This window comes from Heterodontus francisci, chromosome 6, assembly GCF_036365525.1.
Source record: "Heterodontus francisci isolate sHetFra1 chromosome 6, sHetFra1.hap1, whole genome shotgun sequence".
Taxonomy (NCBI): domain Eukaryota; kingdom Metazoa; phylum Chordata; class Chondrichthyes; order Heterodontiformes; family Heterodontidae; genus Heterodontus; species Heterodontus francisci.
This window is the reverse complement of record NC_090376.1, coordinates 9,037,856-9,149,860: the sequence shown is the minus strand read 5'-3', so window position 1 is coordinate 9,149,860 and position 112,005 is coordinate 9,037,856. Positions and strand designations below refer to the sequence as shown.

Here is a 112,005-nt window from a genome sequence, read left to right as displayed (position 1 = left end):
TATAATATATACAGGAGCTGCTATTCCCTATAATACACACAGGAGCTGCTATTCTTTATAATATACACAGGAGCTGCTATTCTCTATAATATACACTGGGACTGCTATTCCCTATAATATACTAAGGAGCTGCTATTCTTCATAATATACAAAGGGGCTGCTACTCTCTATAATATACACAGGAGCTGCTATTCTCTATAATATACACTGGGACTGCTATTCTCTATAATATACACAGGAGTCGCTATTCTTCATAATATACACAGGGGCTGCTATTCTCTATAATATACACAGGAGCTGCTATTCGCTATAATATACTTAGGGACTGCTATTCCCTATAATATACACAGGAGCTGCTATTCTTTATAATATACACAGGAGCTGCTATTCTTTATAATATACACTGGGACTGCTATTCCCTATAATATACACAGGAGCTGCTATTCTTCATAATATGCACAGGAGCTGCTATTCTTTATAATAAACACTGGGACTGCTATTCCCTATAATATACACAGGAGCTGCTATTCTTCATAATATCCACAGGGGCTGCTATTCTCTATAATATACACAGGGGCTGCTATTCTCTATAATATACACAGGAGCTGCTATTCTCTATAATATACACAGGAGCTGCTATTCTCTATAATATACACTTGGACTGCTATTCTCTATAATATACACAGGAGCTGCTATTCTTCATAATATACACAGGGGCTGCTATTCTCTATAACATACACAGGAGCTGCTATTCTCTATAATATACACTGGGACTGCTATTCTCTATAATATACACAGGAGCTGCTATTCTCTATAATATACACTGGGACTGCTATTCTCTATAATATACACTGGGACTGCTATTCTTCATAATATACACAGGGGCTGCTATTCTCTATAATATACACAGGAGCTGCTATTCTCCATAATATACACTGGGACTGCTATTCTCTATAATCTACACAGGAGCTGCTATTCTTCATAATATACACAGGAGCTGCTATTCTTTATAATATACACTGGGACTGCTATTCCCTATAATATACACAGGAGCTGCTATTCTTCATAATATATACAGGAGCTGCTATTCTCTATAATATACACAGGAGCTGCTATTCTTTATAATATACACAGGAGCTGCTATTCTTTATAATATACACTGGGACTGCTATTTTTTATAATTTACACAGGAGCTGCTATTCTTTATAATATACACTGGGACTGCTAATCCCTATAATATACACAGGAGCTGCTATTCTTCATAATATATGCAGGAGCTGCTATTCTCTATAATATACACAGGAGCTGCTATTCTTTATAATATGCACAGGAGCTGCTATTCTTTATAGTATACACTGGGACTGCTATTCTTTATAATATACAAGGGAGCTGCTATTCTTTATAATATACACAGGGACTGCTATTCCCGATAACATACACAGGAGCTGCTATTCTTCATAATATACACAGGGGCTGCTATTCTCTATAATATACACAGGAGCTGCTATTCTTTATAATATACACTGGGACTGCTATTCTTTATAATATACACAGGAGCTGCTTTTCTTTATAATATACACAGGGACTGCTATTCCCTATAATATACACAGGAGCTGCTATTCTTCATAATATACACAGGAGCTGCTATTCTCTATAATATACACAGGAGCTGCTATTCTCTATAATATACACTGGGACTGCTATTACCTATAATATACACAGGAGCTGCTATTCTCTATAATATACACAGGAGCTGCTATTCTTTATAATATACACAGGAGCTGCTATTCTGTACAATATACACAGGGGCTGCTATTCTCTATAATATACACAGGAGCTGCTATTCTTTATAATATATACAGGAGCTGCTATTCTCTATAATATACACAGGAGCTGCTATTCTTTATAATATACACCGGAGCTGCTATTCTTTATAATATACACTGGGACTGCTATTCCCTATAATATACACAGGAGCTGCTATTCTTTATAATATACACTGGGACTGCTATTCTTTATAATATACACAGCGACTGCTATTCCCTATAATATACACAGGAGCTGCTATTCTTCATAATATACACAGGAGCTGCTATTCTTTATAATATACACAGGGGCTGCTATTCTCTATAATATACACAGGAGCTGCTATTCCCTATAATATACACAGGAGCTGCTATTCTTTATAATAGTCACAGGATCTGCTATTCTCTATAATATACACAGGAGCTGCTATTCTCCATAATATACACTGGGACTGCTATTCTCTATAATATACACAGGAGCTGCTATTCTCTATAATATACACAGGAGCTGCTATTCTCTATAATATACACAGGGGCTGCTATTCTCTACAATATACACAGGAGCTGCTATTCTCTATAATATACACAGGAGCTGCTATTCTTTATAATATATACAGGGGCTGGTATTCTCTATAATATACACAGGGGCTGCTATTCTCTATAATATACACAGGAGCTGCTATTCTTTATAATATATACAGGGGCTGCTATTCTCTATAAGATACACAGGGGCTGCTATTCTCTATAATATACACAGGAGCTGCTATTCTTTATAATATATACAGGGGGTGCTATTTTCTATAATATACACAGGGAGTGCTATTCTCTATAATATACACAGGGGCTGCTATTCTCTATAATATACACAGGGGCTGCTATTCTCTATAATATATACAGGGGCTGCTATTCTCTATAATATACACAGGGACTGCTATTCTCTATAATATACACAGGGGCTGCTATTCTCTATAATATCCACAGGGGCTGCTATTCTTTATAATATATACAGGGGCTGCTATTCTCTATAATATACACACGAGCTGCTATTCTCTATAAAATACACAGGAGCTGCTATTCTTTATCATATATACAGGGGCTGCTATTCTCTATAATATACACAGGGGCGGCTATTCTCTATAATATACACAGGAGCTGCTATTCATTATAATATATACAGGAGCTGCTATTCTCTATAATATACACAGGGGCTGCTATTCTCTTTAATATACACAGGAGCTGCTATTCTTTATAATAAAAACAGGGGCTGCTATTCTCTATAATATATACAGGAGCTGCTATTCTTTATAATATATACAGGAGCTGCTATTCCCTATAATACACACAGGAGCTTCTATTCTTTATAATATACACAGGAGCTGCTATTCTCTATAATATACACTGGGACTGCTATTCCCTATAATATACACAGGAGCTGCTATTCTTCATAATATACACAGGGGCTGCTATTCTCTATAATATACACAGGAGCTGCTATTCTCTATAATATACACTGGGACTGCTATTCTCTATAATATACACAGGAGTCGCTATTCTTCATAATATACACAGGGGCTGCTATTCTCTATAATATACACAGGAGCTGCTATTCTCTATAATATACACAGGGACTGCTATTCCCTATAATATACACAGGAGCTGCTATTCTTCATAATATACACAGGAGCTGCTATTCTTTAGAATATACACTGGGACTGCTATTCCCTATAATATACACAGGAGCTGCTATTCTTCATAATATGCACAGGAGCTGCTATTCTTTATAATAAACACTGGGACTGCTATTCCCTATAATATACACAGGAGCTGCTATTCTTCATAATATCCACAGGGGCTGCTATTCTCTATAATATACACAGGGGCTGCTATTCTCTATAATATACACAGGAGCTGCTATTCTCTATAATATACACAGGAGCTGCTATTCTTTATAATAGACACAGGATCTGCTATTCTCTATAATATACACAGGAGCTGCTATTCTCTATAATATACACTGGGACTGCTATTCTCTATAATATACACAGGAGCTGCTATTCTCTATAATATACACAGGAGCTGCTATTCTCTATAATATACACAGGGGCTGCTATTCTCTATAATATACACAGGAGCTGCTATTCTTTATAATATATACAGGGGCTGCTATTCTCTATAATATACACAGGGGCTGCTATTCTCTATAATATACACAGGAGCTGCTATTCTTTATAATATATACAGGGGCTGCTATTCTCTATAATATACACAGGGGCTGCTATTCTCTATAATATACACAGGAGCTGCTATTCTTTATAATATATACAGGGGCTGCTATTCTCTATAAGATACACAGGGGCTGCTATTCTCTATAATATACACAGGAGCTGCTATTCTTTATAATATATACAGGGGCTGCTATTTTCTATAATATGCACAGGGACTGCTATTCTCTATAATATACACAGGGGCTGCTATTCTCTATAATATACACAGGGGCTGCTATTCTCTATAATATATACAGGGGCTGCTATTCTCTATAATATACACAGGGACTGCTATTCGCTATAATATACACAGGGGCTGCTATTCTTTATAATATATACAGGGGCTGCTATTCTCTATAATATACACAGGAGCTGCTATTCTCTATAATATACACAGGGGCTGCTATTCTCTATAATATACAAACGAGCTGCTATTCTCTATAAAATACACAGGAGCTGCTATTCTTTATCATATATACAGGGGCTGCTATTCTCTATAATATACACAGGGGCGGCTATTCTCTATAATATACACAGGAGCTGCTATTCATTATAATATATACAGGAGCTGCTATTCTCTATAATATACACAGGGGCTCCTATTCTCTTTAATATACACAGGAGCTGCTATTCTTTATAATAAAAACAGGGGCTGCTATTCTCTATAATATATACAGGAGCTGCTATTCTTTATAATATATACAGGAGCTGCTATTCCCTATAATACACACAGGAGCTGCTATTCTTTATAATATACACAGGAGCTGCTATTCTCTATAATATACACTGGGACTGCTATTCCCTATAATATACACAGGAGCTGCTATTCTTCATAATATACACAGGGGCTGCTATTCTCTATAATATACACAGGAGCTGCTATTCTCTATAATATACACTGGGACTGCTATTCTCTATAATATACACAGGAGTCGCTATTCTTCATAATATACACAGGGGCTGCTATTCTCTATAATATACACAGGAGCTGCTATTCTCTATAATATACACAGGGACTGCTATTCCCTATAATATACACAGGAGCTGCTATTCTTTATAATATACACAGGAGCTGCTATTCTTTAGAATATACACTGGGACTGCTATTCCCTATAATATACACAGGAGCTGCTATTCTTCATAATATGCACAGGAGCTGCTATTCTTTATAATAAACACTGGGACTGCTATTCCCTATAATATACACAGGAGCTGCTATTCTTCATAATATCCACAGGGGCTGCTATTCTCTATAATATACACAGGGGCTGCTATTCTCTATAATATACACAGGAGCTGCTATTCTCTATAATATACACTTGGACTGCTATTCTCTATAATATACACAGGAGCTGCTATTCTTCATAATCTACACAGGGGCTGCTATTCTCTATAACATACACAGGAGCTGCTATTCTCTATAATATACACTGGGACTGCTATTCTCTATAATATACACAGGAGCTGCTATTCTCTATAATATACACTGGGACTGCTATTCTCTATAATATACACAGGAGCTGCTATTCTTCATAATATACACAGGGGCTGCTATTCTCTATAATATACACAGGAGCTGCTATTCTCCATAATATACACTGGGACTGCTATTCTCTATAATCTACACAGGAGCTGCTATTCTTCATAATATACACAGGAGCTGCTATTCTTTATAATATACACTGGGACTGCTATTCCCTATAATATACACAGGAGCTGCTATTCTTCATAATATGCACAGGAGCTGCTATTCTTTATAATAAACACTGGGACTGCTATTCCCTATAATATACACAGGAGCTGCTATTCTTCATAATATAGACAGGAGCTGCTATTCTCTATAATATACACAGGAGCTGCTATTCTTTATAATATACACAGGAGCTGCTATTCTTTATAATATACACTGGGACTGCTATTTTTTATAATATACACAGGAGCTGCTATTCTTTATAATATACACTGGGACTGCTAATCCCTATAATATACACAGGAGCTGCTATTCTTCATAATATATGCAGGAGCTGCTATTCTCTATAATATACACAGGAGCTGCTATTCTTTATAATATGCACAGGAGCTGCTATTCTTTATAATATACACTGGGACTGCTATTCTTTATAATATACAAGGGAGCTGCTATTCTTTATAATATACACAGGGACTGCTATTCCCGATAACATACACAGGAGCTGCTATTCTTCATAATATACACAGGGGCTGCTATTCTCTATAATATACACAGGAGCTGCTATTCTTTATAATATACACTGGGACTGCTATTCTTTATAATATACACAGGAGCTGCTTTTCTTTATAATATACACAGGGACTGCTATTCCCTATAATATACACAGGAGCTGCAATTCTTCATAATATACACAGGAGCTGCTATTCTCTATAATATACACAGGAGCTGCTATTCTCTATAATATACACTGGGACTGCTATTACCTATAATATACACAGGAGCTGCTATTCTCTATGATATACACAGGAGCTGCTATTCTTTATAATATACACAGGAGCTGCTATTCTGTACAATATACACAGGGGCTGCTATTCTCTATAATATACACAGGAGCTGCTATTCTTTATAAAATATACAGGAGCTGCTATTCTCTATAATATACACAGGAGCTGCTATTCTTTATAATATACACCGGAGCTGCTATTCTTTATAATATACACTGGGACTGCTATTCCCTATAATATACACAGGAGCTGCTATTCTTTATAATATACACTGGGACTGCTATTCTTTATAATATACACAGCGACTGCTATTCCCTATAATATACACAGGAGCTGCTATTCTTCATAATATACACAGGAGCTGCTATTCTTTATAATATACACAGGGGCTGCTATTCTCTATAATATACACAGGAGCTGCTATTCCCTATAATATACACAGGAGCTGCTATTCTTTATAATAGACACAGGATCTGCTATTCTCTATAATATACACAGGAGCTGCTATTCTCCATAATATACACTGGGACTGCTATTCTCTATAATATACACAGGAGCTGCTATTCTCTATAATATACACAGGAGCTGCTATTCTCTATAATATACACAGGGGCTGCTATTCTCTACAATATACACAGGAGCTGCTATTCTCTATAATATACACAGGAGCTGCTATTCTTTATAATATATACAGGGGCTGGTATTCTCTATAATATACACAGGGGCTGCTATTCTCTATAATATACACAGGAGCTGCTATTCTTTATAATATATACAGGGGCTGCTATTCTCTATAAGATACACAGGGGCTGCTATTCTCTATATATACACAGGAGCTGCTATTCTTTATAATATATACAGGGGCTGCTATTTTCTATAATATACACAGGGAGTGCTATTCTCTATAATATACACAGGGGCTGCTATTCTCTATAATATACACAGGGGCTGCTATTCTCTATAATATATACAGGGGCTGCTATTCTCTATAATATACACAGGGACTGCTATTCTCTATAATATACACAGGGGCTGCTATTCTCTATAATATCCACAGGGGCTGCTATTCTTTATAATATATACAGGGGCTGCTATTCTCTATAATATACACACGAGCTGCTATTCTCTATAAAATACACAGGAGCTGCTATTCTTTATCATATATACAGGGGCTGCTATTCTCTATAATATACACAGGAGCTGCTATTCATTATAATATATACAGGAGCTGCTATTCTCTATAATATACACAGGGGCTGCTATTCTCTTTAATATACACAGGAGCTGCTATTCTTTATAATAAAAACAGGGGCTGCTATTCTCTATAATATATACAGGAGCTGCTATTCTTTATAATATATACAGGAGCTGCTATTCCCTATAATACACACAGGAGCTTCTATTCTTTATAATATACACAGGAGCTGCTATTCTCTATAATATACACTGGGACTGCTATTCCCTATAATATACACAGGAGCTGCTATTCTTCATAATATACACAGGGGCTGCTATTCTCTATAATATACACAGGAGCTGCTACTCTCTATAATATACACTGGGACTGCTATTCACTATAATATACACAGGAGTCGCTATTCTTCATAATATACACAGGGGCTGCTATTCTCTATAATATACACAGGAGCTGCTATTCTCTATAATATACACAGGGACTGCTATTCCCTATAATATACACAGGAGCTGCTATTCTTTATAATATACACAGGAGCTGCTATTCTTTAGAATATACACTGGGACTGCTATTCCCTATAATATACACAGGAGCTGCTATTCTTCATAATATGCACAGGAGCTGCTATTCTTTATAATAAACACTGGGACTGCTATTCCCTATAATATACACAGGAGCTGCTATTCTTTCATAATATCCACAGGGGCTGCTATTCTCTATAATATACACAGGGGCTGCTATTCTCTATAATATACACAGGAGCTGCTATTCTCTATAATATACACAGGAGCTGCTATTCTTTATAATAGACACAGGATCTGCTATTCTCTATAATATACACAGGAGCTGCTATTCTCTATAATATACACTGGGACTGCTATTCTCTATAATATACACAGGAGCTGCTATTCTCTATAATATACACAGGAGCTGCTATTCTCTATAATATACACAGGGGCTGCTATTCTCTATAATATACACAGGAGCTGCTATTCTCTATAATATACACAGGAGCTGCTATTCTCTATAATATTCACAGGAGCTGCTATTCTCTATAATATACACTGGGACTGCTATTCTCTATAATATACACAGGAGTCGCTATTCTTCATAATATACACAGGGGCTGCTATTCTCTATAATATTCACAGGAGCTGCTATTCTCTATAATATACACTGGGACTGCTATTCTCTATAATATACACAGGAGTCGCTATTCTTCATAATATACACAGGGGCTGCTATTCTCTATAATATACACAGGAGCTGCTATTCTCTATAATATACACAGGGACTGCTATTCCCTATAATATACACAGGAGCTGCTATTCTTTATAATATACACAGGAGCTGCTATTCTTTATAATATACACTGGGACTGCTATTCCCTATAATATACACAGGAGCTGCTATTCTTCATAATATGCACAGGAGCTGCTATTCTTTATAATAAACACTGGGACTGCTATTCCCTATAATATACACAGGAGCTGCTATTCTTCATAATATCCACAGGGGCTGCTATTCTCTATAATATACACAGGGGCTGCTATTCTCTATAATATACACAGGAGCTGCTATTCTCTATAATATACACTTGGACTGCTATTCTCTATAATATACACAGGAGTTGCTATTCTTCATAATATACACAGGGGCTGCTATTCTCTATAACATACACAGGAGCTGCTATTCTCGATAATATACACTGGGACTGCTATTCTCTATAATATACACAGGAGCTGCTATTCTCTATAATATACACTGGGACTGCTATTCTCTATAATATACACAGGAGCTGCTATTCTTCATAATATACACAGAGGCTGCTATTCTCTATAATATACACAGGAGCTGCTATTCTCCATAATATACACTGGGACTGCTATTCTCTATAATCTACACAGGAGCTGCTATTCTTCATAATATACACAGGAGCTGCTATTCTTTATAATATACACTGGGACTGCTATTCCCTATAATATACACAGGAGCTGCTATTCTTCGTAATATATACAGGAGCTGCTATTCTCTATAATATACACAGGAGCTGCTATTCTTTATAATATACACAGGAGCTGCTATTCTTTATAATATACACTGGGACTGCTATTCTTTATAATATACACTGGGACAGCTATTCTTTATAATATACACAGGAGCTGCTATTCTTTATAATATACACTGGGACTGCTATTCCCTATAATTTACACAGGAGCTGCTATTCTTCATAATATATGCAGGAGCTGCTATTCTCTATAATATACACAGGAGCTGCTATTCTTTATAATATGCACAGGAGCTGCTATTCTTTATAATATACACTGGGACTGCTATTCTTTATAATATACAAGGGAGCTGCTATTCTTTATAATATACACAGGGACTGCTATTCCCGATAATATACACAGGAGCTGCTATTCTTCATAATATACACAGGGGCTGCTATTCTCTATAATATACACAGGAGCTGCTATTCTTTATAATATACACTGGGACTGCTATTCTTTATAATATACACAGGAGCTGCTTTTCTTTATAATATACACAGGGACTGCTATTCCCTATAATATACACAGGAGCTGCTACTTTTCATAATATACACAGGAGCTGCTATTCTCTATAATATACACAGGAGCTGCTATTCTCTATAATATACACTGGGACTGCTATTACCTATAATATACACAGGAGCTGCTATTCTCTATAATATACACAGGAGCTGCTATTCTTTATAATATATACAGGAGCTGCTATTCTCTATAATATACACAGGAGCTGCTATTCTTCATAATATACACAGGGGCTGCTATTCTCTATAACATACACAGGAGCTGCTATTCTCTATAATATACACTGGGACTGCTATTCTCTATAATATACACAGGAGCTGCTATTCTCTATAATATACACAGGGGCTGCTATTCTCTATAATATACACAGGAGCTGCTATTCTCCATAATATACACTGGGACTGCTATTCTCTATAATCTACACAGGAGCTGCTATTCTTCATAATATACACAGGAGCTGCTATTCTTTATAATATACACTGGGACTGCTATTCCCTATAATATACACAGGAGCTGCTATTCTTCATAATATATGCAGGAGCTGCTATTCTCTATAATATACACAGGAGCTGCTATTCTTTATAATATGCACAGGAGCTGCTATTCTTTATAATATACACTGGGACTGCTATTCTTTATAATATACAAGGGAGCTGCTATTCTTTATAATATACACAGGGACTGCTATTCCCGATAATATACACAGGAGCTGCTATTCTTCATAATATACACAGGGGCTGCTATTCTCTATAATATACACAGGAGCTGCTATTCTTTATAATATACACTGGGACTGCTATTCTTTATAATATACACAGGAGCTGCTTTTCTTTATAATATACACAGGGACTGCTATTCCCTATAATATACACAGGAGCTGCTATTCTTCATAATATACACAGGAGCTGCTATTCTCTATAATATACACAGGAGCTGCTATTCTCTATAATATACACTGGGACTGCTATTACCTATAATATACACAGGAGCTGCTATTCTCTATAATATACACAGGAGCTGCTATTCTTTATAATATATACAGGAGCTGCTATTCTCTATAATATACACAGGAGCTGCTATTCTTTATAATATACACAGGAGCTGCTATTCTGTACAATATACACAGGGGCTGCTATTCTCTATAATCTTTACAGGAGCTGCTATTCTTTATAATATATACAGGAGCTGCTATTCTCTATAATATACACAGGAGCTGCTATTCTTTATAATATACACCGGAGCTGCTATTCTTTATAATATACACTGGGACTGCTATTCCCTATAATATACACAGGAGCTGCTATTCTTTATAATATACACTGGGACTGCTATTCCCTATAATATACACAGGAGCTGCTATTCTTCATAATATGCACAGGAGCTGCTATTCTTTATAATAAACACTGGGACTGCTATTCCCTATAATATACACAGGAGCTGCTATTCTTCATAATATCCACAGGGGCTGCTATTCTCTATAATATTCACAGGAGCTGCTATTCTCTATAATATACACTGGGACTGCTATTCTCTATAATATACACAGGAGTCGCTATTCTTCATAATATACACAGGGGCTGCTATTCTCTATAATATACACAGGAGCTGCTATTCTCTATAATATACACAGGGACTGCTATTCCCTATAATATACACAGGAGCTGCTATTCTTTATAATATACACAGGAGCTGCTATTCTTTATAATATACACTGGGACTGCTATTCCCTATAATATACACAGGAGCTGCTATTCTTCATAATATGCACAGGAGCTGCTATTCTTTATAATAAACACTGGGACTGCTATTCCCTATAATATACACAGGAGCTGCTATTCTTCATAATATCCACAGGGGCTGCTATTCTCTATAATATACACAGGGGCTGCTATTCTCTATAATATACACAGGAGCTGCTATTCTCTATAATATACACTTGGACTGCTATTCTCTATAATATACACAGGAGTTGCTATTCTTCATAATATACACAGGGGCTGCTATTCTCTATAACATACACAGGAGCTGCTATTCTCGATAATATACACTGGGACTGCTATTCTCTATAATATACACAGGAGCTGCTATTCTCTATAATATACACTGGGACTGCTATTCTCTATAATATACACAGGAGCTGCTATTCTTCATAATATACACAGAGGCTGCTATTCTCTATAATATACACAGGAGCTGCTATTCTCCATAATATACACTGGGACTGCTATTCTCTATAATCTACACAGGAGCTGCTATTCTTCATAATATACACAGGAGCTGCTATTCTTTATAATATACACTGGGACTGCTATTCCCTATAATATACACAGGAGCTGCTATTCTTCGTAATATATACAGGAGCTGCTATTCTCTATAATATACACAGGAGCTGCTATTCTTTATAATATACACAGGAGCTGCTATTCTTTATAATATACACTGGGACTGCTATTCTTTATAATATACACTGGGACAGCTATTCTTTATAATATACACAGGAGCTGCTATTCTTTATAATATACACTGGGACTGCTATTCCCTATAATTTACACAGGAGCTGCTATTCTTCATAATATATGCAGGAGCTGCTATTCTCTATAATATACACAGGAGCTGCTATTCTTTATAATATGCATAGGAGCTGCTATTCTTTATAATATACACTGGGACTGCTATTCTTTATAATATACAAGGGAGCTGCTATTCTTTATAATATACACAGGGACTGCTATTCCCGATAATATACACAGGAGCTGCTATTCTTCATAATATACACAGGGGCTGCTATTCTCTATAATATACACAGGAGCTGCTATTCTTTATAATATACACTGGGACTGCTATTCTTTATAATATACACAGGAGCTGCTTTTCTTTATAATATACACAGGGACTGCTATTCCCTATAATATACACAGGAGCTGCTACTTTTCATAATATACACAGGAGCTGCTATTCTCTATAATATACACAGGAGCTGCTATTCTCTATAATATACACTGGGACTGCTATTACCTATAATATACACAGGAGCTGCTATTCTCTATAATATACACAGGAGCTGCTATTCTTTATAATATATACAGGAGCTGCTATTCTCTATAATATACACAGGAGCTGCTATTCTTCATAATATACACAGGGGCTGCTATTCTCTATAACATACACAGGAGCTGCTATTCTCTATAATATACACTGGGACTGCTATTCTCTATAATATACACAGGAGCTGCTATTCTCTATAATATACACAGGGGCTGCTATTCTCTATAATATACACAGGAGCTGCTATTCTCCATAATATACACTGGGACTGCTATTCTCTATAATCTACACAGGAGCTGCTATTCTTCATAATATACACAGGAGCTGCTATTCTTTATAATATACACTGGGACTGCTATTCCCTATAATATACACAGGAGCTGCTATTCTTCATAATATATGCAGGAGCTGCTATTCTCTATAATATACACAGGAGCTGCTATTCTTTATAATATGCACAGGAGCTGCTATTCTTTATAATATACACTGGGACTGCTATTCTTTATAATATACAAGGGAGCTGCTATTCTTTATAATATACACAGGGACTGCTATTCCCGATAATATACACAGGAGCTGCTATTCTTCATAATATACACAGGGGCTGCTATTCTCTATAATATACACAGGAGCTGCTATTCTTTATAATATACACTGGGACTGCTATTCTTTATAATATACACAGGAGCTGCTTTTCTTTATAATATACACAGGGACTGCTATTCCCTATAATATACACAGGAGCTGCTATTCTTCATAATATACACAGGAGCTGCTATTCTCTATAATATACACAGGAGCTGCTATTCTCTATAATATACACTGGGACTGCTATTACCTATAATATACACAGGAGCTGCTATTCTCTATAATATACACAGGAGCTGCTATTCTTTATAATATATACAGGAGCTGCTATTCTCTATAATATACACAGGAGCTGCTATTCTTTATAATATACACAGGAGCTGCTATTCTGTACAATATACACAGGGGCTGCTATTCTCTATAATCTTTACAGGAGCTGCTATTCTTTATAATATATACAGGAGCTGCTATTCTCTATAATATACACAGGAGCTGCTATTCTTTATAATATACACCGGAGCTGCTATTCTTTATAATATACACTGGGACTGCTATTCCCTATAATATACACAGGAGCTGCTATTCTTTATAATATACACTGGGACTGCTATTCTTTATAATATACACAGGAGCTGCTATTCTTTATAATATACACAGCGACTGCTATTCCCTATAATATACACAGGAGCTGCTATTCTTCATAATATACACAGGAGCTGCTATTCTTTATAATATATACAGGGGCTGCTATTCCCTATAATATACACAGGAGCTGCCATTCTTTATAATATACACAGGGGCTGCTATTCTCTATAATATACACAGGAGCTGCTATTCCCTATAATATACACAGGAGCTGCTATTCTTTATAATATATACAGGGGCTGCTATTCTCTATAATATACACAGGGACTGCTATTCTCTATAATATACACAGGGGCTGCTATTCTTTATAATATATACAGGGGCTGCTATTCTCTATAATATACACAGGAGCTGCTATTCTCTATAATATACACAGGGGCTGCTATTCTCTATAATATACACACGAGCTGCTATTCTCTATAAAATACACAGGAGCTGCTATTCTTTATCATATATACAGGGGCTGCTATTCTCTATAATATACACAGGGGCGGCTATTCTCTATAATATACACAGGAGCTGCTATTCATTATAATATATACAGGAGCTGCTATTCTCTATAATATACACAGGGGCTCCTATTCTCTTTAATATACACAGGAGCTGCTATTCTTTATAATAAAAACAGGGGCTGCTATTCTCTATAATATATACAGGAGCTGCTATTCTTTATAATATATACAGGAGCTGCTATTCCCTATAATACACACAGGAGCTGCTATTCTTTATAATATACACAGGAGCTGCTATTCTCTATAATATACACTGGGACTGCTATTCCCTATAATATACACAGGAGCTGCTATTCTTCATAATATACACAGGGGCTGCTATTCTCTATAATATACACAGGAGCTGCTATTCTCTATAATATACACTGGGACTGCTATTCTCTATAATATACACAGGAGTCGCTATTCTTCATAATATACACAGGGGCTGCTATTCTCTATAATATACACAGGAGCTGCTATTCTCTATAATATACACAGGGACTGCTATTCCCTATAATATACACAGGAGCTGCTATTCTTTATAATATACACAGGAGCTGCTATTCTTTATAATATACACTGGGACTGCTATTCCCTATAATATACACAGGAGCTGCTATTCTTCATAATATGCACAGGAGCTGCTATTCTTTATAATAAACACTGGGACTGCTATTCCCTATAATATACACAGGAGCTGCTATTCTTCATAATATCCACAGGGGCTGCTATTCTCTATAATATACACAGGGGCTGCTATTCTCTATAATATACACAGGAGCTGCTATTCTCTATAATATACACTTGGACTGCTATTCTCTATAATATACACAGGAGCTGCTATTCTTCATAATATACACAGGGGCTGCTATTCTCTATAACATACACAGGAGCTGCTATTCTCTATAATATACACTGGGACTGCTATTCTCTATAATATACACAGGAGCTGCTATTCTCTATAATATACACTGGGACTGCTATTCTCTATAATATACACAGGAGCTGCTATTCTTCATAATATACACAGGGGCTGCTATTCTCTATAATATACACAGGAGCTGCTATTCTCCATAATATACACTGGGACTGCTATTCTCTATAATCTACACAGGAGCTGCTATTCTTCATAATATACACAGGAGCTGCTATTCTTTATAATATACACTGGGACTGCTATTCCCTATAATATACACAGGAGCTGCTATTCTTCATAATATATACAGGAGCTGCTATTCTCTATAATATACACAGGAGCTACTATTCTTTATAATATACACAGGAGCTGCTATTCTTTATAATATACACTGGGACTGCTATTCTTTATAATATACACAGGAGCTGCTATTCTTTATAATATACACTGGGACTGCTATTCCCTATAATTTACACAGGAGCTGCTATTCTTCATAATATATGCAGGAGCTGCTATTCTCTATAATATACACAGGAGCTGCTATTCTTTATAATATGCACAGGAGCTGCTATTCTTTATAATATACACTGGGACTGCTATTCTTTATAATATACAAGGGAGCTGCTATTCTTTATAATATACACAGGGACTGCTATTCCCGATAATATACACAGGAGCTGCTATTCTTCATAATATACACAGGGGCTGCTATTCTCTATAATATACACAGGAGCTGCTATTCTTTATAATATACACTGGGACTGCTATTCTTTATAATATACACAGGAGCTGCTTTTCTTTATAATATACACAGGGACTGCTATTCCCTATAATATACACAGGAGCTGCTATTTTTCATAATATACACAGGAGCTGCTATTCTCTATAATATACACAGGAGCTGCTATTCTCTATAATATACACTGGGACTGCTATTACCTATAATATACACAGGAGCTGCTATTCTCTATAATATACACAGGAGCTGCTATTCTTTATAATATATACAGGAGCTGCTATTCTCTATAATATACACAGGAGCTGCTATTCTTCATAATATACACAGGGGCTGCTATTCTCTATAACATACACAGGAGCTGCTATTCTCTATAATATACACTGGGACTGCTATTCTCTATAATATACACAGGAGCTGCTATTCTCGATAATATACACAGCGGCTGCTATTCTCTATAATATACACAGGAGCTGCTATTCTCCATAATATACACTGGGACTGCTATTCTCTATAATCTACACAGGAGCTGCTATTCTTCATAATATACACAGGAGCTGCTATTCTTTATAATATACACTGGGACTGCTATTCCCTATAATATACACAGGAGCTGCTATTCTTCATAATATATGCAGGAGCTGCTATTCTCTATAATATACACAGGAGCTGCTATTCTTTATAATATGCACAGGAGCTGCTATTCTTTATAATATACACTGGGACTACTATTCTTTATAATATACAAGGGAGCTGCTATTCTTTATAATATACACAGGGACTGCTATTCCCGATAATATACACAGGAGCTGCTATTCTTCATAATATACACAGGGGCTGCTATTCTCTATAATATACACAGGAGCTGCTATTCTTTATAATATACACTGGGACTGCTATTCTTTATAATATACACAGGAGCTGCTTTTCTTTATAATATACACAGGGACTGCTATTCCCTATAATATACACAGGAGCTGCTATTCTTCATAATATACACAGGAGCTGCTATTCTCTATAATATACACAGGAGCTGCTATTCTCTATAATATACACTGGGACTGCTATTACCTATAATATACACAGGAGCTGCTATTCTCTATAATATACACAGGAGCTGCTATTCTTTATAATATATACAGGAGCTGCTATTCTCTATAATATACACAGGAGCTGCTATTCTTTATAATATATACAGGAGCTGCTATTCTCTATAATATACACAGGAGCTGCTATTCTTTATAATATACACCGGAGCTGCTATTCTTTATAATATACACTGGGACTGCTATTCCCTATAATATACACAGGAGCTGCTATTCTTTATAATATACACTGGGACTGCTATTCTTTATAATATACACAGGAGCTGCTATTCTTTATAATATACACAGCGACTGCTATTCCCTATAATATACACAGGAGCTGCTATTCTTCATAATATACACAGGAGCTTCTATTCTTTATAATATATACAGGGGCTGCTATTCCCTATAATATACACAGGAGCTGCCATTCTTTATAATATACACAGGGGCTGCTATTCTCTATAATATACACAGGAGCTGCTATTCCCTATAATATACACAGGAGCTGCTATTCTTTATAATATATACAGGGGCTGCTATTCTCTATAATATACACAGGGACTGTTATTCTCTATAATATACACAGGGGCTGCTATTCTTTATAATATATACAGGGGCTGCTATTCTCTATAATATACACAGGAGCTGCTATTCTCTATAATATACACAGGGGCTGCTATTCTCTATAATATACACAGGAGCTGCTATTCTCTATAATATACACTGGGACTGCTATTCTCTATAATATACACAGGAGTCGCTATTCTTCATAATATACACAGGGGCTGCTATTCTCTATAATATACACAGGAGCTGCTATTCTCTATAATATACACAGGGACTGCTATTCCCTATAATATACACAGGAGCTGCTATTCTTCATAATATACACAGGGGCTGCTATTCTCTATAATATACACAGGAGCTGCTATTCTCTATAATATACACTGGGACTGCTATTCTCTATAATATACACAGGAGTCGCTATTCTTCATAATATACACAGGGGCTGCTATTCTCTATAATATACACAGGAGCTGCTATTCTCTATAATATACACAGGGACTGCTATTCCCTATAATATACACAGGAGCTGCTATTCTTTATAATATACACAGGAGCTGCTATTCTTTATAATATACACTGGGACTGCTATTCCCTATAATATACACAGGAGCTGCTATTCTTCATAATATGCACAGGAGCTGCTATTCTTTATAATAAACACTGGGACTGCTATTCCCTATAATATACACAGGAGCTGCTATTCTTCATAATATCCACAGGGGCTGCTATTCTCTATAATATACACAGGGGCTGCTATTCTCTATAATATACACAGGAGCTGCTATTCTCTATAATATACACTTGGACTGCTATTCTCTATAATATACACAGGAGCTGCTATTCTTCATAATATACACAGGGGCTGCTATTCTCTATAACATACACAGGAGCTGCTATTCTCTATAATATACACTGGGACTGCTATTCTCTATAATATACACAGGAGCTGCTATTCTCTATAATATACACTGGGACTGCTATTCTCTATAATATACACAGGAGCTGCTATTCTTCATAATATACACAGGGGCTGCTATTCTCTATAATATACACAGGAGCTGCTATTCTCCATAATATACACTGGGACTGCTATTCTCTATAATCTACACAGGAGCTGCTATTCTTCATAATATACACAGGAGCTGCTATTCTTTATAATATACACTGGGACTGCTATTCCCTATAATATACACAGGAGCTGCTATTCTTCATAATATATACAGGAGCTGCTATTCTCTATAGTATACACAGGAGCTGCTATTCTTTATAATATACACAGGAGCTGCTATTCTTTATAATATACACTGGGACTGCTATTCTTTATAATATACACAGGAGCTGCTATTCTTTATAATATACACTGGGACTGCTATTCCCTATAATTTACACAGGAGCTGCTATTCTTCATAATATATGCAGGAGCTGCTATTCTCTATAATATACACAGGAGCTGCTATTCTTTATAATATGCACAGGAGCTGCTATTCTTTATAATATACACTGGGACTGCTATTCTTTATAATATACAAGGGAGCTGCTATTCTTTATAATATACACAGGGACTGCTATTCCCGATAATATACACAGGAGCTGCTATTCTTCATAATATACACAGGGGCTGCTATTCTCTATAATATACACAGGAGCTGCTATTCTTTATAATATACACTGGGACTGCTATTCTTTATAATATACACAGGAGCTGCTTTTCTTTATAATATACACAGGGACTGCTATTCCCTATAATATACACAGGAGCTGCTATTTTTCATAATATACACAGGAGCTGCTATTCTCTATAATATACACAGGAGCTGCTATTCTCTATAATATACACTGGGACTGCTATTACCTATAATATACACAGGAGCTGCTATTCTCTATAATATACACAGGAGCTGCTATTCTTTATAATATATACAGGAGCTGCTATTCTCTATAATATACACAGGAGCTGCTATTCTTCATAATATACACAGGGGCTGCTATTCTCTATAACATACACAGGACCTGCTATTCTCTATAATATACACTGGGACTGCTATTCTCTATAATATACACAGGAGCTGCTATTCTCTATAATATACACAGGGGCTGCTATTCTCTATAATATACACAGGAGCTGCTATTCTCCATAATATACACTGGGACTGCTATTCTCTATAATCGACACAGGAGCTGCTATTCTTCATAATATACACAGGAGCTGCTATTCTTTATAATATACACTGGGACTGCTATTCCCTATAATATACACAGGAGCTGCTATTCTTCATAATATATGCAGGAGCTGCTATTCTCTATAATATACACAGGAGCTGCTATTCTTTATAATATGCACAGGAGCTGCTATTCTTTATAATATACACTGGGACTGCTATTCTTCATAATATACAAGGGAGCTGCTATTCTTTATAATATACACAGGGACTGCTATTCCCGATAATATACACAGGAGCTGCTATTCTTCATAATATACACAGGGGCTGCTATTCTCTATAATATACACAGGAGCTGCTATTCTTTATAATATACACTGGGACTGCTATTCTTTATAATATACACAGGAGCTGCTTTTCTTTATAATATACACAGGGACTGCTATTCCCTATAATATACACAGGAGCTGCTATTCTTCATAATATACACAGGAGCTGCTATTCTCTATAATATACACAGGAGCTGCTATTCTCTATAATATACACTGGGACTGCTATTACCTATAATATACACAGGAGCTGCTATTCTCTATAATATACACAGGAGCTGCTATTCTTTATAATATATACAGGAGCTGCTATTCTCTATAATATACACAGGAGCTGCTATTCTTTATAATATACACAGGAGCTGCTATTCTGTACAATATACACAGGGGCTGCTATTCTCTATAATCTTCACAGGAGCTGCTATTCTTTATAATATATACAGGAGCTGCTATTCTCTATAATATACACAGGAGCTGCTATTCTTTATAATATACACCGGAGCTGCTATTCTTTATAATATACACTGGGACTGCTATTCCCTATAATATACACAGGAGCTGCTATTCTTTATAATATACACTGGGACTGCTATTCTTTATAATATACACAGGAGCTGCTATTCTTTATAATATACACAGCGACTGCTATTCCCTATAATATACACAGGAGCTGCTATTCTTCATAATATACACAGGAGCTGCTATTCTTTATAATATATACAGGGGCTGCTATTCCCTATAATATACACAGGAGCTGCCATTCTTTATAATATACACAGGGGCTGCTATTCTCTATAATATACACAGGAGCTGCTATTCCCTATAATATACACAGGAGCTGCTATTCTTTATAATATATACAGGGGCTGCTATTCTCGATAATATACACAGGAACTGCTATTCTTTATAATATACACAGGAGCTGCTATTCTCTATAATATACACAGGAGCTGCTATTCTCTATAATATACACAGGAGCTGCTATTCTTTATAATATATACAGGGGCTGCTATTCTCTATAATATACACAGGAGCTGCTATTCTCTATAATATACACTGGGACTGCTATTCCCTATAATTTACACAGGGGCTGCTATTCTTTATAATATACACAGGGGCTGCTATTCTCTATAATATACACAGGAGCTGCTATTCTTTATAATATATACAGGGGCTGCTATCCTCTATAATATACACAGGGACTGCTATTCTCTATAATATACACAGGGGCTGCTATTCTCTATAATATACACAGGAGCTGCTATTCTTTATAATATATACAGGGGCTGCTATTCTCTATAATATACACAGGGGCTGCTATTCTCTATAATATGCACAGGAGCTGCTATTCTTTATAATATATACAGGGGCTGCTATACTCTATAAGATACACAGGGGCTGCTATTCTCTATAATATACACAGGAGCTGCTATTCTTTATAATATATACAGGGGCTGCTATTCTCTATAAGATACACAGGGGCTGCTATTCTCTATAATATACACAGGAGCTGCTATTCTCTATAATATATACAGGGGCTGCTATTCTCTATAAGATACACAGGGGCTGCTATTCTCTATAATAAACACAGGAGCTGCTATTCTTTATAATATATACAGGGGCTGCTATTCTCTATAATATACACACGAGCTGCTATTCACTATAAAATACACAGGAGCTGCTATTCTTTATAATATATACAGGAGCTGCTATTCTTCATAATATACACAGGGGCGGCTATTCTCTATAATATACACAGGAGCTGCTATTCTCTATAATATACACAGGAGCTGCTATTCTTCATAATATACACAGGAGCTGCTATTCTTTATAATATATACAGGGGCTGCTATTCCCTATAATATACACAGGAGCTGCTTTTCTCTATAATATACACAGGAGCTGCTATTCTTTATAATATACACAGGGACTGCTATTCCCTATAATATACACAGGAGCTGCTATTCTCTATAATATACACAGGAGCTGCTATTCTCTATAATATACACAGGAGCTGCTATTCTTTATAATATACACAGGGGCTGCTATTCTCTATAATATACACAGGAGCTGCTATTCCCTATAATATACACTGGAGCTGCTATTCTTTATAATATATACAGAGGCTGCTATTCTCTATAATATACACAGGAGCTGCTATTCTCTATAATATACACAGGAGCTGCTATTCTTTATAATATACACAGGGGCTGCTATTCTCTATAATACACACAGGAGCTGCTATTCCCTATGATAAACACAGGAGCTGCTATTCTTTATAATATATACAGAGGCTGCTATTCTCTATAATATACACAGGAGCTGCTATTCTTTATAATATACACAGGGGCTGCTATTCTCCATAATATACACAGGAGCTGCTATTCTCTATAATATACACAGGAGCTGCTATTCTTTATAATATACACAGGGGCTGCTATTCTCTATAATATACACTGGGACTGCTATTCCCTATAATATACACAGGGGCTGCTATTCTTTATAATATACACAGGGACTGCTATTCCCTATAATATACACAGGAGCTGCTATTCTTCATAATATACACAGGAGCTACTATTCTCTATAATATACACAGGAGCTGCTATTCCCTATAATATACACAGGAGCTGCTATTTTTTATAATATATACAGGGGCTGCTATTCTCTATAATATACACAGGAGCTGCTATTCTCTATAATATACACTGGGACTGCTATTCCCGAAAATATCCACAGGAGCTGCTATTCTCTATAATATACACAGGAGCTGCTATTCTTTATAATATACACAGGGGCTGCTATTCTCTATAATATACACAGGAGCTGCTATTCTCTATAATATACACTGGGACTGCTATTCCCTATAATATACACAGGAGCTGCTATTCTTCATAATATATACAGGAGCTGCTATTCTCTATAATATACACAGGAGCTGCTATTCTTTATAATATACACAGGAGCTGCTATTCTTTATAATATACACTGGGACTGCTATTCTTTATAATATACACAGGAGCTGCTATTCTTTATAATATACACTGGGACTGCTATTCCCTATAATTTACACAGGAGCTGCTATTCTTTATAATATGCACAGGAGCTGCTATTCTTTATAATATACACTGGGACTGCTATTCTTTATAATATACAAGGGAGCTGCTATTCTTTATAATATACACAGGGACTGCTATTCCCGATAATATACACAGGAGCTGCTATTCTTCATAATATACACAGGGGCTGCTATTCTCTATAATATACACAGGAGCTGCTATTCTTTATAATATACACTGGGACTGCTATTCTTTATAATATACACAGGAGCTGCTTTTCTTTATAATATACACAGGGACTGCTATTCCCTATAATATACACAGGAGCTGCTATTCTTCATAATATACACAGGAGCTGCTATTCTCTATAATATACACAGGAGCTGCTATTCTCTATAATATACACTGGGACTGCTATTACCTATAATATACACAGGAGCTGCTATTCTCTATAATATACACAGGAGCTGCTATTCTTTATAATATATACAGGAGCTGCTATTCTCTATAATATACACAGGAGCTGCTATTCTTTATAATATACACAGGAGCTGCTATTCTGTACAATATACACAGGGGCTGCTATTCTCTATAATCTTCACAGGAGCTGCTATTCTTTATAATATATACAGGAGCTGCTATTCTCTATAATATACACAGGAGCTGCTATTCTTTATAATATACACCGGAGCTGCTATTCTTTATAATATACACTGGGACTGCTATTCCCTATAATATACACAGGAGCTGCTATTCTTTATAATATACACTGGGACTGCTATTCTTTATAATATACACAGGAGCTGCTATTCTTTATAATATACACAGCGACTGCTATTCCCTATAATATACACAGGAGCTGCTATTCTTCATAATATACACAGGAGCTGCTATTCTTTATAATATATACAGGGGCTGCTATTCCCTATAATATACACAGGAGCTGCCATTCTTTATAATATACACAGGGGCTGCTATTCTCTATAATATACACAGGAGCTGCTATTCCCTATAATATACACAGGAGCTGCTATTCTTTATAATATATACAGGGGCTGCTATTCTCGATAATATACACAGGAACTGCTATTCTTTATAATATACACAGGAGCTGCTATTCTCTATAATATACACAGGAGCTGCTATTCTCTATAATATACACAGGAGCTGCTATTCTTTATAATATATACAGGGGCTGCTATTCTCTATAATATACACAGGAGCTGCTATTCTCTATAATATACACTGGGACTGCTATTCCCTATAATTTACACAGGGGCTGCTATTCTTTATAATATACACAGGGGCTGCTATTCTCTATAATATACACAGGAGCTGCTATTCTTTATAATATATACAGGGGCTGCTATCCTCTATAATATACACAGGGACTGCTATTCTCTATAATATACACAGGGGCTGCTATTCTCTATAATATACACAGGAGCTGCTATTCTTTATAATATATACAGGGGCTGCTATTCTCTATAATATACACAGGGGCTGCTATTCTCTATAATATGCACAGGAGCTGCTATTCTTTATAATATATACAGGGGCTGCTATACTCTATAAGATACACAGGGGCTGCTATTCTCTATAATATACACAGGAGCTGCTATTCTTTATAATATATACAGGGGCTGCTATTCTCTATAAGATACACAGGGGCTGCTATTCTCTATAATATACACAGGAGCTGCTATTCTCTATAATATATACAGGGGCTGCTATTCTCTATAAGATACACAGGGGCTGCTATTCTCTATAATAAACACAGGAGCTGCTATTCTTTATAATATATACAGGGGCTGCTATTCTCTATAATATACACACGAGCTGCTATTCACTATAAAATACACAGGAGCTGCTATTCTTTATAATATATACAGGAGCTGCTATTCTTCATAATATACACAGGGGCGGCTATTCTCTATAATATACACAGGAGCTGCTATTCTCTATAATATACACAGGAGCTGCTATTCTTCATAATATACACAGGAGCTGCTATTCTTTATAATATATACAGGGGCTGCTATTCCCTATAATATACACAGGAGCTGCTTTTCTCTATAATATACACAGGAGCTGCTATTCTTTATAATATACACAGGGACTGCTATTCCCTATAATATACACAGGAGCTGCTATTCTCTATAATATACACAGGAGCTGCTATTCTCTATAATATACACAGGAGCTGCTATTCTTTATAATATACACAGGGGCTGCTATTCTCTATAATATACACAGGAGCTGCTATTCCCTATAATATACACTGGAGCTGCTATTCTTTATAATATATACAGAGGCTGCTATTCTCTATAATATACACAGGAGCTGCTATTCTCTATAATATACACAGGAGCTGCTATTCTTTATAATATACACAGGGGCTGCTATTCTCTATAATACACACAGGAGCTGCTATTCCCTATGATAAACACAGGAGCTGCTATTCTTTATAATATATACAGAGGCTGCTATTCTCTATAATATACACAGGAGCTGCTATTCTTTATAATATACACAGGGGCTGCTATTCTCCATAATATACACAGGAGCTGCTATTCTCTATAATATACACAGGAGCTGCTATTCTTTATAATATACACAGGGGCTGCTATTCTCTATAATATACACTGGGACTGCTATTCCCTATAATATACACAGGGGCTGCTATTCTTTATAATATACACAGGGACTGCTATTCCCTATAATATACACAGGAGCTGCTATTCTTCATAATATACACAGGAGCTACTATTCTCTATAATATACACAGGAGCTGCTATTCCCTATAATATACACAGGAGCTGCTATTTTTTATAATATATACAGGGGCTGCTATTCTCTATAATATACACAGGAGCTGCTATTCTCTATAATATACACTGGGACTGCTATTCCCGAAAATATCCACAGGAGCTGCTATTCTCTATAATATACACAGGAGCTGCTATTCTTTATAATATACACAGGGGCTGCTATTCTCTATAATATACACAGGAGCTGCTATTCTCTATAATATACACTGGGACTGCTATTCCCGAAAATATCCACAGGAGCTGCTATTCTCTATAATATACACAGGAGCTGCTATTCTTCATAATATATACAGGAGCTGCTATTCTCTATAATATACACAGGAGCTGCTATTCTTTATAATATACACAGGAGCTGCTATTCTTTATAATATACACTGGGACTGCTATTCTTTATAATATACACAGGAGCTGCTATTCTTTATAATATACACTGGGACTGCTATTCCCTATAATTTACACAGGAGCTGCTATTCTTTATAATATGCACAGGAGCTGCTATTCTTTATAATATACACTGGGACTGCTATTCTTTATAATATACAAGGGAGCTGCTATTCTTTATAATATACACAGGGACTGCTATTCCCGATAATATACACAGGAGCTGCTATTCTTCATAATATACACAGGGGCTGCTATTCTCTATAATATACACAGGAGCTGCTATTCTTTATAATATACACTGGGACTGCTATTCTTTATAATATACACAGGAGCTGCTTTTCTTTATAATATACACAGGGACTGCTATTCCCTATAATATACACAGGAGCTGCTATTCTTCATAATATACACAGGAGCTGCTATTCTCTATAATATACACAGGAGCTGCTATTCTCTATAATATACACTGGGACTGCTATTACCTATAATATACACAGGAGCTGCTATTCTCTATAATATACACAGGAGCTGCTATTCTTTATAATATATACAGGAGCTGCTATTCTCTATAATATACACAGGAGCTGCTATTCTTTATAATATACACAGGAGCTGCTATTCTGTACAATATACACAGGGGCTGCTATTCTCTATAATCTTCACAGGAGCTGCTATTCTTTATAATATATACAGGAGCTGCTATTCTCTATAATATACACAGGAGCTGCTATTCTTTATAATATACACCGGAGCTGCTATTCTTTATAATATACACTGGGACTGCTATTCCCTATAATATACACAGGAGCTGCTATTCTTTATAATATACACTGGGACTGCTATTCTTTATAATATACACAGGAGCTGCTATTCTTTATAATATACACAGCGACTGCTATTCCCTATAATATACACAGGAGCTGCTATTCTTCATAATATACACAGGAGCTGCTATTCTTTATAATATATACAGGGGCTGCTATTCCCTATAATATACACAGGAGCTGCCATTCTTTATAATATACACAGGGGCTGCTATTCTCTATAATATACACAGGAGCTGCTATTCCCTATAATATACACAGGAGCTGCTATTCTTTATAATATATACAGGGGCTGCTATTCTCGATAATATACACAGGAACTGCTATTCTTTATAATATACACAGGAGCTGCTATTCTCTATAATATACACAGGAGCTGCTATTCTCTATAATATACACAGGAGCTGCTATTCTTTATAATATATACAGGGGCTGCTATTCTCTATAATATACACAGGAGCTGCTATTCTCTATAATATACACTGGGACTGCTATTCCCTATAATTTACACAGGGGCTGCTATTCTTTATAATATACACAGGGGCTGCTATTCTCTATAATATACACAGGAGCTGATATTCTTTATAATATATACAGGGGCTGCTATCCTCTATAATATACACAGGGACTGCTATTCTCTATAATATACACAGGGGCTGCTATTCTCTATAATATACACAGGAGCTGCTATTCTTTATAATATATACAGGGGCTGCTATTCTCTATAATATACACAGGGGCTGCTATTCTCTATAATATACACAGGAGCTGCTATTCTTTATAATATATACAGGGGCTGCTATACTCTATAATATACACAGGAGCTGCTATTCTTTATAATATATACAGGGGCTGCTATTCTCTATAAGATACACAGGGGCTGCTATTCTCTATAATATACACAGGAGCTGCTATTCTCTATAATATATACAGGGGCTGCTATTCTCTATAAGATACACAGGGGCTGCTATTCTCTATAATAAACACAGGAGCTGCTATTCTTTATAATATATACAGGGGCTGCTATTCTCTATAATATACACACGAGCTGCTATTCACTATAAAATACACAGGAGCTGCTATTCTTTATAATATATACAGGAGCTGCTATTCTTCATAATATACACAGGGGCGGCTATTCTCTATAATATACACAGGAGCTGCTATTCTCTATAATATACACAGGAGCTGCTATTCTTCATAATATACACAGGAGCTGCTATTCTTTATAATATATACAGGGGCTGCTATTCCCTATAATATACACAGGAGCTGCTTTTCTCTATAATATACACAGGAGCTGCTATTCTTTATAATATACACAGGGACTGCTATTCCCTATAATATACACAGGAGCTGCTATTCTCTATAATATACACAGGAGCTGCTATTCTCTATAATATACACAGGAGCTGCTATTCTTTATAATATACACAGGGGCTGCTATTCTCTATAATATACACAGGAGCTGCTATTCCCTATAATATACACTGGAGCTGCTATTCTTTATAATATATACAGAGGCTGCTATTCTCTATAATATACACAGGAGCTGCTATTCTCTATAATATACACAGGAGCTGCTATTCCCTATGATAAACACAGGAGCTGCTATTCTTTATAATATATACAGAGGCTGCTATTCTCTATAATATACACAGGAGCTGCTATTCTTTATAATATACACAGGGGCTGCTATTCTCCATAATATACACAGGAGCTGCTATTCTCTATAATATACACAGGAGCTGCTATTCTTTATAATATACACAGGGGCTGCTATTCTCTATAATATACACTGGGACTGCTATTCCCTATAATATACACAGGGGCTGCTATTCTTTATAATATACACAGGGACTGCTATTCCCTATAATATACACAGGAGCTGCTATTCTTCATAATATACACAGGAGCTACTATTCTCTATAATATACACAGGAGCTGCTATTCCCTATAATATACACAGGAGCTGCTATTTTTTATAATATATACAGGGGCTGCTATTCTCTATAATATACACAGGAGCTGCTATTCTCTATAATATACACTGGGACTGCTATTCCCGAAAATATCCACAGGAGCTGCTATTCTCTATAATATACACAGGAGCTGCTATTCTTTATAATATACACAGGGGCTGCTATTCTCTATAATATACACAGGAGCTGCTATTCTCTATAATATACACTGGGACTGCTATTCCCTATAATATACACAGGAGCTGCTATTCTTTATAATATACACAGGAGCTGCTATTCTCTATAATATACACAGGAGCTGCTATTCTCTGTAATATACACAGGAGCTGCTATTCTTTATAATAAAAACAGGGGCTGCTATTCTCTATAATATATACAGGAGCTGCTATTCTTTATAATATATACAGGAGCTGCTATTCCCTATAATACACACAGGAGCTGCTATTCTTTATAATATACACAGGAGCTGCTATTCTCTATAATATACACTGGGACTGCTATTCCCTATAATATACACAGGAGCTGCTATTCTTCATAATATACACAGGGGCTGCTATTCTCTATAATATACACAGGAGCTGCTATTCTCTATAATATACACTGGGACTGCTATTCTCTATAATATACACAGGAGCTGCTATTCTTCATAATATACACAGGGGCTGCTATTCTCTATAATATACACAGGAGCTGCTATTCTCTATAATATACACAGGGACTGCTATTCTTTATAATATACACAGGGACTGCTATTCCCTATAATATACACAGGAGCTGCTATTCTTCATAATATGCACAGGAGCTGCTATTCTTTATAATAAGCACTGGGACTGCCATTCCCTATAATATACACAGGAGCTGCTATTCTTCATAATATCCACAGGGGCTGCTATTCTCTATAATATGCACAGGAGCTGCTATTCTCTATAATATACACAGGGGCTGCTATTCTCTATAATATACACAGGAGCTGCTATTCTCTATAATATACACAGGAGCTGCTATTCTCTATAATATACACAGGAGCTGCTATTCTTCATAATATACACAGGGGCTGATATTCTCTATAATATACACAGGAGCTGCTATTCTCTATAATATACACTGGGACTGCTATTCTCTATAATATACATAGGAGCTGCTCTTCTCTATAATATACACTGGGACTGCTATTCTCTATAATATACACAGGAGCTGCTATTCTTCATAATATACACAGGGGCTGCTATTCTCTATAATATACACAGGAGCTGCTATTCTCCATAATATACACTGGGACTGCTATTCTCTATAATCTACACAGGAGCAGCTATTCTTCATAATATACACAGGAGCTGCTATTCTTTATAATATACACTGGGACTGCTATTCCCTATAATATACACAGGAGCTGCTATTCTTCATAATATATACAGGAGCTGCTATTCTCTATAATATACACAGGAGCTGCTATTCTTTATAATATACACAGGAGCTGCTATTCTTTATAATATACACTGGGACTGCTATTCTTTATAATATACACAGGAGCTGCTATTCTTTATAATATACACAGGAGCTGCTATTCTTTATAATATACACTGGGACTGCTATTCCCTATAATATACACAGGAGCTGCTATTCTTCATAATATATGCAGGAGCTGCTATTCTCTATAATATACACAGGAGCTACTATTCTTTATAATATGCACAGGAGCTGCTGTTCTTTATCATATACACTGGAACTGCTATTCTTTATAATATACACTGGGACTGCTATTCCCCATAATATACACAGGAGCTGCTATTCTTCATAATATACACAGGGGCTGCTATTCTCTATAATATACACAGGAGCTGCTATTCTTTATAATATACACTGGGACTGCTATTCTTTATAATATACACAGGAGCTGTTTTCTTTATAATATACACAGGGACTGCTATTCCCTATAATATACACAGGAGCTGCCATTCTTCATAATATACACAGGAGCTGCTATTCTCTATAATATACACAGGAGCTGCTATTCTCTATAATATACACTGGGACTGCTATTACCTATAATATACACAGGAGCTGCTATTCTCTATAATATACACAGGAGCTGCTATTCTTTATAATATATACAGGAGCTGCTATTCTCTATAATATACACAGGAGCTGCTATTCTTTATAATATACACAGGAGCTGCTATTCTGTACAATATACACAGGGGCTGCTATTCTCTATAATATACACAGGAGCTGCTATTCTTTATAATATATACAGGAGCTGCTATTCTCTATAATATACACAGGAGCTGCTATTCTTTATAATATACACCGGAGCTGCTATTCTTTATAATATACACTGGGACTGCTATTCTCTATAATATACACAGGAGCTGCTATTCTTTATAATATACACTGGGACTGCTATTCTTTATAATATACACAGGAGCTGCTATTCTTTATAATATACACAGCGACTGCTATTCCCTATAATATACACAGGAGCTGCTATTCTTCACAATATACACAGGAGCTGCTATTCTTTATAATATATACAGGGGCTGCTATTCCCTATAATATACACAGGAGCTGCCATTCTTTATAATATGCACAGGGGCTGCTATTCTCTATAATATACACAGGAGCTGCTATTCCCTATAATATACACAGGAGCTGCTATTCTTTATAATATATACAGGGGCTGCTATTCTCGATAATATACACAGGAACTTCTATTCTTTATAATATACACAGGGGCTGCTATTCTCTATAATATACACAGGAGCTGCTATTCTCTATAATATTCACAGGAGCTGCTATTCTTTATAATATATACAGGGGCTGCTATTCTCTATAATATACACAGGAGCTGCTATTCTCTATAATATACACTGGGACTGCTATTCCCTATAATATACACAGGGGCTGCTATTCTTTATAATATACACAGGGGCTGCTATTCTCTATAATATACACAGGAGCTGCTATTCTTTATAATATATACAGGGGCTGCTATACTCTATAAGATACACAGGGGCTGCTATTCTCTATAATATACACAGTAGCTGCTATTCTTTATAATATATACAGGGGCTGCTATTCTCTATAAGATACACAGGGGCTGCTATTCTCTATAATATACACAGGAGCTGCTATTCTCTATAATATATACAGGGGCTGCTATTCTCTATAAGATACACAGGGGCTGCTATTCTCTATAATATCCACAGGGGCTGCTATTCTCTATAAGATACACAGGGGCTGCTATTCTCTATAATATACACACGAGCTGCTATTCTCTATAAAATACACAGGAGCTGCTATTCTTTATAATATATACAGGAGCTGCTATTCTTCATAATATACACAGGGGCGGCTATTCTCTATAATATACACAGGAGCTGCTATTCTCTATAATATACACAGGAGCTGCTATTCTTCATAATATACACAGGAGCTGCTATTCTTTATAATATATACAGGGGCTGCTATTCCCTATAATATACACAGGAGCTGCTTTTCTCTATAATATACACAGGAGCTGCTATTCTTTATAATATACACAGGGACTGCTATTCCCTATAATATACACAGGAGCTGCTATTCTCTATAATATACACAGGAGCTGCTATTCTCTATAATATACACAGGAGCTGCTATTCTTTATAATATACACAGGGGCTGCTATTCTCTATAATATACACAGGAGCTGCTATTCCCTATAATATACACAGTAGCTGCTATTCTTTATAATATATACAGAGGCTGCTATTCTCTATAATATACACAGGAGCTGCTATTCTCTATAATATACACAGGAGCTGCTATTCTTTATAATATACACAGGGGCTGCTATTCTCTATAATATACACAGGAGCTGCTATTCCCTATAATATACACAGGAGCTGCTATTCTTTATAATATATACAGAGGCTGCTATTCTCTATAATATACACAGGAGCTGCTATTCTCTATAATATACACAGGAGCTGCTATTCTTTATAATATACACAGGGGCTGCTATTCTCTTTTATATGCACTGGGCTGCTATTCCCTATAATATACACAGGGGCTGCTATTCTTTATAATATACACAGGGACTGCTATTCCCTATAATATACACAGGAGCTGCTATTCTTCATAATATACACCGGAGCTACTATTCTCTATAATATACACAGGAGCTGCTATTCCCTATAATATACACAGGAGCTGCTATTCTTTATAATATATACAGGAGCTGCTATTCTCTATAATATACACAGGAGCTGCTATTCTCTATAATATACACTGGGACTGCTATTCCCTATAATATACACAGGAGCTGCTATTCTCTATAATATACACAGGAGCTGCTATTCTTTATAATATACACAGGGGCTGCTATTCTCTATAATATACACAGGAGCTGCTATTCTCTGTCATATGCACAGGAGCTGCTATTCTCTATAATATACACAGGGACTGCTATTCTCAATAATATACACAGGAGCTGCTATTCTCTATAATATACACAGGAGCTGCTATTCCCTATAATATACACAGGGGCTGCTATTCTCTTTTTAAAAAATTCTTTCATGGGATATGGGTGTCACTGGCAAGCCCAGCATTTGTTGCCCATTCCTAATTATCCTCGACAATCGAATGGCTTGCTAGGCTATTTCAGAGGGCAGTTAAGAGTCAACCACATTGCTATGGGTCTGGAGTTACATGTAGGCCAGACCAAGTCAGGATGGCAGATTTCCTTCCCTAAAGGATATTAGTGAACCAGATGTGTTTTTACGACAATTAGAGTTATAGAGTTATGCAGCACAGAAACAGGCGCTTCGGCCCATCGTGTCTGTGCCGGCCACGTAATGGTAGCATTTTAAGCCAGATGCTTTGCAAAACTTATAGAGATGTCCACAATGACAGATAGAATGAAAGGCCCAACAGGACACATTTAGGATCATGAGGAAGGAAATTGCAGAGGCACTTGGAATTAGATTTCTGGGCTCTATTGAATAGGGATGTTTGCTGGAGAACTGGAGAGAGGCCAATACAGAATCAATTTTTAAAAAGATATATAGAGCTAACCAGGTAATTAGCCTTTTATTCTGAAAAGGACTGATCTTGGAAGCCAAACAGTCAGGCCAGTTAGGAACACAGGAACAGAGGAGCAAGAGTAGGCCATTCAGCCCATCGAGCCTGCCCTGCCATTCAATATGATCATGCCTGATCACTTCAATGCTTTTTCCCACACTATCCCCATATCCATTTATCTCATTGGTATTTAGAAATCTGTCAATCTTTGCTTTAAACATACTCAATGACTGAACTTCCACAACCCTCTGAGTTAGAGAATTCCAAAGATTTACAACCCTCTGAGTAAAGAAATTTCTCCTCATCTTGGTCCTAAGTGGCTTTCCTCTTATTTTGAAATTGTGTCCCCTGGTTCTAGACTCCGCAACCAGGGGAAACATCTTACCTGCACCTACCCTGTCTATTCCTTTCAGTATTTTGTAGGTTTCAATGAGATCACCTCTCATTCTTCGAAACTCTAGAGGATACAGGCCCAGTTTCCCCAATCTCTCTTCTTAGAACAGTCCCGCAATCCTGGGAACTAGTCTGGTGAACCTTTGTTGCACTCCCTCTATGGCAATAATATCCTTCCTAAGGTAAGGGGACCAAAATTGCACACAGTACTCCAGGTACAGTCTAACCAAGCTGCTATACAATTGAAGCAAGACTTCGCTCCTCTCATAGTACCATTCCCGAGGCTAGCTTTCAATCCCAGATTTTTATTAATTAGTTTTATATTTATTAATTTTGAATTTAATTTCCACTAGCTGCCGTGGTACACAGGGGCTCCTATTCTCTATCATATACGGGGCTGCTATTCTCTTTAATAGACACAGGGACTGCTATTCTCTTTAATAGACACAGGGGCTGCTATTCTCGACCCCAGGGTTGTCCAACATAAGGCCCGCAGGCCAGGATCCGGCCCACGAGTGTAAACTGTACTCAGGGCCGTTCCTCATCCTCGCCAGGGCTCCATGACTAGAGATGGGAAAGTTACCATTGTCTTCTTGCAAATTGACCTTTTTAAAAACTTGGCGCTATCAGTTTCACAGTTGCTGAAGCAGGAACACGCATCCCAACTTTGACAGAATCGGGATTTTCCGACTTTTTTAAAGCCCGCCAGAAAATCCCAAATCTGTCCGATTTTGGGAAGCACATTTCTGCTTCAGCAGCTGTCAGCTGTGAAACTCAGCATGATGTTTTTAAACAAACTGACCAACCACAAGAAGCTGCTGTGCTGAGCACTCACGGTCAGTGCAACTGTCAGACAGAGGGAGAGAGAGAGAGCGGGAGTGGGGTGGGAAACAGAAAGAGAGAGAGGGAACAGAGAGAGAGGGGCAGAGAGGGGGGAAGACAGAGAGCGAGGACGACACAGAGAGGCAGGGAAAATCACAAAGAGGGGGGAACAACACAGAGAGGGGGGAACACCGGGAGAGAGAGCGAGATCATTATTTCTATTTTTAACTAACTCAATATTTATCTCCTGAATATCCATTTTTGTAAACACTGAAGCAGAGTAGTTGTTAAGTCTACCCTGACAGATGGACATCTATCCAGAATACTCTGCATCGCTACATGAAGTGTGCGGGCAGAGATTAACTGCTTATGCAAGCAAAAACAATGCCAGGTATGTCGCTAAGTCAGTTTTCAATATAGTGACGAGAAAGTAAGTCAATAAATTAGTCTTTTCATTTTGAGCTTTTTCACAAAAATGCACATTTGTTGTTGTTTTTATTGGTAAGATACATTTTTAATGCCTTTATCGTTCAAAATTTGCTCACCGGCCCACCCCCGGGCTGAGCAAAAATCGTAATGTGGCCCTCCGCCCGAAAAGGTTAGACAACACGGTTCTATACTATACAAAGGAGCTGCTGTTCTCTATAATATACACAGGGGATGCTATTCTCTTGTACACACAGGAGCTGTTATTCACTGTAATCAAGTTTGCTACTTTACAGTGACCAAATAAATCACTTTTATTGTAATGGTTGCCTGCTTTTTACTGGTCTTTTTATGGATTGCATTCTACAATTCCCTCTGTCCTTCAGTGAAAACCAAAAAAATGCTCACAAGGAAGCTTCTGGAATTGATTCATGTATCTGATTGCCAATGAAACCCAACATGAGCCGGGTTTTCAGGAAGAGTCTAGCGTTTAAAGGTCACTGCTGCTGATCACAGCCCTGTGTGCCTTAGGCAGAGGGACAGTGGTCACTGCTGCTGATCACAGCCCTGTGTGCCTTAGGCAGAGGGACAGTGGTCACTGCTGCTGATCACAGCCCTGTGTGCCTTAGGCAGAGGGACAGTGGTTATTGTTAAAGGTAAACATCTGTTTCTGAGGTGTACCTTTCTGAAGCTGTCAAACTGGCAGCTTCATTTTCCACTTTTACCCTGTTTAACCACAAGCCATAATAAAACAGTCAATGTGAACGGGCCTGGCTTAGCTTCTGGTTTGAGAACCATCCACCAACTTTTTCCACCATCCACCTCCCTCCTACTCAGCCTACTGGGGAGGCGGTGGCAGAGTGGTAGTGTCTCTGGACTAGTAATCCAGATCCCAGGCTAATGCTTTGGGGACATGGGTTTGAATCCCACCACGGCAGATGGTGAAATTTGAATTCAATTAATAAATCTAGAAATCCAGAATTAAAAGCTAGTCTAATGGTGACCATGAAACCATTGTCGATTGTTGTAAAAACGCATTTGGTTCACTAATGCTCTCGCCTGGTCTGGGCCTGCATGTGACTCCTGACCAACAGCAATGTGGTTGAAATGGCTGAGCACAGCCACTCAGTTCGAGGGCAATTAGGGATGGACAACAAATGCTGACCTAGCCAGCGACGCCTACATCCCATAAAGAAAAAAAACCCACCTTGTTTGGAGGCAACAGCCTCACCGAGAATGATCCACATTTATCACACAGAGTGGCTGCACATAGTTTGTCGCCCGCCAGTCTGCTGTTGCTTGCTGCGACAACATTAATAACTAATGCTAAGGTTTTACAGTCTCCCATCAGCGCTCTGTTCAGACACCTACTCTTCAACTTCTTTTGTTTGGTCAATTTGAAACAATACCAACTAAAAAAAAATGGAGGCCTGGGCTCACTCTTAAAGTGTAGGCCGGGAGCCTCAGGCTGTGGTAAAGTGCAGATTTTATGGCTGAGCGTTTTAAAAAAACAATTCCTCTCCCTCCCCTGACTACATACGAACAATCTGTACCTTACCCACAAACTGCGATTCCTCATGCCTCATAATAATTACACGCTCCTCTCCACCTGAAACTGTGTAATCTCGTGGGAGAGGTGAGAAAACAAATAAAAAAGCCCAGGAAGAAAATATGGGAAGCTCCTCTCGGACAGCTCCTTAGGTGATTGAAACACTTTGGCCCCAGATAATTCCTCACAGTGCCTACCTTTTGTAAGAGGTGATCTCTGCCCCAGACAGAAACAGGTCCAGCTCTCGCTTGAAGGAATTCAGTGAATTGTCCTCCATGGCACGAGCCAGTAGCCTGTTCCAGAGGTTCACTATTCTCCTGGCAAAGAACCACCTCCTGACAACTAACCTAGATCTGCCCTTACTCAACTTGAGATTGTGACCCCTGGTCCCCCTCTCTCTTTCTCTCTCTTTGGCCTCCTTGTCTCGAGAGACAATGGGTAAGCACCTGGAGGTGGTCAGTGGTTTGTGAAGCATCGCCTGGAGTGGCTATAAAGGCCAATTCTAGAGTGACAGACTCTTCCACAGGTGCTGCAGATAAAATTGGTTGTCGGGGCTGTTACACAGTTGGCTCTCTCCTTGCGCTTCTGTCTTTTTTCCTGCCAACTGCTAAGTCTCTTCGACTCGCCACACTTTAGCCCCGCCTTTATGGTTGCCCGCCAGCTCTGGCGATCGCTGGCAACTGACTCCCACGACTTGTGATCAATGTCACAGGACGTCATGTCGCGTTTGCAGAAATCTTTAAAGCGGAGACATGGACGGCCGGTGGGTCTGATACCAGTGCCGAGCTCGCTGTACAATGTGTCCTTGGGGATCCTGCCATCTTCCATGCGGCTCACATGGCCAAGCCATCTCAGGCGCCACTGGCTTAGTAGGGTGTATATGCTGGGGATGTTGGCCGCCTCGAGGACTTCTGTGTTGGTAGTACGGTCCTGCCACCTGATGCCAAGGTTCCCCCTAACCTATTTAATTGGGACAAACTGTCAACTGGAACACAATCTAATCCCTTATCATCTTATAAACCTCGATCAGATCACCCCTAAGTCTACGCTTCTCTAAAATGTACAGTCCCAACTCTTTTAGCCTATCTTGATAACTGAGATGCTTCAAACTGGGAATTAGTCTAGTGGCTCTCATCTGCATCCTTTCCAAAGCCTTTATATTGCATCAGCAGACCAACAACAACAATTTGATTTTATATAGCACCTTTAATGTTGCAACACATCCAAAGGCACCTTGGAGGAGCATAATCAGTCAATGATTGACACTGAGCCACATAAGGAGATATTAGGACAAGTATGACCAGACGTTTGGTCAAAGGGGCAGGTTTTAAGGAGACAGTTAAAGGCGTAGAGAGAGGGGGAGAGGTGAAGAGGTTTAGAGAGGGAATTCCAAAGCACGTAAGATACAGAGTAAAGCTCCCTCTACACTGACCCCCATCAAACACTCCCAGGACAGGTAAAGCATGGGGGTTAGATACAGAGTAAAGCTCCCTCTACACTGACCCCCATCAAACACTCCCAGAACAGGTACTGCACGAGGTTAGATACAGAGTAAAGCTCCCTCTACACTGTCCCCATCAAACACTCCCCAGGACAGGTACAGCACAGGGATTGGCTGGGCAATTTGGAACACTTCCTGCCAGCAATCAGGGGGAGCAGCTGCACCTGTGCTGCAGCAACTGCAGAGTGGAGAGTGGAATAACTGCAAACAGGTGACTATAGAGTGGAGACAGCTGCATTTACTAAGGAACTGTTGCACTTTTTCAAGGATTAAGAAGACCTGCAAGTCATTTTGGAGAGGTGGGTGTTGGAGCACCAGAGAACTGTTGGTTTTTTGGACTGTTGGGGGAGGGAGGAGGCACCGGAAGATCCAGGGGTGGGGCTGCCAAATTCTATAGGGAGCCCTTGTATTTGGTCTTGTGTTTATCTGCCATCCTGCACAAAAGGGACTCCCTCCCCACCCCAAACTGTGTGGCTCGGGACGGCTGGAGCTGCCCGGCTGAAGACTATCTTGATACAACAACAGAAAAGGGAGAGAACCGGGCGGCTCTAGCCGACCCGGGCGAAGAGCCCTCCCCTAACTGGAAGATTGAATTGTAGACTCTGCAGGAAGGTGCTCCAACCACCAAGTGAACTGTAACATCCTCGCAGCTGTTCTCTCTCTTCCATCACTCGGCCACCTATCCTCTCCTCTCCTTGTCCTTTTCAACCCTATCCTCCTCTACTCCCATCCCCACCTCCCCCATCATATTGTTTGTGTTAAAGAAAACTGTCGTGTGCTTTGTTTCTTGGGGGTGGGCGTAGCTCTGCGACTCCATGGCAAGCCCCTCTTCGCCGGTGGCAGGGCCTTCCCATTCATATGCTGCTGCGGCTGCGACAGCTGCACCGTTTGCTTTATTAACATCGAAGCATGGAGTCAAGAGCTACGTCCACCCGAACATGACTATCGAGGCATGAGTGAAAGCAATGGCCGAGGTTGTCGGCCATTGTTGCAGCCTCTAAAATATACGGGAAGGCAGTGTTATTCCTGAGGACTGAGCGGGCGGTGTCCCTGGCTCTGAGCAAGGGGCTCACCGTGGGCGGGACCTTTCTGCCAGTGGACCCCCTGGAGGCCACTGCGCAAAGGCTCATTCTATCCAATGTCCCGCCCTTCATTCCTGGTGAGCTCTTCCTTCCCCACCTGCACCATCTGGGGGAGGTAAAGACGGGGCTCACCCCAGTCCCGCTCGGTCTTCGGGAGAACAGCCTCCGACACATGTACTCCTTCCGCCGCCAGTTATTCATGCAGCTGGCGCGGGAGGAGGTGACAGAGGGCCACTTTAATGTAGAATTCCAGGGGACGGCCTACCGCGTCTTCTGGACCTTGGACGGGGTGCGGTGCCATGTCTGTAAGGGGGTGGGGCATGTTCGTAAGAACTGCCCCAACCTCCCGGCTGCCAACTCCAACTCGGCGGCCCAGGGTGGCGACGCTGCACCTCCTCCCACCCCCCCTACACCACCACCAGATACCATTCAGTCGGTACCGGAGGCTGTGGTTCTCACGGCCTCCGGCAGGGAGCGGGGTGACCGTCCAAGTGGAAGGAAGGCGCGGAGGAGAAATAAACATCGAGAGGCGCATCCCCTGGACACTGTGACACTACCCGAGTCTGAGCTCAGCACAAAGCCCGATCTCGGGAAGTCAACTTGCCCCAGGGCTGGGCTCAGGCCCAGGGTGAATAAAAAAAAGGAGAGTGTGGAGGTGGAGGCCTCTGATGATATGGAGGTCTCTGAGCCTCTGCGCCCTGGTGGGAAAAAGAGAAGAAGGCACCTCTCCACAGAGGTAATGAGGGGCCCTGAGGCGCAGGGCCCATCTGCTGGAGGGGAGCTGTCTCCTGTCTCGGGTCCCCAGGTTTCCCCTGCCGCTACCACCAAGGCTACAAAGTCCGGGCAGGAGCTCCCTATTCCTCAGGATGGAGGGGAGGGGAAGGCCCCGGTACATGAGGCCCCTCCTGAAGGAGTAAGTGGGGCCCTGCTTGTGGTGGGGGAGTCTGGGGACTCCGTCCATTCTGCCACTGCGACTGGGTCAGGTGCCCTGAGTGAAGGGGAGGGCGAGGCCCCAGAGGGTCGGCCCTCCCAGCCGGAGTCCACCACCAACCTAGGGACACCCGACCCGGTTATAATCGAGAATGCTGGGCCTGTGGGTGCTGACGGAGCGGGAGATGGCCTCCTCTCTCCGCCTCCAGTCTCGGCTCCGGCTGGTTTTCCGGAGTCGGGAACTTCTGTCTCCCCTGGACCACTCATTGGCCTGGGGACGGAGGTGGAGGGGGGTCCTGAACCGCTGGTGCCTACAGGCTCCAGTTTCACAATAGAACCCAGAGAGGACTCCTCCGCCATCGATCCTGGGGGTGGGATCGTGACGGAGGCGGGACCAGCTGGCGCGGCCGGGACGTCCGCCCCACAGTGTGCGGTGGGCGTGTCGGCCGCTGGCGGTGACGACCCGGAGGAGGATGGGGATTCGGTGTGAGGCACGGAGGATGATCTTGATTCCATCGTCAGTGAGGTGGTGGAGTCCCTCGTGCCTCCCACCGAATCTCCTCTCATCCCCACGGCGGAACTCCGGGATTTCCTCGCGGTTTGCAGGGGCTGCCGCAATAAAGTTCAGCTGGCCCTCGACCGCTGGTCGAATCTGGCGCTGATCATCCAGTCCGTCCGTGCCGCCCTTAAGAAAGCGGGCAAGCGCGCGGGCGTGAAACTGGTTGAGAGGCGTTGTTTTAATGTGTTCCTCAATGGGTTGCTGGGGGAGTGGAAGGCCAGGTGCACTTCCACTCCCTCCTCACAGTGAGCTGTTGGTGACGGGTTTTAAGTACCTTTGACATGAAGATAACCATAGCCAGCCTCAACATCAACGGCAGCAGTGGGTCTCACTGCAGATTTCACAATCTCTCAGTCCTTAGGGAAGGGAGATACGCGGTGAGCTTTCTGCAGGAAACCCACACCGTTCCGGGAGACGAAGCCACCTGGCTCCTGGAGTGGCAGGGTGGGGTCTACATGGGTCACCTCACCCCTATTTCTAGTGGGGTGGCTATCTTGTTGGCCCCAACTTTTCAGCCGGAGATCTTGGGGGTCAAGGAGCTAGTGCCGGGCCGCTTGCTCCACCTCGCCGTTCGCCTGGGTAGCGTGCCGCTCCACTTTGTGAACGTGTACGCGCCCAGGCCCGGCGCGTTGCAAGCGCGCTTCTTTGAAGAAGTGTCCGCTCTCTTGAGCTCCATCGATAGCGGCGAGTGCATCACCTTAGGGGGGGATTTTAACTGCACCCTCGAGGTGGGGGATCGCTCCGGTCCCCAGCGCGGCCAAGCGTCGATGGAGAAGTTGAGGGGACTGATCAGCTCCCTTAACTTGGTGGACGTCTGGCGGAATCTCCATCCCGACTCCAGCGCCTTCACGTGGAGGTCTGGAGGAGGGGGGTCGCGAATCGACCGCCTCTACATTTCGCAGGCGTACGTCTCCCGCGTCTCGGCGGCCTCCATGCGGCTGGTGCCGTGCTCGGACCACCGTCTAGTGTGGGCGGAGTTCACTCCGCTACGCACGCGGGCGGGGTCCGCGTACTGGCACTTTAACAACTGGCTGCTGGAGGACGTGCGATTTCGGGACTCGTTCTGTCGATTCTGGGCCGACTGGAGAAGGAAGCAGGGGGGCTTCCCCTCCTTGAGGCTATGATGGGATGTGGGCAAGACTCACATCCGTGTCTTCTGTCAGGAGTACGCGAAGGGGTCGACCAAGAGGTGGGAAGCCGAGATCGGGCGCCTTGTGAGGGAGGTGCTCGACTTGGAGTTCCGCCTCGGTCATGCCGTCGTGGACCCGGCCCTGTGGCAGACGTACAAAGAGAAGAAGGGCGCGCTGAGGGACCTGCAGCTCATAGGGTCCCGAGGCGCGTACGTGAGGTCACGGATCCAGATCCTGGAAGATTTGGACCGCGCCTCACCCTTCTTCTACACGCTGGAAAAATGGCGGGGGGTTCGTAAGCAGCTCGTTGAGCTGCTGGCCGACGACGGATCCTCCATCACGGATCCGGAGGGAATGGGCCTCCTGGTCCATACTTATTACAGTGCGTTGTTCTCTCCGGATCCGTCCGGCGAGGATAAGCGCAGAATTTTGTGGGAGGACCTGCCGCAGGTCAGCCTGGAGGGCGCCGAAGGATTGGAGGCTCCGCTCACGTTGGCGAGCTGACTGGCGCCCTCCACCAGCTCTCGAGGGACAAATCCCCAGGGCTGGATGGGTTGACCGTGGAGTTCCTCAGGGCATTCTGGGACGTCCTGGGGGACAATTACGCGCGGGTCCTGGGGGAAAGCCTGGCGACAGGGGAGATGCCCCTCTCGTGGCACAGGGCGGTCATCGTCCTGCTGCCGAAGAGGGGCGATCTCCGCCTGCTTAAAAACTGGCATCCGGTCTCCCTCCTCAGCATGGATTATAGATCTTGGCCCGGGCTATGTCTACCCGCCTGGGCTCCGTGCTGGCCCACATGATCCACCCCGACCAGTCCTACACGGTCCCGGGCCGGTCCATCCAGGACAACATCCACCTGGTCCGGGACCTGATCCATCTTTCCCAGAGGACTGGTCAGTCGGTCGCCTTTCTCTCCCTCGATCAGGAGAAGGCGTTCGACAGGGTGGATCACGATTACCTTTTCGGGACTCTGCGCACTTTCGGACTCGGGCCGCATTTCGTGGCCCGGGTCCGACTTTTATACGCCGCCGCAGAGTGTCTAGTCAAAGTTAACGGGTCCTTGACGGCGCCCCTTCGCTTTGGGAGAGGAGTGCGTCAGGGGTGCGCCATGTCCGGCCAATTGTACACCATCTGCATGGAGCCGTTCCTGTGCCTGCTTCGCAGGAGGTTGATGGGATTGGCTCTGCGCGAGCCGGCCATGCGGGTCGTCCTCTCGGCTTACGCCGACGACGTGCTCCTCGCAATCACAGATCCCGTTGACTTGCGGAGGATGCGCGACTGCCAGCAGACCTTTTCTGCCGCGTCCTCCGCGAGGATCAATTGGGAGAAATGTTCCGGACTCCTGGTTGGTCAGTGGCGGGTGGACTCCCTGCCGGAGGAGATGACACCTTTTGCGTGGAGCACTACGCACCTCCTCTATCTGGGAGTCCACCTTAGCCCCGCTGAGGAAGCCTGGCCGGCAAACTGGCAGGAGTTGGAGGCGAAAGTCACCGCTCGGCTGGGGCGCTGGACAGGACTGCTCCGAGTGCTTTCCTACAGGGGCCGAGCGTTGGTCATAAACCAACTGGTGGCCTCCATGTTGTGGTACCGGTTGGTCACTTTGGCCCCGCCCCCTGTATTTGCCACCAAGATCCAGAAGAAACTCGTCGATTTCTTCTGGGGCAAGAGGAAACACTGTGTCTCTGCCGCGGTCCTGAGTCTCCCGATTGAGGAGGGCGGTCAGTCACTGGTGTGCGTCCGCACCCAGGCTGCGACTCTCCGCCTTCGGACCCTGCAGAGATACCTGTACGTCGAGCGTCCTCCCAGATGGTGTGCGCTGGCGACGTATTTTTTCCGCCAGTGTCACTGCCTTCAAGACGACACGCAGCTCCCGGTGGAGTCCGTTACCCGCGCCTCTCTGAGGGAGTTGCCTGTCTTTTACCGGGATCTATTCCGAGTCTGGAACATGGTCGCCTCCAGTCAGGGCGCTCCCCCGCCGGCGGAGGAGAGCTCCTCGGCTGTCCGTGCGGCCGACTCCGGGGACGGTCCGGCGGGCAGAGGAGTAGCCGAAACCCCCGGGACGCCCCTCACTGCGGGTGGCGAGGGGGCTCGGGAGTGCGGAGCGAACTGCTCATCGGACCCAGGCCCCGAAACCCTCCTCGGGAGCCGGTCCCGCACAATATAGGGACAGGTGGGGATGTTTGGTAGGAATATGGGATTAGTGTAGTATTAGTATAATGGGTGGTTGATGTTCAGCACAGACTCGGTGGGCCGAAGGGCCTGTTTCAGTGCTGTATCTCTAATCTAATCTAAACCCGAGCCGCCTCTCGGAAATGCCCTCCGTGCCATTCCAATCGGCGCGGAGGGGTTTCCTGTACGGGCTGCTCCTGCACACTCTCCACTTCCTCGCCCTCGTCAGCCGGCCGGACACGCCCTGGCGGTCCGCGTTGCCATCTGGCGGCGAGGGGAAACCCCGATGGAGGTCTCGCTACGCGGGAGTCTTCCCCCTTTACATCGGGGACCTGGGGTGGAGGGTGTTGCACAGGGCAGTCCCGTGCAATAGACTTTTAAGTAGGTTCACGGACTCCCAGGCCGCCTGTACTTTCTGCGGCCTGGACGAGTCCGTGTTTCATGTATATATGGAGTGTGCAAGGTTGCAGCCCCTCTTTGAGTATCCGAAAGGGCTGCTCCTCAAGTTCTGGCTGCACTTCAGCCCCACGCTCCTGATCTTTGGGCACCCGGTGCGAAGGGGCGTGGGCCGGGAGGAGGATCTCCTCGTCGGTCTGCTCCCGGGCCTGGCCAAGGTGGCAATTCACAGGTCCAGGCTGCGGGCTGTCGGGGGGTCCATCCTCCCCGACTGCCTGCCCCTCTTCCGCGGTTACGTTTGCACCCGGGTGTCCCTGGAGAAGGAGCATGCGGTGTCCGCCGGTACGCTTGAGGCCTTCATAAATGATTTGGAGGAAGGTATAGGTGGTCTGATTAGCAAGTTTGCAGACGACACTAAGATTGGTGGAGTAGCAGATAGTGAAGGGGACTGTCAGAGAATACAGCAGAATATAGATAGATTGGAGAGTTGAGCAGAGAAATGGCAGATGGAGTTCAATCAGGACAAATGCGAGGTGATGCATTTTGGAAGATCCAATTCAAGAGTGAACTATACAGTCAATGGAAAAGTCCTGGGGAAAATTGATGTACAGAGAGATTTGGGTGTTCAGGTCCATTGTTCCCTGAAGGTGGCAACGCAGGTAAATAGAGTGGTCAAGACGGCATACGGCATGCTTTCCTTCATCGGACGGGGTATTGAGTACAAGGGTTGGCAGGTCATGTTACAGTTGTATAAGACTTTGGTTCGGCCACATTTGGAATACTGCGTGCAGTTCTGGTCGCCACATTACCAAAAGGATGTAGATGCTTTGGAGAGGGTGCAGAGGAGATTCACCAGGATGTTGCCTGGTATGGAGGGCGCTAGTTATGAAGAGAGGTTGAGTAGATTAGGATTATTTTCATTAGAAAGACGGAGGTTGAGGGGGGACCTGATTGAGGTGTACAAAATCATGAGAGGTATAGACAGGGTGGATAGCAAGAAGCTTTTTCCCAGAGTGGGGGATTCAATTACTCGGGGTCACGAGTTCAAAGCGAGAGGGGAAAGGTTTAGGGGGGATATGCGTGGACAGTTCTTTACGCAGAGGGTGGTGGGTGCCTGGAACGTGTTGCCAGCGGAGGTGGTAGACGCGGGCACGATAGTGTCTTTTAAGATGTATCTGGACAGATACATGAATGGGCAGGAAGCAAAGAGATACAGACCCTTAGAAAATAGGCGACATGTTTAGATAGAGGATCTGGCTTGGAGGGTCGAAGGGCCTGTTCCTGTGCTGTAATTTTCTTTGTTCTTTGTTCCGCGACCGGTGGGCACCGCAGGGACTGGAGTGCATCGTCGACGCCGAGAATGGCATTTTAATTTGAGTTTTTGTTTATTTCTGTTTTTAATAAAGTTATTTAAAAAAATATAAGTTTGTATATAAAGGGGGCCTGAGCAATAAAGACCCCCTCGACATGAAAAATATAAAAGGGGCCTGGGGTATAAAGGACACCTTTAAAAAAAAAAAAATTTTTTTTAAACGGGGTTATATACAGAGTAAAGCTCCCTCTACACTGTCCCCCACCCCCCCAAAAAAAAAAACGGGGTTAGATACAGAGTAAAGCTCCCTCTACACTGTCCCATCAAACACTCCCAGGACTGTTTACAGTATGAGTTAAACACAGAGTTCTCCCCGGTGTCCTGGCCAGCATTCGTCTCTCAGTTAGTAGAACCAAAACCTGATGAACTGGTCTCTCAAAAGATTACAGTTGTTGAGATTAAGCTGTGTTGTTGTATTGTGCCCTCAATACAATTATCATCACACTTTAATATAATTCATTGCATGTAAAATACTGAGAGATATGACAGACCTCTATATAAATGTAAATCTGTCTCCATTCTTCTGTTTGTGACTTGCCTGGCATATCCTCGCACAGCTTGACGATCCCACCTTGTTCTCACAGGTTCTCTTGGGGTCTAGCATGCAATCAAGCCTGACTGAACTAAAAGGCAGTGCGTAGAATGGGAAGTGATGAATAAGTAAAATGGATGGAGATAGCTACATGAATAAAACATCAGGGGTGTCGGCTGGGATTGGTTGTTCTATTGGTTCCAATGGTGAGTTGCTTTGAATTTTATTCTGTGGAGAAAAATCAGAGCGGGCAACTACTTGAAGCGAGAGGTTATAATTTTCAGGAATGACTGAGCAGGGCAGCGTTCTTGCTAGAAAAGAGAAGGCGGAGAGGTGACCTGATAGAGCTCTTTAAAATTATGCAGGGGATTTTGTAGGGTGGATGTAGAGAAGATCTTTCCACTTGTGTCCAAAGCTCGGGTCCACACATATTAGATAGTCACTAATAAATCCAGTAGGGAATTCAGGAGAAATGTCTTTGCATGGAGAGTGGCTGAGAATGTGGAACGCACTACCACATGGAGTGGTTGAGGTGAATAGTTTAGATGCATTTAAGGGGAAACTGGATAAACAGACGAGGGACAAAGGAATAGGAGGATATGTTGGATAAGAGTAAGATGAAGTAGGATGGGAGGAGGCTCGCTTACAGCATAAACTCCAGCATGGACCAGATGGGCTGAATGGCCTGTTTCTGTGCTCTACATTCAATGTAATTGTCTATTACCTTTAAATAGCAACATTAGAACAAAGGAATGTTGGAACATAGGAACAGGAGTAGGCTAGATAGCAAGACATGAAAGCAGATCTTCTCACACACTAAAGCCTTGTAAAGCCAATATCTAAGGGAGTTATGCCATCTCATTTCTCAAACAGCCGAGAAGCCTGAGAACAAAGTTTATTGGAGACACTGTCCTTCAGACAGCATATTAGACCAAGACCCTCTCAGCCTGTTCCAGTGGGCCAGATATTAAGAGTCCCAAACGCTATTCGCAGGAAGTGAGGAATGAGAACTGTGAAATTCTCTTGGCGTCCTGGCCAACATTCCTCCCTTGACCAACACCTCCAAAACTCTTTCACTGGCCATTTATCTCATTACTGTTTGTGGAATCTTGCCATGCACAAAATGAAAATGGAAATCAATTCACTTCAAAGTAATTGTCTGTGAAGTGTTTTGTGGTATCTATGACGCGTTGTGAATGTTATATAATGCAAGCCTTGTTTTCTTTCAGGGAATATTTTTAGATTGTCACGAAGTGTTCCATTTCTCTCCAATCTGGTCAGTTTCTAAGAGAATGTACAAATTGTTCTTTTGACCCTAATATTTCTGATTCTGCAGATAATGCAACTTCTGTAGGTTGCCCAGCAACAGAACACACAACCAATGAGATACTGTGAGCTTGTGGTTGGAGACCTCAACAACAGCCTTATCAAAGGAATAGCACTTGTTCTGATCTTCTGGTGATTATTCGGGTTGCAGTGGCAGTTTTACTTCTCCCTCTTTCTCAACGTTTATCTTTCTCTAGCCATCTCCACCATTCCCCATTTTTCATTACTTTATATCTATCTGTGCGTCTCTGCCTTAACTCTCTCTACCTAGCTCTGCCATCCCTTCCTCTTCCTCTCTTTTGTCCCTTTTGTCTTCCTCTCTCTCTCTACCCCCTCCCTTCCACATACTCTTCCTGCTTCTCTCCCCCTCACGTTTTCTTCTTGGCCCTCTTCCTTCCTGACTGCCCCCCTTCCACCCAAGGTGGTGGAAATGTGGAGTAATCAGTTCAGCCATGAACTAACTGAATGGCGGAGCAGGCTCGAAGGGCAGAGTGGCCTACTCCTGCTCCTAATTCGTATGTTCGTATGTTCCCCCTTGCTATTTCTCTCTTTCTTCATAGTCGCCCTTCTCTTCTTACCTCTCTCTGTTAACAATGGACCTTGGCTGTTGTGGTGGATTATAACTTTTAATACTCCAGTAAAATATCGTGATTTTGTCCATTTAATTTCCATAAGGGTGAAAGTGGCTCTTGCCTCTTGTGGGTTCAAGTCCCACTCCAGAGGTTTAAGCACATAATCCAGGCTGGCACTCCAGTGCAGTACTGAGGGAGTGCTGCAGAGTTGGAGGTGCCATCTTTCAGATGAGAGGATAAACCGAGGCTCTATCTTCCCTCTCAGGTGGGCATAAAAGATCCCATTTCACTATTCAAAGAAGAGCAGGGGAGTTCTCCCTGGTGTCCTGTCTGAAATTTATCCTGAAACCAACATGACTAAAAAGCAGATTATCCGGTCATTATCACGTTGCTGTTTGTGGGATGCAAACTGGCTGCTGTATTTCCTACGTTACAACCTGATTACCTCTCAAAAGTACTTCATTGGGTGTAAAGCACTTTGGGGTGCCCTGAGGTTGTGAATGATGCTATATAAATGCAATAGCTTTCTTGTCTTTTGTTACAACCCAGGCGGGAGGAGTGCAATGTTTATTCTAGTTCCACTTCTCCATGGGTCACAACATAACACACCAACCAGCTTTCTTTAATAAACAACAAGTCTCTGCCTGTTCTCATTCATCCTTCCAATGCCATAGCGCCCAAGGCAGGAGGGCCATGAGTCATGGTCGGCCCCAACCCTGGCATTAAAGTCCCCAAGCAGGAACAGATGTTCGGTATTGCACATGCTACTAATGATATTATGGAGTTCCTTGCAGAACTGGTCTTTAACTTCAGGTGGGGAGCAGAGTGTTGGAGCATAGATGCTGAGCAGGTGTACTGGACCAGAGGCGGTGAGCAGTCGGATGGACAGTATGCGTTCCGAGCCATTTTAGGGTGGCTCTATCATGCTGAGCAAAGATTTCTGATGGCGAAGCCCACTCCATGCTGTTCAGGATCCCTACCCTGCCAGTAGAAGGTGTAGTCTTGCTCTCTTAGGGATCTGCTCGCAGGGAGGCGTGTCTGCTGAAGTGCTGCAATGTCCACATTGAGTCTACTGAGCTTGTTGTTAATGATGGCGGTCTTCTGAGAGTCGTTAATTTGTGTAAGGTATTCCGACAGGCCAGGACACATAGTTCTGACGCTCCAGTTTGCAAAACGAAGGGCTGGTACCATCTTTCCTTTTTTGGTCGTGCTGTTTGGTGCAATGTTACAGTCCACTTGTCGGGCAATGACCCTGAGCTCCAAGCGCCCATTGAAGCAGGTGGACTGTGGTGGGACAGAAACTTTCTGACCGGGGGCTGCCCGGTTTGATGCGGGCGGTAGCTGTCCAGTGAGATGCGATGACCTCTCCCACCGACAAAGGCAACCCATGGTGCCCAATCTCTATGCCAATTGAGCTGGGCTTATAACCCGTAACTGCTGCCTTCCGTGCTGTTTTGGTCGCTGTGAGGTGACTATGGAGTGACCTCTCCATGGCGCATGCCTGGGCGGAACGTATGGAGGTTGTGAGTTGCCCAAGCGTCAAAACCCCCCTCTCGGCCTTCTTAGTGGGGTCCAAAGGAGTGCAGAGCATGACGTTTGGCACCGGTATGGCTGCAGGAACTGCTGGAAACATGCCAAAGGTGACAAATGACCGGCTTCTGGGTTCGTCTCCGGATTTTCTGTTAGGGTTTACTCCCTTAGCCTTGGTCTCTCCCGAGACGCCCACGAGGCAGTGGGGTTGTTAGCTCCTATCCCTGAGCACTGCACAAAGACCAGCCAGGCGCTGTGCAAATGAATACTGACAACACCTATGCAGTTGTATTCAGCTGGCCTCCGACACCGGAAACATCAGAGGAATGTATGATGGCATTAAGAGAGCTTTTGGGCCAACCATCAAGAAGATCGCCCCCCTTCAAGTCCAAATCAGGGGAAAAGATCACTGACCAACGAAAGCAAATGGACCGCTGGGTGGAGCACTATCTAGAACTGTACTCCAGGGAAAATGTTGTCACTGAGACCGCCCTCAATGCAGCCCAGCCTCTACCAGTCATGGATGAGCTGGACGAACAGCCAACAAAATTGAAACTCAGTGATGCCATTGATTCTCTAGCCAACGGAAAAGCCCCTGGAAAGGACAGCATTACCCCTGAAATAAGTGAGTGCCAAGCCTGCTATACTCTCAGCACTCCATGAACTGCTTTGCCTGTGCTGGGACGAGGGAGCAGTACCACAGGACATGCGCGATGCCAATATCATCACCCTCTATAAGAACAAGGGTGACCGCGGTGACTGCAACAACTACGATGGAATCTCCCTGCTCAGCATAGTGGGGAAAGTCTTCACTGGAGTCGTTTTAAACAGGCTCCAGAAGCTGGCTGAGCGTGTCTACCCTGAGGCACAGTGCGGCTTTTGAGCAGAGAGATCCACCATTGACATGCTGTTCTCCCTTCGCCAGCTACAGGAGAAATGCCGCGAACAACAGATGCCCCTCTACGTTGCTTTCATAGATCTCACCAAAGCCTTTGACCTCGTCAGCAGACGTGGTCTCTTCAGACTACTAGAAAAGATCAGATGTCCACCAAAGCTACTAAGTATCATCACCTCGTTTCATGACAATATGAAAAGCACAATTCAGCATAGCGGCGCCTCATCAGACCCTTTCCTATCCTGAGTGGCGTGAAACAGGGCTGTGTTCTCACACCTACACTGTTTGGGATCTTCTTCTCCCTGCTGCTCTCACATGCGTTCAAGTCTTCAGAAGAAGGAATTTTCCTCCACACAAGATCAGAAGGCAGGTTGTTCAACCTTGCCCGTCTAAGAGCGAAGACCAAATTACGGAAAGTCCTCATCAGGGAACTCCTCTTTGCTGACGATGCTGCATTAACATCTCACACTGAAGAGTGTCTGCAGAGACTCATCGACAGGATTGCAGCTGCCTGCAACGAATTTGGCCTAAACATCAGCCTCAACAAAACGAACATCATGGGACAGGACGTCAGAAATGCTCCATCCATCAATATCGGTGACCACGCTCTGGAGGTGGTTCAAGAGTTCACCTACCTAGGCTCAATTATCACCAGCAACCTGTCTCTCGATGCAGAAATCAACAAGCGCATGGGAAAGGTTTCCTCTGCTATGTCCAGACTGGCCAAGATGGTGTGGGAAAATGGCACACTGACACGGAACACAAAAGTCCGAGTGTATCAAGCCTGTGTCCTCAGTACCTTGCTCTACGGCAGCGAGGCCTGGACAACGAATGTCAGCCAAGAGCGACGTCTCAACTCATTCCATCTTTGCTGCCTCTGGAGAATCCTTGGCATCAGGTGGCAGGACTGTATCTCCAACACAGAAGTCCTCTAGGCGGCCAACATCCCCAGCATATACACCCTACTGAGCCAGCAGTGCTTGAGATGGCTTGGCCATGTGAGCTGCATGGAAGATGGCAGGATCCCCAAGGTTGCATTGTACAGCGAGCTTGTCACTGCTTTCAGACCCACCAGCCGACCATGTCTCTGCTTTAGACGTCTGCAAATGCGACATGAAGCCCTGTGACATTGACCACAAGTGGTGGGAGTCAGTTGCCAGTGATCGCCAGAGCTGGCGGGCAGCCATAAAGGCGGGGCTAAAGAGTGGCGAGTCGAAGAGACTTAGCAGTTGGCAGGAAAAAAGACAAAAGCGCAAGGGGAGAGCCAACTGTGTAACAGCCCCGACAACCAATTTTATCTGCAGAGCCTGTGGAAGAGTCTGTCACTCTCGAATTGGCCTTTATAGCCACTCCAGGCGCTGCTTCACAAACCACTGACCACCTCCAGATGCTTACCCATTGTTTCTTGAGATAAGGAGGCCAACGAAGATTTAAGGAAGGATGTAAATGTGTTGATGGTGGTTCAGAGGAGGTTTACTAGATTGATACCTGGCATGAGTGGTTTGTCTTATGAGGAAAGGTTGGACAAACTGGGCTTGTTTTCACTGGAATTTAGAAGAGTGAGGGGAGACTTGATTGAAGTTTATAAGATCCTGACCAGTCTTGACAAGGTGGGTGTGGAGAGGATGTTTCCTCTTGTGGGTGAGTCCAGAACTAGGGGGCACTGTTTTAAAATTAGAGGTCATCCTTTTAGGACAGAGATGAGGATAATTTTTTCTCTCGGGGGTTGTGCGACTTTGGAACTCTCTGCTGCAGAAGGTGGTGGAGGCAGGGTCATAGAATATTTTTAAGGCGGAGGTAGATAGATTCTTGTTACGCAAGAGAATCAAGGGTTATCGGGGGTAGATGGGAGCGTTGAATTCAAAACACAAACAGCTCAGCCATGATCCTATTGAATGGCGGAGCAGGCTTGATGGGCCGAATGGCCTACTTCTGCTCCTAATTCGTATGTTCGTATGCTCACTGGGCTTCAATGTTTATACTTTATATGTTTGATTCAGCTGCTAATTGTCCTTCTGGAGTAACATCACAGCATTGATCACCTCACTACAGATCCGATTGATTGCTTCTCATCTCTATGACAACACCACTCGATCATTAATCCTTCCTATCCAAAGAGTTTGAAGCATTGGTGCTTACTGGAGACTGAACAGACCAAAGGGGCTTAACTTGCACAGCGATAACTGATCCCCCACCTATCATGAAGGAGAACCCCTTCATATTGCATTTACTGCTTGTGTCCCTTAAGGAATATGATCCCAGCTGTCTATTCCGTAAGATCTGGAATTTCTTCCCTAAACCTCTCCGCCTCGCCACTTCTCTCTCCTCCTTTAATCCTCATTGTTGCATTCAAATTCCTTCATGCCTGCACCCCACCCCCCCAATCTCTGTACTCTTCTACAACCCTACAACCCTCCAGGAACTCTGTGTTCCTCTTGCACACCATCTTATTTCCTTTGGCTCACCATTGGTGGCCGTGTCTTTAGCTGCCTGGGCCCTAAGCTCCGGAAAGCCCTCCCTAAACCTCTCTGCCTCTCTACCTCTTTTACCTCCTTTAAGACGCTTCTTAAAACTTACTTCTTTGACCACCTGGACCCCTGTCCTAACATAACATGTGGCTCAGTGTCAAATTTTGTCTGATAACACTCCTGTGAAGCCCCTTGGGCCGTTTTACAATATTAAAGGTGCTATTTGAACACAAGTTGTTGTTGTTGAAGCAGAGGAAGAAGCAATCCTTCACTATAGCACTATACCACATTCATGAGGAAGTCGTAGGTTTGTTCTGTTGTTGCTGGGTTGATGATGTTGTTGATCTCAGCCAAGGTATTGTTGGGTTGTTATATTAAGTCTCAGTGCTTCGTTTCCTGTTGTCACACCCGTTAACACCCTGTCTGTAATCAAGTGCATTTCGCTGTACAAACAATTTGTAATCTCCTTATTTCAAGCTGGGAAATCATGTTTTAAGTAAGAGGTTTACTCAAAGTCCCCAGCCACACTGAGATCTTCCTCTGCATTAGCACCATTCTCTCCCTGCCCAAACCATTTCTCAGACAAGTCTTCTGTCACTGCCAACCACCCCTGCCCCCACCCCCCCTCCACACCCCCACCTCCACACCCCCGTGCTTTAACAGGGTGTTCCTGGGAGAGTTTCCCAGCACAAGAGCTGAATGGTCTCCTTTTGTGCTGCACGATTCTACGAACTTATGCCAAGTGATTGTTCTAGTAACTGGGAGATGTTGAATTGTTTTGGACTGACTGCATTGAGAGACAATGAGCGTTCCTTTCAGCAGGCATAGGGTGGCGCAGTGGTTAGCACCGCAGCCTCACAGCTCCAGCGACCCGGGTTCGATTCTGGGTACTGCCTGTGTGGAGTTTGCAATTTCTCCCTGTGACCGCGTGGGTTTCCTCTGGGTGCTCCGGTTTCCTCCCACATGCCAAAGACTTGCAGGTTGATAGGTAAATTGGCCATTATAAATTGCCCCTAGTGTAGGTAGGTGGTAGAGGAATTGAGGTAAGGTGGGGATGTGGTAGTAATATGGGATTAGTGTAGGATTAGTATAAATGGGCGGTTGATGGTCGGCACAGCCTCCATGGGGCCTGTTTCAGTTCTGTATCTCTAAATAAAATAAATAAATAAAGGGATTTTTAAAATCTGAATAACATAAGGGGCTTTAGAGGGCTTAACACATTCTGATCTGATTACTTTCCTGAATGTAATACTGACTGGTTGTGTTGTTAGGTGGGGCTGCTCTCGTCCAACATAATACAAGATTAAAAAAAAGAAAACTTTTCATTTATATAGCAGCTTTCACAACTTCAGGACACCTCGAAACACTTTACAGCCAATGAAGTACTTTTGAAGTGTAATCACTGTTGCAGTGTAGGAAACACAATTTGTACACAAGATCCCACAAAGGGCAATGTGACAATGAGCAAATAATTAGTTCTTATTGATGCTGTTTGAGGGATAAATATTGGACAGCCCGGATAGCGAGGAGAACGCCCCTGCTTTTTGTTGAAAAGGTGGCTGTGGGATGATTTATGTTCACTGAGAGGGCAGAGGGGGAGGCATCAGTTTTAAGTTTCATCTGAAAGACAGCACCTCCAACAGTGCAGCACTCCCCCAGTACCGCACTGGGCTGTCAGCCTAGGATAGACGCAACATAGAGCATCCTGTGGATACTTGATTATTACTCGTCCTACTGTCTGTGCTGCCTCTTATCAGTAATTAAGAAGCAGAGGGACCAGAAGGTTGCAGTTTTGGAGGCAGTGAGAGAGGAGCAGTGATTAAGTTGCTCTATTTGAGTGGCTCTCCTCACATTCTGTCACTATTCAGCTCTTCAATTAAGTTAGTCCCAACCTGACAGCATATGTGCGACGTGATAGCAGACCAGTGTTTTCTGTTACTTCATTCCGAGGTACAGAAAGTGAGAGACAGAGACAGACAGAGAAACACAATAGAAAGAAAAGCAGAAAGTAAGAGAAAGACACAGAGTGAGACACAGAAAAAGAGCAAGAGAGAACACATTGAAAGTGTTCGCAATTTGCTTTTATTGGTAAATAACTGCAAGCAAAGGTCACAAAGCACGTCACAATCGGGAGTTTTACACTTACATTAATTGATCATTCCCATTGCCACAACATGAATGAAATAGCACCAAGTGTGGTGTTCCCAACACAATCAATGGAAAATTATTGGTGTGTCTGCAACAGGGTCTGGGCCATGTGACATCGAGGAGAATCTTCCCATCATATTGGAAACCATCAGGAGGAGCTTACAGTGCTTTTGCTCATTGCCGTGGTTACAGGGAGTTTTACTGAAGTAGAGAGGCAGGTGATAAAGTGTGCATGTGCACACGTGCTTACATGTTCACATTGGTGTACGTATGTTCAGTGCAGATATTTGTGTGCATGTCATATGTGCGTCTCACACACGCAGGCTTGTACATGGATAAGCGTGCATGTGTGTGTGTGAACATCTAACACAACCTATGAGGATGATATAAACCGGAGAATGTGCACCGTCTCCAGACAATGGTCAGTAAGGTCTCTTATGGGGACCAGGCAGAGGCAATATAGGAGTGAGATGGAAACTAGGACAGTATGAGATCAGGGCCAGAATGAATTTCTGTTAGGAAAAAATACCTGACGACATTCCCATCTCTCGTTTGTTGGTCCCTGTCCATTTTACTGCCATTGGCTGACCAGGCAGACAAATGGACCTTTGTGTTTGTTAGGCTGTGATAAGGATGGGAGGAGGGGGAATCTAGGGATTTGAATGAGGGCAGTTTTTCCATTATAATACCTGTGACAAACTGTAACTAGAGGCTCAACTGTGAAGTGATTAATCTTTAGAATGTGGTATGTAGGAAGTAGAGAATAATGACAGGGCTGAGTTACAGGCTGGAATCTAATTGAATGATTCAGGTGGTTTATATAAAGAATAACAGCTAACCAGGACTGAGTTACATGATGGAATCTAACTGAGAGGTTCAGATGGTTTATGTGTAGAATCTAAATGATCAGTTCTGATGACCCTGCACACTATAGGAACGGGAGTTCAAGTAGTTTATAGCTGGACCCATGAGAAGAGATTAATACCTTGAAACCACTTCTTGGAAATTTGATGTTATCTTGTAAGATTGATTGCCAATTATTGCTGCTGCATTTATTCCCACAGTGGCAGGGATTGGTGATGCTAGTTACGAATCCATTGGTGCCATTGATAATGTCGGTGCACTGTTTCCAGATACATCAATACAGGATTCAGAGATACATAAGCTGTGCTCAGTTACTGGGCTATTGAGAGGGCTGTTGGGGATCCTGTAAGTTGTACATAGCAAGCAGGTGAACGGATTATCGTGGTGAATCAGCCCCTGTAGTTCTGAAGGGCTGCTGAACTGACTGAGGCATGGCCTATGATCTGTGTATGCCTTAGCAGTGCACTGTCTGATGAGGAAGAGTCTGATCGGTCTCCAGTGGTCCCAGTTACAAAAGTGTGGTAACATCACTCTTTAGCCTCAGCTAGTTTGTTGTTGATCTCCTCGCTCTTTGCTCCTTCTTCAGGCTTGGGGGCAGGGACACTGTCCGCCATCTTTTTCTTCACTGCCCGTCCCGACGTGACTTGTTTCTCTTTGGCCTTTTTGGGCGCTTTATGGCTTGGTGGTTTTTTTGGTTTCGTACTCTGGCTGCTTGGCTTATCTGGCTGAAGAGAAGAAATGAGGTGGGGTGGGGGTGGAGGGGGGTTTGTTGGTGGTGGAGGGTGGAAAGGAAAAGATCGATTTACTCACATATGCCACATACATCTGAAGGTAGAATCATTCAGCACCTAAGGAGGCCATTCGGCCCATCGTGTCTGTGCCATCTCTTTGAAAGAGCTATCCAATTAGTTCCACCACTCCTTGCACTACCCCCCCGCCCCCCACCCCCCCCCCCCCCATGGCCCTGCAAATATTTCCGTTTAATTATTTATCCTTGTATATTTAAAGTATTTAAAAATACCACATAATTCCCTTTTGAAAGTTACTGTTGAATCTGCTTCCACCGTCCTTTCAGGCAACGTGTTCCAGATCACAACAGCTCACTGCATAAAAATGATTTCTTTCCATCTCCCCTCTGGTTCTTTTGCCAGTTATCTGACGTCAGTGACCTGTGGTTAGCAGCTGCCAGTGATGGTGGCGTAGAGGTAATGTCACTGAACTAGTAATTCAGAGGCCCAGGTCCATGCCCTGGGGGCATGTGTTTAAATCCTAACATGGCAGCTGGTGGAATTTAAATTCCATTAATTAATAAAAATCTGGAATTGAAAGTTAGCTTTAAGGCACCATTACCGAGACTATCATCAATTGTCATACAAACCCATTTGGTTCACGAATGGAATCTGCCGTCTCTTACCTGGTCTGGCCTACACGTGACTCCAGACCCACAGCAATGTGGTCGATTCTTAACTGCCCTCTGAAATGGCCTAGCAAGCCACTTAGTTGTCCAGGACAATTAGGGATGGGCAACAAATGCTGGCCTTGTCAGTGACACCCACATCCCATTAACGAAATAAAAAAAACCTATGTACGCTATTAAAAATCTTCATAATTTTGTACACATTTATTAAATCGCCCGTTAACCTTCTCTGCTCGAAGGAGAACAACTTCTTCAGGCTTTCCAAAAGTTAGAGATAGCATTTCTCTTCTTACAGTATTGTGAGAGAGAATATTCATGCGTTCCGGTGCGCTTGTGAATGTATGTGGACATGGGCGGAATTTAATCCCGCTTTTGGGAACTGACTGGGAGGTGGGGGGTTCCAGCCATAGAATCGGGAGGGAAGGCAAGGGGGTGTGGAGTATCCGTCGCCTTCCCTACTCCTCCCGATTCAGTCAGTGGCCGGGAAGGTTGAGGATGGTCTTCCTGTCCGGAGGTCAATTGAAGCCCTTAAGTGGCAAGTTAATGGCTACTTAAAGGCCTCATCCTATTGCTGCTATGTGGGGAGATTGCCCAGTCAAAGCAAGTGGCTTCCTTGCGGGCTTGGGTTGGGGAGCCCCTCCTGATTGGGTACTCTGTGGCCCACGGAGAGCCCCTGGTGGCAAGGGCCACCTTTGTTCCCTCAACAAAGGCCCAACCAATCCTCACTGGGGCCTGCCTGACTGGCCCCGGTAAGCCCCACAAACCTACCTTCATTCTGGGGCCTCCTCCATGCTGGTTGATCCTGGCCGGCTGCAGTCCCAGCAGTGGTCACCGCTCCTGGTGGCACTGCTGGGGCTGAAGAACTGCCGACCATTCAATTGGCTGGCAGCCCCTGAAGGTAGGACCTCAGCCCTTAAAGGGACAGAAGCCCCAAAGCCAGGCAGTTAACTGCCTGATGGCAACGCTATCATGCCGGAGCTTCCAAAAATGGCCGCAGCGGCATTGCCCCAGCTTTCTAGCCGGTGGATGGGGCCACCACTATGGTCGTTAAATTCAGCCCTATATGTGTGTTGCAGTACAACAATAACCTGCCTTTACATTGCACCTTTTTAAAGTAGAGAAAACATGTTCAGGTGCTCCAACGAGGCATTAGGAGCACAGACAGTGAGCTGAAGAAAGGTAGGGGTGAATAAATGCTTAGTCAATGAGATGGCTTTTTAGATGTTAAAAGGGGAGAGAGGCGAAGGGATTTATACAGGAACAGGAGGAGGCGATTCAGCCCCTTGAACCTGTTCCACCATTCAATTAGATCATAACAGATCCGTATCTCAACTCCATTTACCTGCCTTTGATCCATTTCCCTTGGTACCCTTACATTATAAAAGTCTTTTGATCTCATTTTTGAAAGCTCCAATTGTTCCCCTGCATCCACTGCCTTTTGGGGGAGAGAGTTCCAGATTTCTACCACCCTTTGTGTGAAAAAGTGCTCCCTAATTTCACTTCTGAATAGCCTGGCTCTAATATCAAGATTACAACTTCTTGTTCTGGACTCACTGACCAGAGTTTGTCTATATCTACCCTTTCGAATTCCTTTATCATTTTAAACACCTCAATTAGATCACCCTTGAACCATCTAAACTCAAGGGAATACAAACCTAGTCTATGCAACCTATCCTCATAATTAAACCCTCTAAGCTCAAGTATCATTCTCTCGAATATGCACTGCGCTCCCGCCAAGACAAATCTTTCCTTCCTGAGGTGCAGATGGAGAATTAAACTCAAATTGAGAAAATATCCCTCTGAATTAAAATATTGACTGATTTATGATGACGTTCCTTGATGTTGCCTTGACGACCCTTCCACATTCTAGTAACAGTATTGGAAGAGTAAGGTGAGGCTGTGGGATCTCTGTCTTACCTTGGCATGTTCCTTGTAGGCTTCGCTGTAGAGGCTGCGCATTTTCCTGCGCTCAGACACCTTGCTGTCCGCTGTCCCCGGTCTGATGATTTCTGCCCGCTTGCTGAACTGACCCCTGAAGGTGGTGTTGTAACTGGTTTCATGGGCAACCTTGGTCTCTGGTGGGTGGTACAGCTGCTTTGCTTTGACAATCTTCGTCGGCTTGATGTCTGCTGTCCAGGGCCTGAACTCGTTCCTGTGGGAGCATACAAATATGCACCTGTAACTGTTGAAATTACTGAAAGGAGGACTTCTTGAAAGACCGCTGGCAAAGACATCATCCCAAGAGGAAGATTTGCATTTAGGTAGTGCCTTTTACCATCTCAGGTTAACCTCAAGTACCTTACAATCAATGAAGTACCTCTGAAGTGCAGTCACTGTTGTAAAGCAGGAAACGCAGCAGCCAATTTGCACACAGCAAGCTCCCACAAACAGCAATGTGACGATGTCCAGATAATCTGCCTATTTGGCAACATTGGTTGAGAGATAAATATTGGCCAGGCCACCCAGGCTTTTTGAAATAGTGGCCATGGGATGTTTTACATCCACCTGAGACGGCAGATGGTTTAAATGCTTCCGACGGTGCAGCACTCCCTTAATATTGCATTGAATGTGTCAGCCTCGATTATGCTCTCGAGTCCCTGGAGTCAGACCTGATGCCATAACTTTCTGCTTCAGAGGCAAGAGTCTTACCCATTGAGTCAAGGCTGACCCCCTCTGCAATACCATTGTGTTGTAGCACATGAAGAAATAACGGAATGTGAACAGGCCATTGACCCATCCAGCCTATTATGTCCACAGCTTAATATTTAGGGTGGATTTTCAATGAAGTGTTAACCTCTGGCCTTGTGGGACCTCTACTCTATGTACGTAGCATGGCTGTTCCCACCTGAATCTTTCGATTTGTTTTACAAGGTAATTCATATCAACCTACAAGAACAGGTCAGAGGCTTGGAATCCTGCAGTGAGTAACTCACCTCCTGACTCCCCAAAGCCTGTCCACTATCTACAAGGCACAAGTCAGGAATGTCATGGAATACTCTCCACTTGCCTGGATGGGTGCAGCTCCAACAGCACTCAAGAAGCTCAACACCATCCAGGACAAAGCAGCCCGCTTTACTGGCATCCCATCTCCAAACATTCACTCCCTCCACCACCGACGCACAGTTGCAGCAGTGTGTACCATGTACAAGATGCACTGCAGCAACTCACCATGGCTCCTTAGACAGCACCTTCCAAACCCACGACCTCTACCAACTAGAAGGACAAGGGCAGCAAATACATGGGAACACCACCACCTGCAAGTTCCCCTCCAAGTCACACACCATCCTGTCTTGGAACTATATCGCCGTTCCTTCACTGTCGCTGGGTCAAAATCCTGGAACTCCCTTCCTAACAGCACTGTGGGTGTACCTACACCACATGAACTGCAGTGGTTCAAGAAGGCAGCTCATCACCACCTTCTCAAGGGCAATTATAGATGGGCAATAAATGCTGGCCTGGCAAGTGATGCCCACATCCAATGAATGAATTTAAAAAAAACCTCCAGCCCATGCACACAGTGGGCTACACTTGAGAACTCACATGCAGGGAGCTTGTGTATCGTAAACTGCTGCAGCTCTTTAAGGGGATACCACAAAGCTTTGCCTGTCACATTTACTGCTGCCCATGCAAAGCACTGAAGCAGCCTTACGTTGCTTTCTATGCGTACCCATATTCCAACATACATTCAAGCTGCAAGTTATAACCAGAACCCTCATCCACCAATGCCTCAACTTTAAAACCTTCATCCACGTTTTCCGATCACTCCATGGCCTCGCCCTCCCCCACCACCCCCTATCTCTGTAACCTCCTCCAGCTATACAACCCTCTGAGATCTCTGTGCTCCTTCACTTCTGGCCTCTTGTCCATCCCTAATTTGAACTGTTGCATCATTAGCTGCCGTGCCTTCAGTTGTCTTGGCCCTAACCTCTGGAATTCCCTCCCTAGGCCTCTCCGCCTCTCTTTCCTCCTTCAAGTCACTCCTTAAGACCTACCACTTTAACCAAGCTTTTGGTCATTAGAATTAGAATTAGAATATTACAGCGCAGTACAGGCCCTTCGGCCCTCGATGTTGCGCCGATCATCTGACCTACACTATTCCATTTACATCCATATGTCTATCCAATGACCACTTAAATGCCCTTAAAGTTGGCGAGTCTACTACTGTTGCAGGCAGGGCGTTCCACGCCCCGACTACTCTCTGCGTAAAGAAACTACCTCTGACATCTGTCCTATATCTTTCACCCCTCAACTTAAAGCTATGTCCCCTCGTGTTTGCCATCCTCATCCGAGGAAAAAGACTCTCACTATCCACCCTATCTAACCCTCTGATTATCTTGTATGTCTCTATTAAGTCACCTCTCCTCCTCCTTCTCTCTAACGAAAACAACCCCAAGTCCCTCAGCCTTTCCTCGTAAGACCTTCCTTCCATACCAGGCAACATCCTAGTAAATCTCCTCTGCACCCTTTCCAAAGCTTCGACATCCTTCCTGTAATGCGGTGACCAGAACTGCACGCAATACTCCAGGTGCGGCCTCACCAGAGTTTTGTACAGCTGCATCATGACCCCGTGGCTCTGAAACTCGATCCCCCTACTAATAAAGGCTAACACACCATATGCCTTCTTAACAGCCCTATTAACCTGGGTAGCAACTTTCAGGGATTTATGTACCTGGATACCAAGATCTCTCTGCTCATCTACACTACCAAGAATCTTCCCATTAGCCCAGTACTCTGCATTGCTGTTACTCCTTCCAAAGTGAATCACCTCACACTTCTCCGCATTAAACTCCATTTGCCATCTCTCAGCCCAGCTCTGCAGCCTATCTATGTCCCTCTGTACCCTACAACGCCCTTCGACACTATCCACAACTCCACCGACCTTCGTGTCATCCGCAAATTTACTAACCCACCCTTCTACACCCTCATCCAGGTCGTTTATAAAAATGACAAACAGCAGTGGCCCCAAAACAGAACCTTGCGGTACACCACTAGTAACTAAACTCCAGGATGAACATTTGCCATCAACCACCACTTTCAGCTAGCCAATTTCTGATCCAAAGCTCTAAATCACCTTCAACCCCATACTTCCGTATTTTCTGCAATAGCCTACCATGGGGAACCTTATCAAACGCCTTACTGAAATCCATATACACCACATCCACGGCTTTACCCTCATCCACCTGTTTGGTCACCTTCTCGAAAAACTCAATAAGGTTTGTGAGGCACGACCTACCTTTCACAAAACCGTGCTGACTATCGCAAATGAACTTATTCTTTTCAAGATGATTATAAATCCTGTCTCTTATAACCTTTTCCAACATTTTACCCACAACCGAAGTAAGGCTCACAGGTCTATAATTACCAGGGCTGTCTCTACTCCCCTTCTTGAACAAGGGGACAACATTTGCTATCCTCCAGTCCTCCGGCACTACTCCTGTCGACAATGACGACTTAAAGATCAACAACAACGGCTCTGCAATCTCCTCCCTGGCTTCCCAGAGAATCCTAGGATAAATCCCATCTGGCCCAGGGGACTTATCTATTTTCACTCTTTCCAAAATTGCTAACACCTCCTCCTTGTGAACCTCAATCCCATCTAGCCTAGTAGTCTGTATCTCAGTATTCTCCTCGACAACATTTTCTTTCTCTACTGTAAATACTGACGAAAAATATTCATTTAACGCTTCCCCTATCTCCTCTGATTCCGCACACAACTTTCCACTACTATCCTTGATTGGCCCTGTTCTAACTCTTATCATTCGTTTATTCCTGATATACCTATAGAAAGCCTTAGGGTTTTCTTTGATCCTATCCGCCAATGACTTCTCGTGTCCTCTCCTTGCTCTTCTTAGCCCTCCCTTTAGATCCTTCCTGGCTAGCTTGTAACTCTCAAGCGCCCTAACTGAGCCTTCACGTCTCATCCTAACATAAGCCGCCCTCTTCCTCTTGACAAGCGCTTCAACTTCTTGAGTAAACCACGGCTCCCTCGCTCGACAACTTCCGCCCTGCCTGACAGGTACATACTTATCAAGGACACGCATTAGCTGCTCCTTGAATAAGCTCCACATTTCGTTTGTGCCCATCCCCTGCAGTTTCCTTCCCCATCCTACACATCCTAAATCTTGCCTAATCGCGTCATAATTTCCTTTCCCCCAGCTATAATTCTTGCCCTGCGGTATATACCTGTCCCTGCCCATCGCTAAGGTAAACCTAACCGAATTGTGATCACTATCACCAAAGTGCTCACCTACATCTAAATCGAACACCTGGCCGGGTTCATTACCCAGTACCAAATCCAATGTGGCATCGCCCCTGGTTGGCCTGTCCACATACTGTGTCAGAAAACCCTCCTGCACACACTGGACAAAAACAGACCCATCTAAAGTACTCGAACTATAGTATTTCCAGTCAATATTTGGAAAGTTAAAGTCCCCCATAACAACTACCCTGTTACTCTCGCTCCTGTCGAGAATCATCTTCGCTATCCTTTCCTCTACATCTCTGGAACTATTCGGAGGTCTATAGAAAACTCCCAACAGGGTGACCTCTCCTCTCCTGTTTCTAACCTCGGCCCATACTACCTCAGTAGACGAGTCCTCAAACGTCCTTTCTGCCGCTGTAATACTTTCCTTGATTAACAATGCCACACCCCCCCTCTTTTACCCTCTTCTCTGTTCTTTCTGAAACATCTAAATCCCGGAACCTGCAACATCCATTCCTGCCCCTGCTCTACCCATGTCTCCGAAATGGCCACAACATCAGGATCCCAGGTACCAACCCATGCTGCAAGCTCACCCACCTTATTCCGGATGCTCCTGGCGTTGAAGTAGACACACTTTAAACCAAGTTCTTGCTTGCCAGTGCCCTCTTGCGTCCCTGTAACCTTATCCCCTACCTCACTACTCTCAACAGCCTGTACACTGGAACTACAATTTAGGTTCCCATTCCCCTGCTGATTTAGTTTAAACCCCCCCGAAGAGCACTAACAAATCTCCCCCCCAGGATATTGGTACCCCTCTGGTTCAGGTGAAGACCATCCTGTTTGTAGAGGTCCCACCTACCCCAGAAAGAGCCCCAATTATCCAGGAAACCAAAACCCTCCCTCCTACACCATCCCTGCAGCCACGTGTTCAACTCCTCTCTCTCCCTATTCCTCTCTTCGCTAGCACGTGGCACAGGCAACAACCCAGAGATAACATCTGTCCTAACATTCCTCGGTGCCAAATTTTGTCTGATTCACACTCCTGCAAAGCAGCTTGGAAGGTTTTACTGCATTGAAGATGCTATATAAATGCACATTGTTGACATCCTATAAGGAATTTATGCAATCAGTGCTTCAAACACAGCTGGCTGCATGATGCATGGTCATTTACCTACACACACTGGGATGCTGGAAGAGCACTTGGGGACTGTGCATGCACCCTTGAAACTGTTAACCTCTCAATGCTACTTAGGTGTTTCCAGGAAGAAACATGTGTAGATTGGAGGAGGATTAGCAAGTTTCCATCTAACACCATTTCAGGCAGCCATAATTGTTAACAACAGCACAGAGTGGGCACGTGGGGTAAGAGAGGAAAGTCAGAGGCCGTTTCAGCAACATCTTACATTTATACCGCACCTTTAATGTAGTAAAACACCCCAAGGTGCTTCACAGGAGCATTATCAAACAAAATTTGATACCGAGCCATGCAATCAAGGTTCGATACAAGTTTAACATAGTTTCTCTACTTTTTAATTTTAACCCTTTAGAAATAAACCCTAGAGCTTGCTTTGCTTTTGTTATGGCTTTACTATCCTGCATTGTTACTTTCAGTGATTTGCATATTTGTGCTCCCAGAGCCCTTTGCTCCTCTACCCCATTTACTTTCCAAGTAATGCGGAACCTCCTTATTTTTCTTACCAATGTCATGCTCATGAAAGGAACAGTTATGAATTAAAGTGAACTGGAGAAATTATGAACTGTAAAAATGAATTGGTGAATTAAACTCCGAAAAAGGACACATTTTGCTGCAGGCAAGATGGAGTAAGAGGTCAGGTGACCTCTCCTGTACTGCAAATATACATCATGACTGTTAGAGACTAAACCCATCGTCACATCTGGACCAGTTCTGGAGAAGGCACATTAAAACGCTAAATAGGCTGTTCAATGCTAAATGGCTCCTACCTTCAAGAATTGGCTTGTGTGACAGAAACCACACCTGTCAAAATGAGACATATTAATTTCGTCATTTGGAACGTTATTTTTGAACTGTTACTGGACTTGAAATAACTTGTTTTAAAAAGACCACGACAGTGGCTGAAAACGTGGCTGCACATTTGCATTCTAAAAGACAACTGCATGAAGAAGACAATGGGAGTGCCTCCCTGATTCAATTAGCCAGACGGATTTTGTCGGTAGTGATGATCAAGAGACATTGACTGTGTAAGAGCTGGAATTCCACCGCCACCCACCCCCAGCCCCCCGGCTACTGCAAGTGTCTAGTAAACATAGAACATAGAACAGTACAGCACAGTACAGGCCCTTCGGCCCACGATGTTGTGCCGAACCTTTAACCTACTCGAAGATCAAACTAACTACCTACCCTTCATTCTACTATCATCCATGTACCTATCCAAGAGTCGCTTAAATGCCCCTAATGTATCTGCTTCTACTACCACCGCTGGCAGCGCATTCCACGCACCCACCACTCTCTGTGTAAAGAACCTACCTCTGACATCTCCCCGAAACCTTCCTCCAATCACCTTAAAATTATGCCCCCTGATGATAGCCCTTTCCACCCTGGGAAGAAGTCTCTGACTATCCACTTGAACCCCTCTATCAAGTCACCTCTCATCCTTCTTCGCTCCAATGAGAAAAGCCCTAGCTCCCTCAATCTTTCTTCGTAGGACATGCCCTCCAGTCCAGGCAGCATCCTGGTAAATCTCCTCTGCACCCTCTCTAAAGCTTCCACATCCTTCCTATAATGAGGCGACCAGAACTGAACACAATATTCCAAGTGTGGTCGAACCAGGGCCTTATAGAGCTGCAGCATAACCTCGCGGCTCTTAAACTCAATCCCCCTGTTAATGAAAGCCAACACACCATACGCCTTCTTAACAACCCTATCAACTTGGGTGGCAACTTTGAGCGATCTGTGGACATGGACCCCAAGATCCCTCTGTTCCTCCACACTACCAAGAATCCTATCTTTAAGCCTGTATTCTGCATTCAAATTCGACCTTTCAAAATGAATCACTTCACACTTTTCCAGGTTGAACTCCATCTGCCACTTCTCAGCCCAGCTCTGCATCCTGTCAATGTCCCGTTGCAACCTAGAACAGCCTTCCACACTATTCACAACTCCAGCAACCTTCGTGTCATCGGCAAATTTGCTAACCCAGCCTTCCACTTCCTCATCCAAGTCATTTATAAAAATCACAAAGAGCAGAGGTCCCAGAACAGATCCTTGTGGAACACCACTGGTCACCGAGCTCCATGCTGAACACTTTCCATCTACTACCACCCTCTGACTTCTATGGGCCAGCCAATTTTGTATCCAGACAGCCAACTTTCCCTGTATCCCATGCCTCCTTACTTTCTAAATGAGCCTACCATGGGGAAGCTTATCAAACGCCTTGCTAAAATCCATATACACCACATCCACTGCTCTTCCTTCATCAATGTGTTTTGTCACATCTTCAAAGAATTCAATAAGGCTTGTGAGTCATGACCTGCCCCTCACAAAGCCATGCTGACTGTCTCTAATCAAACCATGCTTTTCCAAATAATCATAAATCCTGTCTCTCAGAATCCTCTCCAATAATTTGCCCACTACCGACGTAAGACTGACTGGTCTATAATTCCCAGGGTTATCCCTTTTCCCTTTCTTGAACAAGGGAACAACATTTGCCACCCTCCAATCATCCGGTACTACTCCAGTGGACAGTGAAGACGCAAAGATCATCGCCAAAGGCGCAGCAATCTCTTCCCTCGCTTCCCGTAATATCCTTGGGTATATCCCGTCTGCCCCCGGGGACTTATCTGTCCCCATATCATTCAAAATTTCCAGCACATCTTCCCTCTTAACATCAGCCTGTTCCACGCTGTCCTCACAAACGACCAGGTCCCTCTCACTAGTGAATATTGAAGCAAAGTATTCATTTAGCACCTCCCCTACCTCCTCCGACTCCAGGCACAAGTTCCCTCCACTATCCCTGATCGGCCCTACCCTCACTCTGGCCATCCTCTTGTTCCTCACATAAGTGTAGAACGCCTTGGGATTTTCCTTAATCCTATCCGCCAAGACTTTTTCATGTCCCCTTCTAGCTCTCCTAAGTCCATTCTTCAGTTCCTTCCTGGCTACCTTGTAACCCTCTGGAGCCCTGTCTGATCCTTGCTTCCTCAACCTTAAGTAAGCTTCCTTCTTCCTCTTGACTAGCTGTTCCACATCTCTTGTCATCCAAGGTCCCTTCACCCTACCATCCCTTCCCTGCCTCATCGGGACAAACCTATCCAGCAGTCGCAGCAAGTGCTCCCTGAACAACCTCCACATTTCTGTCGTGCATTTCCCTGAGAACATCTGTTCCCAATTTATCCTCCCCAGTTCCTGCCTAATAGCATTGTAATTCCCCCTCCCCCAATTAAATATTTTCCCATCCCGTCTGCTCCTGTCCCTCTCCATGACTATAGTAAAGGTCAGGGAGTTGTGATCACTATCACCGAAATGCTCTCCCACCGTGAGATCTGCCACCTGGCCTGGTTCGTTGCCAAGCACCAAGTCCAACATAGTCTCCCCTCTAGTCGGCCTATCTACATATTGAGTCAGGAAACCTTCCTGGACACACCTGACAAAAACTGCTCCATCCAAACTATTTGCACTAAGGAGGTTCCAATCAATATTCGGGAAGTTGAAGTCACCCATGACAACAACCCTGTTACTTCTGCACCTTTCCACAATCTGCCTCCCAATCTGTTCCTCCATGTCTTTGTTGCTATTGGAGGGTCTATAGAAAACTCCCAACAAAGTGACTGCTCCTTTCCTGTTTCTGACTTCCACCCATAATGACTCAGTAGACAAACCCTCCTCGACGACCTCCCTTTCTGCAGCTGTGATACTATCCCTGATTAACAGTGCCACTCCCCCACCTCTTTTACCTCCCTCCCTATTCCTTTTGAAACATCTAAACCCCGGAACATCCAACATCCATTCCTGCCCCTGTGATATCCATGTCTCCGTAATGGCCACAACATCGTAGCTCCAAGTACTGATCCATGCTCTAAGTTCATCACCCTTATTCCTGACACTTCTTGCGTTAAAATAGACACACTTCAACCCATCATACTGGCTGCAACTTTGCCCTGTCAACTGTCTAACCTTCCTCACAGACTCTCTGCACTCGGTATCTGCCTGTTCAACAGCTACCCCATCCATTGATCCGTGGCTCCGGTTCCCATCCCCCTGCCAAACTAGTTTAAACCCTCTCGAAGAGCTCTAGCAAACCTCCCGCCCAGGATATTGGTGCCCCTCCAGTTCAGATGCAACCCATCCTTCTTGTACAGGTCCCACCTGTACAAACTTCACAGGAGAGGCTATTTTTCAAACAAGGAGCTAGTAACATGATTAGCCAACCTGGAGGTAATTGAATTGTGCTCACAGAACAGTTTTGGAAGAGACTGCAAGCGAACTTCAAGAGGAGAGCACCTCTCTCTCTGTCTCTCTCACGCAAAGTTCCAGGGACCCACAGAAGTAACAAAACCTCAAGACTGAAGACCAGCGAAACAAGTTTGAAAGTGTGCACTGGGCCCCAAAGAGAACTGCAAGACTTAACCTCAATCAAAGACTTTACATCCAATCCAAAATCAGTAACTGAATTCCAGCTATTACTTCAAACCCTTCCCCTTCTTTCTCCTCCTCTGTCTCTATTTGTGTGTATGTTTATCACATATGCATGCTAGCATGGTCATGTTGCATATTTTTAGTAGTTTTAGCTGAATTAGAGTTTTAAGGTTAATAAACTTACACCTTTCTTGTTTAAATCTGAGAAAGCCTGTCTGGTTGATTTCTTTGCCATTACAATTAGAGAGCAGTGCGCAAGAACTCACTGAGAGGGAAGCTAAAACACGGTGTTTTAAAAGTTAAACCCTGTTACAGCCATACCAGGAAAAGGCTGAGAGGGGGAGCCCTAGACCCCTGCTTCACCTGATCGTAACAGGCTGACAACGACCTTCACAGACAGGGAGACTTTGGATTCAAAGCCAAGATAATATGTGGGACATAACACCACATTATCAAGATAAGCCACATTCAAACCCCATTGTGTAACAATGGCTCCACATTCAAAGACATTGTATGAACACACCAGCGGAGAGCATCTATGGTAACCTGATATAAACCAAACCTGATAAAAGGTTTTTTTCCTTAAATAAAGGGATTTCTCTGAGAAGGAGAGGGGGAGAGAGAAAGACAGCAGCTGAGCGGTCCTTTCCAGCCAAAGAATAAGTCCCTGCCTGTAACATTTTTAAACCACCGAGGCAGAGACTGGAAAAGCTGACCTAGAAAACTCCCCATCTGAGAAATGTCAACAAGATTGTCTACTGACTGACTGAGTCTTAAACAAAGGAATCTGCAATACTTCAGTGAACCAAGAAAAGGAACACCATGCCTGCACCGCTGTTAAAAATTCCTCCCGGAAAACCAAGATGATTTCAAAATGAGCTTTTTTTTTTAACAACATTTGGACTTAAATGCATGCTATCTTCTAACCTCCATCTTTCCTTGTGTGTGTGCATGTGTGTGCCTGTGTGAGTGGGTGAGGTTGTGGACATTTTCAGGTATTGTTTAATAAATAGTTAACTTTATTTTTAAAACCTACAATAAAACTCATTATTTGCCTTTTTATTTGACCTTTAAAACACTCAGGGACGAAAGCATAATTTAAAAATAATTATCTGCCATCAGTTCAGCGGTGAAAAGTGAACATGACTCACATCATCTCCTACTTGTCCATAACACCAAAATGTAATAGCTCACACTTATCTATGTTGAAATTCATTTGCCAATTACACGCCCATTCTGCAAGATGAGGATTGGCTGTCGCTCTCTCACCTGCTGGTACCATAGAGCCACAAGTCTCTGGAACTCTGAGCTAATGGAGGTTGATGCAAACTAAGGGTAAAGGTCATAGAAGAAATTTGTTCTTTTATTTTAATTCCTTCACAGGATATGGGTATCGCTGGCTGGGCCAGCATTTATGCCCATCCTTAATTGCCCTTGAGAAGGTGGTGGTGAGCCACCTTTTGACTAAAACTGAGTGGCTTGCTCGGCCATTTCAGAGGGCAGTTAAGAGGCAATCACATTGCTGTGGGTTTGGAGTCACACATAGGCTAGATCAGGTAAGGACAGCAGATTTCCCTAAAAGGACATTAGTGAAACAGATTTTGTTTAAATGACAATCCAGTAGTTTCACAACCAGCATTACTGATATTAGCCTTTTAATTCCATATTTATTTCATTAACTGAGTTTAAATTCACCGGTTGATGTGACGGGATTTGATCTCATGTCTCTGGATCATTAGGCCAGGCTTCTGGATTACTGATCTGGTAACACAACCACATCTCCTACTTCCATAATTACCTGAGGAAAGTAGCCACTAAACGAAGACAAGGCTCAACTTGGCCAAGAAACTGGCGAGCACAAGCTGGGGAGCATCCGTCAACAGTTCTCCGAATGTCAGTGGCGGCCCTTGTGCAACTTGTAGCCGAGTACTGTGCACTGGAGTAGAAGCAGCGACAGTTGACTTGTTGATGTTCAAATGAACTCTGTAATGCGGTGTATCACTGGAACCCTCAAGTTGACCTCAACACCCTGGCTGCCGTCCCATCGCACATCACTCCCCCATCAATATCACAATCCCCCAGCAAGTCCAGTGAATCGAGAAAAATGAATGTCTCCCCATCCACCAGGACATCAACAATGTCCCTCAACACTGCTTGAAGTCAGGCATGTGCTTAATCTTTAACAATGTGATGAAGTTTAGAAAAGCGAATGGAGTTCACAAGGAGTCACAAAAAACACACCTCGAGAAAGACCTGGCGCAGATGATCCCTCGCTTCGATATTCTGCGAAGCTCATTGACAATCCTAAACAATATCCGCACAGACCATGGGCAGATGTGGAGATTTGATGCAAAATGGAAAATTAAAAATTCTCCAGTGTGCAGCTGTGGTCACCCAGAACAGACTCATGGAACACATAATAACTCAATGCCCAGTTCACAAATACGAAGGAGCCATCACAGCTGTAACACTCTATTACTCCTGACGCAACTATCTGGCTTTATGACCTGAATGTAAAATTTTAGGTGTTACACTACATCTACATCAGCCAAGATAAAGAGAGAGCATGACCCTTACCATCAAGAAGCAAAGAGTAGCAGGATAGGAACTCCATCAGCTCCAAGTCTGTACTGTATGGAACTCCCAGCTATCAATTACTCCACGCAAATTGCACCTCCTGCCAACAATTACTGCTATTCTTACTGACTCACATTGTTGCCAACTAATAAATAAATCTGGTTGAAAGAGCCTAAGGAACTGAAGAATTCCGATTGGGGGCGGCTGTTTGAGGGTAAATCAACATCTGACATGTGGGAGTCTTTCAAACGTCAGTTGATTAGAATCCAGGACCGGCATGTTCCTGTGAAGAAGAAGGATAAGTTTGGGAAGTTTCGGGAACTTTGGATAACGCGGGATATTGTGAGCCTAATCAAAAAGAAAAAGGAAGTATTCGTAAGGGCTGGAAGGCTGGGAACAGACGAAGCCCTCAAGGAATATAAGGACAGTAGGAAGGAACTTAAGCAAGGAGTCAGGAGGACTAAAAGGGGTCATGAAAAGTCATTGGCAAACAGGATTAAGGAGAATCCCAAGGCTTTTTATACATACATAAAGAGCAGGAGGGTAACCAGGGAAAGCGTTGGCCCACTCAAGGATAGAGGAGGGAATCTATGTGTGGAGCCAGAGGAAATGGCGAGGTACTAAATGAGTACTTTGCATCAGTATTCACCAAAGAGAAGGACTTGGTGGATGATGAGTCTAGGGAAGGGAGTGTAGATAGTCTGGGTCATGTCGTTATCAAAAAGGAGGAGGTGTTGGGCGTCTTGCAAAGCATTGAGGTAGATAAGTCCCCAGGGCCTGATGGGATCTACTCCAGAATACTGAGGGAGGCAAGGGAAGAAATTGCTGGGGACTTGACAGAAATCTTTGTATCCTCATTGGCTACAGGTGAGGTCCTAGTGGACTGGAGAATAGCCAATGTTGTTCCTTTGTTTAAGAAGGGTAGCAAGGAGAATCCAGGAAATTATAGGCCGGTGAGCCTTTCTTCAGTGGTAGGGAAATTATTAGAGAGGATTCTTCGGGACAGTATTTACTCCCATTTGGAAACAAATGAACTTATTAGCGAGAGGCAGCATGGTTTTGTGAAGGGGAGGTTGTGTCTCACTAACTTGATTGAGCTTTTTGAGGAAGTGACAAAGATGATTGATGAAGGAAGGGCAGTGGATGTTGTCTATATGGACTTCAGTGAAGCCTTTGACAAGGTCCCTCATGGCAGACTGGTACAAAAGGTGAAGTCACATGGGATCAGAGGGGAGCTGGCAAGATGGATACAGAACTGGCTCGGTCAAAGAAGACAGAGGGTAACAGTGGATGGGTGTTTTTCTGAATGGAGGGATGTGACTAGTGGTGTTCCGCAGGGATCAGTGCTGGGACCTTTGCTGTTTGTAGTATATATAAATGATTTGGAGGAAAATGTAGCTGGTCTGATTAGTAAGTTTGTGGACGACACAAAGGTTGGTGGAGTTGCGGATAGTGATGAGGATTGTCAGAGGATGCAGCAGGATATAGATCGTTTGAGACTTGGGCGGAGAAATGGCAGATGGAGTTTAATCCGGACAAATGTGAGGTAATGCATTTTGGAAGATCTAATACAGGTGGGAAGTATACGGTAAACGGCAGAACCCTTCGGAGTATTGACAGGCAGAGAGATCTGGGCGTACAGGTCCACAGGTCACTGAAAGTGGCAACGCAGGTGGATAAGGTAATCAAGAAGGCATACGGCATGCTTGCCTTCATCGGTCGGGGCATAGAGTATAAAAATTGGCAAGTCATGCTGCAGCTGTACAGAACCTTAGTTAGGCCACACTTAGAATATTGCGTGCAATTCTGGTCGCCACACTACCAGAAGGACGTGGAGGCTTTGGAGAGGGTACAGAGGAGGTTTACCAGGATGTGGCCTGGTCTGGAGGGCATTAGCTATGAAGAGAGGTTGGATAAACTCGGATTGTTTTCACTGGATCGACGGAGGTGGAGGGGCGACATGATAGAGGTTTACAAAGTTATGAGTGGCATGGACAGAGTGGATAGTCAGAAGCTTTTTCCCAGGGTGGAAGAGTCAGTTACTAGGGGACATAGGTTTAAGGTGAGAGGGACAAAGTTTAGAGGGGATGTGCGAGGCAAGTTCTTTACACAGAAGGTGGTGAGTGCCTGGAACTTGCTGCCGGGGGAGGTGGTGGAAGCAGGTACGATAGTGACGTTTAAGAGGCATCTTGACAAATACATGAATAGGATGGGAATAGAGGGATACGGTCCCTGGAAGTGCAGAAGGTTTTAGTTTAGACAGGCATCAAGATCAGCGCAGGCTTGGAGGGCTGAATGACCTGTTCCTGTGCTGTACTGTTCTTTGTTCTTTGAAATATCATTGGTGCGCAGCTCCATAGAGAGCACAGCACCTAATGGGGGCTGGGAGGCAGACACTCTACTTAAAGAACAAAGAAAATTACAGCACAGGAACAGGCCCTTCGGCCCTCCAAGCCTACGCCGATCCAAATCCTCTATCTAAACCTGTCGCCTATTTTCTTAACGCTTTTTTTGTCCCCAAAAATATACTTTATTCATAAAAATCTGTAAAAACTGCATTACACAACAGTTCAAAACAGCACCAAGTTGACATTCCAAAAAGTGCAAAGGAACTCAGTTTTCTTTGATACAGGAGTGAGTTACCTCACAACCCTTCCATTCCATTTTACAAGCCATGTCCATTTTACAGCAAACCGATATCTGGTGTATATAGCCCGAGAGGTTTCCCATGGGTCCAGCCCCTCAGTTCACTTTGGTGGGAGGACCTTACACAGTGGTCTTTCCCCTATTGAGCCTTTGCAGCGGCTGCCCCAAGCTTTAGTGTGTCCCTCAGCCCGTAGTCCTGGACCTTGGAATGTGCCAGTCTGCAACTCTTGGTCATGGAGAATTCTTTTCACTGAAAGACCAGCAAGTTTCTGGCAGACCAAAGAGCATCTTTCACTGAATTGATGGTCCTCCCACTCTACTTAATGCTGAGTTGCAGAAAAGTTTATGCAAAGCTCCCAGTGTGTGTTCGACTGATCCAGAGTGAGACTGGGATCACAACAAAAACACATTTTGGAGACAGTGATTAATCATTCAGCAAATGTGACAGAGAATTATTACAGGAGAGAAAAACAAAAAACAAACTTGCATTTATACAGTCTTCCAGGGCCTCAGGATGTCCCATTACGGTTTACTGCAGAGAAATTATTTTTGAACTCTAGTTACTGTTGTAGGAAATGCAGCAGCCAATCTGTGCACAGCAAGCTCCCACAAATAGCAATACGATAAATCATAGAATGGCTACAGCACAGACGGAGCCCACTTAGTCCATCGAGTTCGTGCCAGTTTGCTGCAAGAGCAATTTAGCTAATCTCACTCCCCTGCCCTTTCCATGTAGCTCGGCAAATTTCTTCCCTTCAGGTGCTTATCCAATTCCCTTTTGAAAACCATGATTGCATCTGCCTCCACCACACTTTCAGGCAGTGCATTCCAGATCCTAACCACTCGCTGCATAAAAACGTTTTTCCTTATGTCCCCATTGGTTCTTTTGCCAATCACTTTAAGTCTGTGTCCCTTGACCCTTCCATCAATCGGAACAGTTGCTCTCTATCTACTCCATCTAGATCCCTCATGATTTTGAACACCTCTATCAAATCTCCTCTCAACCTTCACTTCCCTAAGGAGAACAGCCCCAGTTTCTCCAATCTAGCCATGTAACTGAAGCCCTTCATCCCTGGAATCATTCTTGTAAATCTTTTCAGTAACCTCTCTAAACCTGCACATCTTTCCTAAAATGTGATGCCCAGAATTGGACACAGTATTCTAGTTGAGGTTGAACTAGTGTTTTAGAAAGGTTCATCATAACTTCCTTCCTTTTGTATTCTATGCTTCTACTTATAAAGCCCAGGATCCCATATGCCTTTTTAACCACTTTCTCAAGCTGCCCTGTCACCTTCATTGATTTGTGCACATATACTCCTAGGTCTGTCTGTTCCTGCACCCTCTTTAGAATTGTACCATTTGATTTATATTGCCTCTCCTCATTCTTCCTAACAAAATGTATCACTTTGAACTTTTCTGCATTAAATTTCATCTGCCATGTATCGGCAATTCCACCAGCCTGTTTATGTCCTCAAAGTTTACCACTATCCTGCTCACAGTTTTCAAGTTTTGTGTCATTGCAAATTTTAAAATTGTGCCCTGTACACCAAAGTCTAATATATACCAAGAAAAGCAGTGCCCCAGTGCTGACTCCTGGGGAACACCACTGTATATCTCCCTCCAGTCCGAAAAACAATCGTTCACCTGTTTCCTGTCACTTAGCCAAGTTTATATCCATGTTACCATTGTCCCTTTTATTCCATAGGCTGCAACTTTGCTGGCAAGCCTATTATGTGGCACTTTATCAAACACCTTTTGGAAGTCCATGTACACCACGTCAACCACATTACCCTCATCAACTCTCTGTTACCTCATCAAAAAAAATCAATCAAGCTAGTTAAATACAATTTTCCTTTAATCCATGCTAACTTTCCTTAATTAATTAATAGACAGTGACTGTTAATTTTGTCCAGAGTTATCATTTCTAAAACAACTAAGGTTAAACTGACTGGCCTGTAGTTGCTGGGCTTATCCTTACACCCTTTTTTGAATAAGGGTGTAACATTTGCAATTCTCCAGTCCTCCGGCACCACCTCTCTACCTAAGGAGGATTGGAAGATTATGGCCAGTATTCCCAATTTCCACCTTTACTTCCCTCAACATCCTTGGATGCATCTCATCTGGTCTTGGTAACTTATCAACTTGAAGTACAGCCAGTCTTTCTAATACCGCCTCTTTATCAATTTTTAGTCTATCCAATATCTAAACTACCTGCTCTTTCACTGTGACTTTGGCAGCATCTTCCTCTATGGCAAAGTACTCATTTAGTACCACAGTCATGCCCTCTGCCTCCATAATTGGTCCGTAATTGGCCCTACCCCTTCTCTTACTACCCTTTTACTATTTCTTTGCTTGTACAAGCATTTTGGATTCCCTATTATGTTAGCTGACAGATTTTAAAAAAAAATTCATTCATGGGATGTGGGCGTTGCTGGCTAGGCCAGCATTTATTGCCCATCACTAATTGCACTTGAGAAGGTGGTGGTGAGCTGCCTTGAACCACTGCAGTCCTTGGGGTGTAGATACACCCACAGTGTTTCTAGGAAGGGAGTTCCAGGATTTTGACCCAACAACAGTGAAGGAATGGCGATATAGTTCCAAGTCAGATTCTTATCATACTTCCTATTTGCCCCTCATTTTCTTTTTCACCTCCCCTCTGAACTATGTTCAGCCTAGTTCTCACTTGTATCATCAACCTGACATCTGTCAGATGCCCCTTTCTCTTTTTCAATCTACACACTATCTCCTTTGTCATCCAGGGAGCTCGAGCATTGGTTGCCCTACCTTTCCCCTTCATGGGAGTGTACCTCAACAAATCTCCTCTTTAAAGGCAGCCCATTACAGTTTTGCTTGTGAATCTTTGATTCCAATTTCCCAGGGCACTGAAATTGGCCCTCCTCCAATTAAGTATCTTTCCTCTAATGAGCAGATCATCTGTTTTAGCAATGTTGGTCAAGGTTAACTTTTGGCCAGAACACCCCTGCTCTTTGTCGAAATAGTGGTCATGGGATATTTTACATCAACCTGAGAGGGCAGTCAGGTCTCAGTGTAAAGTCTTATCTAAAAGACAGCAGCTCTGTCAGTGCAGCACTCCCTCGGTACTCTACTGGGGTGTCAACCTAGATTTTTGTGCTCAATGCTCTGGAGTTGGATTTGAACCCAGAACCTTATGATGCAGAAACAAGGGTGCAGCAATTGAGCCTTGGCTGACACCCTGTCCAACGTTCCAGCCTGTGGGGACAAGGTTGGGTCTTGAGGTGTGACCCTCGTGCTGCCCGCATTGGCCAGCTCCATGCAAATTAGATGCCTTACCCCTGACTCTGCACACAGGGGACAGTGCCGGAGGGAAATAGTGGGCACCATCTCATCATTGATACTGAACTGTGACTCGAGTATAATTTTGTGAATTAATTTTTTTGTGTCTGTGGTGAGAGGAACATAGGAACAGGAGTAGTCTATTCAGCCCCTCAGTCTTGTTCCACCATTCAATCTTGGTTTCAAACCCTCCATACCCTTGCCTAACAAAAATTTATCTGTCTCAGTTTTGAATTTTCAATTGACACCCCCCCCCCCACCCCCCCAGCCTCAATAGCTTTTTGGGGAAGAGAGTTCCAGATTCCCACTCCCCTTTGTGTAAAGAAGTGCTTCCTGACATCACCCCTGAACAGCCTGGCTCTAGTTTTAAAGTTATTCCCCCTTGACTCCCCCACCAGAGGAAATAGTTTTTCTCCATCTACCCTCTCGTGACCCCATCACCTGGGCCCATGGAATTGTGTACGAGAGACGTTTTTGGAGGGCATGATAAGGCGCTACATGAATGCAAGTCCTTCATCAATAATGTGTAGCAATTTTGCCAATATTATGTGGACTGAAGAAAGTCAGTGACGGCATAGGGTATAGTAGCCTAGTTATTATATTACTGGGTCAGTAATCAAGTGTCCTGGACTAATAATCCATTCGAGCATGAGTTCAAATCCCACTATGGCAATTTGAGGATTTTAGTTCAATCTGAAAACATATCTGTTTAAAAAATCGGTCTCAGTAAAAGTGACCATGTAAAAATCCAACTGGTTCACTAATGTCCTTTAGGGAAGGAAACCTGCTGTCCTTAGCCGGTCTGGGCCTATATTTGTTTGGTGTGAGGCTGGAGTCAAAGACTGCATTCCTATAGCACCTTACAGACCCTTAGAAAATAGGCGACAGGTTTAGATAGAGGATCTGGATCGGCGTAGGCTTGGAGGGCCGAAGGGCCTGTTCCTGTGCTGCAATTTTCTTTGTTCTTTGTTCTTTGATGTCAGGGTGTCACAAGACACTCTACGAAGTACTTTTTGAAGCAGAGTCACTGTTTTAATGTAGGAGACACAGTAGCCAATCTGCTCACAGCAAGCTCCCAAAAACAGCAATGTGAAAATGTTCAGGTAATCTGTTTTACTTTAGTCATGTTGATTGAGGGATAAGTATTTTCCAGGGCACCGGCGCAAAATCTTCCTGCCCTTCGTCAAAATATTTATATCTACCTGAGAGGGCCTTAGTTTAATGTCTCATTTTGAAAGGCAGCAACTCGTATATTGCAGCACTCCCTCAGTACTGGCACTGGGGTATCAGTGTAGATTTTGTGCTTACTCAAGTGAGCCTTGAACCCACAACTTTCTAACTCGGAGGCAAAAGAGCTACCCACTGAGCTACAGCTGCCGCAAAGTAATTGATTTGTCACTGCCCTCTGAAAAGTGCCTAGCAAGTCCCTCAGATCTGACAATTAGAGATGGGCAATAAATGGTGGCCTTGCTGGTGACGACCACGTTCCGAGAATGAGTATAAAGAGATAATTTCCAGAGGGTTGCACTCTGACACTTATTGAATTAGTAGACAGAGCTGCTGTGCATTTGTGACTCTTCCTTTTCCCTAAATACTTGCTCTGTACATGTTGGCACCAAGCTCCAGTGCTTGCTGACCCTTGCAGCAAGATTTACAAATCCCCTTCCCCCTCCCTGTCCCTGTCCGCCCAGACCACTGGAGGCCGTCTGATCGGAGAATCAAGGGCTTTCTAATTACTCATGCAAGGCAAAATAACAACAAGTTGCTGGGCTGACTGAACAAGACCACTAATTAAACCCATGGGGTCTGATTGGATAATGAGCAGGTTGTGAGAACCGCCTATTTAGTTTAGCGGAGCCTGTTTCACAGCTGCGTGCGCACATCTCTGTGGAGACCTGCTAATATTCGCCAAGTCTCTGAATAGATTCAGGAACAGCATTGCATTAAGCATCTGTTAAATTGCAACATATCTCCTGTCTGAACTGTTACTAGTGTATAATTTTTTTGGAATTAATTTTGTTCTCTATTTTCAGAGAGTGGAACATAACAGCTTAGGAACAGAAGCAGGCCATTCAGCCCCTTGGGCCTGTTCGGCTAGCCATCGCATCTGATCTGTATCCTAACTCTATCTACCCATTGTGGTTCCATAACCTTTGACATTTGTATAGGACTTTGGTTCGGCCACATTTGGAATACTGCGTGCAGTTCTGGTCGCCACATTACCAAAAGGATGTGGATGCTTTGGAGAGGGTGCAGAGGAGATTCACCAGGATGTTGCCTGGTATGGAGGGCGCTAGCTATGAAGAGAGGTTGAGTAGATTAGGATTATTTTCATTAGAAAGACGGAGGTTGAGGGGGGACCTGATTGAGGTGTACAAAATCATGAGAGGTATAGACAGGGTGGATAGCAAGAAGCTTTTTCCCAGAGTGGGGGATTCAAATACTAGGGGTCATGAGTTCAAAGTGAGAGGGGAAATGTTTAGGGGGGATATGCGTGGACAGTTCTTTACGCAGAGGGTGGTGGGTGCCTGGAACGCGTTGCCAGCGGAGGTAGTAGATGCGAACACGATAGCGTCTTTTAAGATGTATCTGGACAGATACATGAATGGGCAGGAAGCAAAGAGATACAGACCCTTAGAAAATAGGCGACATGTTTAGGTAGAGGATCTGGATCGGCGCAGGCTTGGAGGGCCGAAGGGCCTGTTCCTGTGCTGTAATTTTCTTTGTTCTTTGTTCTTTGACATCATCACCTAAGTTTTGAAATTTTCAGTTGCCCCCCAGCATCAACAGCTTTTGGGGGAGCTCCAGACTTCCACTACCTTTTGTGTGGAGAAGTATTTCCTGGCATCACCTAGCTCGAATTTTAAGGTGCTCCCCACCTCCCCCCCCCCACTCCCCCCTTGTTCCGAACTCTCTCACCTGAGGAAATAGTTTCTCTCTATCTACTCTATCAAATCCTTTAATCATCGTAAACATCTCAATCTTCTATACTCGATGTAATGCAAGCCTAGACCATACAAGCCTGTCCATAAAGTAACCCTTTACTTCCAGTATCATTCTGGTGAATCTTCCTGAGGGTGCAGTGCCCAGAGTTAAACACAGTTATTCCAGATGTGGTCTAACTAGAGCTTTATACAACTGTGGCATAACTTCCACCCCATTGTGTTCCAGCCCTTGGGGAAAGAAACATGACCATTTTGGAAAGTGCTTTTTTGAGCTTGCCTCTGCTTTGGCACAGAGGGATTAGTCATTGTTTAACATGGTACTCAGATATACGAAACGTACTGGCTTTGATCCCGAGCTTGAGTTAAGTCTACGGCTTTGGATTCAGCAGTTTGGGGCCCTATTAATGGTCTCAGCCTCATTAGCTAGGGATCAAAACTAGGAGCCATGATGGTCACTGATAAATCCAATAAGGAATTCAGGAGAAACATTTCTACCCAGACAATGGTTAGAATATAGAATTCCACATCACATTGAGTAGTTGAGATGAATAGATGCATTTAAGAGGAAGATAGATGGAGAAAGGAATAGGAGGATATGCTGATAGGGTGAGATCAAGTATAGTGGACTTTCTGATGGACTAATAAGAATGGACAAACAAAACTCATCTCAGCAGTCTGGGCAACGCTACCATTGGATCGTCATCAAACTCAGAAAGATGCCAAAACAAGGCACAAAAATAGAAGGATAACTTCACAGCTAAATCAGAATTTTATTATTGATGTCTACAAGACAGACTTCATGCCCTGCAGTGCCCACCAGTCACAGAAGGCACCAAGTATACTGATGGGGACACTGCACGCTTCCGTTCCGGGGCATGACAAGATTGCGGCAGAGAGGTGGGCAGCCCCCTTCTTTTCTGTGCCCTGGACGGGGACAACCTCAGCACATCAAAAGGCACTTCATGGCCAATTAAATACTTTTGAAGTGTAGCCAATTTCTGCACAGCAGTAATGTGATAATGACCAGATTATCTGTTTTTAGTGCTGATGGGTGAGGGATAAATGTCAGCCAGAAAACCAGGGAGGATGCCCTAGCTGTTCTTCGGAATAGTGTCATGGGATCTTTTACATCCACATGAAAGAGGAGATGGATCCTCGGTTTAACCTCTCATCTGAAGGATAGCACCTCCGACAGTGCAGTACTCCCTCAGTACTGCACTCAGAGTGTCAGCCTAGATTTTTGTGGTTAAGTCTCTGGAGTGGGAAATGAGTCCACAGCCTTCCTAGTCAGTGGCGAGGGCTACACCACTGAGATACAGATGATATATTTAGCACCAAATCCCTTATTTCTTACATATGGGCCAACTGGTTGACATCAGCACATGATCAGTCTCTCTTAAGCCAGAACAAGCAGCACAAAATGTCATTTGCAAAGGACCATCTGCCACTGAGACCTCATTTATCCCTTTGTGTTTGTCATTCAGGCTAATACATCAGTAATTAAAGAGGGAGCGGTGGCACAAGACACTTTACAAACATCCATCATATATATTTAGAACCACAGAAACATACAGCACAGAAGGGGGCCATTTGGCCCATCATGTCTGTGCCAACTCTTTGGAAGAGCAATCCAATTAGTTCCACTCCCCTGCTCTTTCTCCTACTCTGCAAATGTTTACCTTTCTAATGCATACCTAACTCCCTTTTGAAAATTACTATTGAATCTGCTGCCACTGTCCTTTCAGGCAATGCATTCCAGGCCATAGAAAATTCTCCTCAGCTCCCTCTCTGCTTTTTTTTGCAAATTATCTTAAGTCTACCAAAGCACCCACCAATGGAAACAATTTCTCTTTGTTTACTCTATCAAAACCCTCCATTATTTTGAACACCTCTATTAAATCTCCCCTTAACATTCTCTTCTCTAAGGGGAACAGCCTTGGTCTAATTTTAAGGTTATTCCCCTTTGTTCTGGACTCTCCCACCAGAGGAATACCTTCTCTGTATCTACCCTTTTGAATCCTTTTGCCATGAACACCTCAGTTAGATCACCTCTCAACCTTCTCAACTGAGTTTGTGTTATGGGTCCTCATGATTTAGCTCCCTAATCCCCAGTATGATAGCCAAGGGTATAAAAACATCTGGAATCAAGGCAGGTGGAAGGAATTAAGAGTAGCCATTATCTCAGTGAATGGCAGAACAAACTCAAGGGGCTGAATGGCCTCCTCCTACTCCTATGTCCCTGTGTTCCAAGGCCTTGACATCCTCCCTAAAGTATTTTGGCCCAGATTTATAAACAATAATCCATCTGAGGCCTAACCAGTGATTTAATAAATGTTTATCATTGCTTCTTTGTATTCAATGTGAACCTAGTGAAATTATTGAAGGAAATGTCACCATGGGTTTGTCTGTTACCTGTAAGAGGTGCTGGTCCCTCTCTCCTCTTTGATCTGCCTGTTTAAAGCATCTGCCACTTTGCCCTTTGCCAGATCGTGGCCCACCGATGGCAGAGCTGCTGGTGTCGCCACTGAACCCGATGGCTCCTCTCTGCTGGGTACTGGCGTCTGACTGCCCCTCTCCCCCTTGGGTATCCAGGGGTGGTGGTCGCTTCTCTTGGGGATGGGCCAGGCCTTGAAATCCTTCTTGTACTGTGTCTCTTTCTCAAAGGGTGTGTCTGTTGGTGTGTATTCCTGCTTAGGCTTACAGCTGGGCTCTGGACGCACCTTCCAGGGACGATAGTCCTGCCTCATGACCGACTCCCGCCGTGATCCAGGCTTGGTGCTTACTGATGCTGACACAGCTTCCGTCGCTGCTTCAGATGCCTGGCGTCCCAGAATTTAAAAAGACATCTTAAAATAAATCATCTCATGTGGAATACAACAGCAACAACAACAACTTGCATTTATATAGATCCTTTATTTCACCAGATTGCTACTGGAGCTAAAAGGGCTAAATTATGAGGACTGGTTGCATTGACTAGGTTTGTATTCCCTTGAGTATAAAAGATTGAAGGGTGATCGAATTGATGTGTTTAAAATGAGTAAAGGAGTTGATAGAGTAGATGAAACTATTTCCTCTGGTCGGGAAGTCCAACACAAGGGGGCATAACCTTAAAATTCGAGCTAGGCCATTCAGGGGCAATGTCAGGAAGCACTTCTTTATACAAAGGGTAGTGGAAATCTGGAACTCTCTCCCCCCAAAAAAGTTGCTGAGAATGAGAGTCAATTCAACACGGAGATTGATAGATCTTTGTTTGGTAAAGATATTAGGAGTTACAGAACCAAGGCTGGGAGATGGAGTTAAGGTACAGATCAGCCATGATCTAATTTTGTTTCATGGGATGTGGGTAAGGCCAGCATTTTTTGCCCATCCCTAATAGCCCTTGACAACTGAATGGCTTGCTGGGCCATTTCAGAGGGCAGTTAAGAGTCAACCACATTGCTGTGAGTCTGGAGTCACATGTAGGCCAGACCGGGTAACGATGGAACCTTCCCTAAAGGACATTAACGAACCAGATGGGTTTTTACAACAATCAATGATAGTTTCAAGGCATCAGTCCTGAGACTAGCTTTCAATTCCAGGTTTTTATCAGTTGATTTTTTTAAAAAATTAATTAATTGAATTTAAATTCCACGAGCTGTTGTGGTGGGATTTGAACCTGTGCCCCAGAGCATTAGCCTGGGGCCTCTGGATTACTAGTGCAGTGACATTGCCACTACACTGCCATTTCCCCTTGAATGATGGAACACGCTCAAAGGGTTGAATGGCCTCCTCCAGTTCCTATGTCCTTCTAAATAGTAAACTGTTCCAAGTTGCTGTGCTGTAAGATTCTATGGAACGATGAGTGTTTTTCCGGGATTCAAATGATATTATTAAATCCAAGGCTGAGTACCAGGCTGGAATGTAATCAACGTGTTCAGACGGTTTTTGTATCGAATGATCAATTTGGTGAGTGAGTTACAGGGAATCTAATTGAGGGGTTCGACTGGCTTACATATCAGAGAATGAATACCTGGGAGTGAGTTAAAGGCTAGAATCTAATCAAAGGGTTCTGGTCTAGGTGGGTACAGAGGGTCCAGTGATTAGTGAACTCATATACGGTTCTGTGGCTTCATGATAGCAGGGGAGGAAGAATATAAATTATTTGGTGAGAATTAAGTGCCAGCCATCCTGTAATTCCTGGAAATTGTTTCCAAGGAGCTTGTAAGTTAATTATTTCATGTCTGTATTGTAGAGCATTTGATGCTTATCACTGAAAATAAGATTATAGATGAAATGCGGTACAGGAAACGGAACTGTAGAGCTCAGCAAATCAGAACTGATGGTTAAATTTATCAATTACTTTATACTCTCATTCTTCTATGAACGAGGAGTGTGTGTGAGGGGATCCCAGGGGCCCATGAGGGGAATTCCCCTTCGTGATTCCAATTGGGTAGTGAGCATTAGGAAGTTGGGATGATGAGTGTATTTCCATCTCACCACCCCCAGCTGGTATACTCACCCTTTACATCCTTGATAGGTATCAACTAAGAGCTGGCATTAATCTATCTTTAGTATTATTAGGCCTGATTTTATCATATGCCTCCCTTTTAATTTCAGTTCAATTTCATTCTGTGTGGAGCTGTTTTCTTTGGTTCATCCCAAATTCGCCTAAATTTTTCTTTATTCTGTGCTTTACCTCTCTCATTTTTGAAGGTTTGCCCCCTGCTGATCTGCTTGCTAACTTTTCTATGTAGATTCTTTTTTATCTTGTAAAGTTGCATTTTTTCCTACTCCATCACCCTTTCATGACCTCAGGATGTCTCAAAGCGCTTTACAGCCAATGAAGTACTTTTTAAAGTGTAGTCAATGTTGTAATGCAGGGAACGTGGCAGCCAATTTGCACACAGCAAGCTCCCACAAACAGCAACATGATAATGACAAGATAATCAGTTTTTAGTGATGTTGGTTGAAGGATAAATATTGGCGAGGACACATAGAACTCCCCTGCTCTTTTTTGAATAGTATCAAGGATTTTCTTTTGCATCCACCCAAGGGAGCAGATGGGGGTCTTGGTTTTAAAGTCTCATGAAAGACAGCCCACAGAACTGCACTGAAGTGTTAACCTAAATTTTGTACTCAAGTGCCTGGAGTGTGTCTTGAAGCCACAACTGACTGACTCAAAGGCAAGAGTGCTACCCACTAAACTACAGCTGGCACATATATAACATATGCAGGACATTTAACCTTGACTGTATTATCTAATATTATACACAATTTTTATGTATTGTATATGTACAGGAATATTACACCTCTGTAGTAAATTGTGTAACGTGATACAGGACTCTTACATCTCTATAATAATGGGATATCATCCTGCAATGTACACAGGGGTGCCATAACTCTACTGCACGCTGTTTATATGACAAATCAAGAGTAAAACTTCTCAATAGAATGCATTCTTCTTGTTAGCTGCCACTGTCTATAGCTTAGGTATACCTGGCATCGTGTTGTAGAAAATGCCAATCTTCTTGTCACATGACCTAAACCACAAGCAACAAACTACAGGCCCCATCACTGGTTAACACAAATAATGGACAACGCTTGTGTCCAATGATAAGATCCCAATGCAATGATAAGAGAAGGCTAAAAAGTACAAATCTGAACGTATGAAAAATAAGAATTAGACTCTTGCAGCACAGGAGGCTGCCAATCAGCCCTTTATTTCTGTGCTGGCTCCCTGCAAGAACGATCCAATTAATCCCATTTCCCTGTTCTTTCCCATAGCCCTGGAAATATTTCCTTCTTAAATATTTATCAAATTCTCTTCTGAAAATTACTATTAAATCTCTTTCCACCATCCTTTCAGGCAGCCCATTCCAGATTAGCAACTCAAAGTATGACAAAATTAAAAAGAGTGACATACTCACTGAGTAAACATAGAAACATAGAAAATAGGAGCAGGAGTAGGCCATTCAGCCCTTCGAGCCTGCTCCACCATTCATTATGATCATGGCTGATCATCTAACTCAGTAACCTGCTCCCGCTTTCCCCCCATATCCTTTAATCCCTTTCACCCCAATAGCTATATCTAACTCCTTCTTGAAAACATACAATGTTTTGGCCTCAACTGCTTTCTGTGGTAGTGAATTCCACAGGTTCGCCACTCTCTGGGTGAAGAAATTTCTCCTCATCTCAGTCCTGAAAGGTTTACCCCGTATTCTTAGACTACGACCCCTGGTTCTGGACTCCCCCACCATCGGGAACATCCTTCCTTCATCTACTCTGTCAAGTCCTGTTAGAATTTTATATGTTTCTATGAGATTCCTCCCTCACTCTACTGAACTCCAGCGAATATAATCCTAACTGACTCAATCTCTCCTCATACGTCAGACCTGCCATCCCAGGAATCAGTCTGGTAAACCTTCGCTGCACTCCCTCTATAGCAAGAACATCCTTACTCAGATAAGGAGACCAAAACTGCACACAATATTCCAGGTGTGGCCTCACCAAAGCCCTGTATAATTGCAGCAAGACATCCCTGCTCCTGTACTTGAATCCTCTCACTATGATGGACAACATGCCATTTGCCTTTTTTATCGCCTGTTATAGAGTCATAGAGAGATACAGCATCGAAACAGGCCCTTTGGCCCACTGCGTCCACGCCGACCGTCAACCACCCATTTATACTAATCCTACATTAATCCCATTTTCCCTCTCACATCCCCACCTTCCCTCAATTCTCCTACCACCTACCTACACTAGGAGCAATTTTTACAATGGCCAATTTACCTATCAACACACAAGTCTTTGGCATGCTTACCTTTAGCGACTGCTGTAGGAGAATACCCAGGTCTCGCTGCACATTCCCCTCTCTCAGTTTATAACTGTTCAGATAATAATCTGCCTTCCTGTTTTTGCTACCAAAGTGGATAACCTCACATTTATCCACATTATACTGCACCTGCCATGCATTTGCCCACTCACTCAACTTGTCCAAATCACCCTGAAGCCTCTCTGCATCCTCCTCACAACTCACCCTCCCACCCAGTTTTGTGTCATCTTCAAATTTGGAGATATTACATTTAGTTTCCTCATCTAAATCATTAATGTATATTGTGAATAGCTGGGGTCCCAGCACCGATCCCTGCGGTACCCCATTGTTAATGCCTGCCATTCGGAAAAAGATCTGTTTATTCCTACTTTTTGTTTCCTGTCTGCCAACCAATTTTCTATCCATCGTAATACACGACCCCCAATTCCATGCGCTTTAATTTTACACACTGATCTCTTATGTGGGACTTTGTTGAAGGACTTCTGAAAGTCCAAATAAACCACATCCACTAGAGTTCTAGTAGATTTGTCAAGCATGATTTCCCTTTCGTAAATCCATGCCGACTCTGCCCGATTCTACCACTGTTCTCTAAGTGCTCTGCTATAAAACCTTTGATAATGGACTGTAGAATTTTCCCCACTACTGACATCAGGCTGACTGGTCTATAATTCCCTGCTTTCTCTCTACCTCCCTTTTTAAATAGTGGGGTTACATTAGCTACCCTCCAATCTGTAGGAACTGTTCCAGAGTCTATAGAATCTTGGATGATGACCACCAATGCACCCACTATTTCTAGGGCCACTTCCTTAAGTACTCTGGGATGTAGATTATCAGGCCCTGGGGATTTATCGGCCTTCAATCCCACCAATTTCCCCAACACCATTTCTCTACTAATACAGATTTCCTTCAGTTCCTCCCTCTCACTAAACCCTGTGTTCCCCAACATTTCTGGTATGATATTTGTGTCCTCCTTTGTGTGAAGGCAGAACCAAAGTATGCATTTAGTTGGTCAGCCATTTCTTTGTTCCCCATAATAAATTCCCCTGCTTCTGACTGTAAGGGACCTACATTTGTCTTCACCAATCTTTTTCTCTTTTTTTCCTTTTTTGATTCTTTTCTTCTCTCCTCTGCCTTTTTGCCAATTATTTAAAATTTGTGCCCTCTGGTTACTGACTAGAAACAATTTCTCCTTATTAACTCTGCCAAATTGCTTCATAGTTTTAAACTGATCTAATAAATCTCCCCTTCACATTCTCTGCTCTGAAGGAGAACAATCCCATCTTCTCCAGTATCTCCAGATAACAAACCCATCAATCCTGGCATCATCCTAACAAATCTGCTCTGCACCCTCTCCAAGGCCTTGACTAAAATCTGGTTCCCAAAATTGGACACCAGCTGATCCCAAACCCATGACTTATAAAGGCTTAGTATACTCTCATAATTAAGAAAATTGATATGTACTCAATACTAGAATAGGCCCTTGTAGTTCAGGTGATTTGAATATGATAATAGGATCTCATGTGAAATCTTTAAGCATCTTTTAGCCTCATGAGATATAAATCAACAGCAATCAATGTGCCATTCACTGCAGCAATAGAGTGTTGGGTGTCAAGACATCCAATCAGATTTCGTTTGGCAGCCTAAAGGCCCTCAACATTAAGTTGTAACTTTTGGAGAGCAATGCCCTATTGCCATAAAGCCAGAGGGTTGCTCAATGTTGAAACTGGTGGTTGTGGGGTGACTGGGATTCCACAAAGGGGGCTGCTTCGGAGACCTTTAATTTTCTCTTGGACTTCAGTCTGCTGGTAGGATCATATACTGCCCCAGAGGCAACTGGGTACTGATGGGGTGTGCGGTGTGAACGCCGATCCATTGTCCCCCTCATTGAGAGTGGGCCTTGCTAAACAAGTTCAGGATAAGCCAGTCCCTCTGCACGTCCATCCTCCACTGCTAGGGCCTCAGTACAAACTCCATGCTGTCTCATCCAACAGTGCAGCACTCCCTCAGTACTGCACTGCAGTGTCAGCCTAGATTTGTGTGCACATGTCTTGAAGCCACACTTGAATCCACAACCTTCTCACCCAGAGTCAAGGGTATTACCAACTGCAGCATGGCTGGCACATTGACTGAGTAAATTACTTGGATGGTTTATCAAATGACCTAGAATCTTGGAATGCTCCACTGGCATCAGGTCCAGATGTTCCATTACAGAAAGAGGGGTGGGGGGGGCGGGGGGGAGCAGCAATTTCAGACTAGCCTCAGGACCAATCCAGAACTGCCAATAATTTCTCAGACTATGGCAAGGATTCCTGAGCTCAGATGCCTGCAGACCAACTCCCAGACCCATCCAAATCACAGCTCCTGCTGTCAGCATCATCCTGCTGTGCTCTCTGCAATGACACTCCTCCACTTATTCCAAGTTATCGTGTAAAATGTCAATGTTCTGCTTTCTTGCTGCCCTTTAGGCAGATGATTCCAGATATTAGGAATCTAAGTTATGAGGAAACATGAAGGTCAGACTCGTTCATGCAAAAAAAAAGACTTTGTGGTAAACCAATGGAAGTTCTCAAGGTAATGAAAGAAGGAACTTGCATTTATAAAGCGCCTTCCACAACCCCAAAGTTCTTTCCCATCAGGTTTTTTATTCGTTTGTGGAATGTGGGCAGCATTTATTGCCCAGCCCTAATTGCCCTCCAGAAGTTGGTGATGAGCTGCCTTCTTGAACTGCTGCAGTCATTGGGGTGTACGTACACCACAGTGCTGTTAGGAAGGGAGTTCCAGGATTTTGACTCAGCGACAGTGAAGGAACAGCGATATAGTTCCAAGTCAGGATGGTATGTGGCTTGGAGGGGAACTTGCAGGTGGTGATGTTCCCATGCATCTGCTGCCCTTGTCCTTCTAGGCGGTAGAGGTCGCGGGTTTAGAAGGTGCTGTCGAAGGAGCCTTGGTGAGTTGCTGCAGTGCATCTTATAGATGGTACACACTGCTGCCACTGTGTGTCAGTGGTGGAGGGAGTGAATGTTGAAGGTGGTGGATGGGGTGCCAATCAAGTGGGCTGCTTTGTCCTGGATGGTGTCAAACTTCTTGAGTGTTGTTGGAGCTGCACCCATCCAGGCAAGTGGAGAACATTCCATCACATTCCTGACTTGTGCCTTGTAGACGGTGGACAGGCTTTGCGGAGTCAGGAAATGAGTTACTCGCCGCAGAATTTCCAGCCTCTGACCTGCTCTTGTAGCCACACATTTATATGGCTGGTCCAGAACAGTTTCTGGTTAATGGTAACCTCCAGGATGTTGATAGTGGGGGATTCAGCGATGGTAATGCCATTGAATGTCAAGAGGAGATGGTTAGATTTTCTCTCGTTTAAGATTGTCATTGCCTAGGACTTGTGTGGTGTGAATGTTATTTGCCACTTATCAGCCCATGCCTGGATGTTGTCCAGGTCTTGCTGATGAGGTCCCGGAGGACTGGAAAATTGCTAATGTTGTCCCCTTGTTTAAGAAGGGTAGCAGGGATAATCCAGGTAATTATAGACCGGTGAGCCTGACGTCAGTGGTAGGGAAGCTGCTGGAGAAGATACTGAGGGATAGGATCTATTCCCATTTGGAAGAAAATGGGCTTATCAGTGATAGGCAACATGGTTTTGTGCAGGGAAGGTCATGTCTTAATAGAATTCTTTGAGGAAGTGACAAAGTTGATTGATGAGGGAAGGGCTGTAGATGTCATATACATGGACTTCAGTAAGGCGTTTGATAAGGTTCCCCATGGTAGGTTGATGGAGAAAGTGAAGTCGCATGGGATCCAGGGTGTACTAGCTAGATGGATAAAGAACTGGCTGGGCAACAGGAGACAGAGAGTAGCAGTGGAAGGGAGTTTCTCAAAATAGAGACGTGTGACCAGTGGTGTTCCACAGGGATCCGTGCTGGGACCACTGTTGTTTGTGATATACATAAATGATTTGGAGGAAAGTATAGGTGGTCTGATTAGCAAGTTTGCAGACGACACTAAGATTGGTGGAGTAGCAGATAGTGAAGGGGACTGTCAGAGAATACAGCAGAATATAGATAGATTGGAGAGTTGGGCGGAGAAATGGCAGATGGAGTTCAATCCGGGCAAATGCGAGGTGATGCATTTTGGAAGATCCAATTCAAGAGTGGACTATACAATAAATGGAAAAGTCCTGGGGAAAATTGATGTACAGAGAGATTTGGTTGTTCAGGTCCATTTAGTTTAGTTTAAGTTTAGAGATACAGCACTGAAACAGGCCCTTCGGCCCACCGAGTCTGTGCCGACCATCAACCACCCATTTATACTAATCCTACACTAATTCCATATTCCTACCACATCCCCACCTGTCCCTATATTTCCCTACCACCTACCTATACTAGGGGCAATTTTATAATGGCCAATTTACCTATCAACCTGCAAGTCTTTGGCATGTGGGAGGAAACCGGAGCGCTCGGAGGAAACCCACGCAGACACAGGGAGAACTTGCAAACTCCACACAGGCAGTACCCAGAATTGAACCCAGGTCACTGGAGCTGTGAGGCTGTCACCCAGAAGGTGGCAACGCAGGTCAATAGAGTGGTCAAGAAGGCATACGGCATGCTTTCCTTCATCGGACGGGGTATTGAGTACAAGAGTTGGCAGGTCATGTTACAGTTGTATAAGACTTTGGTTCGGCCACATTTGGAATACTGCGTGCAGTTCTGGTCACCACATTACCAAAAGGATGTGGATGCTTTGGAGAGGGTGCAGAGGAGGTTCACCAGGATGTTGCCTGGTATGGAGGGCGCTAGCTATGAAGAGAGGTTGAGTGGATTAGGATTATTTTCATTAGAAAGACGGAGGTTGAGGGGGACCTGATTGAGGTGTACAAAATCATGAGAGGTATAGACAGGGTGGATAGCAAGAAGCTTTTTCCCCAGAGTGGGGGATTCAATTACTAGGGGTCACGAGTTCAAAGTGAGAGGGGAAACGTTTAGGGGGGATATGCGTGGACAGTTCTTTACGCAGAGGGTGGTGGGTGCCTGGAACGTGTTGCCAGCGGAAGTGGTAGACGTGGGCACGATAGCGTCTTTTAAGATGTATCTAGACAGATACATGAATGGGCAGGAAGCAAAGAGATACAGACGCTTAGAAAATAGGCGACATGTTTAGATAGAGGATCTGGATCGGCGCAGGCTTGGAGGGCCGAAGGGCCTGTTCCTATGCTGTAATTTTCTTTGTTCTTTGTTCTTTGTGCTACATCTGGACATGGGCTGCTTCAGTATCTAAGGAGTCGAGAATGATGTTGAACATTGTGCAAACATCAGCAAACATCCCCACTTCTGACCTTTTGATGGAGAAAAGGTCATTGACGAAGCAGCTGAAGATGGTTGGGCCTAGGACACTACCCTGAGGAACTCCTGCAGTGATATCCTGGGACTGAGATGATTGACCTCCAACAATCACAAGCATCTTCATTTGCGCTAGGTATGGCTCCAACCAGCGGAGGGTTTTCCCCTTGATTCCCATTGACTCCAGTTTTGGTAGGATGTCGTACTCGGTGAGATGCTGCCTTGATGTCAAGAGCAGTCACTCTCCCCTCACCTCTGGAGTTCAGCTCTTTTGTCCATGTTTGGACCAAGACTGTAATGAGGTCAGGAGCTGAATGGCCCTGGCGAAACCCAAACTGAGTATCAGTGAGCAGGTAATTGCTAAGCAAGTGCCCTTTGACAGCACTGTCGATGACACTTTCCATCATTTTGCCAATGATTGAGAGTAGACTGATAGGGCAGTTATTGGCCGGGTTGGATTTGTCCTGCTTTTTGTGCACAGGGCATACCTGGGCAATTTTCCACATTTCTGGGTAGATGCCAATGTTAAAGCTGTACTGGAACAGCTTGGCTAGGGGTGTGGCTAGTTCTGGAGCACAAGTCTTCAGTACTATTGCTGGAATGTTGTCAGGGCCCATAGCCTTTACAGTATCTAGGGCCTTCAGCCATTTCTTGATATCATGTGGAGTGAATCGGATTGGCTGAAGACTGGCATCTGTTGTGCTGGGGACCTCAGGAGGAGGCCGAGATGGATCATCCACTCAGCACTTCTGGCTGAAGATGGATGCAAATGCCTCAGCCTTGTCCTTTGCACTGGTGTGCTGGGTTCTCCCATCATTGAGGATGGGCATATTTGTGGAGCTTCTTCCTTCTGTTAGTTTTTTAATTGTCCACCACCATTCACAATTCACCATCCACTGGATGTGGCAGGACTGCAGAGCTTAGATCTGACCCGTTGGTTGTGGGATCACTTAGCCTTGTCTATTGAATGCTGCTTCTGCTGTTTGGCATGCACGTAGTCCTGTGCTGTAGCTTCACCAGGCTGACACCTCATTTTTAGATATACCTGGTGCTGCTCCTGTCATGCCGTCCAGAACTCATTGAACCACGTTAGTCCCCTGGCTTGATGGTAATGGTAGAGTGAGGGATATGCCAGGCTATGAGGTTACAGATTGTGGTTGAATACAATTCTGCTGCTGCTGATGGTCCATAGCACCTCATGGATGCCCAGTTTTGAGTTGCTAGATCTGTTCAAAATCTATCCCATTTAGCATTGTGTAGTGCCACACAACACGATGGTGGGTACCCTCAATGTGAAGACGAGTCTTTGTCTCCACAATGACTGTGCGGTGGTCACTCCTACCAATACTGTCATGGACAGTTGCATTGCGACAGGTAGATTGGTGAGGATGAGGTCAAGTAGGTTTTTCCCTCACCACCTGCTGCAGACCCAGTCTAGCAGTTATGTTCTTTAGGACTCAGCCAGCTCACTCAGTAGTAGTGCTACCGAGCCACTCTTGGTGCTGGACATTGAAGTGTCCCACTCAGAGTACATTGTGTGCCCTTGCTATCCTCAGTGGTGTTCAACATTGAGAAGCACTAATTCATCAGCCAAGGAGCACGGAGGGTTGGGGGGGTGGGGTCGAGTGTGGTGCGGTAGATAGTAATCAGGAGGAGGTTTCCTTGCCCCCATGTTTGGCCTGACACCATGAGACTTCATGGGGTCCAGAGTCAATGTTGAGGACTCCCAGGGCAACTCCCCCCCACCTGTATACTACTATGCAGCCACTTTTGGTGGGTCTGTCCTGTTGGTGGGACAGGACATATCCAGGGATGGTGATTGTGGTGTCTGAGACATAGTCTGCAAGGTAAGAATTCTGTGAGTATGATTAGTCTGTGGGACAGCTCTCACAACTTTGGTACAAGCTCCCAAATGTTAGTAAGGAGGACTTTGCGGGGTCGACAGAGCTGTGTTTGCCATTGTCGTTTCCAGTGCCTTAGGTTGATGCCGGGTGATCCATTTGGTTTCATTCCTTTTCTTAGGCTTTGTAGCAGAGTTGATACAACTGAGTGGATTGCTAGGCCATTTTAGAGGTCAGTTAAGAGTCAACCACATTGCTGCGGCTCTGGAGTCAGGTAAGAACGGCAGATTTCCTTCCCTAAAGGACATTAGTGAACCTGATGGGTTTTTAAGAATAATCAACAATGGTTTCATGGTCACAATTAGACTAGATTTTAGTTCCAAATTTATTAATTGAATTCAAATTTCACTATTTACTGTGGTGGGATTCGAAGGTATGTCCCCAGCACATTAGCCTGGAGCTCTGGGTTACTAGTCACGTGCCACCACCTTTCCTAAACAGAGGCTCCATCTGCCTTGTCAGGTGGATATAGAAGATCCCATGGAACAATGTTAAAGAAGAGCAAGGGAGGTCCTCCTGCTATCCTGGCCAACATTTAGTCCTCAATCAATATTACAAAACCAGATTATCTGGTCATTATTACATTGCTGTTTGTGGGATTTTGCTGTGTGCACATTGGCTGCTGTGTTTCATACATTACAACACTTTGAAAGAATTTCATTGCCTCTGAAGCACTTTAGGACATCCCGTGGTCATGAAAGGTGCTATATAAATGAAAATCTTTTTAAATTCACGTTCAGTTTAGTATTTCTTTTCTAGAAATTCCCCTTATATTCATCACCTGAAATTGTTTCACCAACAATGGCTAACCTATAACGCACCCAGGTGTTGGCTCACTTAATCTCTCTCCTAGACACAATTCAAGCTTGTTAGAAGAAAGACTTGCATTTATATAGCACCTCTTACAACATCAGGACATTCCCGACCATTTTACAGCCAATGAAGTACTTTTGAAATGTATTCAGTATTTGTAATGTAGGATTTTTTTTATTCATTCAGCTGGTGTGAGCATCGCTGACAAGGCCAGCATTTCTTGCCCATCTCTAATTGCCCTGGAAAAGGTGGTGGTGAGCTGCCTTCTTGAACTGCTGCAGTCCATGTGGGGTAGGTATACCCACAGGTCTGTTAGGAAGGGAGTTCCAGGACTTTGACCCAGCGACAGTGGAGGAACAATTATATAGTTCTGAATCAGCATGGTGTGTGGCTTGGAGAGGAACTTGCAGGTGGTGGTGTTCCCAAGTGTCTGCTGCCCTTGTCCTTCTAGGTGGTAGAGGCCACAGATTTGGAATTTGCTGTTGTAGGAACCTTGGCAGGTTGGTAGCCAGCAAGCTCCCACAAACAGCCATATGATAATGACCAGATCATCTGTTTTAGTGATGTTGGTAAGGGTGCAAGACCGCTGGGTGGAACACTACCTAGAACTGTACTCCAGGGAAAATGTTATCACTGAGACCGCCCTCACTGCAGCCTAGTCTCTGCCAGTCATGGATGAGTTGGACGTACAGCCAACAAAATCGGAACTCAGTGATGCCATTGATTCTCTAGCCAGCGGAAAAGCCCCTAGGAAGGACAGCATTACCCCTGAAATAATTGAGTGCCAAGCCTGCTATACTCTCAGCACTCTACGAACTGCTTTGCCTGTGCTGGGACAAGGGAGCAGTACCACAGGACATGCGCGATGCCAATATCATCACCCTCTGTAAGAACAAGGGTGACCACGGTGACTGCAATAACTACCGTGGAATCTCCCTGCTCAGCATAGTGGGGAAAGTCTTCGCTTGAGTCGCTTTAAACAGGCTCCAGAAGCTGGCTGAGCGTGTCTACCCTGAGGCACAGTGTGGCTTTCGTGCAGAGAGATCGACCGTTGACATGCTGTTCTCCCTTCGCCAGCTACAGGAGAAATGCCGTGAACAACAGATGCCCCTCTACGTTGCTTTCATTGATCTCACCAAAGCCTTTGACCTCGTCAACAGACGTGGTCTCTTCAGACTACTAGAAAAGATCAGATGTCCACCAAAGCTACTAAGTATCATCACCTCATTCCATGACAATATGAAAGGCACAATTCAGCACAGCGGTGCCTCATCAGACCCTTTCCTATCCTGAGTGGCGTGAAACAGGGCTGTGTTCTCGCACCTACACCGTTTGGGATCTTCTTCTCTCTGCTGCTTTCACATGCGTTCAAGTCTTCAGAAGAAGGAATTTTCCTCCACACAAGATCAGGTGGCAGGTTGTTCAACCTTGCCCATCTAAGAGCGAAGACCAAAGTACAGAAATTCCTCATCAGGGAACTCCACTTTGCTGACGATGCTGCATTAACATCCCACACTGAAGAGTGTCTGCAGAGACTCATCGACAGGTTTGCGGCTGCCTGCAATGAATTTGGCCTAACCATCAGCCTCAAGAAAACAAACATCATGGGACAGGACGTCAGAATTGCCCCATCCATAAATATCGGCGACCACACTCTGGAAGTGGTTCAAGAGTTCACTTACCTAGGCTCAACTATCACCAGTAACCTGTCTCTAGATGCAGAAATCAACAAGCGCATGGGAAAGGCTTCCTTTGCTATGTCCAGACTGGCCAAGAGAGTGTGGGAAAATGGCGCACTGACACGGAACACAAAAGTCTAAGTGTATCAAGCCTGTGTCCTCAGTACCTTGCTCTATGGCAGTGAGGCCTCGACAACGTACGTCAGCCAAGAGCGACGTCTCAATTCATTCCATCTTCGCTGCCTCCGGAGAATCCTTGGCATCAGGTGGCAGGACCATATCTCCAACACAGAAGTTCTCGAGGCGACCAACATCCTCAGCATATACACCCTACTAAGCCAGCGGCGCTTGAGATGGCTTGGCCATGTGAACCGCATGGAAGATGGCAGGATCCCCAAGGACACATTGTACAGCGAGCTCGGCACTGGTATCAGACCCATCGGCCGTCCTTGTCTCCGCTTTAAAGACGTCTGCAAACGTGACATGAAGTCCTGTGACATTGATCACAAGTCGTGGGAGTCAGTTGCCAGCGATCGCCAGAGCTGGCGGGCAGCAATAAAGGCAGGGCTAAAGTGTGGCGAGTCGAAGAGACTTAGCAGTTGGCAGGAAAAAAGACAGAAGCGCAAGGAGAGAGCCAACTGTGTAACAGCCCTGACAACCAATTTTATCTGCAGCACCTGTGGAAGAGCCTGTCACTCTACAATTGGCCTTTATAGCCACTCCAGGCGCTGCTTCACAAACCACTGACCACCTCCAGGCACTTACCCATTGTCTCTCGAGACAAGGAGGCCAAAGAAGAAGAAGAAAGAAGAAGAAGGTAAGGGTAAATATTGGCCAGGGCACCGGGGATAGCTCCCCTACTATTCTTCAAAGTAGCGTCATGCGATCTTTTACGTCCAAATGAGAGGGCAGATGAAGCCTCAGTTTAACATCTCATCCAAAAAAAAAGCACCTCTGATAGTACAGCACTCCCTCTGTATGGCACTGGAGTGTCAGCTTAGACTTTTTGTGCTTAAGTTGTTGGAGTGGGAATCAGACCCATAACGTTCTGACTCAGAGTAAAAGTGCTACCCACGAGCCACAGCTGACAACTATTGATTTTGAACAAAATCTATAATTTACTGGTGGTTGTTAAGTCTGGTGAAGGGGATACAGATTGGGCATTGCCAACCCTGACTGCAATCCTAACCATAATGCTGAGGGCAAGTTTTTCTAATGTTGTATTTCCATATTTGCTGTTTTGATAAATCATCCCTGATGAGGGAGAATAACAAAAATACATTTATTGCACTAGGATTGTAAAAATACCAAAAATAAATGATTTATCTGAATGAGAATCTATCTTGAAAAGATCCTTGTGTTCACTGCAGTGCTGATGACAGCGTCCCTGTATTACCAGGCTCTATAATGGCACTGCATAGAGGCGCTGCACTTCAGGTGGTTTGACGCAGTTTGAGAAGGTCTTGGTCAGACAAGGGGTGTGGGAGTTTGATCTAAAATAAAATGAGGTGTCCATGGATTCAAAGTATCAAATATTCCCAGCCAATCTGATATGATGCGTGTGAGAAGTCAGGAGGGATACTGGGTGAGTGGAGGGATCAGCAATGTTGGAATAGTAACAGGGTGTGTGCATTTGTGTGCCTGTGTTTTTTCGAATCCGATTGGGTGGGCTACTCTGCAAAGTCACTGGATTCTTCAAAAACAATTTTGGAAGAAAAAAAGGACTGTAGAATCTGTAATATTGGTGCCAGTCAGGATTATGCCACATTCCCACATAAATTCAATTAAGATGATTAAATGGGTAAACCTACTTTAAAGGGGGATTTTAATCAAGCTTCACCTTTAACTGATATTTAAAATTAATTTGTACCCAAATAATTTATGTATATGGTTGAAAAAGGTCGATAAAATTTCCAGAATTAATAACTTTTACCTGTCTATCTTCCTACTATCTCTATATTATTTATCTTTACATTGGTCCAGTTTTTGATTCAGTTTCGGATTGGCGTCCCTCCTCCATTGACTGCAAGTCATGTATTTAATGAATATTAAAAAGCTATTTTAAGGGAAGGGAAAGGGGTCACTGGGTCGCATACCCAGAATGGAAAGAACGTCAGGGTGGAATAAACAGCGAGCAAGTGCTTGAAAGGACGCGACAACAAGGGAGGGAGGAGGGAGGGGTGGAGAGCTACAGACAACAGTTAGGAAGGGAACCACACCTGCCGATTGGTGGCTCTATGCCCGTGGAGGTGGAGGAGAACACCAGCAGATGTAGGGTATTCTCATGCACCTTGCGTTCGGCTGCCAAAGGTTACATAAAATGCTGAACCACACAATCGGAGTCAGGAATTAATCCCATGCAAAATCTGACCCTGACTTTAGCCCTGCAAGTATCTAAGCAGACATATCAATTGCAGTCGAGAGTGTAACGAAATGAACCCATAAAAGATTGCATTTTGGATAGATAAATATAGAAAAATAATTTAGAAGTGGTACCTCAGTCGTCTTGGCAACAGAGTCCTGGTCGCCCCCGGAAGGCTGTGCGTCGATGCCCAGGACTCGGAATTGATGTTGGGGAGCAGCCCCATCGGTGACCTCGGAATACTTAGTGAAAACCAGAGGCACGGCAATATCAGCCTTGTCCAGCTGGTTCCAGAAGCGAGCGATGCAACACGCCCGGCTTATGCACGGCCAAGCCATCGCTCTCCAGGGTGCTGAAACCCTCCTTCGCGATCTCCCGAGCAGATCGAAGGAAACCCACCAAAAGAAAAACCCTCGAGTCCGCTCCAACGTCCTGTCGTCACTAAATGTCACTAAATTTACTAATCTCTTTGCTGTGAGATGTTTTCCATCCACAAAATAGCTTTGATACCTAAAAGAAATCACTCAAAGGATGGTTTGGGTCCTATCGCTCACAGAGGCAAAACGAGATTTGTTCATTTGCAAGGACCACACCCTCTCTGGTTCAAACATCCTCGATCTCAGGATGTTCGAGAGGGAACTGGAGCCAAAGAAAACCTTTTCCTCCCCATCGTCAGCACACGCCGTGTGGCTGCAGAGATGGAGGGAGGGAGGGGGAAGGGAGCGAGAGAGAGACAGAGACAAGCCCTTTAACTGTTTTCTGTCCGGATCGCCAATAGTCATTAGCTTAGGATGTCATCATAAATGTAACTCTTCATTTAAAAGGACAACAACTGCATGAACACATAAAGGCTGGAAACGTACAGCAGGTGCCAGAAAGCAGGTGGGAACCTTTATGGTTAATAGGGTGGAGATATGTTAATTATATAGCCATACGTTTAATTGTAGGCAGGTGGAGGGTGTTAATTGGGGTCTTACTTAAAACATATATAAGGAGACAATCACTGAAACGGGGGTGGTTGTGGTGGTGGCAGTAGGAGGAGTAGTTAGGCGTTATATCTTTATAATTGTTTCTTCTTCTTTGGCCTCCTTGTCTCGAGAGACAATGGGTAAGCGGCTGGAGGTGGTCAGTGGTTTGTGAAGCAGCGCCTGGAGCGGCTATAAAGGCCAATTCTGGAGTGACAGGCTCTTCCACAGGTGCTGCAGAGAAATTTGTTTGTCGGGGCTGTTGCACAGTTGGCTCTCCCCTTGCGCCTCTGTCTTTTTTCCTGCCAACTACTAAGTCTCTTTGACTCGCCACATTTTAGCCCCGTATTTATGGCTGCCCGCCGGCTCTGGCGAATGCTGGCAACTGTTTACTCTGTGAATAAATGTAAGACTGAATAAAAATTGGCTCCAGTTTCATCTTGCAACAGATACACCTATGAGAACTCAGTTTTTGCTCACATACCTGCTGTGCACTTTCAGCATTTTTTTTTTTGATTTTTAGCACTTGATGGTGTAAAGTTATCGAAACGTAGAATCTGAGTATTGCTGAAAATAGAGACACGTTGTCAAAACTTTTCGTCTTGCACCCATTAGGACAATAGGCCGGCACAGTGGCCCAGTGGTTAGCACCACAGCCTCACAGCTCCAGCGACCCAAGTTCAGTTCTGGGTACTGTCTGTGCGGAGTTTGCAAGTTCTCCCTGTGACCGCGTGGGTTTCCGCCGGGTGCTCCGGTTTCCTCCCACAGCCAAAGACTTGCAGGTTGATAGGCAAATTGGCCATTGTAAATTGCCCCTAGTGTAGGTAGATGGTAGGAGAATGGTGGGGATGTGGTAGGGAATATGGGATTAATGTAGGATTAGTATAAATGGGTGGCTGTTGGTCAGCACAAACTCGGTGGGTGGAAGGGCCTATTTCAGTGCTGTATCTCTAAAATAAAATAAACTAAAAATAAAATCGCAAGAATAACCAAAGTAAGGAAAAATAACAAGTTATGCTGCATGAGAAGAGAGTGCTGATGGGTTGGCAAGTGAACTCTGATTGGATGAGTTGTTGCTATGGAGAATGTACCAGTTTACCATGACTGACAGTTAATGGCCAAGCTTTGTTTAAAAATTAAACCAGGCAGCTTGACTCTGAATGGTCAAGGCATTGCCCTGAGGAATACAAACATATGAATTAGGAGCAGGAGTAGGCCACTCAGCCCTTTGAGCCTGCTCCACCATTCAATAAGTTCATGGCTGAACTGATTTCTCCACATTTCCACCTAGCCCCGATAACTTTCCACCCCTTGCTTATCAAGAATCTATCTACCTCTGCCTTAAAAATATTCAAAGACTTTGCTTCCACCACCTTTTGAGGAAGAGAATTCCAAAGACTGACAACCCTCTGAAAGAAGAAAATTCTCCTCATCTTTGTCTTAAGTGGACGACCCCTTATTTTTAAACAGTGACGCCTAGTTCTAGATTCTCCCAAAAGGGGAAACATCCTTTCCACATCCAACCTGTCAAGATCCCTCAAGATCTTATATGTTTCAATGAAGTCACCTCTTACTCTTCTAAATTCCAGCAGATACAAGCCTAGCCTGTCCAATCTTTCATCATAAGACGGCCTGCCCATTCCAGATATTAGTCTAATATACCTTTTCTGTACTGCCTCCAACACATTCACATCCTTCCTTAAATAAGGAGACCAATACTGTACACAGTACTCCAGATGTGGTCTCACCAATGCCCTGTATTGCTGAAGCATAACCTCCCTACTTTTGTATTCAATTCCCCTCATGATAAACGATAACATTCTATTAGCTTTCCTAATTATGTGCTGTACCTTTTGTGATTCATGCACAAGGATACCCAGATCCCTCTGCAATCTCTCACCATTTAGATAATATGCTTTTTTTTATTCTTCCTGCCAAAGTGGACAATTTCCCACTTTCCCACATTATACTCTATTTGCCAGATCTTTTCCAACTCACTTAACCTTTTTATATCCTTTTGTAGCCTCCTTATGTCCTCTCCACAAGTTACTTTTCTACCGATCTTTGCGTCATCAGCAAATTTAGCAACCATAACTTTGGTCCCTTCATCTAAGTCATTTCTATAAATTGTGAAAAGTTGAGGCCCCAGCACAGATCCCTGTGGCACACCACTCGTTACATCTTGCCAACCAGAAAATGAGCCATTTATACCTACTCTCTGTTTCCTGTTAGCTAACCAATCTTCTATCCATGCCAATATGTTACCCCTTACACCATGAGCTTTTATTTTCTGCAAGAACCTTTGATTTGGCACCTTATCAAATGCCTTCTGGAAATCCAAGTACAATACATCCACCAGTTCCTATTTATCCACAGCACATGTAACTCCCTCAAGGAACTCCTATAAATTGGTTAAACATGATTTCCCTTTCACGAAACCATGTTGGCTCTGCCTAATTACCTTGAATTTTTCTAAATGTCCTGCTAAAACATCATTAATAATAGCTTCTAACATTTTCCCTCAGACAGATGTTAAACTAACTGGCCTGTAGTTTCCTGCTTTCTGTCTCCCTCCCTTTTTGAATAAAGGACTTACATTTGCTATTTTCCAATCTAATGGAACCTTCCCTGAATCTAGGGAATTTTGGAAAATTAAAACTAACGCACCAACTATCTCACTAGCCACTTCTTTTAATACCCTAGGATGAAGTCCATCAGGACCTGGGGACTTGTCAGCTCGCAGCTCCAACAATTTCTTCAATACCACTTTCCTGGTGATTATAATTTTCTTGCGTTCCTCTCTCCCTTCCATTTTCTGACTTACAGCTAATACTGAGATGTTACTTGTATCCTCAATGAACCAGCGAATAGCTGTCACTTATTTTGTTCAGCTGAAACAGGCACAATGCTTGTACATATTCTTTCTGTCTGATAAGAAAAGGGCCCTGTGTATTAATATATGTAGCTTCCAGTACGCGCAAATGCGCCACAGTGCGAGCCCTACTGACAATATTAAATTAGTTGTCAGTGTAATTCTTAGCACACTGCGGATTATTTAGCAAATGTTGTCCGATCGCAGAATCACATCTAATGCTGGACATTGTGTTTTGAGTTTTGCAAGCACGGGCTGGTTGGGTACGGCCTGTACCTTGCCCATTCCGAACAGCAGAAGGGACATGTTGTTTGATACGATCTGCCAGTCTTTGGGATGTATGGCCTATATACCTAGCATCACACTGGCATTGAAATTCACTGGTCAATGCACACATTGGGATTCTTACAGGTTCACACGCTGTAAGGTTGGCCTTATCGGCAACCTCGAAAATAGGGCCCAAGCCATTTGCTCACCATGCAAACTTGATGCTGAAATAGGGCGAATCAAAGACATCCTGTGTGAAAATGGCTACCCTGATCAGATCATTTCTCAATGTATATTGCGCAAACTTATGAATGGACCTAAGGCCATTTTTTTCGGCCCTGAAAAGTGCCCGATCTACCTCCAATTAAAAGCAAAATACTAACAATAAAAACAAGAAATGTTGGAAATACTCAGCAGGTCTGGCAGCATCTGTGGAGAATGAAGCAGAGTTAACGTTTCAGGTCAGTGACCCTTCATCAGAACTGGCAAATATTAGAAATGTAAAAGGTTTTAAGCAAGTAAAGCGGGGGTGGGGCAAGAGATAACAAAAGAGGTGTTGATGGGACAAGGTCACAGAGAATAACTGACCAGAAGGTCATGGAGCAAAGGCAAACAGTATGTTAATGGTGTGCTGAAAGACAAAGTGTTAGTACAGAGAGGGTGTTAATGGACTGAAAACTGAACAGCTTGGCCCCAAGCACAAACATGTAAAAACAGTGGGTAGGCACAGTAGAAACAAACGAAACAAGCTAAAATAAAACAAACACATAAAAAAGAAAAAATAACTAAAAATAAAAATAAAAAGGGGGTCGCATCATGCTCTGAAATTATTGAACTCAATGTTTAGTCTGGCAGGCTGTAGCATGCCTGATCGGTAAATGCAGTGCTGTTCCTCGAGCTTGCGTTGATGTTCACTGGAACACTGCAGCAATCCCAGGAAAGAGATGTGAGCATGAGAGAAGCGAGGAGTGTTGAAATAGCCAGCAACCGGAAGCTCAGGGTCATGCTTTCAGACTGAGCGGAGGTGTTCCGCAAAGAAGTCACCCAGTCTGCGTTTGGTCTCCCCAATGTAGAGGAGACCACATTGTGAGCAGTGATTACAGTATACTACATTGAAAGAAGTACAAGGAAATCTCTGCTTCTCCTGAAAGGAGTGTTTGGGGCCTTGGATAGTGAGGAGAGAGGAGGTAAATGAGCAGGTATTACACCTCCTGCGATTGCAGGGGAAGGTGCCGTGGGAAGGGCACGAGGTGGTGGGGGCAATGGAGGAGTGGACCAGGGTGTTGCAGAGGGAATGATCCCTTCGGAATGCTGACAGGGGAAGGAAGGGAAAGATGCGTTTGGTAGTAGCATCACGCTGGAGGTGGCAGAAATGGCAGAGGATGATCCTTTGGATGTGGAGGTTGGTGGGGTGGAAAGTGAGGACAAGGGAAACTCTGTTGCAGTTCTGGGAGGGAGGGGAAGGGGTGAGGGTAGAGGTGTGGGAAATGGGTCGGACCTCAAATTACCCTGGAAGGGTAAGGTACGGGTCATACCCAACCAGCCCTTGCTTGCAAAATTCAAAACACAATATCCAACATTACATGTGATTCTGCGATTGGACAACATTTACTAAATAATATACCGTGTGTTAATAATTACACTGACAAACAATTTAAGATTGTCAGTAGGGCTCGCACTGTGGCACATTTGCGTGTACTGGAAGCTACATATATTAATACACAGGGCCCTTTTCTTTGCAGACAGGAAGAATATGTACAAACATTGTGCCTGTTTCAGCTGAACAAAATAACTGACAGCCATTTGCTGGTTCATTCTTCAGGGCAATGCTTTGACCAATCAGACTCAAGCTGCCTTGTTTAAATTTCAAACAAAGCTTCGCAGTTAACTGTCAGTTACCATAAACTGGTGCATTCGCCATGGCAACGCCTCACCCAATCAGAGTTCACTTGCCAACCAATCAGCACTATTTTCTCATGTAGCATAAGTTGTTGTTTTCCTGATAAATGCAAGACGAAAAGCTTCGACAACATGTCTCTATTTTCAGCAATACTCAAGTTCTGTACCACTAAATGACTATTAAAGATAGAATCATACAACATCAAACAAGGCCATTCAACCCATTAAGCCTGTGCTGGCTCTTTCAAAGAGTTATTCATTTAGTACCATTCACCCTGTTCTTACTCAGTGGCTTTGCAAAATTTTCTATTTCAAGTTTATATCCAATTACCCTTTGAAAGTTATGATTGAATCTACTTTCACTGTCCTTTCTGACAGTACATTCCAGATTATTGCAAATTTCTGCATAAAAAATAAATTTGTTGAATCTGTCCTCCGGTTTTTTTTTGCCAATTATCTTAAATCTGTGTCCTGTGGTTACTGATCCTCCTGCCACCGGAAGCAGTTAGAGTCATAGAGTCATAGAGATAGACAGCACAGAAACAGGCCCTTCGGCCCATCGTGTCTGTGCCTGCCATCAAGCAGCTAACTATTCGAATCCCATTTTCAGCACTTGGCCTGTAGCCTTGTATGCTATGGCTTTTCAAGTGCTCATCTAAATGCTTCTTAAATGTTGTGAGGCTTCCTGCCTCCACCACCTCTTCAGGCAGTGCATTCCAGATTCCAACCACCCCCTGGGTGAAATTTTTTTTCCTCAAATCCCCCTAAACCTCCTGCCCCTTACCTTAAATCTATGCCTCCTGGTTAGTGACCTCTATGCTAAGGAAAAAAGTTTCTTCCTATCTAACCTATCAATGCCCCTCATAATTTTGTATACCTCAATCATGTCCCCCCTCAGCCTTCTCTGCTCTAAGGAAAACAGCCCTAGACTTTTCAGTCTCTTCATAGCCGAAATGCTCCGGCCCAGGCAACATCCTGGTGAATCTCCTCTGCACCCTCTCCAGTGCAATCACATCCTTCCTAAAGTGTGGTGACCAGAACTGTACACAGTACTCCAGCTGTGGCCTAATTAGCCTTATCTACCTGTGCTGCTGCCTTCAGTAATCTATGGACAAGTACGCCAAGGTCCCTCTGCCCCCCGAGGACTTCCTAGGGTCCTACCATCCATTGTATATTCCCTTGCCTTGTTAGTCCTCCCAAAATGCATCACCTCACACTTCTCATGATTAAATTCCATTTGCCACTGCTCCGCCCAATTTACCAGCCCATTTATATCATCCTGTAATCTAAGGCTTTCCTGCGGCCGCATCTGGAGTATTGCGTGCAGTTCTGGTCACCACATTATAGGAAGGTTGTGGAAGCTTTGGAAAGGGTGCAGAGGAGATTTACTAGGATGTTGCCTGGTATGGAGGGAAGGTCTTACGAGGAAAGGCTGAGGGACTTGAGGTTGTTTTCGTTAGAGAGAAGGAGGAGGAGAGGTGACTTAATAGAGACATATAAGATAATCAGAGGGTTAGATAGGGTGGATAGTGAGAGTCTTTTTCCGCGGATGGTGATGGCAAACACGAGGGGACATAGCTTTAAGTTGAGGGGTGAAAGATATAGGACAGATGTCAGAGGTAGTTTCTTTACTCAGAGAGTAGTAGGGGCGTGGAACGCCCTGCCTGCAACAGTAGTAGACTCGCCAACTTTAAGGGCATTTAAGTGGTCATTGGATAGACATATGGATGAAAATGGAATAGTGTAGGTCAGATGGTTTCACAGGTCGGCGCAACATCGAGGGCCGAAGGGCCTGTACTGCACTGTAATGTTCTATGTTCCTCACTATTTATGACACCAACAATTTTCCTGTGATCTGCGAACTTACTGATCATACCTCCTATATTCACATCTAAATCATTACTGTACACAAACGTCAAGAGTCTCAGCACCGATCCCTGCGGTACACCACTGGTCACAGGTTTCCACTTGCAAAAACAACCCTTGACCATCACCCGCTGCCTCCTGTCACTAAGCAATTTTGGATCCAAATTGCCCTGGATCCCATGGGCATTAACTTCTTAACCAATCTCCCATGTGGGACCTTATCAAAAGCCTTACTGAAGTCCATGTAGACTACATCAACTGCTTTACCCTCATCTACACATCTCGTCACCGCCTTGAAAAATTCAATCAAGTTAGTTAGACACGATCTCCCCCTGACAAAGCCATGCTGACTATCCCTGATTAATCTCTGCCTCTCCAAGTGCAGATTAATCTTGTCCCTCAGAATTTTTTCCAATAGTTTTCCTACTACTGATGTTAGACTCACCGGCCTGTAATTACCTGGTTTATCCCTGCTACCCTTCTTGATTAATGGTACCACATTCACTGTCCTCCAGTCCTCTGGTACCTCTCCTAAGGCCAGAGAGGATTTGAAAATTTGTGTCAGAGCCCCTGCAATCTCCTCCCTTGCCTCACATAGCAGCCTGGGATACATCTCATCTGGGCCTGGGGATTTATCCACTTTTAAGCACACTAAAACAGCTAATACTTCCTCCCTTTCAATGCTAATATGTTCAAGTATATCACAATCCCCTTCCCTGATCTCTACACCTACATTGTCCTTCTCCATAGTGAACACAGATGAAAAGTAATCATTTAAAACCTCACCTATGTCCTCCGGCTCCACACACAGATTGCCACTTTGGTCCCTAATGTGTCCTACTCTTTCCCTGGTTATCCTCTTGTCCTCAATATAGTTATAAAACGCCTTAGGATTTTCCTTTGTCTGGCCCGCCAGTGTTTTTTCATGTCCCCTCTTCACTCTCCTAATTACTTTTTTAAGTACCCCCCCCCCTACACTTTCTATACTTCTCTCGTGCTTCCGTTGTTTTCAGCACTCTGAATCTGCCATAAGCCTCCTTTTTTTTCCTTATCCAATCCTCTATATCCCTTGACATCCAGCGTTCCCTGGACTTGTTGCTCCTCTTTCACTCTATTAAAACCCGGCACAATCTTGAACAGTTCTATTAAGTCGCCCCTTAACCTTTGTTGCTTTCAGGAGAATAATCCCAACTTCTCCAGTCCCGCCGCATCATGGAATGTGGAACTTGCTACCACAAGGAATCGTTAAGGTGAATAGCATAGATACATTTAAGGGGAGGAACGCTAAGTACATGAGGAAGAAAGGAATTATCAACTTTATTGACAGGATTAGATGAAGAAGGTTGGAGGATGCTATTGTGGAGCATAAAAACTGGCGTGGTCTGTTTCTGTGCTATACACACTATGCAATTTTGTCAAATTTTATTCTCCCCAACCCAAGGAAACTGAGGCATTTGAATTATATCCTAACCGAAATAAACCAGCATAGCACACAGAAGGAGATTAAAACTCCAACCTTATGGTCTTCATGCGTTAATGCGTCAGCCGCTCATTATACTTACAGGCGTGCCTTGGAATTTTGCACCAGAATTTCCTGTGATTAGAAAACTATTTTGGTGTCGTGCCCTCAACAGGGAATCTTGGACCTGTGTGAATAGGGCAAGCAATTGTTTGATGAATTCTTACTGAGACATGCTAAGCCTAAACCAGGAAATATAAGTTAGAATATTTAATTCAATGCCAAAGCGTATGCAGAAATCAAAGTAAAGAGAGGGGAAGGAAGATTGGATTACAAGAAACAGATAGAAGGGACAGAAAGAAAAAGTAAAAATAACATATTTCATATACATTTTTAAAAATTTTAAACCCAAAGGAATTGAGACTCTACACTTGTAGAAGTTAATTTTCTGTTCTAGAGAGGGTGTTTGTCAGTAATTCAGACTTAATTTAGCATTAAAAATTTACTCACACTGATAGGACAAACCCTATCTTCTGGTGAGTTTAGTGGGTGTCTATCAGTTAAGTACAGCAAGTTCATATCCTCAATGTCAAGTATCTTGGCAAGATATTGTTACAGCACAGCTTCTGAAGGAACAGGGCAACTCAGACAGCAACTTGCTGATTTCTATATTTAACTGCGGGCCAGAGATCACTGGAAATTGCTGTCCGGTTTAAATGTTTGTATCAGAGAACTGACAGCTGTGCCATTACTAGATAGTGCCATTGTCCAATAGGCTATGGGAGACAATCAGGAGATGCAGCATTCCTGTTTAATCTCAATAATCTCTATTTTCAAGAGGTTATTGTATAAAATTCATTTTGGTTTACATTTAAAGTAGAGATTGAGCCTTGATGTATTATTACTTTGCTGTAAATTAATTTTGTCCCACAGAGAAATAGAATTGTCATTGTTGAGATGCGATCAGGGATGCAAATTGCATTTTAAAAAAAATCATAAATGGGGCCATTACATAAAATGTAATCATGAAATATATATTTTTTTCAAATGAATTTGTTGTTTGTTTCAATTGTCATGACTGGGTGAACCTTTTGTTACTTGTTTAAGATATTTTTGCTTTGTAGGAAATGCTATTTTTCTTTTTGAATTTCTTTTCCCAGCCTTCTCCCCTCCTCTTCTCCAATTGATACTCCTGCTGGGATATGCACCATCTGCTACCTCATCCAAGTGGCCTGTGCGTTATGTTTATGCCAAGTGAGTGAGTATCAGAAGTTTATTTGGCCATATAAGGCACCACAATAGATCTCAAACCTGTTCTCAAACAATCAAATGCACATATGTACTTACTAGTGATCATTGCGGGAGACCTTCATTC

At 43.2% G+C, this 112,005-nt stretch overlaps 1 protein-coding gene across 1 annotated transcript; it reads right to left on the bottom strand.

Annotated features, from left to right (window-relative positions):
- Positions 1 to 58,208: 58,208 nt before the first annotated feature.
- Positions 58,209 to 101,640, bottom strand: map6a (microtubule-associated protein 6a). Its single transcript, XM_068034399.1, has 6 exons — positions 101,437 to 101,640; positions 100,582 to 100,633; positions 100,130 to 100,194; positions 84,810 to 85,216; positions 61,016 to 61,250; positions 58,209 to 58,406 (listed from the first exon to the last, which is right to left on the bottom strand). The coding sequence occupies exons 1-6, from the start codon at positions 101,638 to 101,640 to the stop codon at positions 58,209 to 58,211; spliced, it is 1,161 nt and encodes a 386-aa protein (XP_067890500.1).
- Positions 101,641 to 112,005: the final 10,365 nt, after the last annotated feature.

Coding starts and splice junctions, on each gene's coding strand:
- map6a (XM_068034399.1), bottom strand. CDS start 101,640: ATGGCTTGGCCGTGCATAAGCCGGGCGTGTTGCATCGCTCGCTTCTGG. Junction 100,195..100,581: donor TCGGATTCGAAAAAACACAG/GCACACAAATGC, acceptor CTCCCTCATCAG/GGATGATTTATCAAAACAGC. Junction 58,407..61,015: donor CCTACAAGGAACATGCCAAG/GTAAGACAGAGA, acceptor TCTTCTCTTCAG/CCAGATAAGCCAAGCAGCCA.